This window comes from Anabas testudineus, chromosome 11 (assembly GCF_900324465.2).
Source record: "Anabas testudineus chromosome 11, fAnaTes1.2, whole genome shotgun sequence".
NCBI classification, from domain to species: domain Eukaryota; kingdom Metazoa; phylum Chordata; class Actinopteri; order Anabantiformes; family Anabantidae; genus Anabas; species Anabas testudineus.
In genome coordinates, this window is record NC_046620.1 from 7,340,076 (window position 1) to 7,461,971 (window position 121,896).

General features: G+C 42.6%; 1 protein-coding gene across 1 annotated transcript; it reads left to right on the forward strand.

Moving 5' to 3' along the window:
* The first annotated feature begins 24,717 nt into the window (after positions 1-24,717).
* On the forward strand, positions 24,718-120,368 carry ext1b (exostosin glycosyltransferase 1b). Its single transcript, XM_026347128.1, has 11 exons — positions 24,718-26,575; positions 91,556-91,649; positions 95,198-95,305; positions 96,784-96,903; positions 100,512-100,644; positions 103,125-103,243; positions 106,846-106,941; positions 112,889-112,978; positions 114,446-114,606; positions 115,320-115,491; positions 116,462-120,368. Exons 1-11 carry the CDS (start codon positions 25,632-25,634, stop codon positions 116,645-116,647), a joined length of 2,223 nt encoding a protein of 740 aa, XP_026202913.1. The 5' UTR covers positions 24,718-25,631; the 3' UTR covers positions 116,648-120,368.
* The last annotated feature ends 1,528 nt before the right edge of the window (positions 120,369-121,896 follow it).

Below are 121,896 nucleotides of genomic sequence, written 5' to 3' on the forward strand. Positions count from 1 at the left end.
TGTGTCAAAGTGCCTTTGGGCAAGATGCTCAACCTCAAGCTGCCCCTCATATTCCCAAGCAGCGAAATTCTCACTCATCTTTAAGTAATTATTATTTATATATTATTATTATTAGTTATATGGTTTTCATTGACCTTTCCATAATATGGAACATTTAAAAGTAAGGTTATCATGTCTTGTGCACATTTTATATGGTATTTTTATGTATTCCAGCCTGTTTTTCAATGACTGTGAGGCAAATATAACTTAAACTCAAGTGAAATGATGCAAATAAATTATTCATTATCAGCACTTTATCAGCACATTAATAAGGCATGAACACGAGGCTCAGAACAGTCAGACGTAAATCCTTTAATTAAGAGCTTATGTATGCATTGACAGCTCCAGACTTTCATACAGGGAAGGCACATGTATGCTTAAGGAACATATTCACTAGTGAAAAGTGTTAATAAATGACTTATTGATCATTAATTGAGAGATTTTCTTTGATGCTGTTTTTCCACCGCAGACTAAAGTTTGAAGAGGAGACTCAACAGGAAATAACAGGTCGCATTATATTTAATCCTATGATGAAAATGATCTTTGAATGAATTGAAATGGATGCCCTACAACTGCTGCACATGCTATAGTACTTTTTAAGGAGGGCCGTGCTGCTGTAGTGACTGTGGAGTAAGGAGGGAGGTGGAGGAGGAGGTGGGTGACAGGCATGAAGGATGAAGAGAAAGAGAGATATGACAGAAAATCGCTAGCACTCAGTCCCCTGCCTGCCTCTCCTGAGACCTGCAACACACAACCTCAGCACTCTGGGCCCTTGCCGCCTGCCTGGATGAGATCTCCACAGTTTTTTTTTTTTTTTTTTTTTCGTCCGTGTGTGTGTCTAAAATTTCCTTCCTCTGTCTTCTCACTTTGCCCCGTCCCTCTTTTCTCTTTTTCAGTTTTGCTGCTCTAATTCTATCCATCACTCATTCTATGTGTGTCAGCGTCAAACATGTGCTCTCTCGTCTTTTCATTTCGCTCCTGCTCTCTCTCTCTCTTTCTTTCTCTGGTATCGTTTTATTGCTTCACGGTTTACAGCTGTGTCTATTTCTATATCCTTGTTTTCTTTGTCACTGTGGCAGTGGATACTCATGCATCACTTTCTTTTATTTTCTCCCTCCTTCTTCTTTATGCATTGACATTCTCTCTCTCTATTCCTCTCTATTTATGTAGCCTCCATCTCTTGTGTCTCTGCATCATCGTCAGCCTGGCTGTGTGTGTTGCCATCTTCCCTTGTCACACATTCATGTCGGCCAGAAGCAGGCAGCTGTATGAATTAAACATCTTAGACAGTGCGCACACTGAGCCCCTTTGGAGTGTCAGGATGAGCACTGGTACTCAAATAGGAGGCTCTGGCCACACATTGTGTGTGTGTCTGTCTGTGTGTGTGTGTTCCTTAACGCTTGACACTGTATTATATTGAGCATTGAGGGTTATCACATCTGTTCTCCTTCATGTCTCCTTGTCAGAGGGGAGAGAGAGAGCAACAAGACTTCTTTAGTGCTAAAGCTTTACCACTTTGCCAAAGAAAAGTTTCTGCCTGTGTTCTCTATTCTCCCACTCGTTTTATGCTTTCCTTGTCTCTCCCTGTGTCTTATCTCTCCCCTTCTCTTATCTTGTTTGATTTTTCAGTGAAGGTTGTTTTCAACTGGTGGTTTGTGTCAAAATTGTTTTTCTGCTTTACCCTGCTCCCTTATTCTCCACATTAGATTTTCTCACTTTTATTTTTCCACTTTTATTCTTTTGTTTTTGATCTCTTTGCTTTTTGTCCTTCTTTTGTATTTCATGCATACATCCAACCGTCTCCTCCCACCACATCTACTCTCTCACTCCCATTCTACTCTATTCTCGCTGATGCCGTCACTACGACTGATATGAAAACATCTCACAACGACTGATGTTGCTGATCTTGTGTTGGTGTCTGTGTCTCTATTTGTGTATCATTATCTCTACACATGTCAGCATCTGCAAGTGCAAAACATCAATGTGCGCATTATGTGAATACTATATCTTCACAAATATGTGGCCATTGTGAGAGTCTCTTCACCAGCCAAGGAGGTTAAGCCTTCTTATCAACTTTGCTGTGTGTTGATTCAGTATAGATCAAGCTGACATCCATCCGGTCGTGAACTCCCAGTCTCCGCTCATTCTCGCCTGGCTGTCCCTGCTCTCATCTCCAACCGCCACTTTTCATGGGATTTTATCTTCCCAGCTTTGCCACCACCACTGTCAGCACTGCAGAGGCTAATGCACACTTCAGTTATAATGATTTAGTGCAGCAACCTGTCAAAGTTGCCACAATAAAAGGTCTTTTCAGGTCAAAGCAAAATCTATTCAGCTGGACAGCCACAATATATAGATCGAAATAAGAGGTCATATGAATTGGATGCTCCTGCTAAAACATGTTACTTCACGTTTGCTGAAAAACAACAACTAGCCAATTTGCTGAATCAACATTTTTTCTGTCATATTATAAATGATGTGTTACACTGACACAACATGGCCTCCATAAGATGTTCAAGATCACATCCCATTTAACTGTCTCTCATAGTACTTCTACTGGTGAAGTCCTTCCTTCCTTAGTGGGACTCAAATTCACCACCAGGTGCAGCCCCATCCAGCCACCAAGGCTTGCAGCCAGAGGTGCATCCAGCGTAAAAACACATGCCAAAACATGTGGTGACCCCTGAAGGGACAAGCCGAAACCTGCCGAATATTCATAAGGAGTCTTAAGAAATTATGCATGCACACTGCCTGAGAAGCTCTACAGAAGACAAAAGGTAGGGTATACATATAGTTTCTATTTGTCCAGATGTGCTGTCAACAGATCTTATCATACACATACAGTATGAACAGATAGTTTTCTGTTGCATCTTCACCAGAGCAGCGTAATGGCTACACATGCTCGTCTGTTGTGCTGTTGTTGGAGGCCTGAGCAACATCAGGCTTTGCTGTAAGATCATGAATTACGTAAGATGATAGCACAGGGCATCTGGATTTGAATAGAGACATAATATGGAGTCTATTCCTGTTCATACGCCGTGATATCTGTTCATGATTTGTGCATAGAAAGGCTCCACATTTGATTCATCTTAATAGTTTCTTGAATTTTCCTATTATTCCTTATGGCCTCTGTTGTTGCTGGAACTATCTCACATAACCTCCAAACCATTTGAATCGCTTTCATCTTTCCTTCAACTGATGTAGTCAAATAAGAATCTGCCTGATCTCCGTAGTCGACAGGGAGATGTTTTCTGGTCAGCCTCCCACGGCGGTGGCGCAGTCTCCTAGTTGAATAGGCGATGGTGTGAAGGCTACAACCCTGCAGACGCATGCTGCCCAACGACTGTTCCCAGCACCGCGCACAGCTGTGTGCTCCGCTGCTCAACATCAAGGGGAAGCCGGGGTTATTACCACTATGTTTATGTGTCAGGCAGAGTCAATTATACCTCTGACGGAGAAGAGAAAAAAAGAGAGCGCACATTGTAAACCTTTCCTCCCCGGGGCTGGTGTGTGTGCATATGAGCGAGATCCTGAGTGAATGTTTCTTGGTTATTTTAAAGCCTGCGTCTGCGCTTGTGCAAATGTGCTCCACAGGTAGCGAGAGGAAATAAATCTCCACCCCTCTGCTCCCCCCCTGTGCTCAGTGGTGATGGAACAGGTCAGAGTCCCCACTGTGAAGCCAGAACCTAGGGGCCTCCAGCCGGCAGGCGCCACTGAGGATGGAGGGGTGCTGTGGGGTGCTCGCTCATGAAACAGCCCCTCACCCGACCCTAATGATATCCACCAGCACATTTCCTCTCTGCAGCCGTCCCTCCCCTGCCCTCCACCTCGTCCTCACTCCCACCTCTCCCGTGTTTTTCCACATTGGCTCTCTCCCTCCCGCCTTCCTCTCTGTCCCTCTTTCGCTCCTCTTTCTCTCGCCGCCACCATCTGCCTCTCTCCTTCCCTCTCTCTGCACTCCCCCTCTATTTGGGTGAGGAAGTCGAACCCGTCTGGTGGAGGGGAAAGAGGCTCTGTCACACTTGCCTTCTAATGAGCAGTTGCTCTGCGTGCCACCAGCTCCGACAGAGCCAAAATGGCCGACACATTTCACACTGCTGGGCCTTGATCTGTCGGGGTTGTGAGTGACTGGTTTGATGGCTTCACAGTGGAATGAAGAAAGAAAGAAACGAACAACAAAAGAACAAAAACACAGAACAGAAGAAATGATGTAACACACAGCCTTTGGTGATAAATCGTCTATTCTTGTTTTCACTGTTGCACAAAACTGGGACAGTGAAACGTGTGGTGGTGCTGGTACCCTAAGGGGTTTAAAGTACAGGCCTGTTTGATGGCCTCCTCGCTTTCATCCGCTGTGTGTAAGAGTCAGTATTCATTTAGTGGCTTTTCATTCTCCATTTTACCCACCTTGCTGGGAGATAGGTGATGTCAGGGTATTTCCACTGGTAGATGATTAACATCAGTATCTGAAAATGCTCAATTACTGGAAATGTTATTGAGACAGTAGCAGTGTGTTTGCCATGGGTCATATTTGTTTTACAAGTTGATGATCAATAGAAGGGGGACATTTATGGTCAGTGACCTCAACCGAAACAAACCAGTACGTGAGGAAAATTTTAATCCACTGCCTCATGCACTCATTGTGTTTTAGTCCCCTCCATTTGTATTCTGTTCTCAGAGAAAATTGTTGCTTTTCACATTATATTTATGCCAAATTCCTTGACAGCTTCAGGTAACGATGCACGGTTGAAACAAACACTCCTCCTACCTTATTGTGCAACCTTTGTTTGTGGGTTCTGGTTAACCAAAGCTCTGATAAAACAGGCGCTCATAATTGTTAGGCAAACGATTTCTACAGTAGCATTAAAATCTGATTATCCATGTAGCAGTTTGTTTTCACCAGTCGGGGAATTCTAACGTCGGGATGATTGTGCAATCAAACGTTAATGTTTAACCTCAACCAATCATAGCATTAGGAGCCTCTTTGCTTCTTTCTTAACTCTGTCTCTTTACCACACATCCCGTTTGTTCACATAGCTCCGAGTGTGACCACTTGTAATCATGAATAATTATTGTTTTTCTCAAAAGCAAAGGAAAAAGTGACATTGCCACAGAACGTTTTAGGGAAGACACTGGATTGGATTGCTGGGCGTGCATCATTTCAGAACCAGAGATCACAGCATTCATCTGACTCATACCAACAGTTAACACTAATTTAATTTAATTTAACCATTATGAGTCTTTCAATGTTCTTAAATAAGTTGTCCTCACTTAGTTCACTTTAATCAAGACTTAAATCTGCAGTATGTGACTTTTTTCAAAAACATTTTATTACAGATATTTTCCATAACTCGTCTTAATGTGGTGAGGTACTATGAAAGCCTCACATGACAGAACAGCACTTGTGGTGTGATGATAATCCCTTTTTTTCATTTTTGGACACCCCCTTCTAACCCATCAAAGAAGGTCGAACTCTGTACTTTGCATATCATGTCAATATGACACCTGTAAGGGATGATTTGATTGTCATGCTACGACTAGCTTTATTTCTAAAAATTGCAAACTGTAGCTTTACATGTTGCATGTTTTAGTTTGAAGCACCACTGTTTTTAAAGGCAGCCTCACAGAGTTGCATGGCTGCCCCTTTAGAGGTATAGCTTTTATATATTTGCAAGAGCCTCAAATGTGTTGTTTTGGCATGAACCCACAAATTACCTGTTTTGTTTTTAGGTGCAGGATTTATTGGAGCCAGCAAAAAAAAAACATGATGACATTTCCCACTGACTTTGTTAGCATCCTGTGTGCACAGATGTGTGGGAGAGGTAGGAATATCTGTGTTTCCATCATGTGTGCATACTTGAGATTGTGAACATGCAAGTAAGGAACTAGATGTACATGATTGTGTGTGTGTGTGTGTGTGCATCAGTATAATCCTGTGACCACTTCCAGTCATACACAGGCACAAGCTGGCATTGGTTGCTCGCAGTCAGAGCAACAGAGGAGATGACATCCTGTCCACACCTCCGAGAATGAACTCACACCACACAAATAGCGAGACTCATCCAGTTTTCTCAGCACCATCCAGCACAATAACCCGTGATGACAAGTATTCTTCTATTTCTAAGAGCCAGCAGTGTGGAGCATTTGCAGCTGATTGGCTTGGATGAGATTTGCATAATGCATGGGCTGAAATAACGCTGAACAATAACCGTTTAAATATGAATGGGCAGTTTAAGATCTATGGCAACAAAACAGTGAATAAACAACAATTCGAGGAACAAAAGTCACTTTCAGCTGTTATCCCCCAGCCACAGCTCAATGTCTTGATTCTCTCATTGGCCCACATTCTCTCTCAAACATTAAACTCTCACATTTATCTCCGAATCAGCCTCTTAATCTCGGCCATTATGATCTTGCATTACCATAATAAATAGTCCACCAAAATTAAAGATGACATCACTTTCTGTCCCAGCAGCAATTACTTCTACGCTCCACCCCACTTCTTTTATCTTAAGACGTGTTGAGTGAGGGGACTGATTTATTGATTAAGGCTGTATGTGTGTGCTGGCATGCTCAGAGGGATGAAGAGGATTATGTAGCAGCAGTGCGATGCTGTTGACACTCCTGTCGCCTTTACAGCTCTGACATGCCAAGACTTGGGCAAGTGCCCACCCTGAGTGTGTCTAAATGTGTGTATTTGGGGTGGGGGAGGGGGGGAGGTAAATTTGAGAGGTCAATGGAGGACTTTTTGGGTGTAAGATAGAGGGAGGATTGTACGTGTGTGTCTCTGAATGTGTGTGTGTGTGTGTGTCGTTGAGAAGTGGGTGGAAAGAGTGTTGGGCCAGCTGGCAGCCTCTGGCTCCAGTGTGCCCCGTGGGTATCCGGCTTGGCGCAAATTCTCTGTACTGCGACAGCTGGGACCTGGGTGCCAACCAAGACAGAACTCACACACGCACGGCGACACACAAACACACGCACACAGCGGGAGGAAAAACATGATTTGATAGGATGCATAACATAGGATGTCGTTTTAGAAAGCCCATTGCAGGGGGGGCGGTGATGTGCATTGTTACATCAAAGCTGAAAGTACGTTTTAACAGGTCAAGTCACACAAAATATTAAAAAATGATTCTCTCAGGTTGTTTCCAGATGTATGCTGTATATGGACATATGAAAATTCCACTAACCTGCACCATTTTGGGCTGGAGGCAGATGTAACTATCTCAGTATCCCTCGAAATTAAGCCTGTATTGAACTACACCTCGCAATTTGCGATACCAGCACACAGAGCCAAAGCAGGAAGTAGTGTGTCCTGTATGTAGCAAGGTGAAAAGTCAGCATGTGGAGAGTTTGTGAACATGAAATAGTCTCACTGTCATGCTGGATATAAATAATACAATCTAAGTAATATATTAATATAACTGTAGTCCATGTTGTATTATGTTTCAATATACTATAATATAATATTATTTTGATCCTGGCAGTTTTAAAAACCAACTGTACGCTACCTGTCCAACAACTGACGCAGTTGGAAGTTAAGGTGAACTGAGGTGAAATTAGTTAAAAACTCATTTGTGGCAAAAAAACACAAAATGAAATGAAAGTTTAGTAAAATAGAAAATTTTAAAGACTTTCGAAATTGGCTTAAAAATAAAAAAGCAAACTATTACTGCTGCTTAACCTTTTCCATGATCCTTCCCTAGCCGTGACTCTCACATCGCTCTGCATATTGTATAAAGTGAAATGCTGACCTTCAAAGTCCAACTTGTCTGGGATAAGTAGGAGGTTTTGGTTTTGATAATTAACACTTCTCCTTTATGATTATTACTCATTTTATGATAGCACATTCAAATGTTCATGCCTATTAAAAAATGTATTCAGTTACTTTTCTTTATTTTTCATCACAGACTTTAACCAGCTCTTGAATGTCTCTCCTCATTTATGTGTCAGTTGTGAATAAAAGCACAGATAATAGAAGAAATGAATGGTCCTACTTGCAATAGTTAAAATTACAATGGGGACAGAAAAGGTGTTTCGTACTAAATATGCTTAAATAAGAAAGACACAGATTCATGTTAAATGTCCACAATGCCCTTGCATTTCATGGCAACAAAGTCTTGCATCTTTCATTCACTCACTTTAATACTAATTGACAGGGTTCTCAAAATCAAAAGGTTTATTATAACCATATTATACTCATAAGATAAAGTCTGTGGACATTAAACTAAATGTCATGGACTGACAAAAGCAAGGTAGTGCCTCTAAGGTACAAGTTTCACAGGTTTGTGTCCAAGGCATCAGGGAGCCAGAAATGAGGACATGGTTTTTGGAAAGCAGGCGGCTGAAGTCATGGAGGTCAAAGGCAGCCGCGAGCCACAGAGGGAGGGAGGTTAATGGGAGTAAATCAGGGAACTGCAGAGGTGAATTGAAACCTTGGAGTTCTTTATGCTGACTGTCCGACTCGCCTCATTTGTCAGAGCACTGTACTCTGTTACGGCTGGCTACCAAGCAACGATTCAAAATAGAAAGAACCAACTCAGGCTCTAATATAGTTTTCCATTCTACTACTCAGCTGTCCTTTTTCTATTTTACATTAGTCGTACAGTTTTGAGGCATTTGTTTTTGCAGTGGAGTTTGTTAATGTGTTAATATTTCTTTATTTTAAATGAAACACCAATTTTACACATCATTATCTTGGTCCAGGGGTGTGACTCTCTTTGGGTTGGTACCCTGGCAGAGACACAATATTATTAATATAATATATATTGTCACAATATTGTTCTAAAGCTATCAAAAATGAGAGGAAAACACAGGCTGAAAGCATCAAAAAGACAGCACCTTCCTCACAACACGCCACACGTAAATAGTACACAGTGTGACGTCGTCTTCACATCCTCTACAAAGTCTTTTGTGGCTTCAGAGGCAGCTGTGTGAAACTTGATGAATTGCCCCAAGTGATGTCACTGGCAATGTCAGTTTGGGGTTGAAGACTATTAAAAAGAGAAGAAACAAACATCTCTTCTCATGGCACTTTGCTTCAAATGTCTCTGACTTGGATTTGTCGCTTAGTTTGTACCTCACTTGTGAATCGCTTTCTATAAAAGTATCTGCCAAATGACTAAATGTAAATTTAGCTAAGTTTAAAAAAGAATAAAATCTTTGGGGTGTGGGATACAGAGGCTGTTCACACCTCTATGTGCCAATCTTCAAATCAGCTTGAAGCCACATTAGCTGTTATTAGCATAAGAAACTTAAATCTTGTATTATACATGATTTAGATGTTAGATTTATGTAAGAGACCAATTTAAGTTAAAAATGAATCAAAATTTCTCACAGTTTCTGAAAGTGTAGAAGCTGTTTTTGATTAAAGAGAGGAGGAAACAAATAGTGAGCGTGTGCAGTGAGACAGGAACAGACCTCTGATCCATGCACCCTCGCTTCCACAGTGAGAGATATTACCACCAACATATCTTTCATCACAGAAATATGTGCCTCGCCAGGCAACCGAACACATTGTACCACAATATGCGTTATCACTCTGATATGTTTTGACAGCTCAGAGTCCCTCAATATTAAACTCTACTGAATAGGGAATGAAAACAGCTGGGGCACAAGGTTACGTCAACATTTCAGGCCTTCCCCTCTCGATGATACACGCTCTGTCACAAAAGCATTAATGTATTCAAAGTGGCATTCATTTTTCACATACCCACCCACGCGTTCACTTTGAGTAACCCTCATGCTTTGTGACACTAAAGTGCAAATGCACCATTGCGTTTCAAGCTTCGAGAACGGGCGTAGTGAAAGAAAATAACACAATGAACCGCCCGTAACGGAGCAAATGTGCAGTGACACAAGTGCGGCACGGGTGAAATGAAGTCACATCAGGTGTTCAAATTGTTAAATTCTGGGTAAACTGAGCCGGGCAAGCAGGTGGATCGGCTGGCTGGAAGACTGAGAGCTTAGCCCATAGATACCACATCTAAACAGGCAGGCACACAGTTAGAGAGCTACGTTGCCATTGAGCTGTAATGCACTGGGAGAGGTGAGAGCCCTCCCACCTTTCTCACACTCACAAACACAAAAATCCTCAGTGGGAATATAACCCTGCTATGATGCATACAGTGCCTGTTATAATTGCCTGTGGCTTCCCTTATCTAACCACTAGGACAACAGCACTTTGTTAGGACTCACTTTGATTAATTGCCGATACAAAGAACTGCTCTATTTAATGCATGTAGGTCAGGTTGTACCTGCTTAACCATTAGGTGGCAAAACCTTGATGTACCTGAAACGTGTGCAAGTTTACTTTTAGTTTACTTACTGTGAGACGGAGCAGGGTGATGTTATTGTGCCCAGAAATGCAGAAATGCGTGTAAACATGCAAACCACATAGCGTGTTAGTCTAACGTGTGATTAGTGATGCATCATTGCCCAACACTGTTTAGCACGCCCTTTACTTATATGTCATTAGATGACACCGTGGAAACCTCATTAACATTCATTTGTTACTTGGGTTGAGAACAATAAATGTCACATATAAAGAAGCTCTATGAAAATGCTGCTGTTAAGATGTCCGTTATCTGCTGCTTAAAAGTTATTGGCTTTTTAAAAATCTCTTATTGATTCTCTTTTTGACTTTAAATGCTCCCGCTGGTGAAGTGGAATCTGTCTTTGGTGGAACTAGTGGCTTGATAATCACTGCATAATCCTGCCCCTTTAAACAGCAGAAGCCGTTTTATTTTAATAATAATAATAATAATAGAATTAATAATAGATGGACATTGATTAAGACATTAGATAATTCAAGCTTTAGTTTACATTTCATTTTTCAAGCTTTTGTTTGTTTTGCTGTAGATAATTTAAAGTACAGACTTGTAAAATTGCTACAAACACTCAATAACTGTGCTTTATTAGTCCACCGTCAGTCAGTTAGAATATGATTTAGTCTGTTTATTTCTCATTTATTGCAAGCAAATTCATTTCCCGCAGTGGAATCCCCTCCTCCTGCTTCAGATGAACTCAGACGCTGTGAACTTTCGAACGGTGATACGTCTTTTTCCTCTCTCACGTTCTTCACGGTCTTTCTCTACCTGCTTTTGTTCACACACACAGTCCTGAAAACTAGCATACAGCTCCTTTTTCTTGGGAGCCACTAACCCTGATTTCTCTTCCTTCACCTGCAGATACTTCACTTTACACACATTTTCTTTCCAAATTATTGCATGTAAAGATAAAAAAAAAACACTACTTGCAATTTTCTTACACTGACGCTGCTGCTTCAAGATGTGTTATAACCTTAATAACCTTAATTTGAATCTGCTGCATGAATTGACAGGATTTGGGTGAAAGCCATGTCTGCCTCACATTACTTCAATTTGACAATTCGATGGGGCTTAATCGCTTTGGAAATCCTTGGAATGGGAGTTTTGGGGCTGTTGGTATAAGGAATGTATTACAGCAAAACATGTGCAGCTGTTCAGACAGGCTAGTGCAGAGTAGAGAAAAGCTGGGGGGGTCAGTGAGAGGAGACGGGATAATATTAAAGATACGTGTACGCAAAGTTTTGTGAAACTGCACTAGGTGTTTTTTTTAGGAAAAGTTCTGCTCTCAGAATTTCCCTGTTACCAGCACAGACCAGCTGTCTGTCTAACTCTACGTGCTCTTGTATTTCTGTCACCCCTGCTTGTCGTCTTTGTCCGTCACACAGCCGAACATTGACCCGCTCCCCGCTCTATCTCTGCACAATCTATTCTCTTCCATCACTGAACAGTTGTGTTCAATCTCCAATTCATGTGGCACTCAAACCCCTAAAACCTTGTTTCACACACACACACACACACACATTTCTGTGACATAGCAACAGTTCTCTCCCAACAAACACAGTTTGCATAACTTGTTTGAAAGTTTGCTTTGTATTATGCTTTTGTACGTTGGAGTACAAGCATTACTGCCAGCGACAGGAACAGGAATAACAAGTATACTGGTTGAATCCTAACTCCAACTCCTTATGTATCAGATATTAAAAGTAATAACTTTTATATGTCATGTGTGACCTGTTTTTATTTGTCTCACACATTCAGTTGTCGTTCCCATGTGATGCTAGGTGGTAGCTTTCACATCACACACGTGCGCCTCACTTCCAACTTCTGTCGGATCGCTCTTTCAGGGCATGCAGAGAGCGCTCCTCCACTCCCTTGCTCAGTATTCCTGTTTTCCTGTCACCTCATGCATGATTTCCTGATTTCCACTATGCCATTGTCTGCCCCTGCTACTCTGGTGAACACTTTATTGCCTAAAGTGTCCGGTCGGGCGGCCCAATTTTTTATTGCCTTTGAATCACTCTTTGAGTTTAATTAAGTGCTGAGCAGCCTTTTAGTCGTTCGTCCCCTTTTGCAGATTCATGACTTTTTGTGGCGGTTGTTACCTGAAGACATTTTGCAGTCTGTGGATTACCCAACTGCCTGTTAAGTGCTGAGCTGCATTGTGTTGAATTCCTGTTATTCGTGTATTCATCTCATCATGTTTGTTTGCCACCGTATTACAGATGTGTGCCCCATTTAGATGTGGAGGTGATGGCACCTGGATCCACTGTGTGATTGAGATGCTCGGGGCAATGTTCTGCTGGAAAAACCTCGGACTGAACCATTCATGTGGATGTCAATTTGGCCTGTGCCACCTACCTAAGCAGTGTTGCAGATGATGGTTTCCCCCTGATCGTAGTGGCCTCTTTGAGTAGGGTAATGGGCCCTGCTACGTTGCATGCATTGTTTGGGAACGGTTTGACAAATGCGATGCAAAGTTCAAGGTGATGCTTTGACTTCAAATTCCCCAGATCACAATCTGGTTGAGTGTCTGTGGGATGTGCTGGAACAACAAATCCGCAGAACAAACACATCCCAGACCACAGAGTACAGAGAATGAGCAAGAGATATGGTTTGACATGTTTTAGACACTGTACTGAAAAGATATTCACCCCCTTTTAGTGAAGTCTTGTTTACTGCTCCTTAAAAAAAAGTAAAATCACCATTCATATGACAACTGTGAGGATCTCTCTCTCTCTCTCTGCTACTTCGACTGTGTCATCTGTTCTTGATCTCACGCCAGACTTTTTTTTTTACCTTCACTGCTGCTCTTACTCCCACTCTCTTCATTACTCTGTGTGCTCTCTCTTCTTTCATCTTTCTTTATTATCTGTTGGTTTTTCTCGTTCTTCCTCCTGCTAGTTTCATCTGGCATTTTTGATTAAAGGCAACACCAGAAGGTTTGAATGAGTCTAAATTTCACGTGGGTTTATGGTGGACCAAGGACAGTTGTCTCTGTTTATTAAAACACACTCTGCATTGAGTGCACTCACACGTCTTCAGTTGTGACATTCTTACACGTTTTGCTTATGAATAAGGGAAATACCTTCCTCTTACTGTGGGAAAGGAGTGTTTCTGTAACACCTAATTAATGCTCCTTAATATTTGTGCTAATTTATGCCTCATCACCTTGTACCGTTCAGAGGTGAAGCTGTCCGGTGCCAGGGGAGTCAGCTGTTTTCAGTCTTCTTGTGAACTTGTGAGGCTTTTATTCCACTAAAGCACTAAAGCCCGACAAACCCGCTGCACCTGGTTACGGAGGCGAGGGGTGTTAGTGGTCTGTGTGGTCAGTACTTACTCTAAAAAAGGTTATCAGCTTGAACTAAAACCAACTATTTACTCTCGGCTTCCAACACATTGTGTTATATGTCAAAGTCTAATATTCACTTGATTTGAAGACTTGTTTTTCAGTCACTACTAAACCCAGTCCAAAACAATTTGAAAATCATTGTAAATGCATTTTGAATTGCTGTTTTGATCAAAGAAACAATCTACAGATCTAAGTCTACAAACCCATAATTTATCATTTCAAGTGCAGAGGCTGTCAGCGTGTGAGTGCTTGATGTGTGGCATACATCGCCTTTGAATAGAAGTCGTTGCACGGCACTGCGGCATCAAAAAGGGATTTGTTTTAACTTGGCCTATTTGGCAAACACATCACAGTTATGTAAGTGCTAATGGCTTCAACGTGTGCATTTTGTCTGTAATGTAGGCTATTGTTCAGCACCGCGTTGCATTAAATTCAATTAATTGGATGACTCCTTGTCCATGTACGAGTGTGTAAGACACGGCCTCTCTGCTTTGCTTTGATTTAAATTAGTTCTTATTTAATGTGCTGTATATATGCTGAGAATGTAATGTTGTATTCTGTAAGGTGTTAAAGCTTATTGTAAATTGCCTTGAGATGATTCTATAAATAAACTGAATTGAGCTCGGTTTGTCTTAAAGGCACATTAGTATATTATGCATTAATAATGTATGAATAACCTTACTTGTCATACTTCTTTAAGCTAAATAATAAAAAAAACATGCACTTCTGAATTTGAATCTGAAACTATTTCCCTCACATCACACAGCAGAGAGACTGTATCATTTCCACATGCATCAGTGGTTGCTCCTTTTGAGCTTCCAGACAGGTTTCTCTAAAACATATGGTTTTGTCATATGTGAAAACAAATGATGGCAATACTTTACAGAGTGTGAATATAAAGTATCTCATCAGCTATTCTTCTTCCTCGGAACATTTGCAGTTCAGCATGAATCACTGTACGACCTCAGCAGTGTCTAGTGGATAATGGACTACTCCTAAAGAAGACGATGACCTTGGAAACAGCAGTAAAGAAACAATTTCTACACGAGGTCCATTTGGTGAAGTAGTTATTGAGGAACATTCAACCTGCTTCTGGTTCTTTCAAACAGCCTCATACATATTCTGTGGCTGCTGTTCGAACTCACAAAGTAATCATCAGCTCCATAACTCAGTGAGGATGGATGTTGATGCTACTCCAGATCTACCACGCTACCGCCTGTTAAACATCTGGAAGAGCTGTGCTGTTTGAGAGCACGGTTTGTTTTACTTTTTCTTTTTAGTCAAAAACCTGATTTAGGGGAGGTTTTTGGATGACAACCCGGTTACACAAGCTTTGTTGTTTTTCCTCTGCGCGGACCGCATCACGGAGAAGTTATTTAAATTCTCACAGCACTGTTTTTACGTTTACTAAACCCAGGTTTTGCATATGTGTTTTAGTAAGTGTCCATCAGCTTTTACTTGCAACTAATATTCTGTTTGTAAAGTAAAACTGCCAGATGATGTCACACTGAAAACTGGTGCTCATCAGACCTGCTGTGTTGTAATTTTGACATCAACTGTTTGCCTCTTTAGTACCAGTGTATTTCCTTTATGCTAGGCTTAGGCAGCCGGCTTAACAAAGCCATGAAGGACAGACAACTTTCTTCCAGATCGTTAAGCTAATGATGTGGAAGAAAGAGCCCAGCTAATGGATTTTGTTCAGTTGTTATAGACATGCTGAAGCTCTACAGGATGTCCCATTCTCCTAACTGAGCAAATTAAATTCTTGAGGAAGAGGATGAAATGTGGCCAAAGTGCGGACTTTTATTCTATTGTATCTGGGCAGAAGAATGAACTTTTATTAAAGACATAAAACATTTTTCCGCGTCTCGGTCTCAGTTTGTGATCTGACGCCACTGTTGATGTGTTGACATTTTATGTTTGTGACTTTGATTTGAGGATGGATAATCGTTGTACAATAAGGAATAAGGAGATGTGGTAATGTGGGTTAAAAACTGTTAAAGTTAAGAGACCAGTATTGTGAAACTTTTGTCACATAAACATGTAATTTTGGAGAACTCGCTGTGACTGATACTGATATTGGATTTCCTGGGAAGACAGTTCCAGTAAAAGAAGTATCATTACATTTTCTACAAACCTGTTTAGTAATGTGATACATGACATGTAATGGCATGTTTCCTCACCCTGCTTTATGTCCTGAATCTGTTAATATTGCCAATAGCATACACACAAAGAAAATCTTGTTCTGTCAACATTGTGAGCAGCATATCCCTCAGGATTAAACATCAGGCCATTAAATCAAATAAAGGGTAGCAAACATGTCAGCTGACACAGCGGCGGTCATGGGAACTTTGCTGGAAAGCAGTAATTTCCGAACCCTGTAAATATTTGACGGGTGGCGTGTGGGGGCTTTGTCATCACAGTGAATGGAAAATGTTGTTCTGATCAGTGCGTTGGCTACCCCCAGGCAATGTAGCATGTGGCATTAATGTGGACGTGTCACTGCATTCACTCAGAGCTTAGTGACTAATGAGGAACTCCCTAACTGTTAAACAGCAGTGCAAACAGATTTCATCAAACTTGATTTACAAGTCTCAAGTTCTCTATTTCTCACTCCCTCTTCCCTTCCCACACTTTCTCGTTCCCTTCTTCTTCACTCTCTCCACACCTTATTCACTTTCGTTCTCATCCCTATCTGTCTTCTGCCATCGAAACAAATTAGGGAGCAAATGAGGAGGGAGGAGTGATATGGGTGATGAGGCATGCCAGAATGTCAACATATGACAAGCAGCACAGATGGGGGGGGGGAGAGAGGGAGAGAAAACGGAGAAGGAGAGAAGGAAATGTGATGAAAAGCAAAAAGTATTCCCCAAAAACCTAGACTTGAAAAGAAATGATTAATGAGGCCAGATGTTAAGCTTCTTTTAGCATGAATCATTGCATTCCCCATGACAAAGCAGAAACTACCCCCTACTTCCCAAAACATAGGCACAGCAGGCAAATTACTTCCCAGACTCTAGACTGTAGAGACACATTCACTACTTTTCTGGCTTGAGCAACTTTTCCTATGGCAGGTCAGGACAGTAAATCGACTAAATGTTTCAAGCTTTTTGTTTCATGCTGACATCACTTTATTCTGATCCATAGCCCTCTGAAAAAGACACGGTCCCTTAAGTAGACACTCTCAGGCAGAGCCACTTCACATTGCTTGTTTGCCTGACCAAGCTAATTATGGCATCTGGGCAATCAAATGTGTATGAATCTTCAGTGCTTCGCTGATGACGTGAAAACACAACAGATCCTTCAGAGGCACATTTACCAGCCACAGAAGCCCGACATCCTTCAACAAATCAATGCAGCTCAGCCCGTGTGCCAGCAAAGTCAGCTTGACATCTTTGAATGATTGAACATGTAGCAGCAAAAATGAAATGTTGGGTGGAGTGAGATGGAGCCCAGGGAGACAGCTGCCTTTCCTTTGACCACGTTTCTCCAGTTTTACATGTTTTCACTTAAGGATACAGAATGTATTATTATAAGTATAATATTATTTTCAATAAAATACTGCCAGCACTTCAGATATATTAGCTTTGCTTTATGTTGAGATGTAATAATAATATGTTACATGTTGAAGATCTGCAGAGAACCTTTGCACAGTACAGTAGCATCACCAGTTCAGTACTGTGTGTTGGTCTCTGTGCAAACCTGCTATGTTTAGCCAAGTTTTGTATAAATGGGAAGAAAAGAAAGCACTAGCCTGATTGTCAAAAATACACCTGCTAAACAACTGTGAACCCACACATTATTAACACATTCGATTTTGTTTGTGTAACCTGTACGTAAGTATGTAAAAATGACAGTTAACTGTGTTTGGATGATTTGTGTCCTGGAACGGCTTCTTGGCAAACAACAGCTGGGGGCAGAGAAAGCGTGTAACCTTATGTAGTCTTGTCATCGGAGCATGCTTGCCAGGTTTGTATCATCATACTGTAAAGTAACCAAAACCAAAATCTGTTTTCACCGTCTAAATTTGGCAGCAGTGTGATAGCCAGAGATTTTGCACCCAAGTACCGCAGCAAATGGAAAAACCAGGAAAAAACATATTCTCCCCCTAAAATTAGTTTCTGATTGTGTCTGGATTAAACAAACAAGTGTGTGAATAAATCAGATTTAGCAGATATTCTCCACGCTGCCACTCCTGCAGACTACATGGTATACTTCCTAAAATGATAAACCACTTCTTTAAGGTCACGTCTTTCTCCATCTGGCTTCATAGCGCCTCTTATTTATTGTTGGTTGAGTAGTTGCATCGGCTCTTTGGAGGATATGTTTTGCTAATAACCCGTGTATAAAATGGACCAGTCATAAACCACCAGCTCAAAGTGTTGTTAACTTCTAATGTCAGAAAGCTCGTTTCAAATCCTAAGTGGACCTCCACTGCCCCAGTGCAACCTCCAGCTGTAATAAAACATAAGAGGACCTAATGCACATAGCCAGAAGGCAGTCGAGCCTCAGTCGTCTGTACGACTTAATGTTGAGCCCTCGCCAACAGAGAGGGCCATCCATAATTAACCCTGCACTGTCAAGTAAAGGCAGCAGTCATAACATGTCTTCACACGTCATTCTAACCTTTTTCTCCGCAGCGTTTTCTCCGCCGTCAACTCATCACCCACATCTGTTGTTCCCTCCACAAGGACTGCTGTGAGAGAGGGTGAGAGAAAAGGCTTTGATCTGCTGTGTTTCCTCCACAGCGTCTCTCTCACAGGCTTTGGACAGCAAATGATACAAAGAACAGAGGGAGAAAAATGTGTTTCTCATTTGCTTGAGTTGAGACTTATTTCGGTGTTTTATTCCCTGTTAGAAAGACGTGATTAAGCTATTTGGCAATGGGGCGATCATTACTCAACATCTGCTGTTGTCAAAGCAAAAGACAAAATGTATTGTTTCATTTCTTCTTCCTTCTCTGTAATCCTCTCGCACCTCTCTAATTCTTAACAAATCTTTGTATTAATAAAATTTCATTAATTCCGGAGATGAGGAAATTGGCAATTAAAATGTACGAATCAAAGCAGAGAAAGGGGAGAGGTACGGCGAGTGCTATTGACTGACTCAACAGGTCAGAGAGGGTAAGTCGAAGAGAAAGAGGAAACACGAAAAAAGAGCAAACGACGGTAATTAAAAAGTGAAAAAGGCAGTTAGATTTGCCTCTCTTTGACGAGAAGCCAATCAAATGTGTAAGGGGGAGTCAAGTGAGAAAAATGTAAGAGCCAGAGAGTCAAATCAGAGACAGGAGCCATATAGAAGCAAAGAGATAAAGAAACGGACTGAATGAATGGTTTGGTTTTTACAGAAAACTGCAATATGGAGAAGGGAAGAAAGAAGCAGGTTCAAATTAAAATGAGAATCTACGTTCTTACCCACAGTTTGTCTGTGTGGTCCAGACTGAAATAGCTCAGCAGATACTCAGAGTATTGAAATGACGTTTTAATCAGATAGTCAGAGGCTGAATATCTGAATAAAACATCAACTAATAACTTCAGTGATTTCCTGTCTTTACTCCAACACCACCATGAGGTTAATATTTGTGGTCTTAGGTGAAATGTTTTGACAATTATTGAATGTGTTACCACAAAATTTGGTGAAGGCATGTTTCCACTAGGATTACATGTAATAACCTTTGTGATCCCTATGATTGAACTTATTTGCATAGATTTATAGTTGTAAATACATGTACATGTTTGTTCAAATGTTGGCAGACACTTAAAAAAAATCTAGGACTATGTTTTCAGCTGTAATAATTGTAAAAAACATTCTCTAATGATACATTATAACTGCTAAACATTAGCATATAACATTATCACCATGAGCACATTGATGTCCCACCATCTCACAATAGTCATGCCTACGACGCCTCCCAAGTTCCCGGCAGCCAAAAGCACAGACGTGGTGAGGACAGAGGTTGGTACAGTGAAATCTGGGTTAGAGTTCAAAGGGCTGAGAAGAGCAGGCGCTGCTCTAATCTTTAGCAGAGGAGTTAAAGCATTAACATTCACCCTACACAGCACACTTTACCCCTGAACCTCCTCAAAGAAAAGGAGGGTTCAACCGACATGCAAAGGGGAGATGTATGTGGTTTTTGTAGCATATATAATTATCAAGTTATGTGCACACACACAGTGAAAGCAGAGCAACATGCTGTATGTGTGAAGACAGATGATGGAAGGATAGAAAAGACACAACATATAGTGTATATGGTCTGATTTCCACGCTCACTGGCTCTATCAGTGGGATTACTTGGGACCAGTTATCAATCCATATGAGTGTGGCTTGCATGCGTAATTGTAAATTAAGTGGATTACAGTGCAGTATATTCCCTGACGGATTGTAGAATCTCTGAATGTGAATGCAAAATCCTATCATACTGTAGCCAGCAGGTCCCACAGCAGCATCAGCACTTTCTGAAGCAATGATACCAGCGTGAGCTCCTTTGAATGATACTGATTTAATATCAGCAATGTAGATTTAATGATACTGACACTCATTATGTTTCAGCTCCCTGAAGTGGGGCCGATGTTTCAAGTGATTGGCACATTCAGCCACAAGTGTGCTTAAGGATAGGTGTTTCATGTGACGCCCTGTCATAAGGAAGAATATTTTCATTCTGTTCAGCCACAAAAGTGGTTTTGTCTTTAATCACAAACTTGGAAAGTAAGCAAGGACAAAGTATGTAAAGTTTCTCTTTCATGGCTTTGCGTAAGACAAAACTACAAGATGCATTCTTTTTCCTCCTGGCTTCAGTGGCCTTATACCATCCAAATCCCCCAAATCAAAATCCACCTCGAACGAATTGCGAGGAATACCAATGAGGAAGCAGTGGCACGGATTTCTGTTTTAATGAGGACAAAAACCTATCACCACATCTAACCTGAAACGCTTCATTTGCTGCTGCCTGCCAGCCAGCACTTCCCAGAAGAATTCCGGGGTTAAAATTGTAGAGTTTCAGTGCAGTTCGCTCGGGGCCCTGGCAACAAACGATGGCCTCCCTCCCACACCCCCGAACATTTAAACCCAGCTCAGTTTGCCCAAAGCAATCTCAGCTCGGGAGTCGAAAGGTCACTTTAAATAAATAAAGAATGGGGAGATCACTAGGCATCCCACACACGGAGTGAGCAGCACTTTGAAAGGATAGCCAAGGCTACACCATTTAGCATTCAGTAGCCTGAAGCAATCCATGAGGCTGGCAGTCTGAGAACAGAAAGTCCAAGTCCAGATTGACTGCCACCCACTTGCCACAGCTATATCAGTCACACTGCTCTTTTAGCTACACTTCTGGCCTGTTTGTCACCGCGCTGCATGCTATTGTCAGTTGTCTGAAGAGACAACCATATGGAATTAATTCATCGCCTTGGGTTTAAAGGCCCGGCTGCTGCTTTGACCAACATTTCATTACTTTATGTTTATATTTTTATATGCCTCAACTTCTACCCTCCCTACGTTTGCAGGAGTGAGCACTGGGAAATAGCTATACAGGTGACAAGAAAAAAGATTGGACATGAATACTTGAGAATCTCTGTGCTGTTTTCTGTATCCTCCAAATCAAAGCAGCATTGCTGGAACAGAAGAGCATACTCCCTGTGAGACCACGTAGACAAGATTACACACTACATCAATGAAACTCCATTCTCAGGTTTTAAAAGCCATGTTGCAACACTGTAAGAAAGTAAACTCAATTGGATTTGTGACTCATTATTCATACCACATATACACACACACCACATTGTAGTCTGCGTACACAAGCCAGGTGGATGGACCCAACCAAACACACAGCACACCCCTGAGAGACAGTATATTTGGGCAAGAGTGCCTGCGCACACATTCATACACACACATGCCCTTTGTCATAGCAGGAGCCAACCTTGTTACATCATCAGAGGGGAGTTTATCAGCGACTGATCAGCAGCAGCCTGAAGACTCTCAAAGGCTGTTTTGTCTTCCTCTTGCCTGAAACTCCCTGAACCCAAAGATTAGCTTTCAGCCGTGGGTATTTGTTTACCACAGCCTGAATTTGCAAGTGTTTATCGCGGCTGCCTGTTGTCACCGAGGGGAAGTGCTTCACACACAGTTTACCAGCCTACGAAAAGTTACAGTAATCCCAACAAGTCATTGGATCTGAATGATCTGAATACGCTCTGACACACCTGTAGGGACGTACTGGCAATACGTGTTGGTTAGATTTAGGACAGGGCCATGGTTTGGGTGGTCTTATGTTTTGCTGACCATTGCCCATCATGATTACCACAGCTGAACACAACAAATGAAACTGTGGGTTACGATGACCTGCTTGGACAGACAACCAGTGTGGTTACTTTTTGAGGAGGACAGCCTCTGTCATCCATCTTTTTCATCTTGATAGTTATTTTTACTTCAGCTTTTCAACACATTGGCACTGGCTGATGTTTGTTCAAAAACTGTAGGTGACATACACCGGCATCGACATGAGTGTGCCATATCATGCCATGTGCCAGTGTGTAACAGTCCAGCTGTTAAGGTTTACCCATCTTCTCATATCTCAAACTTGCCGCAGCTCTCTGAAGGAGAGAGACCAGAAGGAGAGTGATTGAAGAGGGGAATTTTTCTGGCGAGGAAATATTAGTAGTGTACACAAGAAAAGATGAAGGAGTGGAGTGAGGCGAAGCTCATTGGAATGACTCCCAGTCCTAACCACTGTCATGCAGAGACCACACAGCTACATAATGTTCCAAATCAGTCGGGATACAGGGGATAAAATCGGGGTAAATGGTGCCTTTGATGGTGCAGCAGTTAACACTGCTGTCTCAGACTCGAGACTCTCCTCCTCTCCTGCAATTAAGAGAAATACTTAATGATGTGGACAACCTGCAAAACACTGAAGAGACCAAAAGACACATGCATTTTTCAAGAGGACCACTATTCAGATTGTGCCATTTTCTCTGATTAACACAATCTGAGTTTCAAGTGTCATTTAGCAAGCAGACATGTTTCCCATTAGAGTTGTAAGTAATTAAGAGAAAAGTCCCCCAGGCATAAACAAAACAAGGTTCTCAAAAGAGAGAGGCGTTGGTGGTGCATTTGTCAGTGGAGTGGCTTTTCCATAGGGGTGCAGAGTTACAATTCCTGTAACAAGACACTCTCTGTGTAAATTCAAGACTCCTTGAATCTGCTTTGGTAGTCCAACGTGCAAACAACCACATAGGTGGAGCAATCAGGATTCCCATGTTCCTTTAGCCACTCAAGAAAGCTCTCCTATATGGCCTACTTAATGTTGGATTAGGCAGGACAACCACGAAGACAGGAGCAGCCCTCTGGAACAGCACCCAGGCTGCCTCATCACCAGCATATTCCAACGATGAGCGCTGGCCAACCACAGGATTCTGGCTGGTTTCCCAGCCAGCCCTGCTAATTAGTCCCCCTCTTCTGAGCTAATTGGCCGATAAAAAATGAGGATGGCCTCTTCACCCAGCCCGAGTGTTGTGCCACCAAATGGCAGTGGGGAGGATTATGTGGGCTTATGAGGCATGGTGACACTCAGCGAGAACCACTCCTCTGCTATTAATTTCCCTGTCAAGCTGGTCGCCTCTGCTGTGTCACTTTGGTTTGTTAGTGAATATGAGAAAACTTTAGCCCGAGGTTGACTTGCAACAACTTTTTCTCATTAAATGTTTTCACATCATTGCTATTTTTCTCTGTCAGTTTTGGTACAAATTAACAATGAGATCATTCATCTGAGCAGATGATGAGTCCTGTGGGCGATATCAGTGTTACAGCATGTTACAGGCAAATTAAACAGAGCTTATCTTACTTTGGTGGCTTTCAACAGGTTCGTGATTCTGGTTAGCTGCGGAAAAACTGTATAAAAATGAGAAAAATGAGATTGAGTGTACTGGCCCAACAGCTGACACACACAACTATGTGTCCACAGTGGTCCAGGTTTGCCTCCAGCTGTGGACCCTGCTGCATGTCACATGGGGATCTCTCTCGCTCTCTCTTTACATCTATCTCTACACTCTCTAATGTATAACATGAAATACCAAAAATATGATATCATTACATGTGGATACCAGCAATGTTAAATGTTAAATGTAGTTCAATCAACATCCAGAACTTTCTCAGACTATAAAAGAAAGAAAGATAAAAAAGAATGGAAGAAGCCACATGTGGTGAAAACAAAACTACTAACATACACTTTATACTTTTAGACCAAGCTAATAATGAATGTAGGTCCTGGTTCCCCAACAGTAAAAAAAAAAAAAAAACATATTCTATTCATATTAATAGTACTTAAGATTATTATGACCATCAAGCGTTTACAAAGTAATCAATTTAATCATAGTTACATGCATAAATTAAAACCAAACCATTCATCACACAAGTATTTTCTTAAGAAGAATAGTTCTGAGATGCTTGGACTTTATTTTCTTAATGTTAAAACAGTTTAAATTTAAATTGTATATGCACATAAAGTAGATGATCTGGTTTTGAAATATGCATAGTTAGAGATTTAGCTACCCATCAGTATGTTTAATGAGTTGATTCAGTATCAAACGTCCATTTTGCTGCTTTTATACTTTTTACCTCAACAATATTCTGTAAACAGGACTTTTAGTTGTAAATAATTGTATCATTGTGATACTGATGCTTTTACTTAAGTAGGAAAATCACTTGTTCCACCCCTGAAAGTGTGACTGTGCAGGGCTGTGTGTGTGTGTGTGTGTGTGAGAGAGAGAGAGAGAGAGACTCAGTAAACCACTGAGCCTGAATAAGACTATCACAATGCAATTTCTCAGTGTCAATCTCTTCTGCTGGGGGTACTTTGCTCCCTGGCACATCTCCAAACTTCTTTGGGTTTACAATTAGATAATTTGCACATGCGGACGACTCCGGTTATGAATGGGTGCATTTCCCCCAAGTCCCGCCTCTTCCGTTCCCACACACGGACCAATCGGCGGCGGCGGTGGGACGTCACGTCAGCTGCCGTCGTGTCGGGATTGGAATGTACCGACTAACAATTGGAACAACCGAGCAGTCGCTAATTGGACGCCACGATCGAGGAATCCCGTATTTCGGGACATTTTCCCAGCCCGAGATTAGCGTGCGTCCTCCCGGCGTCGACACACTAACTTCGTGCGCTGCGCGGCTCCGCGCCGGAGCAGGTTTGGGTTCTGGATCGGCGAGGGTCCGTGCGGGAGCTTGTGAGAAATAAGGAGAGAAATGCAGGGTTTCGTCAGGTTACAGTTGTAGCCTGCTGTTGAACTGCCTCTGCGCTACGACGCGTCTCCTCCGGTGGATTTTCTTTCTTCACACGGGACCATGGAGCGATAAGAGAGGAGGGACGGGACGAATTCACCCTGATGCGTCTGGATCGGTGCGCGGCGGCCACACCGACGCGTTTTTCACTCTCCCCGGTCAATGTGTGATCGAGTTTAACATCCACACCGGGGCATACCTTTCCGTCTGGGGGAGCCTCGGGGACCCCTGCCGCTGTTCCCAGACGGCTCTCGGACAGTTTTGCATTTGAACAGCCCCGCACAGTCAGCCTGAATGAGGGGGACGAGAAGCGCAGGGGAAGAGAGTCGCTGCATATGATTGTGTCCGACAGCGTCCGGGCAGCACTGCTCTTTTTTTGGGTGCGCTCAAGCTCCGCTGTAGGCGCCGTGCGATATGCTGAAACTCTACAGAAGAGGGAGAGAGGGACACGACTTTTAAAATCGCCCACATGCACTGGATCAATTGTTGGACTTGGGAACCATATACGCTGAAGGAGGGTTGGGGATCCTTGGAAGCAGCCGGAGGATGGAGCGGTGTAGCCGGGGTTGGTGAGAGCCTAACTTCGGGCTACTTTACATTTCTTATTCCTACACAACTCGCCCCTGTTCCCAGGACACATGCAGGCCAAAAAACGTTACCTGATCCTGCTCTCCGCCGGTGCATGTCTTGTGCTTCTCTTCTCTCTCGGCGGGATTCAACTTCCAGCGGCGAGCAGGAGCCGGCATGACCGCAGCCGGAACGGGTACCGGCCCGACCAGCCCTGGCCTCACTTCTCGGACCCTTTATACCCTTTTATGCCCTGGGATCAGACAGACACCGAGGAGTACAACCTGCACATATCTCCACGGCAGAAGAGGGACGTTAACATGAGTGTTTACAAAGGCAAACGGTGCCGAATGGATTCATGCTTTGATTTCTCTCTGTGTCAGAAGAACGGATTCAAAGTTTATGTTTACCCGCAGCAGAAGGGGGAGAAGATCTCCGAGAGTTACCAGAATATTTTATCGACCATTGAGGGGTCCAGGTTTTACACCTCAGATCCCGGGCAGGCGTGTTTGTTCGTCCTGAGTCTGGACACGCTGGACCGGGACCAGCTGTCCCCGCAATACGTCCACAACCTGAAGACCAAGGTCCAGAACCTGCCTCTGTGGAACGATGGCAGGAACCACCTCATATTTAACTTGTACTCGGGCACATGGCCGGACTATACGGAAGACTTGGGCTTTGACATCGGCCAGGCCATGTTGGCCAAAGCCAGCATCAGCACCGAGAACTTCAGGCCCAACTTCGACGTGTCCATCCCCCTCTTCTCCAAGGAGCACCCGAGGACCGGTGGAGAGAGGGGATACCTCAAGTACAACTCCATTCCGCCTTTCAGAAAGTACATGCTGGTGTTCAAGGGGAAGCGCTACCTGACAGGTATCGGCTCGGACACCAGGAATGCCTTATATCACGTCCACAACGCAGAGGATGTGGTGCTGCTCACCACCTGCAAGCATGGGAAAGACTGGCAGAAGCACAAGGACGCGCGCTGTGACAAGGACAACGCAGAGTATGACAAGTAAGTTCCAGTGGGTGAGGGGGTTCACTGGGGACGGAAGCAGGCTTTGGCACGTCTCTCTTTGATTTTTACGCGCAAAATCTGTGCACAAGGAGCTGTCAGAGCGCACGGCACGCAGGGTTCACAGTGGTTTGCAGTGTGTGTGCGTGTGTGTGTGTGTGTTGTGGAGCTCTTTAATCTCACTTTACACCATGTTCTTTCCAGCTGAAGCTACGTATTAATCTGTAAAAGTTGGCGCTCTTGCACGTTAAATGTAGTTTAGCACTTGGAGATTTGAAAATAATTCAAAGAGATGATTTACAAAAAGGGAAACCAACTAACTTAGTGTTTGAGCCTGGGCCTCATAATGATCCTCAACTGCAGGTCATAGTTAACCAACCCTTTGATGTGTCACTACATGACTGGCTTTCACCTTCCACTCCACCTCATTGCTCCCTCTCAAGCATGCAGTAAAAGATCTCCATGCAGTCTATTAGCTCCCTGGACACCCCCACCCCCATTTCCTAAAGCGCCCCCTCCCCATGCCCACCAGCCACCACTACCACAGCAGCCACCTTCCAGCTCTAACTCATGGGAGCCCCTTCACCGGGATTTGCACAGACATGTTTGATTTGCACCCTGTACTTAGTGCAAATTAAGTGAAAGTAGGCATGTTTTTACTTAGAAATTAGTATCTGTGTCACCGTGACCTTGTCATGACAAAGCACTGCTTCGTGCACTTAAAGGTGCATGCGGTGTAGTTTAAGTAGGCTGTGGCGTGTAACAAGAAGTTTGGAAGAATTATGAAGCAAATAAATCCATCATAATGGGTTAATTATCACCTTAATTTACAGGAGTTAGTGCATCGTTTCCACTTAGCCCCCAGGGACAGATGATTACCTCTAATTTTGGAGGTCTCCGTTTTGTCAAGGTGGTTATTAATTATTCCCCTTTGGGATCAGCAGCTGTTTGGTTTGTTTGAGTATAAAGGATGGTGTTATCTGATGTTTATATAGCTGGATTGCATAGTGAACTCAGCAGTCAGGTTCACTTGTCTGTGAGTGACATCGGTTTGATCTGCATATATCAACCTGTGGATTCGTTGCCTTTTTGTAAATCCTGGATAAACTCAGGCATGTGGTAACAGCACTTGTCGGTGGGTGTGTGTACCTCACCACATGTACCGCGTCAAGGAAAAGGAGGGATGGGGAACATATGGAAGGTTAACCTACACATATTTCCATTCAATCAATCAGAAAGATGGAGAGAAAGGAGCTGTGGGGGTAGATGAGAAGAACTTTTGAACCAAAAACATGTTGGGTTGAGAGTGGAAGCACCTCTCCTTGAACTTGAGATGAACTCAGAAACCTCCAGCTCCTCACAGACGGACTGGTAATGTAAAAACGAGAGCTCTAACAAAACTTCACAAGCATGCACTTGTCTTTCCATTCGTCATCCTTTTTCCCCTCTCTCTCTCTCTCTCACCAACACACACACACACACACACTCTCATTCTCTCTCTCGCTTGATGCCTTGGGCTCGGTGTCACCTAGTGAGATCTGTCATTCATTGTCTGACATTCCAGGGTCTCCAGACAGCCCACCTCTGCTCCACTCTCCTCACTGCTCTGTTTCCCCGTGGAACAGGCCCTTGTTTTCCCAGAGGTACCTCTGTCTCGGGAACATCTTGGTACCGTAATCACTTGATTGACACTTGATTTCAGGGAAACTGTAGCTTTCACTGGCTTCTGTTTCCACTGTCGTATGTTTCACAGTTGCTTTTTATTGCCTAGCTGCCTAGCAGGGAGTGGCATTGACCACTGCTGCATTTAATTTCTGTCCCCACTAAAACTCAATAAATGTAGTTTCTATCCTTACACAACACATTTACAGTGTCGAGCATGGATGGTTTCAGGTTGTTGCACTTAAGATCTGCGCTTTTCACACTTCTCTGTGACCCAGACTTGACTTTTTCCTGTGACTTAGGAAGGATTTTGCTGGTTAGATTGCTAGCTTACTTTGGCATTTTGCACCACAGTGGAACCAATATGTTTAAAGCCCCCTTTTTTCCTGTTATGATTTAGCAACCCGTTTAAATTTAATCAAAGTGATGCCTTTTATTCCAATCTAATTTAAACCCCTTTGGGTGCAAGCCCATGCTTTGCAAAAACCCTGACATAGCTCTCTCAGGTAAATGGATCTATATGCAGCCTTCTGGCCGGTGTTAGCGCTTCATTTCCAGTGGTTGAGGGCGGACAGGCAGTGCCTTTCGGGGATGCTGTGGTGCAGACTCAGGAATGCTCACACGTGTCAGAGCAGCTGTTAGCGGTTGAAGAGGGAACTCTGCCAAGGCAGGCCGACTGACTGCTCGGTGTACGTACCTGGGTGCTCTTTGAATGTACCTTAAAACACATTGAATGCAGAGAGAAAGGGATGTAAACTTGTTGTTTAAAGTCAATACACATCCACCCCAAACACACACACACACACACACGTATATAACCACAATGCTGAGGCCGGTGCTGCATCTACGCTCATCTTTACCTCCTGAACTTTGACCCCATTGCTTTCCAGTGGAGCGCTGCTACAAAGGCATGCAGCAGCAGGAAAGTCGAGGCCAGTGCATACGTACCTGAACCAGCTCCAACCCTCACACACACACACACACACACATGCATGCACACATGAATGCACCATGCTCTGCACATTTATTCAATTGATTTTCTTAGCTGCAGTAGCTTTCAATTGGAGTCACTCTGGTCCACTTCCATGGCCAAGCACTGATGAAAGGACCCATTCACTGCTACATTATCCACTGAGTTTTCAGGACTGCTGACAATGATCCTGGGAGAGGACAGTGAAAGGCTATTATGGGCTCACCAATTGAAAATTTTCACATGAGGTGGGATGGTACTGTAATTCTTTGCCTTTTGGAGGCTAGACCAGCTTTACTGGCATTAACCCAGACTGGAAATTTGATAGACTGTTTATCCCTATGTGATTTCAGTTGTGGGACACCAACTTGTCATTCTCTCTTTTAGAATGGGAAGTGGCACTTTGTGACCTTTTATACATCCTGTTTTCATAATGAATCACTTCAGGCCTGCAATCTTTTTTTTTTTTTTTTGTGATGTATTATACCACCTGAAGAGGCAATCAGTAATTCTGATCTACCCCACACTTACATGTTTGTGTCTATACAATGGCATCCTGAATTCACAGATGTAGTCCAACATTAAATCCACTATGTAACTACAGTAAGTGCTCCTTTTTCCACTGGCACTCAGATTATCCAGCAGAAATGAAATGTACAGTCTCCTCTAATGGCACAAGTCAATTGCTTAAAGTATATCATTATTCCTGTTGAGTGTTCCATTAAAGTTCAACTGCACATATTCATTTTATTTGCTCTTTGTTAAGCCTTTCTCCAGCTAACAGCTGCGTCATCATCCCCCCATTTAATACTTAACTAGCTTTGTTGCTGCGTATCGACTTTGTACTTTAGCTACTTCACTGGCGGCTGCCGCTCAAGGTCACCCGGGGGACTTGAACACCGCAGGAGAGAGGGAGGGTAATGAAGAGGAATAGTAGAGGTTTAGAGAATTAGAAAGTCGAGAATAGATGCAGAAAATATTTGTGTGAGCGGCCGCTCCTGTGTAGAGGCATGTGAGGAAGGAGAAGAAGAGCAAGTGGGTGTGAGATTGAGCGATAATAGTGTGCGGCGTGTGTCGAGAGTTTGCTTCATGAGTTGGGATGACAGAAATGGAGAGTCCAGAAAATTGGGCGTGTAGTGGGATTTTTCCCATTAGGAGTCAATGACAGTAACATCAACCAAGCACTGCAGCATTTTCATTTTCACAACTGTGTCATCAGCAGAAATTTTACCACTTGAGAAAATCCTTTGGAAAATGTGAGCGGCTGAGAGGAAGAAAAGAGGAAGGAGGACTGAACTCTGGTCATCTGTACATTTCTTCCTCCATTTTCGTACATTCTCCTCCTCTTATTTTGCTTTTTTATGTTTTCGCTTCTTACTACTCTTCTGCTTCCACTTTCCATGAGAACAACATGGAAACACTGATGTGATTTGGCTTGGGATGGCTCTCTGCCACATTTCCCTAATTTTTTTTTATGACTTCGCTGTGGTTGACATTTTGTTGACACGACGCCACAGAATGAAAGGCAGCAGCTGATTTGAGCCAAATGAAGAAAACCCCTCCTCCCGAACTTATCTCCGTAAAACACTGTGGTGAGTGGGAATAGCAGGATTCACCTGGATGTCAGCGTGGCGCCAGTGCCTGATAGTGGACTCCTGTTGGAGATTGGGAGTAGTTTATGGGTAGCAAACACAGTCATGTTTCCTCACTGTTTGGCAGGAGAGGGTGTCACACTCCTCGGGTTGCCATTGTTTGTTTTTCTGTAGTCAGATTAATAAATCATGAATATTTCATGATTGCCTGCTCTCTCTTAGATAAAGTACCAAGCTCGTGATGAAGAATGTTAATGATGTGGAGGATAATTAGTTTGAATACGGTGCAGCTTAATTAGGACTCTTTGATATTTTGGTGTGTTCATGTGTGTAAGAGGCTGATTTAAGTCTATGACTACATAAAACCTCTGTTTGTTATTTTATCTTATCAGACCATCTTTCCATCTCGCGTCCTTTCTGACTTTCTCTGCCTCTGCCTTTCTCATTACTCACTTTAATCAGCTTATTTGTGTATGTGAGTTGTTTCATCCTCATTTGGTTTTATCTGGGCTGAGTCACTGTGTCACTGTTACAGGAGAGAAGTCAAGATGGCTTCAGACTGTTGCGGTTTTTCCCTGGCACTCCGTCTGCTGCTTTTATAACTAGCATTTTCTCTGCACTCATCATTTCTACTGATAAATTTAACTCAACTTGGAAACATAATTTAGTATTTTACCCGTTTATAGTTCATATAATTACAACTAGTACTAGATTTTTTATCTTATTAATTGAATCAATAGAATGTTAAAGGTATTTCAGCATTTTAAATAGACAAAGAACGAGGGGGATTTTTGATTTATCCGTTTATTTTAAATTCAATTATTTCTATCAATTGTTAACTATCTATTCATTTCAGCTCTACTTATCTCAGATCTGCTCTAATGTATTTCAAGTTTGTGTTGCTACTTGTGGGTGGGTTTTGGCTGCTCATCCATCCATGTCGGTGTGTGTCTGTCTGTGTGCATCCCTGTCTACATACGTGTGTGTGGGTGCGTGGGGACCGGGGTCATGACCCCGCTGTCTCTCCCCTTGCTGAGTGACGAAGGCAAAGCCCCGCTCACTGACCCACATTCATTGAGGGATTACCAGCACAGCCAAGCCGCCCCTGGCCTCAGAGGTGGTGGCTGCAGTGGTGGAAGGGTGGGGAGCAGGCGAGGGAAAGAATTGGGTGGTGGGGGTATGGACATGAACTCGACTCTCACAAACACGCATCGGATGAGACCGCCCAAGCAAAGCACCCTGCACCCCCCTCCTAGACTGGTTGCCGGCTAGGTGGTAGAGAGAGATTGATCAGCTGGGAGGGTTCCCCCAAAATGAAAATCGATGAGAGTATTAGCACAGCGGTGGGCCAGCCCTGAAATCACTTCCTCTATTAAAACGCTGCTCATTTCCATTATGGAGAAAAAAATGGTCTAAAAGCTTGTTTTGCTCATGGTAACAGTAATTGAAAGAGTGAGGAATAACGAGGCATCATAACGCCTTTCCTTCCCAGGGCTGTCAGGAAGTGTTTAAGGGGAAGGAATTAATGTGAGACACGGGCACAGTAGTAGAAGTTGTAAGCCTCCATCTCTTTTTCCCTCTGTCACTCTTGAAGCTCTCTCATCCTTAACTAGTGCTGATACAGTATAGTATAGTATAGTACAGACGGGTAAGTGAGTAGCTGCACAGCTTTTGGAAAGCTCTGACAGCGCAGAACAGAATGAGAGCGAGAGAAAGAAGCTGATTGGGTCCTTGTGAACTCAATTAAACCAGACATGTATGTGACTGGCTGTGGCAAAAAGCGATGATCTGGGCCGACACGTGATGGGCTTCTCATTAAAGTCTCTGCTGAGCAGGGTTGAAAGCAAGATATGGCTGTTGTCTGCAGGTTTAGTGAGCACAATGAATTCTGAGTTCTGACACCTGTCCTTTTTTTTTTTTTTATTAGCAGAGAGAGGAAAAAAGTCTCTGCTTTCTCCGAGTGGCACTGGGCATGCTGAGACGGCAGCGCTGCTCTGAGCACACATTCCCATCTCCATCATTCCAACATTCCCGCATTCAGCTGCCACGGTTTTTTGCTATTGGCCTTTTAGTTGTTATATTTCAAAATCCAACAGCACCCGTGTCGTTTTGAAACCCAAAACTCTGAAAGCAAAAATGTGTGGTTGCCGTTTTCATAGTTCATGAAAGTTCAATATTACACTGATATAAGAACCTGTTGTACCCCAAATCGTTTCTAGGCAAATAAAAAGAAAGGATCACAAGTGATATGAAGTCATTCAGCTCTATGCATGGACTTAATTTGTGACTTTACAACGTTTAACAGTTCATCCCTCTCATTTGCTCATGTGACTAGTCAGGTGGACACAGGATTCACTGTTAGTCAATTAGGCTGTGGTGTGTTAGTGCATGCGGGTCAGGGTGTATGTGCTTGGACAATGGGAGCCTGGAGGGTTGCTGCTGTTCCCACTGCTCCCAGGGATTTGTCCCTCTTCCTGAATGACTCTGTGGTCCTGGGGCTGTGGGGCACCTGACCAGAGTTATCTCATCAGTGAGAAGCAGTGGGCAGAAACTCTGGCCTATATCTGCCGCAGCAGCTGTGGACAGTAACTCAGTCACACAGAACTCCTTTTAACACAATGAGCATTTTCTTTCAAATAAGGAAACGGCACAAAGTGATGGGAACACTGTGCATGAGCATTGTTCGCAGATGTTACAGATCTTACCCCCTGTGAGCTCCGTGACTCCCTCAGGGCGTTGCAGCAGCTCTGCTAGGGAAAAGCAGGGGAGGTGGGGTAGTAGCTAGATTTTATAGCCCTGCAGAATGGCAGCTTTTATGGCCCCAAGAGGCTGTTCAGCAAACACCTACTGACGGTACATCAATGGGACGGCAGATCGTTGACGTCAGCGTGCACGCTGACCTCCCTCCTTTACTTCTCACCACCACAAGAGCAAAAACAAACACTTAACCCCTCTGCTGGCATTCATATTCAAATAGTAACTGGCAAAAGGGGGAAATCCGAGTAAGGGCAAATAAGAGGAGGAGGAGTGGAGTGGGGGGAGTTGAAGAGGGCAATAGCTTAAAAAAGCATTATGTCACTAAAGAATGTGTGCATGGCTCAATGTTTAAGGGGCCAAGGCTTCGAGGAGAGAAAGAGGGTTTTGTTGGAGCAGATCTGGCTGCCTGGCAGGCTAATGGAAGGGCTCTTTTCCCTGTCTGGTTCATCATGCTTGGCTCAGTTTGACTTCCACTCTGGGGTGTAAAAGTTGGGGCTGCCCCCAGGCTCTCCAAAGGGGTCCTATTGTGTTAAAGTTTGCTCTCTTTCCAGAGGGAAAGCTTGTGCCTTGTTGACATGGCAGCATCCCCATCCAGTCCCTTTTTCAGTCCATCATGTTTCGCCCCTCTTTATCAACCGTGCCTCTTCTACTGCTGTGGTTTCTCCTCCTTGCGTGTGCCTTTTATTTTCTTTGGTTTTGAAACCTGGGCGACAGCAGGTGACAATGGCTGCTCACACACCCATAACCAGGTCGTAGTTTGGCCGATTCCACGACACTTCACAGATCAGCAGCTAAGCCGAAACGAACAGAGGAGGAGGAGGCGGTAGAGGTTACAGTGGAAGTAGGCATCTGGTCTCACCAAGGAGAGCTTCAGTATGCCCAGAGCGTGGGTGTATGCTTAAGCAGAGAGGAAGGAAAGAATCATTTTAGTTTATCACCGCTTTTCCCAGTTTCCTTTGCAGTTCGATTGGCTGTGCTGTTGCTTGTTGTTTATTCATGAGCTTGACGGGGGCCTCCTTTTCAGATGAAGTAGAAGGAGTTCATGCTTGTTTTTGGGAGGCGATGTGGGACAAAGTGCAGCTGCTGGTGGTAATACTGGATATTTAAAATTAACGCCCACTCTCCCCAGTCTCCAGTTTCTTCCTGGCTTTTCATCTCCTCAATCCTCCCAACTCACTGTTTCCCTTCATCTCTCATGTGTTGCCATTCTTTCTGTATCACACTTGCTCAGCCTGCGAAGCCTAAACGTGCAAATATTTCTTCGTTCATGGGAAAAGTCTGGTTTAAAACAAGTCTGCAGATCCCTATTCGTATAATATTTGTCTTTTTCAGTGGTTTCATTTGTACGGCTGCAGACTGGTGGTGTCTACCCAACTGACATCAAAGCAATTTCTTGACAAAAAAAAAAGGGAGGAATAAGCTGCGTGTAGCAGAAGGAGCAGCATCCTGCTTTGTTTAGCAGCTTAATAGGGTGTAGTTTCTTTGCGGGGTAAATTGAAATGTTTTATTTCCCCAGAAAGTTGTGACACGACAGCACTTTGTTTTGAGAGAGTACACGCTGTTTGCCTTTGCAGCTCACTCGCTGGAGACGGCGTTCTCCTGCTGTCTGAAGTGAGACAGGTGAGAGGAGCGAGGAGAAGGTTCAGATGCTTCAGCTTATGCAATATGACAAAACTGTAGTGAAGGTGCGTTGTCAGAGAAATGAGAGAGAGAGAGATTTTACATTGGGATTATTCGAGGTTTACACAGCTCTCTGTGCAATAATAGGGAACATAATGATAAAATCAGAAGGATACAGATTTTAATTGGCCTCCTACTCACAGGAACACCACTATTAGATAAACTAAAGGTTTGTGTACTTTGGCAGATTCTCTGATTTGGCCTTTTCCTCCATGTGACATCTGTAGCACACGTGATTTTGGTGCTCATGTAATCAGCCGCAGTGATATGTTCAATCTGTTTCCAGTACTGTTGATTCTATATTGAGGTGATAGGTCAGATTCGTCAGAGGTTCCTCAGACACAGATGTGTGTGTGTGTGTGTGTGTGTGTGTGTTTTATTTGCTAGTGGCCCCAGTCTGGAGTTTGTGGAGTATCTGGTGACTTGGGAGTATTTGCTCACAGCTTCATAGCTTCCTATCTATAAACACACACTTATCTTCTACGGGGTCCACTGATGTTTTTCATGAGCTTATGGAAAGTACCAGCTAATAATGTCTGTTTATGTCTGCTCTGCTACTCATTGTGTGGCTGTCAGTCTTTACCTTTCTGTTTTAGTACTGGACTGTGTGTGTGTTTCCTCTTTGGCCTGAACAGTAGAGGCCCACTTTGCTGTGAGAACAGTATTTGCATTGTAGACGATGAGACAACAGACAAAAACCCAGACATGTGTTACATTTGCAGCCCGAGTGTGTTAAATTGTGCATCTGCATATGCATACGTGCACGGCCGTGCATGCTCTGTATGTGCACCCTTTAGCAAAGTAGTGCTGATTCAGTAGTGTGTCCTTCCACTTCCTACTTTTTCCTGCTTTCTTTGGTGAGTGTTCTTCCCTTTAGGCCTTTAGGCAACCTTCCCCGTCCAGCCTCTGTCCACGCACACAAACACACACACACACACACGTATGCACATACACGTACACATACACACCCCTCCCTCCCTCCCACATACTCTGCAGCATCTTGTTTGGCCGAATCCCAGCGCTAACTCTAACTGTGGCCACTCATGTGGAACCCCCAGAAGCTAAAAAACATGAATAATGTAGCAGCAAGAGGAGTTTTTATTCATGTATTTTTTAGCTCTTCATATTAACTATCATGTCCACACATACTCATACAGTCGTACATTGCAGCACAGCTTCCTCATCGTCCTTGTAATCCAAGCTGTCCCTGGATTTTCAACAATATTTTCACCAGGCAGCACAGAGACATCTAACTTCCATTGCTCTCTCTCTTTGACATGGAGAAAATTTCATTTGAACTCTGCCCAGGATCAGACAGTGACCTTAAAGGCCTGTTTTTTTGGTTGAACGCTGAGTGCATTTACTTGAGTTCACACAGTCTGAGAAGCAGAGGAAATTCATTATTCAATAAATTGCATTTAATGTGGAGAATGAAGCGAGACCAAATGAGCCTCAAAGTCGGCGGCATCTCTGGATGCTGATAAGCTTTTTAGAGGACGACACAGGGGAGGTTTTTGGGAACGGGAACAGACGGACTACATCTCCAAAAGATGCGTTGCTTCGCATTTCCCAGCTGCTGTATCTATTGGGACGGCTGAGGCAAGTAGATCTGAGAGCTCTGTCATTAGTAAGTTTGCAGTAGCTGCATCATCACGGCCCGATCTGCTGTGGATTTTCTATTTAAAATCTCTCTAAATAAATCAGTAAATCTCCAGCTACAGAAAATCTCAAATCTTTTTCTGATTATGTCGATCATAAGAACTTGATCTGTAAAATATACATATCTTGAATTTCTCCATGAGATTTAATCAGCACCTTTCCCCATGCTGATATTTGTGAGAGGTGCCTCTTTCTCCATTACCTCCTGTGTCACTGTGGATTTGCTGTGTTTTGTTGCATTGAATTTAACTGTTACTGTGGAGCAGACACTGGCATTAGGATATGAAACATTTATTAGAGTAAGAAACTACATTTTGACACTACTTAATTTGACCTGGTAAAATCACATCTGAATTTATCTAATTCCATGTAACGCTCACATGTAAGATTATGGGTGCTGTGTACAGATAACTTTCAAACAACTTTGAGCAGCAGTGATCAGAGTCCATAATCTCGGCACGCTGCCCTATGAATGTCCACAAAAAGGCTGTAATCATTTTTATTACACGTTGGAAGTTTGAGGCTTACCCTCAGTGTACAAAGCTTCTGCACCTTCTCATTTAGGGAGCAGTGTGACTCCAACTTTTTGTTGTTGTGACTCACAAACAAAAAAATACAGTAGCTCCTTCATAGTATTCAATCTTTAAAAGTAGGTTTAATGTTAACCCAGTAACATTAGCCGACCCCACTGGTACGTACACATCGTCATAGTTGGGTGGGTTTTTTTGCCAGAGGAGGTGTTGAGTTAGTATCTATTGTAGCCTCTATGTTAATACAACATAGTGGCATCACTACAGATACATCATCGTGTTCTGCCAGTGAAGATTTAACACATGTCATTAAAACGTTTTCATCTATTTGTTCCTGCAGCACTAGCCGTGCCTATTCAGAATTAGCTTCAGGTAATCAGGGCACAAAGGTGGGATCAGCAGCTGCTAGTCCTATTTTCTAATTATTATGATGTCCCCCCCATCACCTTTTTCAGCACATTATGCACTTTATCACTTCACATGATGTTAACACAAGGTGCACTCAAGAAATCAGACAATACTTTTACATCGCTATGCATATTTTATATGCACTTCCATACATTGACCTGGTTAAAATGTAGGATATACAGTAAGCACTTCTGCTGTGCTTGTGTAACTTTCCATTTGAGAGCTTCTTCGCTGAGAGTTACCAATGTATATGTTACTTCAAATGGTTTGTATGTATATTCGTATAATGCATTTTTTTGCATTTAACTTAAAATTAACAGTATTTTTAATTCAGGTTGTATGAGCTTCATTCTGATCTTGTATTATGTCCACTTAGCGCTTGGGAAGTAACATTTAACCATAGTTAATGATTGCAGAAGCAAACACAGCCAAGGTCATACGTGTCAAGCTGTCACTCTTTATCAGTGTGTTACTACATGGATGGATGCACATGTGCATACACACAATATAAACACTGATGGAGAGTGAGTATTTGCAAATTAATAAGCTTCTCGCTTCTCTCATTTTACTCATTGCTCCATAGCAAATCATGCTCTTATTTACAGCCGTGATCATGTGCAGATTGCTATTGACAAAATGCAGCGGGCATCTACGGACCTGAGTGCCAAATCACTTGTCTCTTCACAGCGTTTGTTGTGCGTATGTGTTTTCACTCGAGTGTGAGAATGGTCCATTTAACTGAATGTGAGACCTTCTGCCTGCTTAAGAGATCAAATCATATTCAGTCCCCTGTTGTTATGAAGCACCTCCCATGTCATCAAAGACCTCTTTCCCTTGTATGCCAAGATTTTCTTTTTCAAGAAAGTTCATCATGGCAAACAAGCTGCTGCCATCGAGTATAATAGGATCTGAATACATTATAATAATGGGCCATTAAACAGACAATTTAAGGCACAAGCACATCGGCTATTTATGAATCAATATGGCAGAAAGTAAATGCATACAGTATCAGTGGTGGTTAAGAGCATAAAGGGGCAGTGGTCTGTGTTTATGCCAGTCAATGGTAAGAAAGAGACAAAGCTCTTCCTTTGAACACTTGGGTTTCCTTCAGTCAGGTGCGTCCCACTTTAAAATACACAGGTTTTCTTTTTTTTCCTAACGTTGCCACTTGCAAATCACATTAATTGTTGTCAAGCAAATCTAGAATGTGATAGATCAGTCGGTTACCTGCTGAGCTGAACCAGACAGACGCACGTCGAGCACGCAAATACTGTTTAAACAGTCGCCTCATTTATTAAATATGAGGCATTTTCTGTGTGATGTAGCTCCACTGCTTGTTTTCCCCAAAGTTTAATAAACCCAGTGTCATATTTCATAAACATAGATTAATTTCTTATAGGCAAAGTTACTCTATTAATACTACTTCTACAAACCTCTACTTTGCAGTAAAGCCCTTAGTGGCTATAAAGACTTTTTAGCTGTTGAAGAAACCCTTTGTTGGTGCTTTTCAAGCCCTGAAACCAGCATTTTGTTTTGTCCTCCTTTTTGTTATGTTATGTTGAATTGCAGCCACGTTATAATCCACCAAAAATAGTTTCAGAAACCTATAATGTTGGATTTCTTTTCTTCCACTGACACGAGCAGTTCAATGTCTTGTCCAGCAGCCTGTGATGTGGGAGCTGTCCCAGTTCTTCCACACAGCTGAATGGATGGGTTTACAAAAATGTGAATGGGAGGTGTGAATTTGTCAGTTCTTGCAAAACAATAGAGGATGTGGCTGCAGGCAGGAAGGTAAACAAGGTTAAATCATGGAAATGACAAGGCGAAACGCCTGATGCGGTTTTCTCCCAAACAGACTGATTATACGACTTTTATACGTGAAGACCTAGATCTGCTGCTCTCTTTTTGCAAATTTCATTTCGCTTTTAATCTGACATACTACTGCTTACAACGGGTCAGTAAAGTTGTGTTTCTTATCTAGGCTGCATGTTTCGAGTGTGTACTTATATAGAATTATATGAGGTTAAATGTACAAGTCTTGCAGGGAAAATTACCTTGTGACACAGTGTTTATGCTGGTATTTTCAGCATAGTTGGTGTCATTTTGGGCTACCACCGGCCTAAATCGACCACTATCCTATCCTCCTCCTATCAACCTCATTCCACCTTTAACTGGAGCTTGAATTGTTGGAGGCACTTGGTCATGGTGCAATTACGTGACGGAAAAGAAAAGTGCGCAAGGGCTTAGGATAGTTGAACAGCTCTGCAGCGGTCTGTTGGAAGAACATTTGTGGCAGTAATTTAGCACTTGGGTGCCTCCGCTGCAGGGGTTATTGTATCCGTCACAGTCGGCTGCAACCACGCCGACCCCTGCTTGTGTTTTCATGCCGCACCAGTTACCACGTAAACTCACTGGCTTCCAAACGAGACGCACCAGACGCAGAGGGTTGTGAGGGAGATGGAGAAGGGAAAGCTGTGGAAAGATGAAATGAACAAGGTGGGAAAGTCAACGGAGGCAATAGAGAGGAATAAACTGAGGCGCCCACACAAAACTATACACCACACAGCAATGTGTTGGACATTACAGAAAGGATGTGTCTGCAACCCAAACATAAACAGAGCAATGCTTTAGAGTGGATTCTATTGAATCTCAATAGATATCAATATATTAAGTGAGATTTTAAAACAGAGGAACAGCTAATAAAGTGTTTGGGAGTGAAAAAGAGGAAGAAAGTCGGAGACGGGGAGAGAATCAGTGTGCTTGGATTTCAGATTGTGTTGGGCCATCGTGAGGCGGACCACAGGAGGCCTGTGAGCACAACATAAACCGAGAGCATGTGTGTTGCTGAACCCGACCAGACCACAGGGGCTCGGTCTGCTCCTGACCAAAACACACAGAAACAGGCAGGCTCTGTGTGTGTAAATATGGATGTATATGAATGCGCGTGTGTGGGACAGTGTTTGTTTAAAGCCACAACATAACACAGGCAAACAGCTGTTTTGGTAAGTGTGGTCAGCGCTAACCTCCGCTGCGCCCAGACCTCATTTAACATCATATTTTCAGTCTCTAGGGTGTTTTTTGAATTTAACCAGACACCTCTTCTCTGCCCATATTAATTAAGGGGTTCTCAGAAGAGAACTATAAAGGCCGTGGTATATGAGCGGCATTGTGAGGTAATGAATGCGGCACTACCGCCTTCGGCAAGGATATGAGCAAGGACAGGGCTCCGCGAATGGGACGAAGCCTATGTGGAGGCCACAAGGAAAACAAGTACCACAATGAAGCACTGGTGACTGTAGTTGCTGATTTAATAACCCTCCTCTGCTGTCTTATAATGACATATGCATTTTGTCATAATGCATACGCATAATGTCATAAATCTGTAAAGCTAGGTTTGCATATCAGGACACACTTAAATAAATCAATCTCAAAAAAGATATGTGGATGTGCAGAGGTGGAAAGAGAGTTAAAGAGATGAGAGTCCTGTCTGTAGTGTGTGTGCCGGTGTTTTTTTCTTTTGAATGTAACCACACAGAGTCAATTAGCAAATAGCATTATGTTCAGTTGACTACATTACTGTCATTAAAATATCAAAAGCATTAAACATCATTAAAACAGTGCAGCAAAATTTCCATCAGGAGTCCAAGTTATACATATGGACTTTTCCTCAACAAGATGATTGAGGTAAAATGAGTTATCCAGCAACCCAAATAGTATAGGGATAGGAATCACCAAAGAATACAACTCCATTTAACCCAACAAGATATAATCATCTTAAAATTCAGAGATTTTAATAAAAAGGAACTTTCAAAGAATCATCTACCTGAAAATATTTGTGACTGAAGGAAATAGTCCAACTGAAAATGTTCACTATTGTTCGCTGTGGCTGGAAAAACATTTATTTTAGTTTTATTCATATAATCTCTGTGTTTTCAAGTAATTTAAGTCAATCTAGTCTAGTTATTGTTCCATCATGAAAAGCACACACACAGGTTTTTTTAAGTGAAGAATGCAAGTAGATGGAGTCGTTTATGTGTTTACAGAATAAAAACCTATTATTGCAGTCTTTTGCTTTTAATGACAGGAAGGGAAAACAGTTTGTTATTTTAACTGCTCCAATGTGCTGGTTTTTCAGACACTCATCCCTCTAGCAACACTAGCTTCCTGGCAGGGAACAGCGATAGCGTGTGTGAACCAGGCAGCGCGAGGGAAGGTCGAGGTGTGGACTTTGCCCTGATTGTTTAGCATTTCTAAGAATGTTCACTGAGAAAGGAAATGAAGGGTGTGGAGGGATGGCAGGACAAGAGAGCAAGAATGAAACAGGCTGACGGAGACGATCAGGCACATCAAGGGCCCTGAACCCATCGCCCAGTTAGACCCTCCTCATATTGATTAGTTATGCCATGTCACCACCATTGTTCCCTGCTTGTCTGAGAATCGCCTCCTGTCTCTGGTACAGTGCTTCGTGCAAAAGCTCACGAAGCCTAGAGACCAGTCTTAGCCCTTCGCATCCCCCCTGTCATTGAGGGAAAAGCTCTTTTGCTGGCAGTAAGAAAGAAATGACTTAGGGTTGGTCGGGGTGAAAGAAAGGAGAAGAGAAATAAGAAGGTATAGTGCCATTTCCCCCCCTACTTGTTCCTCTTCTCCCTTCCTCAAACACACACACACACACACACACATGCACACAATCCTTTTAGCTGTAGTAACTGGCCGGCTTTTCCCAGTCCCAGCCCTTTTCACCGGCCCGTCACTCACTGTGCCGGAAAATCCGACTTTCTCTTCAGTCCGGGATCAAAGCTCAAAGCTCTGCCCAGCTGACGTGTGAGAAGTCACATTCTCGGGCTTTCGGCTGATCCGCAGGAACCTGCTTCTCCGCCTGGCAGCAAAAAAAACCTCTGCTGTTTGTGAGAAAAAACATCTCCCACTTTGCCTTTTTTCCCTTATTCCTCCATCCCCCTGCAGGTTCCATGTAAATCATGAGTCATGCACACACAGACACACCTTAGTGGTTTTCATTGAATGCACAACCCAGTGTGTGCACGTAAATCGAGGCAGGGATTACTCCCCATAGGCTCACGTGTGGGGAGATAGAGCTAAACCGAACTTACTTTAACTTGGCAAGAGAGGAAGGGAAACTTGATGGCCAGTAAAATGAATAAAAGACTGTAGAGAATATCTCGGTCAGGAGTGATTGGACGGGAGGCATGATGAATGCAGAGTGTTTGTTATGATCCCTGAGGGAGGAGGTGACTCCTCTTTTCTCATTCCACAGTCTCTGCTAAGTCTAAAGCCGATGACATTCATCAAAAGGAGGACATCTGGAGTCGGGTTTCCAAGGTTAAACACAAAAAACTTCTGTGAAAGGGAAAAATAGAAAGCATTGCTTTGAGTTTTTGAAAGTCTGACCACTGAACTGAACTTTTTTTGCTAAAATGTATAAATTTTATTCAGCAATTTGCTTTGAGCCTCTTTTCTTTCCTCAAATGACTCACCAAGTTTCCATCCAACTGTCAAGTGTGGTTCAAGCAAAACTTTTAAATGTCACATAAATTGAAATGAAAATCAGGTGCACTTCCATCAGCTTGCTTGAAAAGAATAAATTGTCTTCCTGAATACAGAACATAGCTCCATCAGGGAAAAAAATCCTCTCTTGCCTCTTTTCAAACGTCATGCTCCTGTTTTCTACCGACAAAAGAGGTGAAAACATTTCAAGTTCATGCATCACAGAGTGATAATAATTGGATGGGCGCCCAAAAAAAGTTGAACAGTATCAGAAGGAGAGGTGAGAACGATTAGAAGAAGAATGAAAGAGCAGAGTATGAGACTCTAAAAAGTAAAAGTTGCAGGGCTTCATTTTCCGACATACATCTGCGTGTCTGCCGCATTTATCCATTTAAAGCTCCATTTCAAAAATCAATTTGTTAAATGGTTATCAGGTTCAGTTATCAATCGAACTGCAAGAGGCTGTGGGCTCGCCGTAATGCAGTCAGTGGCTTCCTGACGCCGAGTGTAGGAGATAAGGAATGGTTATGGTATTTCAGCCCTTTTTACTCTTGGTGTGTGAGAGTTTGTGCAGGCTGAGCGTGTGTTTATGCCGCCTTGGTGACAGACTGGCCGTTTTTGCTGAGGTTTTTTTTTTCTTGAATAAAACAGTTTAAGTTTCCTAGATCCTTAAGCCGCAGGGAAATATCGCTCTTTCTCTCTTCCTCTTTCTCTCTCTGTTTTTAATCTTATTTTTCTCTTCCACAGCATGACATCCAGAAATAGACCTGGACAAAACACTCTGCTTGCTAACTGCATGACTCAGAGACAGAGAGAGAAGGGAGAGGGAGACTTAAGAGAGATAGAGAGGAGGAAGGATGAAGGCAGCAAGCGAACGTGAGAGAAATGAAGGGAGTGCGGAGAAGGGCAGGCAAAACTGAACGACTCTGACCCATCACGATGCACTCAATATCCTCAACAACTGCCTGTTAAGCTCATCACACTCAGACCTTTACTGTGCAAAAAAGAAAAACCACAATATTCTCAACTCTCCATTGAGGTAGAGTTTATTATCCAATTACTGGCATATTGTTCGAGAGAGAGAGAGAGCAGCTAAACATCTTTGCCCTTCAATTCAAAAACAGCCGAGCCAATATTTTCTCATTAAGCTCATCGCCAGCAGCAGGAAGTCTGTCTGTGGCTGGTCTGGTCCTCTGCCAGATCTGAATATGATAGCTTTGATAACAATTTACATTTGGACTGTTTTTGTTTGTTTGTTTTTTTGGTGTGGTGTATGGTTAGTTCATGCTTCATCTGCGTCCTGCAATCAGCAGGTTGTCAACGTGCATTTTATTGATTCCCATATCTACTGGATTTATCCTTTTGCAAAACTCTTAATCTACGCTGTATCAGATTTAGTGCTGGGTTAGTGCATGCTCAGACGCCTGAGTTGGTGGGGCGAGTTGCTCCAGGTACAGACAAGGCATGAAATCTGATCCAGGAAGTCCAGTTTGAGTAATGGATCCAGTGTGAGCGTCAGATGCCAAAACTGGTGTTGTCGTAGCACAAAATCTCGTTGGGTCTCATTCGAAAAAGCAGCATTAAACTCCATAACTTAAGTTTTATGCTACATGTAATTGTAATTTGCATTAGCAAATCAGAAAAATAGGAGCACAAAGTATAAGTATACCAGCAGTGCTTTTCCAACAGCTATTGCTCAAAACATTCAGATGCAGTAAACCAGCACACCTTGAGCACAGCCCCAGGAAATGTTGTGAAAGTGAGTGTTTAGGCACTTAATAAATAACCTAAGCATTATGTTCCCCAGTTCGACTACACATTTTAAATGCCATAAGAGAAAGCCAACATAATTGCAAACGAATCGACAGGGGATTTTTTACCACTGACGGATTGAGCCCATTGTGAATCCCTAATGTATTTGTTCTCGCTCCCAACCTTTATTTAAATGTGTGTGTTTGTGCTTGCATATGTTGTGTGTCCTCATACGTTCATCCCTCTAGAATTAGGTGCATGAGTGCGCATACAAGCTTGGAAAAGCATTACAAGTGCATGATCACTGTGTGTTTGTTGCATGAACGCCGGGGCGGCTAGGCCATATGGTACGAGCGGCAGACAATCCGTTCCAGAAGCTCCTCCGAAACAACACAAAGCGCACAGGTCTATCTTCAGGGAGGGAGCCAGAGAGCATTCCCACGGAGCCTCATTAGGGACTCTGTCAGCGAAGAGGAGGAGGTGCGAGGAAGAGGCGACGAAGGCAGGTGGCAGTGGAGGAGGGCTAGAAGAGGACGTATGGGTATCTGGCAGTGAGAGAACAGAGACAGAGGAATATGGATCTCTGGGGATAATCAAATGAGGAGCATCCACTTCTTCTTTCTGCTGCAAGTGTGGAGAGGGTAACAGGAGGACAATGGCAAAAACACACCTCTGAGCATTTGCCACTTTACATTTCTTACATTTTTAACTAGCTTTGTCAATCCTTTCTCCATTTACTCCCCACTTTTCCTTCTTTTTCCCCTATTTTAATGAAAAATCGACCAGCTTGATCTGTCCTCTATTGTCCTCACATTTTCCCTGCCTCATATTTCTGCTGGCTTTTTCCCCTTTTTTGTTTTAAAGCCATGTGATTTGATGGCTTGCTCAGGACTGTGGGATATTCCCTGATGCCCATGCTTACCGCTAGATCTCCCAGTGCCTCACAAGCGGCAGGCTAGCAGTCCTTAAATAGGCAGGAGAGATCAAACGCAAACCCTCCGAGCATGGCCGCTTTACTGCTGGAGGAAAGACGAGAGAAGCGAGAAAATATGCGGTGGTGAGATGGTAATGATGGGTAGTTAGGAAGTCGGTGGTGCCTTCTGGGGCTGCGCCGTTTGTTGACACATGCGGTTGTTGATTAGCACAGAAACCATGTTAAATGCTGGGGTCATTGTGGTTTGTATAGATATTATGTTTTCGTGTCCTGTGTGGGGAGCTGGGGAGGGCAGGTAATTTACACTGCTGCGGTAAAGCTAATTCAACACCACCAGTTCAAGCTCTTTAAACTCACACTTGGAGGAATGTTGGTGCTCTTTTCAAGGAAATACACGTTTGATTATACCTAGTGTGGATCATTTCAGCGGTTAGAGTGCGACAACTGTCACATGTTCCTCTATTTTTAATATTTGTGCCACTTCTTTGGGCTTTCAGAGATATTGCAGCCACCGGTCTCACCAGTGCTGAAAATATATGCGTCTGGTGCTTTAGGGTCATTTTGATTCAAATTCTTGCAAACAGGAACTAAAACTGGCGTCTTTCTTGAGATTGTTTTATAAAAAAAATAACAGGAAAACATGTATTCCAATTTCCCATCTCAGTGCTAGATGAGGCGAAATTAATTAAGTCAAGGAAATAGCAACACAATCTGCACATTGTAATTTAATAAACTGCCTAGTTTCATAACAAAACAGGAAGACCTTCTCTGTGGGGATCTGTAATGAGCCAATGACATCCTCTTTGGCTTTATTAACTGATATGTGCCTTCATGGCAACATGACTCCCTAATATGCATTTTAAACCCCTTGTCTGGCAGGCAACACTGAACGAGGAGCAGAATGTGAATGAGGAACAGAACCATGAAGGTGTTGCCTAAAATTACGTCCCAGTTCACCCAATCAGCACTTGTAGCACAATACAAACTGAGTAGTTGTGTGAGCAGTACATCGAGATATCAGACACATCATCAGTGTGCATTATTGCACGCAGTTGTATTGTTGCATGACTGAATTTCACATCTGTAAAATGTGGCACTTGTGGGATTATTAGCAGAAATGCAGTTTACGCTACCTTTTTGTTCTAATGTAGAAAGTTCTGATCATAAATTTTCCATCTCCCCCGAAGAAAGTGGGAAACACTGCTGCAACAAAGCCAATTAGAAACCTGGCCATGTTTATACATGGCAGAGTTCTCTGGGAGAAATCTGCTTGGGGAAATCAGGTTTCTCTAATCCCCTACCCTGATTAAGGAAACCAGGTTTCCTGTTTGCACGAGTTAAGAGATCAGCTTGAGAAAACAGTCTGTAAACTGGTTACTTAAATGCATCTAGATGCACTGGTTGAGAGGCAACGACGGTATCCACATCGACCTTAGCAGTGATAAGGTTTTGCCATTACAGCAGATTTTCTCTGAGAACCAGAGTACTCAAAATAATTCCTCTTTTCTTTGGTGCCTAGTTTGACTTTTGGGCGTGTGGGAAGATTTTGTATTACATGAGAGGAGATGTAGGTTTAAGAGAAACCTGAGGAAAAAACGCAGAGAAGCTTTTGCAGTTAATGTTAAGAGACTCACTGCTCTGTGCTGCTGTTAACTATTCCTCACAGACCTGAACAGCGTGAAGCCACATGCCTTATATGTGCGCTGTGTGCTTCTCAGTGGATATCTCTGCTTTAGAGCTGGCTGGACTGGGAGAAATGCGAGTGTGTGTGTGTGTGTGTGTATGTGTATATATGTTTGTGGTTGTGTGTGCTTTAGAAGGCCTGGTGGAGTGAAAAAGGTTGTGTTTGTACTTGTGTGTGCAAGAGAGAAATCAAACACACTCCTGCAAAGCGGGGGGAAGGTCTCTGCCTTGCAACCCATCAACCATGCCAAACCTTAGAGGCACACATACACACCCACACACACACGTATGGACTAATCCTCTAGAGGAAAAGTAGCCAGTGAGGCACAGGAGGGGGCATGGACAGTATCCTGGAAGGACACATCCTGCTTTGGCTTCCTTCATCTCCCCCCTGCATGATACTCCTTCTCTCTCTTAGGAGACTAGAAACAAGGTAAAGGCAGATTCATGCTACCAGTGGAGGTCATTCTGGAGAAGAAAAATGCCACAGTTCACTCAGTTCAGCTGTTCACACACTTTTTTTTTTCTCCTCTGTGTAATGCATTAGTGAGGAGTATGTAAGATAAACGACCTGGGTGATCACTTATTTGCTCAGTCAATGAGAAACGGGCACAGTACAAGAATAGAACCGACCTCCCTCCACACAGTTGAATAGGCTGACTCACATAAATGTGAATGGAAGGTGTGAGATGGACAATCGCGGTGAAACAATAGGCGATGTTTTCGCCAGAAGGAAGACAAAAAAACCTCAGTGCAAAAAAAGGAAGCAGCACAAATGCAAATGAAAACAGGTGATCGCTGCTTTTGTGGCCCCGGCAAACAGCTTTGTTGAATTATTTGGTTCAATCTGAAACAGTTTTCCTATAGGAGAGGCTGAAAATGTCAGGTTTCAGATTGATTATTTGTGTGGGCGAAGGAGAGGATGCAACACATAACAAGAATGCGTTTTCTATTTCCCTGCAAAGACATTCTTTTTGATAGTGATTTCGATGTTTTACTTCACTTGAATAATGAAAGAATGTCTCCATTCCTGAGATATTGACCTCCTTCACAAACTCATACACTGAGTTTACACCGAAAAACTATTTTACACACAGTAGCTGCAGCTCGAAACCCGGGCTCCTGCACAGCATGATTATAAACTATGATTTTGTTTTGCCACCTATATAATTGCCTTTATATCAGTAGTGACGGTGTCAGTGTTTAACCAAGTAATGTCTTTCCTTCACATTACCTGAACTCACCTTCATGGAGCATTTAAGCATCTTTTATCTTCCTGCTTCGTTTCACAATCCACTGTTTGCAGTTTTCTATCTTTCAGGTTCCACATGTATAACTGGGCATGTGCACACAGACACAAATATTTATCCTGCATGTGGACGTGCGTCGATAGCCTGTATCTGCAATCGCTGCCACTGACTTCATGTGTTCATACCTCCTGTCGTCCAGAAAAGAAAATGTGAGATATGAAACACTTCTATTGCAAAATAGGACACCACAGTTGAGCAATAAGGAGGTGACCCAACAAGTTCCTGCTGCATTAAAATCCCGTGTAGCTCGGGAAAAGTGCAAATGCTGCCACAGATGGGATGTGATTCCCACTGGGACCACCCAAGCTAAAAAAGTAAAGCCTACTGTGCTGTCAGGTATTTTGGATAAAAGGCATCTGGGACTTGAGCAGTAAGGTTTGTGTGTGTGGAATAAAAGTGGGAACGATACAGGAGATGGATGGATGTAAATTAGAGAGGAAACAAGGAGAGACTTCCTTGGAAGACGGCGTGTTGATTACATTTATTTTTGTATTTTGTATTTATTGTTGATAATGATGTGTGCAGGAGTTGCCTTGTAAGCTTTGCATGTAAACCAGTCCCTGCATCACATTTGTCAGTGTTTATTCTCGTGCCTGCTGACAGACACCAGCTCTCAAACAGTCCAACAAGGGATTGACTCAGAAATACCCCTTTGATCTCCCCACGTCCCCCCTCTGAACTCTCTCTCTGTCTCCCTCTATTCTTTCTTTCCTTGAATCTACGGAGTCTCACGCTTTCATCATGTTGACGTTTCATTATTTATTACAAACTTGTATGTGAACAACATCATGTTCATGTGTGTCTGTGTGAGAGCTAAGGCACATAGAGTCCAGATGTGTTGCCGTGCTCCCGTGTCTAATGTGGAGGCTGACAGCCCAGCGACAATGGAGGCACCTTTGTTTGTATTTGTGTGTTCCGGTTGATCTCAGAGGATTGTTTTTAATCAACTAACTCAGTCTGACACCTCTTTTTTGTATTTTTCCTCTTGTTTTGTGCCTCCATGACCCTCAGACTGCCTTCACAGACTATTATGAAATATGGTCTTAAAGTGAATTGTTGCCTTTTTTATTTCACCTGCCAACTCTCTGAAGGCCCTTTTTAAAGCCTCACTTTAAACTCTAGAAAAAAAAAAAGTGTGTACACCATCAGAATTCACACCACGCAGACTCGACCATGAACTGTGTGTCGGGGTGATGCTGTGCTGTGCTGTGCTGGATTTCTTTTTAGCATCTAAAGACAGTAAGTTATGATCCAAACTGGTTAAGTTCTGCCTGATTCCATGTTTTTAGTAATTACTGCACAGTAAGCAGAGTCAATTCTAGTGACGGTAAATCCAACATGTCAGCTGCCATTGCATTGCTGTTACACATAAGATAATAGTTGAAGCATCAGCCTCTGTGAGCTGTTCACTGAAACTCCAGCTCCTCAGAAAATAAACAAGTTCTTTTACTCTGCGCTCCTGTCGGGTGGAAAACTCCTGCACAGCATGACATCAGCCTCGGTTACAATTATTTTTTATACATTTATGCTTTATTAAAACCGCACGAATGTGTTTAGTTACACTGTAAACACATACACCAGTTGCTTGTGCTGCTTACGTCCTCCTCGAGGAGTATTTGCTGTAGTGTTAAACTGCACTTGCTGTTACCGTGGTAACCATGGCAGTAGCCAAATCAACCAGGAAATTTTCTACATTACCTGGAGCATCGCTGCCACCATCCACCAGTGTTTTAGTTGCCGCCTCACTCATAAAGGTCATAAAGCTTCCTGCGTCGACGCTGATTGTTGGTGGTTTACGTTAAACACCTCGTCTCAAATGAAACACTGGAACAAACCACATAAACATTAAGGTTTTCATTATGTGAGTAAATTAAATCAAGTGCACCTTGAACAGTTCAGCTCATTTCAAGTGTATCTTCTTCTTTTTTCTATTTTTTTTCCTCCCTGCTCTCGCTTCGCTTGTGCGACTGTGTCTGACCTTGTTTGAAAGCCGGTGACTCACTGAGGGCCATTGTCAGTCTAATCCCAGCCAGCTTTATTTGTGGGAGCATGTGTATGGCCTCCGTCTAGGCTTAACGTGACTTAATGCTGCGGAGAGTCAAGCCACTTCTCTGCCTTTGATCCGCGGTGGGAGTGACTGCGCGGTTAAGACGCTCAAAGACCACACCATCTTCTCCGGGAAGTCTCCCTCCTCCGTTGTTTAGTCTTCTCTCTTTCCGACAGAGCTCGGATGATTTAATTCACTGGTTAGTGAAAACCAGCCTGCCTGGCTCTCCTTTTTGGTTTGTTTGCTTCCGTTTTTTTTTTTTTTTTCTCCATACAGTGATGTAGCTGCACAAAACCTTTCACATGCTGCTGATACCATGTCTCAGTGTCTGAGTGCACTGAACCGCCTCAGCTAATGCTATGTGGTCAGTTGGTTTTCATGACATAAGCAGACAGTGACCGAGAGATCTATAATTTTCTCCTCGCACTTTTTCTTTTTTGAGCCTTCCCCTGTGTTGCCACTCCGTCGACAGTAAAGGGAGCCAGGGGCGATGAGGGAATACCCTGTGTTTATCCCCTGCTTTCACAAAGATGGTGCTGCTGTATTTACCGATGTGTACATTTCTCAAAGTGTGTGCGCTTGTGTGTTTCTCCGAGAGCTGAATCCCTTCTTTTCTTTTTCTTTTCCAATCACCCAGACTACAGGCTTTTCTTTTTCTTTTATTACAGGAGGTGTTTTTTTTATGACATATCTGCACAAGTAAAGGGGCTGCTAGGTTCACTGCAACACCGCACATACACACATTCACTCAGACGGTTGCCTATACTTACTGCGTATAACATTACAGCCGGGATTTTTCACTCTCTGTGTGTCTCTGATGGAAATACCAGAACTAGACTTAGGAAAGGAAGCACTGTCATCATCTCGAATTACCCCTCAACTCCCTCCACACTCGGCGTCCTTACACACTTTCTCTATTTTCATCTGCATTCCTCTTTATTTCCATCTCACTCTGTCTCCCTGTGCTGCTGTCACTGTCGCTTGCATATATATACATACAGTATATTTCTTCCTCCATATATTTGCCCTACCTCATTGCTTTCTCTATTTTATTTTCTCTATCAAACTCCTACTCACAGATACATATTGTATTTCTTGCTGTTTACCATAACTTTTTCTTGCTCTGCTTATTTCTAGACGCTCTGTCACACACTATATTCTTTTCTCCTCTTCCGTTTTCATATGTACCCCTATTCCTCTTTATTTGTTCCTCTGTGCATATACTCTATCTCCGCAGACTTGCTGCACCAGGCATAAAGGCCCTTTTCAGTCTGATTACTTCGACCATGCTCCAGAGTTTGTTTTTTTTTTTCCTCCCCTCGGTCACGCTGCCTGGCTTATCCCTCCACAGCGATTAGTCATTCAGTGTTTTACCACTCCACGTTTATTTTTAAAAATGCGTCCAATTTCCCTTTACGTTGGTGCTCGCGGCCAGTTTTTGCCCATGCCAAGCGGCTGAGGTTAGCGCGGGCCAGATGATGTAATGATGCAGATTTTTCCAGCATTCCTACCTCAGGAGTCGGTCACGTGGAAACATGTTGCACATGAAGGAAATGCACACAGGCGCAGACCACCGACACACTTCTAGGTTTCACATTAACCCTGGTGGGGTAATAATGTTATGTATAGCTACCAGACGTCAGCCATAAACGTCTGCTGCATGAGTAATACGCACGTATATACATACAGCATGAAGCTTGTTTTATGATGCCTTTTAATCCTTGAATACACTGAGGGTCAGTCAGGCACATGTCATACTCACCCTGTGTGTGTGTGTGTTTATGTGTTTATGCCCTCGCTGGAACAAGCAGCTCAGTGTGTGTTGACATGTGCAGTCAGCCCTTAGCTTGTGTGTTTACCCATGACCACAGAGCATGACTCCATCCATAGGCTAGGCACATGTTTGTGGCCGGAGCTGGACGCTGGAGCACAATGGGGAGTAAGCTTGTGAGCTTAGGTGTTTGGCTCTGTGTGTGTATGACTGTCGGCGTGCTGGGAGACGAGGTCATTAGATCAGAGGGAGAGCAGGTGGTCACCGCCTAGTTTAGCTTCATTCACCCCCCACTTTGAAAACAGCTAAGACCTCCCCTTTCTCAGTGGCAGGGGTCAAAGGTCCCGCCAGGAGAAGGCTGCTGGCTCGGAGCCAGAGACATTCCAGCATTCCTGTGCAGTCTAAATCGGAGCCAACGTGGCCTCTCCTTGGAGATCAATGGACCGCGATGTTATTTAAATACAAAGTGACCGCAGGGGAGAAGGAGCCAGCGGGGTCACAGCAGCCGCACTACTGACAGAAGACACCTCCCCGCTACAAAAACCCTCTTTTTTATCTTGCCCCACATGACATTGCTCATCACGAAGTCTTTCTCAGCTCACAAGTCTGACTTGACAAGTATTAAATGATTTACATCCTCACAAAATACGGATATTTGATCCACACACACACACACACACACACACACACACACACACACACACACTATTTTAAATTCCCTTCAGTCCAACTGAGTTTTAAAAGGCGTTGATGAATTATTCACTATGATCTGCTATCCTGGCTCCCTATACGCTCCCAATCAGGCAAAAATCTTTCTCTTGTATCTTTTGTCAAGAATAACAGCAGAGGTGACCTTTGAACCCTCCAGTATCACTGGGTTGAGTTTTCAGGCAGGTAGTGTAAAATGGCAGGAGCTCCTTATGGTATCAAAATCGAAGATGATGGGCTTTTATGAAAAATGTTTATAAAAAATAGATTCTGGCACCTTCAGGTCAGAGTAAGCACAAACTGTACATAACTATTTTCAGAAGCAGCGCTGAAGAGATGGGAGAGAAGTAAAAGAGCAAAAGCAAACAGTAGATAACAGGATTTCAGAAAGATCAGGAAATGGTAAGTCACACTATAAGCGATATATTGAGCCCTGCTTTAAGACACAGCGTATAAAGTTCCTCATTTGTGGTCGTTTTTGCATGACACCTGTGATTTAATTTTAACATGAGGAAGTTTGAGTCCTAGTTGCCTCTGATCTGTTTTCAGTTCTCCATCATTTGTTGAGCTGCAGCAGCCATCGCTGCCCACAGTAACCATACTGTTATCCTTTCAAACTGCAGCAGCTGCTGAAAGTCTAATAACTTTAATGCACATCACGTCATGTGCACCAGAGGATTTTTATTACAGGGAAGATTTAATGGGCTCACAGAGCATTGACAATTGAGAATGTCAAAACTTGCAAGAACTAAGAATTATTGTGACTCATCAATAGACCAATGTGCACAAAGTATTATATTATTATAATATGTTAAATTCATATATAATCTCCTGACTCAGTCTCGGTCATGTTGGCTATTTCAGGTCCCCTATCTAAGAAAGAGTATTTCAAAGTTTTAGTTCCTATTTTAGCCTAATCTGGTTCTCGTGCACACAGTTACATAAACTATAGTGATCCTGAAGCACTGCAGGAGGAAGAGAGGAGCAAGTCGGAGGCCAAGGTGCGTGTTCTGCCCTCATGGTGTTTGTGTGTGGATGGCAGAGCAGGAGGACTGAATGATTTAGAAAGATTGATGGCTCGCTGCGCCCGGCTGCAGCAGCATTGCATTGGAGAATGTCACTTGGTCCTAGCCGAACGTGCAGAGCATGACTGTTTTTCTCATACATCTTATTTCTGCTGATGCAGGATCAGCAAACAAATATGTATCACAATGAAATGTGTATATGAGGAGGATATCCTTTTCCCAAAAGTCAGCTGTTTTATAAGATTTATAAGAAGAAAGCGATCAGAGTGTCTGTATCGACTATCACTTTTCTTCCTGAACACCAATGATCCCTGTTTATGTGTCAGATATTTCCTGCTGATAGTTTTGATAGTCTATTTATATTTTGGATTTGATCATACTTTAACCAATCTCGAACTGCTGGTTAGAAATTCGGTCATACGGGAGATTTTTTTAAAGCTCAAATGCTCTAGTACTGCTCAAGCTACACGACAAACCTTTGCTATTTTCAGTGTTACGTCTGTTTTGTTTCTCAGACGAATAACATTATTATTACTATATTATAATATTTTATTAACAAAACAGTTTTGTTTATTAGTTGAAAAAATAATTTAGCAAAACTTGTTAAATATCGTTTAGACACCGGTACTGAAGTGTTTCAAACTAACCTCACACAAACAGTAAATTGAGATCAAACTGAGGTCTACACAGAAACATTTGGTATAAATACAGATGGTGAAGTCAGCCCAACCAAATAAGACAGACCATATGTTCCTCCTGCACTCATTTGGTTTATTAACTTTCCTTTTGGATGAGTTGCACTCTGATTTAAGCCAGAATGACACAGCGGTCGCTGACAGTTAACCCCCACCCCCCTGTTGAACTTCTGTCTGTTCCCAACAGAGAAATGGTAAAACAAATAATCAACAATAGCTCCTGTTATTTCATGTGACTGTGACCCCTAGTCCATTGTGTTTCATTTTGGAGTTGTGTAATTATTAATATTAACAATCAGAATAATTCATCTTAATTCAAAAGTACAACTCTGCATCAGATATGAGGATGATTACTTTGACCTACAGCGGGAAACTTGATTTTTCACTCTTACTGATACATTAATATTCTACAATTAGTAATTGTGGAAACTTGTCATGATTAGACACAATTAATTTTACAGCTTTAGGCAAACACTGAGACGGATGCAGTTTGACGAGAGGGTAAAAAACTGGCTGAGAAGGGGAGGGTTTCAAATCAGACAGCAGAAACTGGGTGATAGAGAGTGGAAAGGGAAACTAGTGATGTGTGCCTTGGTTCCTGTCCATTTGATTTTATGCTGGCAGGCATTCACTTGCGTTTTTTTTTGTGTTTTTTGTTTTTACTTATATGTGAATCTGTGTATTTGTCGGCAGAGCAGAGTTTTACCTAGTGCAGAGTCTGATCGCACTCTTCATGGTGTGTGAGGTTGATATGTTGCAGGATGAGCGCTGACGGCTTAGTGAGGCGTTACACGTCGGCGGGACATAATGTACAGGCATATGGGGAGGATAGAATTAAGTGCAACAGACAGCATCTTGTAAACCAGGCATGTAGAACATTTAATTTCATCGCAGGAGTGAAGAGAGGAAAGAAGGAGATGAAGAAGACGGAAGCAGCGAGAAAGAGGGAAGGTCATCCCGTCAGGGGAGACCACACAGGTTGTAATAGATCTCTTTAATAGTCCGACGTGGACGGTCACAAACAATTGCACCTTTTCTGAAAATCACATCTCCCCCCCCCCCCCCCCCCCCTCGTCTCTTGCTTCGTTTCTCTCTTAACGTGCACGCGAGCGCACACACACAAGTGCTGGCTGGCACCTTGGGAAATGAAGATGGATGATGAGCACCTTGCTAAGCAGGGCTGCAAGAAGCTTAGGAGATAATGTTGGTGCACACATACACCAGCGATGCTGTTTACAGCCACCTACCTAGTTTCTACACATACTGTGAGGCACAAACACAATTTACAAACCTCACGCTGCCTTATCTCACTTGTCATGTAAAATAGATGTGTTTAGCTTTGTATCATTGTTTTGTGGTTGCATTAAACCATTTGGCTCATTACAGCCGGAAGCTTTAAGCATTGTGGAGTCTTGTAGAGAAAGACAACATGGATATAAAGCTTATTACACAGGCAGCAGCAGTAGAGTGGCAGGCAGAGTGTGCAGCCATAAACAGGAAGAGCTAATGTACTCCCCTCATTAACGTTGACTTGCACTTTTCAATTTGCCCCTTTGAGCCCACACACATGCAAACACACAGGTCAACAGCCCAACGTAACGTTACAGTTAATTTTAACAGTTAACACTGGATTTTGCATTGGTATCAATTACGTTTATACAGTCAAGATGAAGGCAAATAGAAAAGAAATGTTAAAACGGAGATAAGTAAAAAGCTTTGACCTCCTTATATTTGAATGAAATGAGCAACAGTATGGGATCTGTCACCTGTGTTAGCAAATAACACAGATGGATAACAGAAAATAAATTACATGAATTAAATACACAGTAATTAGATGGAGTAAAACGAGTAAAATCAACATAATCAGTGTATCCGGGCTCTAAAAAGCTCTCAAAACACACGCTTTCATCATGTGTTGCACATGTATTCAGAAATGCACTGAGCTGGTCATATGAACACAGACACACACACATACACACAAGGGAGGCAAGGCAGTTATTAATCACGTCAGGGGCTTGTTGTACTGACGGAGCTCCACAGAGAGAAATGCTTCATTAATATCAGCCCTCGAGCCCCTTAGGTTACAGGACTACACACACAAGTGCACACACACATGCACACCCGCCAACATGAACTACACAGACATACAGCACATATGTACTGTGTGTGTATGCATGGGCACAGGAATGCATTAAAAAGGAACACACACACACACACACACACACACGTACTGCTGCATCCTCACCTCATAAGCACATCCATCTTGACCCCTCAAGCATACTCCCACTCATTCATGCACAAGATATGTCTGCATCGATAATTGTCTAGCACGCACACATGCACACATGCAGAGGTGTGAGCGCTCTGGACGCTTCGTTGACTTATTTATATATTTAGCCACCACCTCTAACCAGGTCAGGTCATCTCCAGCAGCTTATCTCAAAGAAGAGCACACGTTGCTCTTCTTTGAAAACATCAGCCGACCTGTCTCCCTCTCTGTGTGTCGGAGGACTGACAGCTCACCAGTGAAGACGCACACAGCGCTGGGTGCTCTGGGTGGGCCGGCATGTTGCTGCAGCTGAAGCAGGGAAACTTGGCGAGGCTTTGATTCGCTCTGATTCTTGCCTCTTAAGGGTGGAGGGCTTCTCTCCCATGACGCTGAATGTTTGTCTGCTCTTGGTGTTTGATGTTTTCATAGCAGCCGTCCCTATGGATTTCACCAAACTGACCTCCACAGGATGTTAGAAACACACAAACACAAGCACAGACGTGCACACACATGCATTAAATTAATTAAAAAAGGAAGTGTCTGATTGGATAAAACCAGAGGAAGGACCCAACTCAACGTCCTGTTTGTATCTACTATTGTATTCTAAAGTAGCCAGAGGCCTAGTGAGGATGTGTAAGTATGCAAACACTTGCAGAGCTGGGATGGCAGCATTAAGATCAGCCTCTTCTCACTCTCAAATAGACGTAAGGTACACAATAACTGTCAGACGTGATGCTGCATTCAAAAGGCCTAGGCCCAATTTGCAATTTTAAGCAGACTTAGACACTGGCTCTGTCTTTTCTAATGGTAATAGGTCATCTGAGCATTTCTGTGTTGCATGGACAGATTTTTTCACAGAGATCTTTCTGTTCAGTTTGTCTGGGTTCTGGATCTGCACATTAGATTTGTCATTGTTAAGATCATTTCACTAAATTGTAGACGTTCAGGTTTGGTTAAATGTATACAACTACATCTTGGAGTTGGAGAAGATGGTCATATCAGCCATTTAGGAAAATATCTTATTAATCTTAGCTGTTTCCCAGTATCTCATCTATTTCAGCTGTTTATTCACTCCCATTAACAGAGAGTATGTGTGAGCGGTGTTTTTTTAACAATTGAAACCGTTATCTAACTCATTACTTCTATATAAATTTAGCTAACTTAACTTCTTCGTTACTTTTACCCAACTTCTTTGCTCGATCCCCATCTAGTTTTCACACTCTGGACTATCACAACATGTGGAGTCAGGTGTGTGGAGCCTTTTTTCAGAATCACTTGAGGTTCTCCACGGTCTGTCTGTGTGCAGGCTGGCAGCTGCAGAAGTTCCCCTGGTTGGGAGTCATTGTAGTAGACCTATCCAACCTGTCCATCAATCAGAGCTGGTGTAATATTGATCCCTGTGCCTGACCACACACACTCTTTGAGTGATGTGACAACTAGCTCCTTCAGGACTGACACCTTGGAGATACACGTCAAATAATGATTTTTGGCTTAGCCGTGTTTGGCTAATCATTTTTAACCATGAATTATTAAAACAGTCGAGGGGTACATCTGCAGAACAGGAACTTGCAGACTTGTGGTGAGTTACGACTTCCCCACAAGTGTTACAGTATCTCACAGTGGAGGAAGCTGCGGTTTTTATACATCATGTGACACCTGGCTCGAGCTCGAGCTCACTAACTGCCTCCTGTAGAATAAATGCAATAAAAGGCCACGGGTCAAGATTGACTAGAACCTGGATGTGTTGTACATTTCTGTAACCAATTAAGAGTTCCCGTGCCCCGGCCTGCTTTACAAGATAAGGGTCCAAAGAGAAAGCAGCTGAACCTCTGATCCTGTAATTTCACTCTAACCAAACTGTTCAGATGTAATGGGAGGTACATCTGCCCCCAGAAGCTGCAGTGCTAACAGGGAGGGCTAGTGCAAGACTAGTTAATTGGCAGCCTTGTTAGCCTGGTGCAGATCTGTGTTGATAACAGTGTGTGAGTCTTTTTTTTACAAGCAAACAACAGAACAGAGAAAGCTCAAAACACAAGACGGCGTTTCATTAGGATCACACATAAAACTTGTGAAGCTTCAACGGAAATGATAGCTCATAGTTTTGGAACAAGCACTCGAGAGAATAACCTCAGCTCCCCCCTCAGCTCTAAATGTTGAAATGTATCCTGCAGCACACGGTTATCATTTGCTGAGCAGAAGGCTGCTCTGGTGCTTCATTGTCTCTTGGAAACTTTAAGGCCAAAATGCAATGGAAGCAATAATGGACTTGCATTATGTGACATTTCTTTGATGTGCTCGAAGCAGGAAAGTTACGTGTCAGCAGCACTGACTCTCACTGCGACATGGAACTGTGAATGGCCTCAAATATGTTCCATGGTCAACTGCATATGCTGCATGAATTATTAAGGCCAGTTTATAGGCTAACTGGGTTATGTCCTAAAATATGTCCTTGCATAAATACACAGAATTATTATGTTTTTCTGTCACTGCTGAAATGGCCTACTTAGATGAAAAGATTTCAGTTGTTTTCGCTCACTTACTAAAAACAGATATCTGATGCTCTGTTGTACGGCTAGGCATCAAACCTTCATACTTTGTTGATGCAGATACTGCTGCTTGTCTTGTGTCTTGGACGGCACCATAAGAAATATTCAAGCAAATAATGCATGTGTAGGAAAGCCTGTATCAGACAGTAAATTACCTCTCTTGTCTTTGTATGTTTAGCAGAAAAGCAAATATGTCACACATTGTTTTAGGTTCTAGACGACACTTCTTTTAGTTAGTAGTTGGTCTGGTTAGTGCACTTTCAACTACAGTGACATCTGCCACAGATACATTGTGATATGCTCGGTGAGAGACCGACACAGATGCCGACGTTCTGCTGTTATCATCATTTCATGCTGCTGCAACTACAGTCGCAAACCGCGCAGTTAGTCTGAATCTAATTATGTAAATAAATCAGTGACAAAAGCAAAATATTAGCAGAGTATGATCTGATCGTGCTGTTTTAGTGCTGCATTTAATTGAAAACACAAAAATGGTTTCGAACAGGCCTCAGAGATGTTCATAATTGACATCTGCCCTACAGCAGGTCCAGCACCTGGTCTGTGTGTTTGCACTGCTCTGGCCTGAGTCTCAATGGAAACCTTAGCTGCTGTGTTGAGGATGCTTTCTTATCTCTCTCTCTCTCTCTCTTTCTCAGTAACACACCGACTTTCCTCTGCGGTTTGACACCTGAGTGTGTGCAGGTTTCATGTGCTACATTATCTAAAGAAAGTGGTGGGTGGAAGGAAGCAGTGCAGCACATCAGCTCTTGAGCTGGCACATATGAGGATAGACACAAAGACACACACGCAGGCACACACTTCATGCCGGGAAGAAGACAAAATGTCAGGGCTGGTTCTGGGAGACAACTGCTGGTGCTGCTGTCGGCATGGAGACTGCTGTGGTGTAGGGTTGCAGCAGAAGACTGCCGCGCTTAAATTCACTTAAAATGTCAAAACACCTGAGGGGGGTAAGGGCTGTGCCTGGACCTGACAACTATCAACCTTTCTCTGCCTCACACTCCCTGACAAAAACTGGTTGGAAACCTCAGTGATAACTGTGTAACCTTTTCAGTAAGCACTTTGCCCTTTATTTGTTTTCAAATCATATTCTTTTCTGCTTTGCTTTACACCTACATGAATTTAGGTGTGCATTCCCCCTCGGGACACTTTAGGTGGTTTCCCTGTGAATAGTGTGACCGGTGTGCCTCTTTACCTCCATCCAGCACTGTACTTACCAGCAAAGAGCCTAATAAACACGACATGTGCATATTTTAAAAGAGCAAGACTATTAGCAGTCCCATTAAGGCTCCTTTAGGCTTTGTTCTGTCTAATATATTCCCTGCATGTTAATTGATAGAACCTAACTTGATATTTAGTGGCCATGAATTTTCTACGACGTGCGCTGCACTCGGTGGCGTGGCATTTAACAAAGCCTGAAAGGAGAAGGAGAGGGTGCTGCTCATCATTCAGTGCTCGGTGCAGCTGTTCCCAATGTTGCAAAGATCTACGAGAGGCCTAAAGCAAGAGGCTGCTTCTGTGCTGTGTAATTTTGTCACAGTGGAATTAATGCATGATTTGTTTTAAGGTTTGGTGCATCGCCGATATCGGGGAAAATGTCTAGACTTGTTTGATTGCCAGACAGGACGTGGTCTGACAATAACCAGATTAGAAATATTCACCTGAGCAGAAAATGTGTTAAATTAATTGTGTAATTTAATGTTCAATAAGCATTTCAGACATTTTTCAGGCAAAGATGCCCAAACATTCTCTAATTTTACATCAACTAAACGTTAGACCACAGGAATCTGTTTTTAGTTAGTGTTCTGTAGCCATTTAATCAATTACCTGGAAAAAAAATCTCTCTAACAAATATAACTTACGTCTAGTTGTTATGATCGTCAACGTTATGTTTGTCAATCAGTTTCTGCATCTTCTGCACTTTGCTCCAGTTTCTCTTCAGCCTTTTAGGCAAATCCCTACTTCTATTTAAAAAAAAATAAAAATGCAACACCAGCATTTGATGTGCTGTTTGCCAGCTTGCCGCAAAACAGAAACACACACACATCTTAAACACCCACTTCCGCCGTGTAGCAGAAACCAGAAAATGCTGCATCTTGTCACCGCACTGGCTCCCTGTCATCTGATGGGTTTACTGTAAGCCACATGAGGCCACGTTAGCCTCCTCAGCAGTCTGACTCTTTCTTTCTTCCTGTTTTCACCGCAGGAAATTTTCCCGTCGCCGCAGGCTCTCTGAACGACTGACTGAATGTCTGACTGAACGCCTGCCTGGCTGACTTAAAAGGGACTTTCAGACCTTTAGCTGCTGCTAAGTGTCCTCAACTTAAACTAATTGGTAGGCTTAGGGCTCTTCAGAAAAAGGTTGTCGTTGCCAACGCCGTCTCCCAAAAAGACAGCAACTGGTCCCTGGGAAGGCTGTAGGAGTTTGGGAGTGTGTCGGAGTCTAGGAGCCCTAATGTGGCCCTGAAGAGACTTCAGTATTCAAGATGCTCTGTGTAACATTTTAAAATCTATAAAATATTACCATAATTATCATAATTGCTGTAAACAAAGACAAGTTTCCACATCAGCAGAGGAAAGCATGCGCACGTTTCTGCTCTGCATATCACAGGAAATCTGCTTCACGATAAAAAGGAGGCACGAGTTTCACTGTGTTCGATGTATGTAACACTCAGGAATTATTACACCGCACACTTATTGTTGCTGGGCCCATTTGTTGACATTGTTGCAATGCATGTTGGCTGTTATAATCTCGTATCTTGTAATCAGCCTGTGCTTATTTAGCGTGATTGCTCTAACACCACAGTTTACATTAGGTTGTTCATAATCAGATGGTTCCCTCCATCTTGTATGCAGTTGTTTTCCAGCCATTCATTATCTGATTCTGTGCATTTAAATTGAATTTTATCATAAATAATATCAGTTATTTGACCCTGCCAGTAACTCCGCACTGAAAGAATAAGCAGAGACGGGCTTGGAAATGAGATTATTTTGTCCAATACTTTATGATCGTATATCTGTAAAGCCAACAATCCTGCTTTTTTTTTTTTCCTGTGCTGAATAGCGATAGCCACAATATCTGCTACTGCACTATACTTTCTCAGTCCTGCTTATTTTTCCAGCCACAAGCTTAAAAACTTTTAAAGAGTATGCCGTATATGCTCAAGTAATCAGACTCCTCCAGCAAACATCTATCTGTGTTGACAAGGTTTTTCTTAATCCCTTAACCTGTAAAAGGAAACCAGGCTTCAAGCTTCCTTACTGCTGAAAGCTGGGGGAAAATGAGAATTGCTATAGTGCATATAACCACACACAGTGATGCTTAGGGCGAGTAGCAACGTCCTCTTTGCAACAGGAAGGTTTTATGAGAAAATATGAATTTAAATAAAAATATATAAATAAACTTTGCACATTTTATTTCCCATGGTAACCATCTCAGGAGTTTTAGCTTATCTGTTGAGTCTGAGCTCTGCTTTCCACCCAGCTCACTCCCAATCCACACTCCTATTTGACCCGCGCCTCTGGGTTTTTGATGTACATCCCCAAAGGGGTGGTAAGAGGAGGAGAAAATGTGCACCTCTAGAAGGCTGCAGTCAGGGAAAAGGCAGAAATAAAAAGATGCAAGGTGTATTGAAGGGTCACCTCTGTCATGTGGACCACTTGTAAGAAAGCCCACCCGCTGGTTTCACTGTTTGTAATTGGGGTTTTCACCACTTCCTGGCTTCCCACAGGGGGTGTTTCTGTCTGTTTGGTACAAGTGTTGGGGGAGCAGAAAATAAGAGGCTGGAGAGCATGAAGAGAAAGAGAGGTTAGAGGTGGAGACGTCCAGTAGGAGATTAGAGGAGAAATGAGAGGATGAAATGGCTGCAGGGGGGAACAGGAGGTAAGAATAAAGAGGAAAAAAGGCGGTGGGGGATGGGGGGTTTAAAAATGAAATGAAAAAACCAAAAGAGCTGAGTATAGCTTCCTCTCTGTCAAGAATAGGGAATCTGTGAGAGGAAAATGAAGAAGAAAACGCAGAGGAGAGGGTGTTTGTACCCAGAGGAGTGCGGGGTGGATTTGTTACGGCGTACTCCCGGTATCAACCTGTGTGAGCCGAACAAGAGAGAGCAGCTTAACTCGCTGTAAGAGAGGTTACAAGTACTGAACTCACACTAATCAAGCTTTCTCCTTGTGTTTTCTCCCTTCTCTCTGCCTCCCCGCGCCACCCGTCATCCACACCAATCAACACCATCCAGGTAAGAAAACTTTTTCCTCTTCTGCTTGTGTGTGCGTGTGATATGTTTGTTTGTTTGTTTGGTTGTTTTTACGCGTGTTGTTGTATAGGAGGTTGGAAGGGGCATGAGAACTGGACGGGTGATGGAGCAAACATGCCCTGCATACCAATGATGCCAAATCGCACATGCAAACGGCTTTTAAACATAAAACACACATGTAAACAAGAGGCAGGGTTCGTGTCAAAGGTCCAGCATTCAGTCTCTCATGGACTGAATAAAGAGACACTCTCATCCTTCGTTGTCTGCCAGAAAGGAAGATTATCTTCTCACATGTAAAGAAAGAAAGAGCAGGGAGGGGAGGAGGACTCTTGGAGCCAAGAGGAAACTGAATCACAGGGAAAAATCGTGTCCGTTTTAAAGCTGTAAGGAAATTTCCACATTCTCCACAGTTTCTTGTGCAAAGACTCAAATCCCCAAACGTCACTGAACAGCAGCTAATGTGCATATTCTTCTTTCTTCATTTCTTTTGATTTTGATGCATCGTTTTGCTAACTTTTCATATCCCTAAAATATAAAACAAAGTTTTCTGCCAATGCAGCTAAAGCTAAGCTAACTAACTTATTAACTAATAACTACTATTAGCCCAGTTTGCTAATGTAGCTGCTCTTATTTTAACACCTGCTGAGTCGCTGGCATCTCTCACACACTTGGTGTTTTTTGTTGAATTGGAGCACGAAGCGGGATGCAGCTGGCTTTAACTGTCTGTCACGGGCCCGGTTGCAGTGATTGTACATCACCAGACTGTCAAAAGCTCAGTGCTCCGTTCTCTAGTTCATGAGTCAATTCACGACACAGAGTAATGTACGAGGGACTCAAATCACAGGTGGGACTAACCGCGGAAAGCCTGCTGTCGGCACTCAGTTCAATCAAAAGAATGTACGGGATATATATCATATAACTGTTGCATCTTCGGTGTTACCTGCTGAAGACTGTCTCCACCGTTTCTCTCTCTCCTGCGAGTCACACTCCATCTGTCATTCATCGAACTATATGGCAGCTGTCTGTGTCGACTGCTGGTTCACTGGGTTATTTTTTTTAGTGCTGCAGGGAATTAATGATTCAAGGTGATATTAAAGTTTTTCTTTGTTTGGGGGCCTTTGTTGTGGTCCTCAAATTGATTGCTTCTGAAAGCCTTTCAGACTGCAGCGATGCTCCTGATATTCGGTGGGAAATCCCAAACCACAGTGCAAGTGTGTATTTGTATTTGTTCAAGGCAACAGAAGGGAGGCAGTGTGTGAATTTATGTGTGTATGACCGAGGACATAGTTGCTTTGACCACACGCTTGCATGTGCATCATGGCTTGTGTACCTACAGCTCCCCGTACCCGGCCACCTGCCATTTATGTCTCCACTGCCATAATCTCAACATTAAACTGTCCATAATCATTAGGCCTGAGAACATTTTAGATCCACCAGACATACACAAAATGCCCAAGGAAGCATGTGAACGATGGTGAATGAGGACGCTGCAGCTGTCTGTGTGTATGTGTTGATAAATTACTATACATCCTGCTTGTGTGCTTGCATGCATGTGCTGTGTGTGGGTTGGAAATTAAAAACCCTTATAGCTCAGGATGTGGCATGGTCCTCAATTAACATACATATTTGCTCACATGCCCACACAATCGAAATAACACACACACTGTGTAACTGTGCTTTTTACTCATGCATGGTTTCACTTACTCCCACTTGTTTTTGTTGCAGCATCTCAGCTGCATATAAAATGCAGTTTTCAGAGGTGTCGCCATAAACGGCCCAAAGATGAAAACAGCCTTTTCTTTTCTTCATCTAAAACGCTACCTGCACCCATTTCCTCCCCTCGTCCTCCTCTCTCCCCCCTGTGTGTGTGTGTGTGTGTGTGTGTGTGTGGGGGGGGGGGGGGGGGGGGGGGTCTGTTGTTGGTTGTTGAAAGCAGCCAGTGGGAGGGTGTTTGGTCTGCTCTCTGTGGACTGTTTGCAAACAAACAAGGCTTTGAGGGCCGCCTCACTGTTTCCCACACTGGTTGCTGGAAATGATGCGGTCATGGCACCCGCTATTTGGACTGGAGGAGGTCTTGACCTCAAGCAGGATGTGTGTGTGTGTGTGTTTCTGTGTTTCACTGTTAGCAAAAGTGCATTTCCAATATCGTTACCATTTTGATAGGTCTGCCATCTTCCACAGATTCTTGTACTGCAGGAGAATATTACACAACAGTCCTTGAAAAGCTTGTTAAGGAACCTCTTCTTTATTCTGTTTCTGTGTGGTTTTGATCTAATCTGATATGAGCAATGCAAAGATTTTCACATGTAAAAATGCTCACTAACTAACAATTTGGGGGAAAGTTAACTAATTATCTGTTAATTACTATTAATTTATCAGACGTAACACTAGTTCAGCTACGTGGTTCTCACCCTGCACATCGTAGTGGTATTTCGAGTCTACCTTCCTTCCCTTCTTATTCTGTCATCAAAGTAAATACTGAACTTTTCCTTCATTATTTATCTCCCTCCCGCACTATTTCTCCCCCTCCTCTCCCCCAGTCCCTCTCTCCCTGTTCAATAATATCCGACTTCATTTGCCACAGTGTTGCAGCAGCCTGTTTGGCAGACCTGACGGCCCTGTCGCACAGCGCTGATGGTTGAATGCAGTGCACCCAGCACACTGGCTGCATTGTGCTTTTGATGAGGCTCTACATCTTAGTCACTCGAGAACCTGCGTGTGCGGCTGTGTGTATGCGTAGCTCATGGCGAGGGCATGTCTGTGCGCCCACATTGTGGACTTTATCACACACACAGAGAATGCAAACACACCGTATTGTGCTCACCCCAGCATCCTACTCACATTTGGCTCCCGGTGTCTGACCCAGGGTGGGGATATTTATTAATGCCCGTGGTGATAAGGTGGTGAATGATAAGCAGCAAAGGTCAGGGTTGCGTCAGTACTAAGGCACTATGCTGACGTGCATATGTTGTCGGCCCAGGAAGATCTCTCCATCTCCATCTTTCCCACTGTTAAAGACTTACATTTATTGGCCACTCTCCACCCAGTCTGCCTGCCAAGCATCTCTACAGAATCAGTCTTCTTGCCCTGTTTAATGGTTTAACTACTTTAAAGAAAAGGCCAATTCTTTGTCTCTCACTCTGTAATCATATTAAGTACTGGGAGGAAAGTTACTTTCATTTTTACAAATGCACAACAACAAGCTTCATGTCTTGTGTCCTCTGGTCGTAGATGCTCCTCACGGCCTCGTTTTGCCTGTAATTGCGCGCACATGCACACGCGCTCCCGTCACAGCCACCACTTTGTTCTGCATACTTTCTTGTTGTCTTGTCTGACTTGTTATCTCTCTGTTTTTCTCTCCTCTGCACACACACCTACACACACCTGGAAAAACCCTCTTCCCACCTGATTGCTTTCCCATTTTTCTTGCAGAGAGATTTATGTTTAGGGGAATGTTGGAGACAGGCTATTACCATGTTCTGTTTGAACTCATCAGTCAGACAAAGTGGTCGAGCTGGTAGCGGCGACATTTGAGGACCTTCACCGTGACACTCCCTCCTACGCACCTCGCCTGTTCTCCCCCTGTGTTAACCCTGCTCCAGTGGCTGCTCGGTCTCCCACACTGCCTTGTTTTTCATCAGCATTAGACACCAGTGTCATTCTCGGCACTTCCTTTGTTTTTTTTTCCTCCATTTAACTGGAGGTTGGATGCGAAGCACCATTTGTCCTGTAGAGAATTGGATGTTTACTCCACAAATCAGGGACTGTAGTTATACTGCTAGTATACAGCGTAGGTAATGTACAGGAATGTGTTGTGGTGTCCTCGATACCAAGGCATGTTCTTCTGCCCTAAAACAGTTTTATTTACATATTAGAATTGAACTGATGACTTGATTTTTTAACACTTAATACACCGATGTTTAATAAATTAAATGAGAAAACAATCTGAATAATCAAAAGTGAAGGACTTAGTGGAAATTAGTCTTTTTAGTGCTGCACTCTACTGAATAAGCTCACAAATGGGGAACTGCAGCAGACAGGTAGATACAATAGCAGGAAACCTGTAGAAAATACTAATAATAATTTGTGAGGCTGGCATTGCCACCTTTTTATGAATTCAATAGAAATAAAGAGACATGAAGAGAATATGACAGGGCTTGTGTTTCCTCGATTGCCATTTTGCTTTTGCACTCGTGTTCTTACCTTCAAACCTTACCTTATCTTCCTATCACCTTTTTTCTTTTCTCTTTTCTCACGGAGCTTAAAATAAAACGGCTTCGGTGTTTGTATTGTTTTTGTTTTGTTTGTTTGTTTTTTTTTTATTTGCTTTGCTTTCACAGCTCTGCCCTTCATCCTTCTGTTGTGTGGCTCCGTTTAAATAAGCAAATGATGCTTTTCTTTGTTGCTGTGTCTGGAATAATACTCACCGATCTGTAATGTAAGCCGTCATTGCTGCTTCCTGCAGCAGCGACTGTTATAGAAATGAGGAAGAGTTTATTGTGCTGCTTTGTATGGTTTGCTATTGTATAGGAAGGAAAGTGGTTCCTCTTTTCCCTCTTCAGTGTGCCTAAACCGCCTCAGTAGACTGAGGGAAAAAGCTTGTCAAGTACTTTCAGTTGTTCCACCAACACCCTCTGACAACGTACTGTCACGCCACCTTGTCCTGTTTCTATAAATGTAATTAGAGGTGACTGTGCTTTGGTTTGAGACGTATAGATAGGGGACAGCAGTCAGCAGATGTGGCTGCATTGCATTCAGCTGCTGGGGAATATTTCACTAGTGTAGGCTCGGCCAACAAAAGTAATGGAGCCCACACAGCTCACTGGATCATCCTGACATTGTTTGAGCCCATATATTTCTTTTTGGCCCATGTAGTTCACAATAGGTGTCTGCTTTTCTGCCCGTCTTGTCCTAAGAATGTTATCATTGTTTTATAAGCTTCCATGGTTGAACCCATGCTGGCAGGCCTCAGTCTGTGCCAGCAGTCACAGTTATCATTGTGTGTCCTCCTGAGCTGAAGCCTCTACATCCGTTTCACCTCGTTACGTCTGCCACCAAGCCGGAATTCCACACTTATCTACAGGCAGCAGAATGGGTCTCGAGAGAGAGTGAGGAACTTACTCCCCGATGCTCGTAAGCCGACCCCCCCTCCTGTCCGGCACACACACGTGTTTAAGGAGTGCAGCATTAGCCGGTGGAGTAGCCATGTATGTTCTTGAGTACATATCAAAGCCTTCCAGAGAGTCTCCTCGTTTGCCTCATCCTCTTTTCCTGCCTTCATCTTTTCTCTTCCTCTGACACCCCTCAGCCTGCGATGCATTGGAGCAAGGCTGTTGATAGGGGTGTGTACCCGCTGATAAGTAAACACTCTCAAGGGGCTTATGGAGAAAGCGCTGCTGAATATTCCTTTCATTGTGTTGCAAAGCTAACTCTGGCATAACTGGCTGTCAGCTGGTCGATGTAAATGGATAACTGAACCAGTCCCGGAGCCACGCTGACTGTTAAATAGGCGAGTGTAGTGAGTGGTTATTAGGGTGTCCTGTTTAGCAACCATGGCACAGCCGAAGGCTTGTTTTGCTTCAGTCAACACAAGTGCCGTTGTCATCCCTTAGGAGGGCTCATCTAAGAATCAGGGCTGCCTGACAAGTCACATTGAGTGAGATAGTGCAAGATGGGTGGTGAGTGATGCCAGATTGGCTTTTCCACTGCCACTTCAAAAAGCATGATAAGTAAAGCAGAGGGATAGAGCGGCTGTTAACAGCACTGTTACAGGTGTCATTCATGCAAAGGATAGTTTTCACTGAGAATCATAGCTTTTATCTGGTCATGCTTTGTGTGTCAGACCACCATGCTTCTGATAGGGAGGTTTTATATATTGCACAGCATATCTGTACTTTCTACCAGTGCTCAACCCATTGATCAGTCGGCCGATTAATAAAGCTGATCTGTGACGTTTCTAATTATTTGGAATTGGCCAATGAATGAGCTCCAACAAAGTATCAACACTACAAATTACAGAAAATTAAACCAATGCAAGCAACTCATCCAGATGCATTTTATTAGCAGAAACCAGTGCATAAGATTATCGGATCTGAAATACATTTACAGTGCTTGTGCTGCAGCTGCTGCTTTCCTCTCTGTGACCAGGTGAGCTGAGACTTTATTAACTTATCACTGTACATTCTTACACTTGACGTGTGAACTGTAGGCATGAAGATGGTTTATTAAATCACCTGTTAAATAAGCACACACGCTCAGAATAGCAAATGTTGTGCCTCTCCATGACTCCTGCAAATAATATAAAACCTCCCAGGTATCAGATATTTTCTATCTTCTTGTCAAAAGTGGGTTACCACACACGGGAGTATACCGTGCAGCACTTCTCACAGCGACCAACGACTATAAAAACATGGAAGTCGACACTGAAGCATCCTGTTGCTAAGCAAAGAGGTCACGTGATGTGTTGTACACTGTATTAGTCTCATTTATTTATTTATTCTTTTTAAAATAAATTTGAATGTCTATCGTTTGCATGGATCAAATGCCTTAATGACTAAAGCAGTGTCTCTGTTCTGGATGTAGCTAAAGCTTGTTAGAGACCAGGTTTACAGGAAAAAATGCAGTTTACACTTACTAAAAGTGGAGACATATACAGACGTATACAGTGACGTGATGACTCTGCTCTATGGTAGCTCTCCACCCAAAGGAAAAGCAGACTGGTTGTTAAAGGATTGCATGTTGAACCACCTCTGAACGGGCAGTAGCACCAGCCTAGAACCAGCACCTAATTGGCATCAATCAGAAAGGGGTTAACAGCCTGTCAGCGCTGATCCAGTGGGTTCGATTGGGTCATCCTCAGCTAATAGCCCCCTACCCGCCTCGCATCTACAGATTGTTAGGGGTGCCGGATGGCATTCACCAAAACTGTCCTATAAATGAGTCACCTCTCATTGTACATAACTTAAATGAACCAGAATTAAATGTAAGCAATGGTTCAAATCAACTCACACTTTTTCTTTATTTATAATCAGGTCTCAAATCCTGAGGTATATCCTTTTTTTTTTTTTTTTTTTTTTTAACCAAATACCAAGTGCCTAGCTGCAGCTCTAATAACATTATGGCTCTCAGCGTGAGTCCCGTTGCCCTGGAATGCATTGACATATGTGGTACAAATATCTATAGGACTCATTGAACAAATGTCAAATAGGTCCCCACAGGACCCCCTATCGAGCTTGTGTCTCGCTGCCTGGGACTGTGTGTGTGTGTGTGTGTGTGTGTGTGTGTGTGTGTGTTAATGCAGCTTTCCCCTCTATTTTCCCCACTTCCTTGTTTATTTCCTTTCTCTCTGTCTGTCCCCTTGACCACCGTGCCCTGCTCTTCCTTTCCACAAAAGTGTTCATTCGTCCGTCTCAGCCGTTTCCCAGCGGAGGTCTGTGGGCTGAGGAATCCCCTTCAGAGTGGGCCTTTATCTGGAGCTGTGCCAGCGGTAAGAGAGGCCTGATTTAAAAAGGACCCTCTGTAGACCGGCTGTCAAGCACAGAGAGAGGCAGACCTGATGGATATCTGAGCGTCTCAGAGAGGCTGGCACAGGGAGGCCCAGGCCAGCCAACAAAAACTCCTGGCCTCCATCGCACTCTCCCACTCTTGTTCATTCATTTCCGCTCTCAGTCTGCCTGATTTCATCTCCCTCACTCATCTGTTTCCTGTTTAGCCTTCATCCTAGTGTCTTGTTCCCTGACAGGATGCTAAATTAACTTGCACACTTATTCCAATGCACAGACACCGGTCCTAAAATCACAAACCACTCAAATGCATCCTGGTGCTGCGGGAGGGTTGTTGTAAGTTTACGAGGCTGAGTTGGATGAGGAGGATGAATTAAACAGTGTTTTTAATAACGAGTTTAATTTTTCATCTCAAGTGTCTTCAGTTTTCCTTTTACACAGCTGAGAGGCATATTTTCCATCAGGGAAGCGTTATATGTCGTAGTTGTGGTTAAAACATGAGAAATGTAACAGTCTCCTTGATGACTACAATATCTTTATTCTGTTTTGGTTTTGTTTTGACCCAGATTTATTGTTGCTTTGTTTAATATCATGAGCAGTGCCTCTAGAAAACAACATTTCTTTCTGTTTTGTTTCACTCATTTTTCTCTCTTTTTAAATTTTTTTTTATCCATTTCAAGCACTGGAGAAATGACAGGAGTCCCTTCCATTTTAATGTGCATCGAGTGAGTGTCGGCTGAGTGATGAGCCAATTAAGGCTAGCTGCCGAGGTAGTCTGATTACTGGAGCTTACCGCGACGATACGGCCTAATTCAGCTGTAATGAGCGTGGCTGAGGAGTCTGGCATTACTCACTTTAAAACCCTCCTTCAAAGATGAGCTCATTCTGTGTACTGTTTTAGGAGAACCTGGGGTATTACAGATATCTGCCAAGTCCATACAAAGTCATTGTTCCTCCCCACAAGTCAGTGTTATTGTAATAACATGGTGAATCATGAACACTGGGACACGTTGGAAATATATATGGAAAAGCTGACGGGAGGCTTTGTTAGAAGCAGTGAGAACAGAGAGCAGCGGGAATCAGGCTGTCTGTGAACATACAAACCTTTTTTAGTGAAGTGACCCTCTGATCAGTGAGCTCTGTGATCATATACTTAAGATTCAGCTATAGGGAGGAGGCTGTGCTGAACTTTAGGGTCTTCTTAATACAGAGTTTATGTTCACCTAATGGACTTAGTGTGGTTTTCTAAGCCCTCAAGTGCTGCTTAGTGTCTTCTCATTACATTTAAGCTGTATTTAAGTTGATTACAGAATTAATTAATTTCCAAATAGAATTACCATGTAATGCAGTGACTAGGGCTGTAATCAAGTATTCAGATATTTGTTCATTGGATACATTTTAATGTTGATATTTGGATATTGTCCTTTTTACATTTACTAAATGTGAGATATCTATAAAAATTCAATTTTAATATATACACTATATATAATATAATACACATGCTGTATCTCAGCTTGGATGCCTGACATCCCTCTCACTTATTTCAGTGTTGGTCACCGTTCTAGTCTGCCGTAGTAATGAGTGTATTTGGAAGAGCAACCACAGTCATTATGAATGAACATGTTGCTCTGCTGCCTAGGATTTGGGGCAGCTGTTGCAATTACCATGTAGTCTAGTGTAGTCTTCCTGTCTATTTCATAGTCTGGAATATTCAATAATCAAATTATCCCTTGTTTCTTTATTGCCTCACATACATTAACTGCTCCAGTTCTATATTAAAGAAGAGCAAATGCACTTTATTAAAAAATAATATTAAGACTACACTTTGTTATTTTCATTTTTCAACCTGAGCTTGGTTTTCATTATATTCAGCGAAGACTCCAAGCTGTCTGTAAAAGATCATCTCATTTCCTGTTTTTTTTTTTTTATGAACTTGAGGCTCTACAGCTCCTCAGGTATCCATATACAACAGCACACACAGCAGCGTACAAACATTGCAACGGAGATTAATTTCGTCTGCCATTCCTGTATACTCACGCTGCACCCCATGGTGCCAGCAAGACGATACCTCCCTGCCTGTCAGCAGAGAACCCTCCATCCTATAAAAGCCGGCCGACAGATGGTGCTTTTGACAAGGTTAGTGCTCTACCAGCATCCCATGACTGATACCAACTGATGCGCTGTCTTGTCCAAGGAGCTCGGGAGGTGGAATATCTTCTTTGACTTATTAGAGGTGAATCAGCGCCGCTCAATCACAGGTTCAAAGTTTGCCTCTTTGGATATTAAGCAGTGAAGAGGCCCACCAGCAAGACTTAAGCATTAATCACAGTCTGTCTACGAGGCCTCTGCTGGAGAGATAGCGGAGACCTCTCAGGCTCTCAGAGCAGCGAAAGAAAGTGAGGCCTTGTGGGCACCCTCAGGTGTCTTTGTGCACCCTAATTAGTCCTGCATTTGCCTGCGATGTTCTCCCGCTTTCTCTCTCGCCTAGTCCCCGCGGTGCTAGTCTCATTCTCCTTCTGTGTATTTACTATATATTTTCCTTCTCTCTCAAGTATCTCAGTGTCCCCGAGGGAGTTGGATTTCCAACACAAATAGTCATAAAGAAGACTGATGAGATCTCAGCTTCCGTAGCAGGAGGAAAGACATTAACGCCAGGCAGTGCCATCAGCAAATGGCTAATGTTAGCGTACCTACAGCTAAACAAGGCTTTAATGTCAGCTATCAGCGTCTAAGCTAACATTACCCCGAGCGCACGGCGAAGATGGACGATTGTGAAAATGAAGCACTCCGTAGTAAAAAAGAAAAACAAGCTGGCCAAGCTTTAATCTGAGAACCAGGCTTTTTAGTCTGCTTTAGTGAATAAACCATGTGTTTAATTTAGGAATACTGCAGCAGAGGAATCTAATTCACAGTCTTTTCATTTAAGGATAAATCCGCCTATAAAGACGCAGAATAGCTCAACATTTTGGGCTCTTACTTGCTTTTAGGCTAAGAGGTAGACGGGACAATTTATCATGCTCGATCAGACCTGTATGCTGAATGCGTTATCGTAGGATAGCATGAAGGAAACGTGCAGCATGGAGAACAAAAATCAGCTTACAAGCACCTTCTCATTGATGGTTGGCCACAATCTTCTCTGCACGCTTCAGGGTCCTCGAGTCGCGCAGGCCCTGACCCTCGCTCTCAGATCCAAGCACTGCAGTTCGCAACCATCCCAACAGATAATGGAGCTGAAGAAGTGCACATCTCTGATAACTAAAAGTTATTTAGCCATTTTCTGGGTTATTTCCAAATTGGCGCAGGGAGCTTTTATCTGGTATCAAATCTAACAAAGCCGAGAGCTCACCCTTTGCTTCTTTCAGACGGCTTACAGAAACAAAACTAGCAGCCATTACCCGTACAGTGAGCTGCCATTAATGCTACATTAATTTGCCTCTTCATAGCGGCCCATTGTTAGCTGGCGGGTGAAGAGCAGACTGGAGAAGCATATTTCTCCCTCCGGCATCTAAATATAAATCTGTGTGACCTTTTTATTTCCCCAGATGTTCCGCTGCAAAGTAGATTGCATCAGCTTTCAAACAGAGCACCACAGCTTTATTTCTCTCTCATCTTGTCTAGTAAATTGCTCTTTTCTCATTTCGAAACCAAGTGAGGGCGATTTGTTTCACTGCTCTGGTTTTCTAAGGCAAAAAGCTGCGTTTTCTTTTTATTTTATTTATTTTTGGTTCGGTCTTTTAAGTTGTATTCTGATTTGAAGACATAAAATGCTGCTTCTGTAATTTCTGAATAACATTGGTTTTTGTTCAAGTCAATTTCCTGTTTTTGATTATCCCCTAAATCTGAAGTTCAACTCGGGGTCTGTAATGTGTTGTTTAATCGTGGAGTTCCTGTTGCCACAGGGTCTGTTTTTCTTTCAGTTTTGTCCCTAAGCTTGTTCCATGTAATGCTTTTTTTATGGTTTGTAATATCCTAATAATTTCCTATAACCTTTCCTATAAAAACCATATGATTTAAAACATTTTGCTCCTTTCTAACACCAGTGAAGATGAATTCATCATTTATCTACCGTATTTCAGAAACTTTACTCTCTATATGTGTAGGCACGGACAAACTTCACCTCACTCCAGACTTCAGGCTTGTGAATTAGTAGTGTTAGTATCAGTATCATGAAAGACCACTCTGATTGCACAAATGTTTTTTTATTTTCTTTCTTCTGTGGAATTCAGTTTCTTGCTTTATCCCAAACACACACACACACACACACACACACACACCTGTTTGGATTCTGCCCACACCCTGCTCATTATCATTAAAGGCTGTAACCTGCTGTATGGTACTCTTCTTTCCCACAAAGGCCTCTTTAGTCTGTCGCATCGTACTGCATGCTGTTCATTAGCAGGCAGCAAGGCACCCTGCTACTGCATGTCTTTGAAAATCCTCTGTTAGCATATTCCATGTGCCACTCCAGATAACTGCTCACTCACACTGTCAAAGGCATGAAAGACCACCGTGTGCCTGTGTGTACGGTATATTGACGCTGCTCCTGACCCACACTGTGTAAAATATGTGCAGCAGAAACGTCACAGAAGCAGAGGAAGCAAGTTTAAAGCAAGGCAAGGCTCCATTCATGTGCCTTAGTGTAATATTAGGAGGGGTGGGAGGAGGACCTTAAGGTTGGAGAGTGCATCTGTTTGTCTCATACAAGCTCTAATCTGTGTGTGCATGCTTGTTTTCATAGCTACAAGACGTTAGCCCAGGCCAGCGTAATAATCAAGGCTGAAGAAAGAGTGTGCCTATGTGAAATCTCACATCATCCACCACTGTACCATGTCCGCTTCAAGACCAACTCACACATGCAGCGTGAGTTTGTTGGTCCACGAGGCACGACTCTAAGCTGCCAGCGCGAGGGGGCGCGTAGATCCTGTAAGCGCAAATTAAATGTGTTTAACCCAAGGTCATTCACAGAGCGAAGAGAGAGAAATGAGAGAGACGCAGAGTGAAGTCCAAGCTTGTAACAGCGAAGGGAATCATGGGAGAGAGGCTGAGTGATAGCAAGCAAGCCAAAGAAGCAGATTGAGAGCGAGGAGGGGGCGAGACTTAACCACGTTGTAAATGTTTTAATGGGCTCTTTTGAACTACTCCAGCCGAAGGCGTGTGTCTGTGTGTCTATGTGTGTGTGTGTCTGTGTGTGTGTGTGTGTGTCTGCACGTCTCAGGAGAGCACCACAGCTCTCCCACAGATGACCCAACTAACATTGAGGATGGGAGGTGAGCCAGAGATACATGCGCTGGATGGATGACCAAACAGATTCATCCTTGGATTACACTGCTGTTTTTGTGTTTTTTTTTTTCTTGTTCAAGGATCCACATAAATAGACAAAACTATTTTTACAACAGTCTCAACTTACAAAGATACTACTATGACTTCAGCATTATCAAGTTATCTGCCAGTTTTTTATTTCTATTGATAGATTATTAGAATGTGTCACAAATAGCAGGGCTGGAACAAGTGAATGTGTGATGTGTTTGGTGTTTTCAGTAGGAATATATTATTATTATTATTATTAGTTATTAGACTTGTTATTAGTTGTTTGCTTGTTTAACGCTTTTCAAATAACCCAAATAAGAATTCTGTTAAAATAAAAAGACTTTAAATTCAAAGTTTGTATAGAGATGGAAAAAGAAAAGAGGCAGGAGTAGTTGTGATGACAAATCAAATCAGCTGGAGCTGCAGGGTTTATGTGTTTAGGTGTAATTGTACGTCGCTGGTGCCGGGGTAAACCGAGCACCACGTCCCAGCCAGAGGTTTGAAACCATGACGCTATTGTTATGATTAGCACTACCATTAGCATTTATAGCTCTTGTAATTGGACTCTCAGTTGGAGGTAAATCTATTACTGTGGGATTAAATGGCATCCCAGCTCCTAAAATTGTTTTTTCTGTGTGTGTATGTGACAGGGAACTGTGTGTGTGTGTGTGTGTGTGTGTGTAATAGAGAGCCTCTGTATCCATGAAATGATTTACTAAATGAATATACATCTTAAACTAAGACAATATGTGCTGTGTGTGTGCACATTAGCAAAATAGATTTTTGAACATAGAGCAGCATTTATTAAACCGCAGCTCTATGACTGTGCATGCGTGTGTGTGTGTGTGTGTGTGTGTTTGAACATGTGTGCATTTCTGACTTGTTTGCCAGACGGTGGTCCATTTGTTGCGGATGGTTAATGCAGCAGCAGTGGAGGGATTGTTATGACTTTCAAGAAGTAGAAATGAATGCCATTGCCGGAGCGGGCGACTAAACACAAAGCCGCCGCATCCCGTTGGAGAGAATTACACGCAGGGATTGGAGATGACATTCTCTCACTGAGACAGATCAAAGCGAGCAGATTATTCTCGTACACTCTTGTTGTCCTGAGGAGAAGATGACGATAGTTGGATTTAAGAGAAGACATGTCTGTGTGTGTGTGAGAGTGCGTTTGCCATGCTGCTCTCTGATTATCTGCATGAAAGTGGAGAAACTTGAGAAAGTCACTGCAATCGGTGATAATATTCCCCTTTCTGTACCTTGTTATTTTGTTCCTACTCGTCCTCTACGTCTCCCACTTCAGCTCGCCTTTTTAACCTTACTGTCTTTTGAAATGAGGAGACAAGAATGCTGGGTAACTGAAGTCGTGGCTCTGTGGCAACAATATCCCTCTGTTGCAGGTACAAGAAGAGAAGGCTGGCTCTCTGCTCTGCTGCACTGCAGAAATGCCTGAGTGTCACTTCTCAGTGGGAAAGAGCATGACGGGAAAGAGAGAAAGAGGCCCTTTATTTGTTTTTTTTACACCTCACAGTAACATTTCTCTGGTATCCAGATCGTATCCAGATACGATTAATCCCGCATTTCATTTATTCCTGGCATTAAATATGTATCTGCGCTATCCACACAGAGAGAGGGATGCTCTTTCCCTTGTGAGACACTTGTGTACGCCATGTGTAAACCGAGATAGGAGGCAGGAATGGGATTTTTCTTTCTTCTCTTTAAGATCTTTTAAGGGGGTTTTTGGACACAGCGTTCCTTTTCATTGTTGTCAAAAAGTTTTTTTTTTTTTTCCTTCCTCCCTTTGGTTACTGTTCACCTTTGTTGTCCTCGTCACGTCCCAGCAGACAGACGGACATAACGGGAGCCACAGAGGAAAAATACTCAAGCTGAAATAGACAGATACACAGAGACATGTAGAAAATGCAGATGAAAAGACAGCATTGGGAGAGTATGACAAAAAAATGGACACGAAGGAAGAATGTCAATGAATGGCCTCAGCGGTATGAGTCGTCGAGCTAGTGGTTCTGCCTCTCGACATTCATTCTTCTTCCATTGTTATTATCTTACAGAAGGCAGCTTTGGACTCAAATCAAGTCCAAAGTCCAAGACTCAAATCAAGGCCGTGAACTTTTCTCTACAACGTGAAAAGAGCTGCATCAGAAGATGGCGGCTATCAAATATCTTGCAGTTGTTTTTGTTTTCAATTCAAATAAGAAAATAATGCATGATTGATCATAAAACATGGAGACCTGGCAAAATCTATAATAGAATTGACAAAACATTGAGACCTAGCTCTATAAAAAGCACTGTAGTCACGGCCTGAAAGGAAACTCACTCTGTTGGTTTAATAGACCTAGATGACTTAAGAGTTAACTGACTGAAAGTGGAAGTGATCACTACGTCACCAAGCTTCCACATCTCACTGTTTCATGAGAATATAGATATAAATAGATAATATACTCTTCTTTTTTTTTTCTTAGACTAATGCAGATACAGGGTTTGTGGGACGCAGTAAATGCCGGGAGATCCCCGTTGGGTGTTGGTGCTACAGTTTTGACGGTGCATACAGACATGAGATGAGCATGATCCACGTCATCGCTCTCTGCAGTGCGCTCTGTTTAGAGAAGTGAACTTTGGCTTAAAAATAAAATGCACACATCTTCTTTTTTGCACCCTCAGCAAGATTTTGCACACTGAGCATGTGCAGCTAGTAGTTTATCAGCCACAGGATATCTACCATCTGATATCTCACGCTGCTAGTACACGGTTTATTCAATCTAACCACCTTCCCAGCTACTTTCGGGCCATTTCATGATCTGTTAAATCTACAGAGTTCACCAAGTCCCTTCACTTAATACCGAAGATCAGCGTTAAACCACTTGCCACAAAGGTCACCTGTAACATTCATTCTGAGAATACACCTCATTTCTTCTTCTTAGTAATTTTATTTTTCCACCTGCGCCTTCTTTTAATCTTTGCAGGCTGCTGAGGATTTGAGTTTTAGATGCCTCACAGATGGCAAATGACAGTGTTTAATTGAGGCTTGCGAGTGAGTGGATGGGAAGAGTCTTTCGAGAGGATTTTAAGTAGCACCTTGAACAAGCCGGCTTCTTCTTCTTCTTCTTCTTTTTTTTTCTCTTAAAGGTTTTATTTCACAAAAGCCATAAATTCACTTTTGGCCTAGTTCCATCTCTGGCTCTATTCCCTCATATGTTTTTATAATGTATGCTGCAAATATTATTCTTGCTGCAGATATTATTCTTTAGCAGAATCTGTCAGACAGAAGGGATTTACTGTAGAGTTTCAGCATAGATGAGGCTTTTTTTTTTTTTTTTGTTCTTGGAAATAGTGTACAACAGCTCCAATACTTTTTCTTGGTGCCTCGGAGAGATGAGCCCATTTCTCTCCCGTTGCACAAGGCTTATTAGTTTTCACTGTCGGCCCCTTTTTCTCTGCTGCTAGTCTCTTTCTGTTGGAGCGGGGCCTCTGCTCCCAACCGCAGCTCATGATTGTCTGTGCAAAACTATAAAGTGATTTCTCAGACTTATCACATTATGTGCTGTCCTGAAATAAGCATTATCTCCAACAGTGGGTCTTTATTTGAGTTACTCTGCATTCCTGGCCAACGGGTCTTTTCTCAACCAGCGAAGTCAAGTTGTTTATGAGCTTATAACCGTGATTAATTTTCTTAAACATAAGGGCTTTAGAATGCTAAGTGGCTGTGGGCGATGGGTCTGGATCAGCTCGCTGGATTAAAGCCCTCAGCGTGCATGCTTCTCATCCCATGTCTCTGTGCAGTGACCTCGTGGCCAAAACACGCTGCTGTCCACGTCGCCTGCTGGTCTCGGCGGCTTTTTTTGGAGGCTCTGTGGAGGGAGATTCTCACTCATTCACGTCCATCGTGTCTCTTTTATTTCGTTCCACCTTTCGACTGTCTCATCTGTTCCCGTTTCGTGAGTTTAGCTTTTCATGTATAATCCCTTCTCACACTCTTCTCTCCCCTCCCACATTGTTGAAGCCACAGTTCCCACAAGCCCCGGGGCCACAGCTGTAGCTTGTCCGTGTCTGCCTCTGACCTCCCCTTGTAGCACTGGAGAACAGCTGTTCCCTGTACTCATACGCGCACACAGACGCAGACACACACCAGCCAGCCAAGTGCAGTGCTCTCCGGGGGAGGCCCTCAGTAAGGGCAGTAGGTTTGCACTTAGTTCACCATCACAGTTGATGATGAACTCTACTCTACTCAATGCACTCACTCACACACACACACACACACACACACACACACACACACACACACACACACACACACACACACACACACAGAAAATAGTGGTCTGACATGAAAATGAAACTCACCACTTTGCTGTCAGGCTGAGAGACATAAGCTAAAGTCAAAGTATATGCACCTACTGTACCTCTGACTGCATTGACAGAGCCACACACACACACATTTGTAGACACACACATGCAGCGTGAAAAAGCGACAGCTGCACGCCCTCACATTGACGTTCCATCACCTGTCGATGGAGACGAAGAAGCTATCTTAGCCCATATTTCCACACCAGCTGTCTGCCTGGACGGGGCGTCTTGATTTGTGCGCGTGTGTGTTACAGCCCACAAACTAGACCAGCATCTGATGGCAGTGAATATCAATGTGTGGATTTAACATGCAACAGCCCTGTAACATGTTTATGTAACCACTGTGCTCCATGTGTGTGAGATCTTCTGTCTCTTGTATCCGTGTTGAAGGGAACTTCATTCACTGACATCTCATGAGCAGATCTCCGGTTGACAGGATGCAAATTCTGACTGAGGTGTAACTGCTGTCTCCTGAAAAAGGTGCCAGTTATGACTTTCCTCTGCGATTCACATACAGTGCACCTTAACCTGATTATGACTGGGATCATGCCCCTGTAGAGATAATGTTCTTTTTACACGGAAGTATTAGTGGGTTCGAGGTTTAAATGGGGTGAGGAGGTCGCAGCAAGAGGCCTCAATGAAGCTGTCCCCCGCTGTGTAAACCTAGCTTTACCTCCCTACTCCTCTTTCTTCCCACGAACCTCGTGCTGGTTTGGACGCAGGGTTCAGAGGCCACAGCTTGCTTTTGCTGTCTTGTGCTTCTCTTCTACCTCTTCTACTCCAACAACAAGCTCTCACTCCGTTTTGTCCGCATGACCTTGAGCTGGTCGGGGCGAGCGCCATCGCAGAGCTGCATGCCTGCAGGCTGTATTTTTGTGCACATTAAGATATTTTTTTAGACACTTGAACTCGTGTGTGACTCTTCTTTGTATGCGTGTGTGTTTGTGAGAGACAGCACAACGAAAGCAGGGTGAGAAAAATAGAGCGAGTGTGTGAAAAAGGTGAAGTAGTGGCCTTCACAGGACACACGGAACAGGAGTAAACAAAAAGTCGGCGTGCGGAAAATATAAAGTCGAAAAACAAGACTTTGTATGGTAAAGCACAGACGACCTCCGCATGAGAAACCTTGATGTTTTCTAAGCATAAGCAGAGTATGAGAGCGTGTTTGAGTGCACGTCAGCATGTCCAACAACTGAGACGCAGTTAAGAAACACAGCCCTGATGCTGATGTCCCACATTGTTGCCGTGGCAACTTGTCATTAAGTGTCTTCATTTGCCACAACTTAATTGCATGGGATTGACGCTTCATCGACACTAACGGGATAAGAGGGCGGAGGGGGAGAGAGAAGGAAACGCAAAGAGCATGTTTATTTGTTAATAAAACCATCTATTTTTTTTTTTTTTTTTTTTTTAAGTTGAAAGTTTTCACTTCAGTAGCCTACTTGAGTATTTTTCTACAGCAGGCCAGATTCTCGAACGTGTGCACTTGGCCGGCTGCCTCCTGGTTTTTCCGGTGCCATGCGAGCACCCAGCAGATGCCTAGTGACCGTCCGTTCCCTGAACATGGAGCTCCAGCGTGATGAGAACACAAAACCACAAAACCAGCCTGGGTGTCTTCCAGGGAGCAGAGAGAAAGAGATCCAATTTACTGCTTATTGAGACTGTTGTACATTACCCTCCCAGACCTCTCTCCTGCTTCCCTCTGCCACTCTCTAGCTAATTTCTTTGTCTTCTAAAATGGGTTTGTGCATGTGTGTGTCTGTGAGAGTGTGAAAAAATGGGTGTCTGGAGGTCTGGTTGATGGCTGGAACAAAATACAGGGAGAGTGTTTTTCCTTTTATTCCTCTACTGTGTTGTATTGAGGTTTGTCTGTGCTAATAAGGTTTTGACAGAAAAAAAATAACTCTAGAAAAGCCTTTGACTCTTCAAACTATTAATTTATGATAGAAGAGGATCTAATTTCCTCTCACTGTGCCCTTTTTCATATCAAAGTGAACGTCAAGATGTAGCACATGAAAGAATAAAAAAGTTATTTATCACCGTGGATGTCATGCAACAGATGTGCTCATTTGTCTAGTTAATAACTCCCAAACAGACGAAGGATGAACTCCAGCAATAATTAAACAGGAGCCTCGAATCCCCATAAACACAAGTGTGTCTAAGTTGAAGCATATTGTTGTGTGTGTTCCCACGAGAGTTTGACAGATGTGCGGGCTCCGTGAGCTTGTGGGTAAAAAGGGGGCATCGTTGGCTCCTGACAAACTGAGATAGAGCATTTGGTGATGGTGTGTGTGTGTGTGTGTGTGTGTGTGTGCGCGTGCGTGTGTGTGTTGGGGGGGGCTGCTTTCACATATGTTGCAGTGTGTATGTTTGAGAACGATAACGTGTGCACACATGCGTATAGAGACAAACACGAGCCGGAGAGAAATCAGTAGCGTGCGACTGTGCGTGTCCCTTAACTTTCACCCTCGCCACTTATTTCCCCTGCAGCTAAGTGGAGAACGAAGTGCCAGCATCTGTATGTGTGCATCCAGATGTGCGCCTGTCCATTTTGTCCCATCTTTCTCCCGCTCCTCTGCCATAACGCCCGCTGTACTCTCTGAAACTAATTTATTAGTCCAATTAGTGCTCATTAGCCAGCTTATGCTAGCTCCAATTAGCATTCTGGCTTGGACTGACCCAGAGGTCCGCCTGGCCAAACAAACAGGCTTTCTGTGGTCAAAACCGTGGCGACCCTGAAGTCTATCCACACAGGGGCCAATCTGATTACACCCACATCCGGGATCATAAAGACTTTTTTTTTTTTTGTGTGTAGTGCGACATATAAAACACAGCTGACTGCATATGAAGACAATGATGTCACGGTGGCTGGTGCCTGGTGCTGCGAGCCACATTTAAGACTTGTAACTAAGAATATGTGACACCACACCACAGCACATACAAGTCGGCTGAGAGCAGGTCTGTGAAGGATGCCAGCACTCCTGGTGCACTGTGCCCACGTGTGACACAACTGTACAGCTGAACCACCTTTACACACAACAGAGCCTCTGTTGATTGTGTTGGTCGAAGCACTACATATAAAAAATGTCCCTTTCTCTCACAATATGTCAGCCCCGCTGACACCGACCAGAACCAAGCACACTGAGCAGACACTGTGCAGTGTTTATTAATTATGTACAATGTGTTGAGTCACTACATGTTGTTATCAGCCCTCCGTTCACCGACTTCTCTGCTCACACTGTACCAGTCGTTCTGCTGCCAAAAGAAAACTCCCGCTGACCGTCAGCTCAGAGTCGTGGGTTGGGTTTAGACAATTCCAGTAAATTTTATTTACTCAAGATGGTTGTGTTCTCAGGGTTTATGGCACAGCAGCCTCTATTATACAATACAGCTTGAGTCGTATTGTTATTAGTTAAAATAAGCCCTCTCTTGTTTACTACTTATATTTTGACAGCAGCCATGAAGAAAACCTTTTAATGTAAAGACAACCTGAGAGCAGTCTAAAACCAAACAATCAAGCAATAATTATAATAATTAATATACAGCGTGTGGAACAATTAGCTACACAACAAGTGAGCGCGGCTTTCCGTGCCAAACACAGGACAGTATTGATCCCTGTGAACCGGCCGTGATTAACTGATGACCCGTTTTAACTCTGGCCACAACAGAAGTGATGCACAAGGTTAATTCCATAATGAGTCCGGAGGTGAAAGACAAGTGTCCCAGCGTTCGCTGGAGACACATCTGAGAGGAATTCTGACACCAGGTATGAATGTGGATGACTGGATTTCAACTGAACATGGATATATCTGGCTAGAAGATCTGAACAAGGACTTAATATGACAGGTCTTTCTGCCCCGTCAAGAACAATTTCTTGAGGGGAATCACTGACTGATGGCTCCATGGTAATATCGCTGTTATTCTTTTCTCCCTCTGTCTCTCCAGCTCTATTTCACTCTCACCCTGTGTGAATGCAGCTGTTTATGTTTTATAGTTATGGGACACAACAAGCAAATGACCATCGCAATGTGTTTTTTGTTGTTGTTTTGTTTTTGGTAACATTCAATTCAGAACTAAAAATAACAGCTTAGTTACACACAAAATGATGCACAGGTTCATATAGGCCCTCTCTATGGTGCTGAGCTGTACCCTTCACAGCTCATGTATAATAAGTCTCTTCACGCTGCCAATAAATGAACCATACTTGTCGGATTTTGCCCGGAAAGTCCCAGGAACTCAGTGTTGCAGCATGAATTCAAAAGTAACAGGGTGTCAGGAATTTCTAAGTTTGCCTAGCCGCACTGGATCCACGTTGCTATTCAAATGAGAGCCGAGGAGAAGCTGCAAGTGGTGGGCGTGAGCCGCACAAGCCTAAATAAAAAAACATGTCCACACATCCTCATAAAGATAGGGCTCATATACATGCAGACTCACACACAATATTCTCGCACAAACTTCTGAATCAGTTCGAGTCAGCAGCCCGTTCTTTCCCCGCAGCTATAGTTCCTGCCACACAACCCCCCCTCACACATGTAAGCCTGAATATTTTACAAATACCCTGATAACAAGAAGTCTTCCTGCCGCGATACTAATTCACTATGACGGCTTTATCCTTGCAATCTTTTCAATTTGTCCTCTTTGATTTTTTTCCTCTGCCAACAGATGGAGGCAATTTTTCAGTTACATTTAGTGTCTTTGCAGTAGTCACAGTGCCCAACTGCACACACTCACACACACACTCGACTCTCCAGAGGATAGAAGTGAGGTTGATTTCAAACTAGGTGACACCTATTCCACACGCGTTTCCAGGAACATTTGGGGAATTTGTTTTCGCGGACAGCTAGATGACTGCAACAATCACGCTTCACACTTGCACACACACTCTTCAAGTCAGTGATTGGCCCCTCACTGTGTGATCTTGCAGATGAGGAGTCCAGACTCTGTGGATGTTCACTGGAGACCAGCTGTGCCTCACTATGCACTTCCAGATGGCCCTCAGGACGCCTCACTGTGCATGTTAGTTTGTCTGTTTGTCGGGTGTGTGTGTGTGTGTGTGTGGATCCATACGTGTGAGACTGTCTCAGATTTAGACATGTCAGCACATGCTCTGCGGCAACCTCTTTTCAAACAGTGACACATTTTGTCATCAGAGCCACTGAAACGAGAAGCGCAAAGGGGGCCAGAGTTACCTCTCACTGAGATGTCCTTTCATCTGACACACACACACACACAGACATCCACAGAGAGAGAAAGGGAGGGAGTGAGGGGTGCTTCAATTCATTCCATCCACATTATGGCCGCTGCAGGCATTTTCAGGACAAATCATACTCTAAAATCTTGAAGAGTCTAAATATCGCACTCTCTCAAACACAGAAACTCACACTGACACAAACAAGCACGCCAACATTCAGACAATCACTCCTGCATGCATATTAATGTGCATATTCTGGACACACACCAGCCTCCTCATTTTCAGAGCACGTCCCACCATTATCAGGGTCCCATCTGCCAGCAAAGACCAGCCCCACTCTCCTCCAATAGGTGAGCAGAAACGGAATCGCGTCTAATTTCTTGTCTGCAAACACATTCTAATGTATTCCCTCTGAAGACTCCTCTAAATCAAAATATAAGCCGGGTCCTGGAGCCACCTGGGTCCCTCAACACAACGCCACCAATCAGAAAATGTTAAGAACCCACTCAGAAATGTGCAGTAACTACCTCAGTAAATGGGCGGCCGGGCACATGGAGCGGGACGGAGACGCACGCTGTCATCAGTCAAAATTGCCCCTTTTGCTTGCTGAAGCACTGGCGAACAGGAATTTGGAAAAGTAGCCGTCTCTTCAAACACAGGGTGAAAGTTTTTGGGTTTTGACGAAGATACCTGTAAAAAAAAAAAGTCTTAAGTGTCACTGGAGACTTGAGATGGTCCAGATGAGACAATGGAAACAGAAACTCTAAGATATATTAACGTTTTAACGTTGGATTACCTTTTTATGTGAACTGTACAGTATCGTTCTGTATTTCAGTTCTTCATTCCTGTTCATCCCCCCCCCCCCAAAAAAAACAAACAACAAAAAAAAAAAATACCACACAGACACACACACACTCACTAGAGAGGGAGTTTAACATCAGCATCAAACACAGAGAATGTCAGCACTGCATGACACTGGAGAGCAGCATGATGTCTGAGACAGTCAGCGCTCCCAGGGCGTCGTGCGCGCAAGTGTGTATGTGAGAGGGGGGGAGAGCGAGGGAGGACGAGAGGAAGTACACCTGTCAATCAAGCAGAGAGGCAAGCAAAGCGATACGCTACCCAGTGGGTTCATCAGTACCATGTGTCAGTCACACCCCGAGATCACATTGATTGTCTGTCGGTACCCATCTGAGTGCGTGTGCAATGCACGAGTGTGAGAAAATGATAGTGAAGGCGGCATATTTGGTCCTGAGAGAATATCACGCGGGGCAGGATACAAAGGACAAGGAAAATAATGAGAGAGCTGCAGAGAGAGAACGAGGATGAAATGTCTACGATGATGCAATTATGATTCAATTTAGATTCTTGCATCAATTATGCAAACATATTCAAGAGACATGTCAAATATTGATAGGCTCGTCAACTTCTGAAACTGTATTCATTAAGGAGCCAAAACTTAACCTGGACTCGCTCATTAATCATGGATAAATGTCAGCTGGAGGTCTACATTCAAATTCAGCCAACACTCCCAAGTCTCCATGCCGGCAAAGGGTCTGAGAAATGTGTGTGTGTGTGTGTGTGTGTCCTTCCTTATTTGCTTGCTTGTCTGTGTGTATGTTGCCATGGAGATGTTGTCAGTGTTGACCTCTGACCTGTCACGTTTCAGTGTGGATACTATGGCTGTAGATACAGCTACTGTGTGGTGCAGTTTAATATCGTGCTGTCGCTTTATTGACAGTGGCCGGATGCTGTGATTGGTTGTGTCTATATATAACAGTCTTCAGTCCTCAGGCTGGATGTGATATAATACTTCACTAAAATACCGTCTGTAATATGTTTTTCTACAAAATCCTTTTTCCTATTTAATAGAAAAGACAAACTTCTCAAAGCAGCAATAAAATACAGTCTAAAAGGAGCTGAATTATAATTTCTATACTCTTTTCACTCATCTTTACTTGTCATATAAAAGCTAAATAAATAAAATATTAATAGAAACAAGAAATAGTGAAAATGTAAAATAAACATTAGTTTACTGTTCGTCAGTTTTCTATTTTGTCTGTCTACATTCCTTCGTACCTTCCCTTCGGCTACAACCGCTGCATCTTACTCATGTGACAAGCCTCTAAAGGGCTTACCTGGTCTCATGTGACTGAACTTAGGCTCCAAAGCAGGGTGGGGTCATGGCGTGTGGGTCAAAGGTCACGCCGTTCTCCACCCGAGGAACAAAAGGGAGGATTAAGCCTGTCAGCGATGGTGGCTTAGACATAGGCTGTCTGGAGGAGTTGTGGTGTGTGTGTGTGTGTGTGTGTGTGTGTGTGTGATAACTGTGTTATGTGCTGTGCCGAACGTTATTCGTGTAGGTGTGAACGAGGGTGGGATTTTATCACAGGCTGTCTTGTTCCCGTACTTCATTAGAGTTTGGCTAAAGAAGCGACACGGCAGCAGCTCACCAGCAACATCAGCAATTACCTTTCTGCTTGGTCCATATTCACAGGCACACACAGACGGCTGCATCAGCAATCACTGTCACACTTCTGTACAAGCTACAGTACATCCATGGCATCATCAATACAGTGTGTGTGTGTGTGTGTGTGTGCTGTAACCTTCACCTTGTATAGATTATGGCTAAACGAGAAATGATTTCCTGCCTTGCCAGTCTCTTAACCCCCAACCTGGACAACCTCAGGGCTCATATTTACATGGTTTCCTACTAACTAGCAGTGCTGCACTAACATATCTTAAGAGATTATTCAAAACAACACTGGCCATCGAAGTATAAATGTGTGCTTCTCTTGCTTCTTGTACATTGTTTTAAAGGGAACCTTGTGCATAATTAACATCCCATTAATGTTTTATTCTAATTTCACTTGTCTTGCATGCTAAAACACACACTCAGTGCTACCATTGTTCATGAAGACATAGTTTACTCTGTAAAGCTTCGATTAGTATTTTTGGCGCATGGCAATAAGAACGTATCTTGTTTAAATGAGGAGAAAACAGTGGGACCTGATTCCAAAGGATCATTTATTTGACAGTTTTAGTTACTAGTTACTTGGTAGATAACCACATTGCTACCAGCTGCAGCATTAATGCTGTTTACACGCTGCAGCATCACTAGGTAAATTCCAGTAATATACAGAACAGATCAGTTTGCACTGGACCGTTCTACATAATGAGTGTGATAATACTCTAGTACTTTTTCTTGTGTAAGGTTTCAAATTGTGGTATTTATACACTATTATAATGATACTTTGCACAGTGGAAGTAGTACTGAGACACGGGCATATTAAATTAAACATTTCCCGTCATGTCACTTGACAGCTGCTGGTTTTGCTCCACACCAAGTTGCTAGGTAACAGAGATCACCTTACTTTTTTATTAATTACTAGAAATTGTTCATATACATGTTTCATCTTTGAATGTTTGCTTGCAGTTTACAACATAAAAAAAAAAAAACATTTTCTCCTTTTAAAAAGTGTAGTCGCTGGTATGTAGATCCCAGACTTTGTTTGTTTATAGCGACTTACTGAAGGGCAAATTAAAATACTGTTTGATGATTTTTTTAAAAATGAAATTCTCACAAATAAAGTGTTTGAAGTTGTTCTCTGGAGTCTGTACATGAATTACTCTGAAGCGCTGAATATTAAAGATTTCAGTAGAAATGTAAATTATGAGGCACATGGAACAGACCAGACTTGTAGGTTCATGTTATAGTACGACAGAAAGCTTTTCCGGACCGTGAGCCGCTTCGAGTCATTACTCAGTCTGTTTTGACAGCCACATAAAAAATTATCAGTGGAGTACTTTTGTAATTTTAGACCATGTACTTAGTACTTTGACCTGAGTAAAGAATTTGAAGTGGTATTTGTATTTGTGTCTTACTCTTCAGGCAAGTACTTGCCCTTTTCCTTAAGTATCATGTGTTGTTGGCCACCTTTTAGCTCTGTGTACATACAAGAAACATCTGGAGAGAGAAACAAAAATGAAATGAAAACAAAGGAAATAAACTTGTGGACAGAGTTGGACTGAATAAACAATCTGTAATTTAATTGTATAATTTCGTTAACATCTTAATATCAAAGGGAGCATACATGCAAATAAAAAAAAGCAACATGCAGGCTAATGTGAAGACTGATTCATACAGTCTTTCAATTTCTTTCTCTGTTTCTCTCGTTCTCACACACATGCGGACGTGCACGCAGCCAGCTGTGTGGTGGAAGCAGGTGTCACTCTCAGCTCATTACCCCTGGCAGGGTTGATCACCCTGTTTGGAGAGCAATAAGACACACCTCGCTGGAGAGATAGAGGGATGAGGGGGCAGGAGGAGGAGGAGGAGGAGAAAGAGGAGCTGGAAGGAAGCGTCAGCCTCCTGCTTTAAGAGACAGATGGATTTAGAAAGGTGGTGAGAGGAGAGAGGCTGAACATGGGAAAGCATATAGAAGAGGTGTGGAGGTGGAGGTGGAGTGTTGGAGGGAAGAACGAAGAAGTGAAATGAAGAGTGGAAGCCAAAAAGCAGAAGAGAGACTGTAAAGCAAAAAGAAATGGAAAGAAAGTGGAAGTGTTGTTTCCCCATCTGACGTCGTTCTAAGACCAAAGCTGTTCATGTGATAAACTGTTTACTATTTGAGTTGATTAGAAGTGTGTGAACACCAGCTGGGTGTGAGCAACCAAACTCATATTATTATTATTATTATTATTACTATTAATAAACGGGTTATTAAGAGAGTTGCTCATTACAACAAGTTCCTCTTATTTCACACATTGTTCTAAGCACATAACTGTAAATTCCAATGTTTTGTTTATGTAAGTGAACTCATCATGGGTGTGTTGTTTTTTTTCAGGTACGACTACAAGGAGATGCTCCATAACTCTACCTTCTGTTTGGTGCCCCGTGGCAGACGACTGGGTTCATTTCGTTTCCTTGAGGCGCTGCAGGTAAACAAGCAACACACACACACACACACACACCCTCGCTCCATTATGAGAAAACACTGCATATGGTGTAAATACCGGTGACATTACTGGAAAGAAAATGAGGCACTTCCCACACTTAACCTCCCACTTAGCATTTGTTTTAATGGTGCCTCTAGCAGTAAAAGATCACTAAATCATTACCACCTTAACAGTGTTATTAATATAAACAAACAAGACCTTCACTGAGAAGATTAGCTGCTTCTTTCTGTTTAAAACTGTGTTGTTCGTTGTTTATTCATTGTTACTCTAATATGAATTTTGCAGATATAATATTGTTGCCTGACTTTGTAAAAAAATTGCAGCTGGAATAATAGAAATCTATTAGAAAATGCTTCAGTTGACTGTAGCAGCCATCTTTCGTTTTCTTTCCATCTTCCTTTTTTCAGTTTTTGTATGTTGCAGCCTGATACTTTAATATACACTCAGCACCCTGTAACGACAAACTGAAAACAGAAATTTAGAAATGTTTGCGAGTGTTGGTAAGAAAACGGATGCTTTACAACACACTTGCTGAGATGTTTCTACACCTTGACTGGAGTCCACCTGTGCTAAATGATTTGAAAAGGCCCACGTCTCTACTGTATCTGCTGTACTGAAGGTTCCCAAGATTACAGTGACCCCTATAATTCTCAGATGGAAGGAGAATGACCTTAGTAAGAGAGAGGTGACCAAGAACCCAATGGTCGCTCTGACTGAGCTCTAGAGATCCTGTGTGGAGATGGTTACAGGAGAAGGACTATCCCTGCAGCCTTTCACCAAACTGGGCAAAGTGGTCATACAGAATCATCTCCTCAGTGCAAGATACATGAAAACCCGACTGAGGTTTGCAAAAAAAAAAAAAAGCACCTGAAGTACTTTCAGACTGAGGGGAATACGATTCTCAGGTCTGCCGACTTCCTTCTAGCCACTCTGCCCAGATGAACCCACTGGTGAAGGGGGTCTGAATATTGTCTGACTGCACTGTATAATAAATGCATCACTATCAAGTTTAAATGAGGATTTAACGCATTAGGGCTTAAACGTTCTGCAGAGACGTGGCCATAATAACCTGTGAGGTAAATTCCACCTGTCTGGAGTAATTTGACTGGATCTGCATTTAGCTCCACTTTACTTTTTTTTTTTTTTTACCTTTTGAAATCGACACACTTCACGTGTCCATTTTCTCCTGTTCATCTATTTCTATAACTCTACTGCACTCTTCTGTACTATTGCTACACTGTCCTTTACCTCTCCTTACCATACACTGCCATCCACAGAGTGCACCCACATAAGTGCGCTTATCTCACTATCACACAATCACACACACACACACACACACACACACACACACACATATATATATATATATATAACAGCACACTTCACTCTGCAGGGAATGATGTCCTCTCCTTTCTCCATTTGTCTGACTCACTCCCTCCACAGCACCGTCTACAGTAAGACAGAGGGAGAGTATTTGTCTTTACATGAGAAAGCAGTTCCTAATAGAGGTTGACTTTGTGTGTGTGTGCGCGTGTGTGTTTATGCCTGGGGGTTGTGTCTTTATACAGTATATCTGTATGCAAGCGTTTGTGCGTGTGTTGATGAGACAGCAGCAGAGCCCAAGGGCCAGTTCTGGTTTAGCTGACACCTTTATGACCTGGGAGTGACAGGGCCGTCATTACATCAAACTCCCACCACGATCACACACACACACACACACACACACACACACCAGCTGTTCCCTCTTACCTCTCTTCTCATCCCTCCATCCCTCTGCCACTCCTTTGCTAAAGGTCACATTCAGATTCACCACCTCCCCATCTTTTCATCTTTTTATATCTATTCATCCACTTTCTTCTGCTTGTTGATCTGTTTTAATTCCTCTTTCTTCACATGTCGTCGTTCCTCCTGCTCATCTCCTCTGAGTAATTAGCTCTCCTGCACCTGAAGTTACCATTTTAATACTTGCGTGTTAACAGGTGCCACTGTACCAAAAAAAGATTTCCCATCTTCTGAGTGTGTTTAGATGATGTAAAACAACCCGAGTAGACTGAATACGACTGTTTCCTTTGATTTTTCAGCCTGGCGAATAAATCCACAGTGTGAAACAGAGATGTTCACCTTGTAATTTAGAAATTCGTGTTGAGTTTTTGTTGTTTGTTAGTGTTAACAACAACTTTTACCTGTAATCTTTACTGCAGCATGTTTCAATCTGTGGCTGCTATTTCTGTCATATTTTTCATGTTTCATGTTTCAACTATCATTAGAATGAATTCCTCATTATCTGTGCCTTTATGTTTTCTGCCTGCTTATCCAGATCGCATGTTATTTTTGTTTATTTCTTTGCTTAGCTGCTGCTGTAGTCTTTTCATTTCTAACTGTGATCTATGGAAAAAGCAAGTAGGTCAGATTTCAATTCAGTTTGAGTCATCTCAAGGCACTTCACATATTAAGGTCAAGACCTTACAGTTACAGAATGAAATAATAATCCCGTTCAGCAAGCACTAGGTCGCAGTGGGAGGAAAAACTCCCTTTAACCAAAGAAACCTCCAGCAGGACCGGGCTCAGCGTTGGTGGGCATCTGCCTCGACCAGTTGGAGTGAGTGGAAAGTGGAGAAAGGAAAGAACAGCAGACAGACAAGAATATAATCAGGGAGAACGGCCAGCAACTTCCTGCTGCCGCCAGCTGATAGGACCTGGGCCATGCAACCTCCTCCCATGATGAAGACCTGGGAATGCACAGGAGAGAGAGGGAGAGAGGCACACGGCCTGTATGTTCATGTGCATGAGAGAAAAAAAACAGGGTCAGAGGAATACAGTTATTTTCAGAGAAAATACCATAATCTGATTTGCAGGACTTGGACTACACTATAGAATACTGGGTTTATTCATCTCATTGAGACTGAAACTAAACCACTAACAAACACTACCAAACTGAACGTTAGTGCCTGTAAATGGGTGTTAAGTTATGATTTAGACCTCTCTGCACCGGAGTAGAGAGCGTAAGGCTTAAGGAGATCACATATATACGAAGGAGCATGGTCATTTATTATTTATGTTGTACTTATAATATGTTAACAGAGAAGCTAAGATTGGTGTAATGTAATCAACTTTTCTGGTATTGGTTAAACCTGGATCTGAAAAATCTTTTAGTTCTGTGATTGTTTGTATAATTTAATTCAGGATGCAATCAGATACTACATCTACTCGTGTTTCTCGTATAATCAGAACTAATCAGGACTCAGTTGTTGAAGTTTAGTGAGATTTCTCCTCTGAAACAACAACTAGCCTGTAGGTGATAAAGTTACCATCTACAAAGACAAGTGTTACAGAAATCAGCACTAATGTGCTTTGTGCTCCTTACTTGGCTGCTACAAGCCTCACTAATGATTTTACGTGCACTATGTCACAGACAGACTCATCAGTTGTTATTATATTACAGCTTTAATATATGGCAAAGCAGTCATGATATAGTCGTTTTGTTTATGACATATCCAGGCTTTCATCTGTGTGCCTGTGTGTCTTTTCAGGCTGCATGTGTGCCGGTAATGCTGAGTAATGGCTGGGAGCTGCCTTTCTCCGAGATCATCGACTGGAACACAGCTGCAGTCATCGGCGACGAGAGGCTCCTGCTGCAGGTAACGGCCTGAAGACACGCTCCCACAAAACCGCATGCTCTGTGCATCACCTGAAAACTCGACATGAACATATTTCATTCCATTTCTTCTCTGATATCATCCAAAATCCTGTTTTATGTTGTTTTCTAGTGGAGTGATTGCCAACTAAACAACAATCAGGCAGCGTAGTGAGCCTGACGCTGCTTGAAAATGTCACTCAAAGCCTCACATCATTATATGAGAGGGCGAATAAATAGAATGAGCAAATGGATTTGGCTGAAATTACTTGAACTTCATGGGGGAGAAAGTAGTTACTGTATATGCCCATTAAATCTTAATTTGAATGAAGTGCGTAATAATATTGTTTGACATTGAGCTTTATGACATAGGAGCTCACTCTGTGCAAGTGTGCCTGAACCACAGCAGATCACAGTACATATGGTTTACATCAATGGATGTTTATCACCAAACATCAAGTATTCACTCTCTGTTTACATCAGAAAACTATTTGTGAAATTCTACACGTACAATATTTTTACCTCTTCAGTCGTAATGTTCTCAGTTAGAATTGTGAATTGTTCTTTTGCCATTATTGTCTCTTTATTTTGACAAACTCACTCCAGCACTGAACTATGCAGTCAGTGGAAAAGCATCCGAACCAAAGAACTTCAGCATTCTTGTTGTTTTCAGTGGTTTTCTGACTGATACTTACTGTTGTGCTTCAGTGATTTGAAAACAAAAATCAAATTTAGTCTTCTGTAAATGCTACATTTGTCCAGTGGGATCCTACCTTTTCAAAATATCATCATTTGCCCTCTATACTAAGAAATGTGGTAGAATTCACTGCTGGAGTTGTGGAGTTGTAGACTTGAGACTTGACTCTTGACTGGAGTGAGACTACGAGGAGAAGTTTGACATTTAGGTAAACGCACTTAGTTGTTTTGTTGTTGAGAGTTAGATGAGAAGATCAATACCGCTCTCGTGTGTGTGTGTACACTAATATGAAGCTGCAGCCAACTCAAGACAAAGACATGAATTAAAAGGAAATATGTGCCTACCAGCACCTCTAAAACTCACTAGTTCATACACAGTGTGATTTATTTAAGCCGTACATCTCATGACCTTCCCCAGCCGATGGAGACGTGGTGTCAGCCATGTAAAGTACAGTACTTCAGTAACGCCAGTAGCACTGCTGTAAGCAAAATGTTCAAATGCCATGTCGATCTCTTTCAAAGACCTGAAAGTCCATAAAAATGTATTACTTGACTTGGACTTGCCCTCGCGGGACTTGTCCTGACGAGTGCTTTGAGAAAACTCAGCTTACAGTTCACAAGGTCTCCACGCCTTCGTGTGCTTTATCAGTTGATGGGAGTTTACTGAGTGGATCCTTGGGACCAATTTTAATCTTCCTGTCACCACAATGAAGTTCCCAGACAAACCATTAACAGCCAGCTTCCGTGTTTCCTGCTGACCGGCTGCTTTGCTGTTTCTCGTTGCAGATTCCAACCACAGTGCGCTCCATCCACCAGGATAAGATCCTGTCCCTCAGACAGCAGACTCAGTTCCTCTGGGAAGCCTACTTTTCCTCTGTGGAAAAGATAGTGCTGACCACACTGGAGGTAAGGATTGAAGACACACAAACACACACATGTACACACACATAGAACCAGCAGGCCTGCTGGCTTCTATACCTTCGTCTCTCTTACTCCTCCATCATCAATCTTTCTCTGACTCCCAGCAATCTTTGCTTTATTTGCCGTCTTATCTTTGACACAAGATTAAAGGCAAAATAGTGACACTGCACACTGTGTGAGCAAAAAGGAAATTTGAGCTCACGTATCCACAGACGACTGTTTGTTTCATCCATAGTAGGTGAAATGCATTTTAGAGTTTTCTGTAAAAGTGATGTTTACAGATGCAAAATCATTAATGATAGTAGCAGTTGGTGCAATAATTAAGCTTGAAGGGAAATGAGGAAGTGGTGTATTTAGTGATACTTTGCTGAGATGTTTCTAAATGTAGAGTGATGCATTTCAGTCCAGCAGCTGCTCTTGGTGAAGGACACAACTACAGAATCTGTTTCATGCTCGAGGCAGATTCAGGTGGAGTATCAGAAGCCTCCCTCCATCCTCCTGACCTTTTACTGTCATGCACATCCACTTGGTTAACAATAACTCAGTTTAGGGAATTTGTGAGTGGAAAAACAATTTATCCATCTAATCCCCATCTCTCATTATTCAGTTTAAACAAGTTGTTTATAGATGCAGGAATAACACCTGGGCTTAGCGCTGGCGTCATGCTGTGGTTACAAATTTCATCTCATCGCTGTCTCTTCTCTCCTACTAGTATCCCATCACGCATTTAATTTCCTCTCTTACTGCCTCGCTAAAGCCTCGGAGCACGATTCCTCTCAATGCTACAATCGTACTTACAGTATACCCTCCCAAATCTTACATCTGAGTTTGACTTTGATACACACACACACACACACACACACAAAAGGCCTTTCACACAGTGCACTTAATCTGTTGTGGCTTCAGTATCTGGAGTCTGTCTGATTTTTTTGCTAGCTCTAAATCTCTGCTCTGTTTTATCTAACCCTGTCTCACCATGAGCTATCACACACATACACACAGAGACACAAAGTCAGAAACACATCTCCATATGTCAAGGTGTGTCAGCCCAGATGCACGAGGCACCACCCAGGCATAACCCTGCTGACATGTTGTCACTCTGCACTGAAGAGCAAGGTGACACGGCAAAACCCTGACTCAGTGTGTGTGTGTGTGTGTGTGTGTGTGTGTGTGTGTGTGTGGATTTACACAGTGAGCATAGCAAGGGCTAAATGCTTAATCCTGATGGTCTGTCCTGCAAAAGTACAAAGCGAGGGGGAAGTGTGAAGAGGAAGAAGGGGTGGCATATGTAAATGGCTTTGTCGTAGCAGCCCCGGAGATAACGAGCGACATGGTTTATTCATCCTGTCGAGCCTGCGCCCCATTCACACTGCAGATCTGTAATGATACACACACACACACACACAAACACACTCTCTCTCTCTCTCAGATATTCTGACAGATTGAAATTCCTCGCACACACACACACACACACACACTTGTTTTTTATTGACTTCCCACATCCACTGCAAACTCTGCGTGTGTGATCCCGCTTGCAGGAAACATGAGCCCAACCAATCATGCAGCGTTTCCTGTCAGGAAGCGGACACGTTTCGACCAATCACAAGGTCAATATAGCTGGATCTGCGGCGCTGGTGCACCTATTAAACTTACCTATTAAAGCCCGACTCACAGTGTGCTCCCAGTGAAGCAGGATTTATCTATCATGCTCTAATTGGTTGATTGTGGCTGTTCTGAGGTGAGATTGAGTCGTCCATCATGTCTCGACTGAGGGCTGCCGACGGGGGAGGAGCTGCAGCCAAGCGAGCAAAATTGCCCCTCATAAGGTGTAAAGGACTCGGGGTTTTTAAGGTGGCAGGCAGTGTTTTTATAAAGAAGTTAACGAATTCCGAGTTAATGTGTTCAGCTGAGGTGGTTATCTACTGGCCTGAGGGAGAAAGTGCGGCAAAGTAAAGCAAACTCACACGGCGCTGGTTTTTCTTCTTTCTTCACATGGTTGCCTTCAAACTATGCATTTTTTTGTGTTGCTCTGTCAGTATTACAACAGGAAGCCCCTTCCAGCTGTATTATTAACTGTATACAGTTTAAAAAGCGATCGGCTGCTCGCCCACCTCTCTCTCTTATCCGTCCACCGAGTTACCAAGCCAACACCAGTCGTCACCTCCTGATTCAATAGCAGCCATAAAACACGACCACAAACCTGTGTCTGTTTTACTGAAGCAATTTAGCATGGCTCAAGGGCACGGCAGCAATATCTCTTTCCTCTGCCTGCCTGTTCAGCAGAGCTGCAGCCGGGGGAAAATAGTGGCTGTTGTCACGTCTGACTGTTTGACTGACTGCTCTATTTGGGCACAGAAAGGATCGGGGGCCAGTCCTGACTGACTGATGCTTAGATACAGCTGATGGCTTTGTCTGTGTTTAGCTCTCCCCGACCAGACTTCCTTGATCTGTTTAACATACCAAGACCTCAGCTTGGTTTGTCTGCAGAGGAAATATTGCGCAATAGCATGGATTTCTTTCAGCTCTGCTTTGTGCCACAACGATTCACTCAGGACACGATCAATAGCTGCTGTAGGTGATACAAAGCAAACATTTGGAAAGCTTGGCTTCCTTCTAACTTCCCTCCAACGCCCGAAGACCCATTTTTATGGCATTTTTTTCACCTGCTCTCATTCACTGACTGGGTTTTGAATAATAATCCTAATATCATTCTGAACTGAAATGAGGTTATTAGAAGCCGGAGCATCAGCAGTGTTGATATTCATTCACGTTTATGACTATCTGCTTCTTGGCGTTTCTTTTATTTTTTGTGTGAAAACTCATTTCGCAGTGTGAAATGTTTTATAGGTGCGATTACAAGGCTCATTGATCAAATTCAAAATATTTCATCCACCTTAATATGAAAGGCAAACATTTGTTTCTGTATTAAGAGGAGTAAGTATTGCTCTTTTTATAAGTCCTCATTAATCTGAGAAAATGTTATTTAAAGCTAGTCTCGTGTTTGTGTGTTGTGTTTGGCACACTGGGTTAGAGATTAGACAGACTGTGTGTTGTTATTTATTGGGTCCTAGTAGAATTATAACTTCATCTTATATAGACGACTCAGTATAAAAGCAGTGATGAATGAATTTCATTAAATAGTCGGTGCTGAACACGAGTTTGTATTGATAGATGGTGTTAAAGATCTAAATTGAATTGAATTGAATTGAAGAGCGAAGACTGTATAATGTAATTATTTGATTTATTGCTTTACTCGGTTTAAACTCTGTATTGTTTTACATCGACCTTTACTTGTGTCCTGCCTTTGCTTGTGCATTGCTTCTCACTTTAGATTACAGTAAATATCTGATCCACCTTTATTCCTGTGCACAAAGTATAATATATAATACTTATATATATATATAATTTAAAAATAAACACTGCTGGACTTACTCCTTAGTCGTACCAGAATTCTGTTTTAAATTTAAAAACAGGTTGAAAGGTTAAAACACATTATTGTGACGTGTCCTTGAAATCCAGGGTAAATTAAAGCGAAGCACTTGTTCCAGTTAGTTTGGGATCTAACCTGTGACTGTTTTGTTTCCTGCGTGCAGATCATCCAGGACCGTGTGCTCGAGCACGGCTCCCGGAGCAGCCTGATGTGGAACACTCACCCCGGGGGACTGTTCGCCGTGCCACAGTACTCTGGATACCTGGGAGATTTTCCCTTCTACTACGCCACGCTGGGTCAGTAACACAAACACACACACACACAGAAATTGCGACACTTCATAAACTGTACAAAGTGTTGTTGCACAACAGCAACGCCTCTACTGACATGTTTAACAATGAACTGATGCAGAAAGATTTCCTCGCCGTGCATCACTCTCCTCTTCTGTATACGTGGATTTCTGTAGATTTCTGTCCAGCTGTAACGGTGGATATACGGCCCTCAGCCTTGATCTACTGCCCTCCCCGAATAGTTGTGTCTAGCAGCAAGTGGAGTGGAGGAATGGTCCTTTGACGGATGTTTGTATTAGTCCTGCTGACACACCAGCCCGTCCATCATTGGTTTTTGAGTCAGCATTGCTGCTACCGCTGCTGCGGCGAGGCCAATTCCTCCCGCTATGGTTCAGCAGCGTTCAGTTCTCCCCCCGCCACTTATCTGTGACCTGGGAGCCTCTCCATCCCTCACCTCTTTATTCCATCATCATCCAGCACCTCCAGGCTGCCGCAAACATCCACACACACACACTCAAACACACACACATTCAGCTGATGGAGTACCCGGGGTGGGGATCTGATATTAAAATGGATGGGCACGGTGACAGGCATGGATTACAATGGAGGCAAGTTTATCTGTTTGTCAGAGAGGAAGCAATTAAACATGGATGGGTTTTTAGGAGACAAGGCAGCTTGTCACTGACGGTAGAGTGAGTAAAATTAAAGTTTGTTTCCAAGTGACGCTTGTTCTCTAAGTAACAAGGAACACGCAGACAAACACATCATGCATATTAACACTCTAACAGTCTTAGTAGAATAAAAATTTGGATCTAAAAAACAAGAGATTCTGGATTTTTGGGGCTGATAACAATACGTGTACCTCCAATGATGACTTTATTAGGTACACGTAGAAACTTGATGCAGTCCCATAAAGCAGCTTGACATTAATCTTTATATATCTGTATCTGTGTCTTCTTAAAAAATACTTGCTGAAACCAGTAATCTTTAACACCCTTTTGGAATTAGACGTCCACTGTCCATTAATATGCTACTGTAACACTCTCCTGAAGAGCTTTTTCACAAGATTCGAAAGCGTTGCTGCCGGGATTAGTAAGGTCAGGCACTGATGTTGGGTGATAAGGCCCGTTTCAGTCACACAATGTAAATCGGTGATTCCCAACATGCGGGTTGGTGCCCTCCAGTGGGTCACAAGACAACTCTAAGAGGTTACAAGATGATTAATGGGACAGAAGAGAAGAAAGGACAAAGTTCAGCCAGCAATACATTATTATGTAAATGCAGAAAATGTGCAGCATGAATGTTCGGCATCAAGACTCATTTAGAGCACAATGACCCCCGCGTGGAAACATCGAGCACAACTGTGTAATCTGGAAATGACACAACTGAAGTAGGATGAAGTAGCTCGCAGGCTTCACTTCATCTGCAGCACAAAGAATGTTTAGGTTGGATTTAAATATTAGCTGCTTTCTTGCAAAATATTAGTTTTGCCTCATTTGTTCTATAATAAATGTAAATTAAGGACATAGACATTTCTTTATTGTGAGGCCATGTCATAATATGTATGTGTCCATGTAGCGTAGCTGTGTCATGGGTGTTAAATGATCCTGAACAACATGTTGTGTGTCAACAAACATTTAGCTGTGAGATGTGTAACGTGCAGATACAGGATGTGCTAAAAGCAGGAAACAGCATGCACATCTAAAATTTAAAATATGCTGCTTGATAGTAATTCTGCTCCAGGTTTTGTTCAATGTTTGATGAAAGTCTGTGTTTGGGCTTGTTACAAATTTACATCCCTGGTGTTTAAAAACTCTGCAGACTCTTTACTTTTTCATTACAAATCACAACGATAGTTTACCAAGTTTTAGGAGTGCATATATTCCTCATCATAAAAGTTTCTCGGTGGTGGATAGGAGTCTCCTCTAATGCTATCTCCTCTGCGCCATGCTTTGTTGGTTTGGGTTAGATTAGATTTAAATTAGGAAAAGCTGAACGTCCTCTATGCTCCGTCTTGCTCAATATCTTATTTCCTGCTCATTTTCAGCCTCGATTACTCTATTCCAACATCAAGTCAGACTGAATTTAAAGTCACATCAGTAGTTAGTCGTGTGTTCATTGGGTTGCAGATACAGTTGAAGGGTTTCCAAAATGAAATATTCAGTGATCAAGAGATTTGGCATTTTCAAAACACATTAACGTTGTTGAATATTTCAAGACTGCCTTGAAAAACGTGCATCCCTGACTATTAAATCATCCATATTTTTGAACTTCTGACAGACTCATTGCAGCTAACGCCTTTCGTTCAAAATAGACATGAAGTGTTTGGAAATGAGGGGCTTCAGTTCTCGGCCGGCTTTATTCTCTTCAGAGAGCCTGAAATTGCATCAACAGCTGACAGGGAGCTCGCTATGTTCCAGCCAAAGCTGTTTACGGGATTCGTTCAAATGCATTTAAACATTTGTTGTGTGTCTGTCGTGTTTCAGGTATGAAACCGTACCCGAAGTTCACAGCGGTCATCCACGCCGTCTCTCCTCTGGTGTCTCAGTCGCAGCCCATACTCAAGCTCCTGGTAGCTGTGGCCAAGTCCCAGTACTGTGCACAGGTAAATAATGTGTGTGTGTGTGTATTCCTCCACTGATTCCCACCTTATTACTCCTCAAATTGTGCCACATTATGTGGCTCGAACGACTGTTTTGCAATTGCATTTTCCAACCAGAGCAACAATGGGGCTCATCCTCTGCCCTGTGCGTGTGTGTGTGTGTGTGTGTGTGTTTGTTAACTGTGCTGGATTGAGTTAGAGCGGCTGTTGTGATGTTGCATCTGTCTCCATGGCAGCGCAACCCCCTTCAGCACAGCTGGAGACGGCAAGTATTGATTCCCCTGCCTGCTCCTTACGAGTGCGGGAAATGAAATGGAATTTGCTCTCCGATGGCTGGTTTGCTGGTGTGTATGTGTGAGAGTGTGTGGGCGTGTGTGTGTGTGTGTGTGTGTGTGTGTATGTATGTGTGTGTGCGTTTTTGTTTGTTTGTTTATTTGTATGGCCAGCGCAGTGTATGACTAAGTAAGTTTGTGTTTCGTGTGGGAGGGATGCATTTCCGTGTGAGTGCCGTGCATGAATGTGTAACACTGATTGTGTGTTGAAACAGAAGCGATGTGATGAGTTACTGAGTATGAAGGTAATTGTTTGGGTCGTGGAATATACACTATGAATGTGTGCGCTTTACATAGGTGTGGTTCTTGGAGATAATAAAATATATATATACATATACATGCTGTCCGTGTGAGTGGTACTGATGGGGGATATTTCACCTTGTTAAATACTAATATATTAAATAATACTTTGTGTTTTGAAGAATACAAGCTTGTTATTTAACAACAGAAGCCTGATTTCTCTCCGTCTCATTATCGAGATACTGGAGCCTACACTTCCTACAGAGAAGTTTAATAGCATCTTTTTGTAAAACCCAGTCTGCCTGGAAAATAGGAAGCATTTAACTTTTCTATTTTGTAAATATGCAGTCTCGTGATATTTCCCCTGAAAGACGACCTATCAACGGCCTTTGTGCTGTAGACGTTAGCGCTCTATCAGCTGCTATTCTGATTCTGATCCTGACGCTTTTAGGGACAGTACAGAGTGTGGGACATCCCGGTTTTGTCAATGAGGGACAGCTGAGATTGATGATTTATCGTAGATTGTTTTGTCAACTTATTGCCTTTAACTGTAACTGACCTGAGATGATTTCATTATTTTAATTCATAGTATGTAAAGAAGGGTTCAGGTTTGAGAAAACAATCAGTTCCATCTGTCCTACAAACACATTTGTGTACAAAAAAAAGTTCTGTGGCTCTCTCTGTTATAAAATCCCAGCCACACATCCTGTCAGCTGCACACTTTTACAGAAACATTTCCCCATAATAGCAGGTTAAATGAGTAAACTCTGTGACCCTCTTATTCTTTATGGAGGTGCCTGTGTCTTTGCCTTCTTCCGGCTGTGCATGCAGAGCAGAGAGCCAGGTACCAAACCGTGGTGTTTTCTTCCACTTTCAGCGTACAGAAAAGAGGAGAGCGAAAGGAGGAGGGGTGGGGGGGCTGCTGCTTGGCTTTCCTCGGATGAGGAAAGGGATATAAATAAATGAATGGAAGGGAGAAAATGAAAGAACACAGAGGGTAGGAGGAGGCTAAATTGGACTCAAGAAAGCTTTTAAGGCGCATTCTGACACAGTGGACCTCCTGCTGTGGCTGTGCGTGCTCGTGTGTGAATACATGCATGCGCATTTTGAGAGAAGCATGTTTTTTTTTTTTCTCCCCGCAGCAGATACACCAACAGTTTCTTCACCACTCTCCTCCACCCATGCAGGCATTCATACACAACAACCACCATCAGCACTCTGAGCGGGTTGGTGAGCTGACAGAGACGCCATCTGTCTTCCTAATCAAACAGGACTAGAGGCCTGTACGAGTGGATTAATGTGTTTCTCAGCTGCGAGTGTGTGTGGAGGGATCCAGGCTTGTATACCTGTTGTTATCGTGCAGCAGCACTGTCTCACCCGTGTTCAGCAGAATAACTGATCCCTGTTTTGTGTTTTATCTGTATTCATATTATTACAGTAGGTGATTTTTCAGTCTGCAAACAGCTGTGCATCATCTTTTTCTTACACTAGTGCCACATTTCCATTTACTAACAGGCAGCTGCTGTAGTCACATGCGAACACCTTTACACAGTCTTCCAAATGGTTCTACGCTCATAATGTGGCAGATCCAGTCAGGGTGCAGCGTCCCCGAGGGGAACCGCTGTGTGTGACGTAGTTAATGTCAGAATAATGTGAAACTTCATTGATCCCTGCAGGGAAATTCTTGTGGTTTGCCTCCATCTGGGATGTTTGATGGATGTCAGCTACAGCTATGCACAGTGACACTGGGATGGATTCATTTAGTGGCTTGTTCAAGGACATTTCAGCGGGGCAGATGTTAGCCGAGACACATTAACCCACAGAACAGCACAGGACGAGATGCTGATGATGTGTTCCTATTACTTTATCACCTTAATACTTCATACTTTTGTATTAATTGAATTTTTTTATTTTATTTTAAATAACAGTGTCAAATATGCCAAGGGTTTTTATGTACTTTCCATATTTGTGTGTTTATCAGCCTTCATATTGTGAGAAAGTGATATTCTAATATAAGAAATTTACTGTACACTCTTATACGTGATGTTTATCCTTAAAAGCTAACAACAAGAAATAGACTGAAAACCTGCAGCTTGAATTCTAAAATCACTACATTTTTAAATGTGCTTTTGATGGACACAACTGTCCTATAATGCAGTGCACAATGAAAATGAAGCTAGAAGCAAAAACATGGCAGATGGTGCTGCTACAGCTCCAGGCAAAGCTCCTAAAACAAGTAAATCATGAAAAATATTTTTTTCCAGCTACAAGTAATGTAAAGTATTTGCATTTTCAGTTGGATTTACCTACCTAACCTTTTCTCATCAGTACACGCTACAAGTCCAATAACTCCTCAAATCATAAAGTCTATATTAGCACATAACCTTTACTGCTGAAGTGCAAACTTCAAAGTCCAATAAAAACCAGGACAGAGCTGTTTTTAACCACTTGTAACAGTACGAATGTACATGTAAGTTGTGGTTACATGGTTTAAGTAATGTAACCGTGCTTGAGTCATGTTGTGTGTGTTTCTCATCAAGCATTAATAAGGTCTACTGTCGCACTGCAGTGAATGGGAAAGGTTATCTCCATTCATATTATCAAGTCAGCTGACCTGCAGGTCGATGTACCAGTCATAGAAACCATGATAGGATGGTAGCTGGAGACTCAATTTGAAAAACAATGTGATTGGACGGGGAGCGTACAGATCACGTGGGCTGGAAAATGTGTTTAGCTCCATATCAGGGTTAGAAATGAAACCTGACAATGGGATGCGATTTGCTTTTGGATACAATACAAACCATTCTGGAAGCATAATTGGACGTGTTTTATCACTTCACTTGCCCTTCTGGCTCTGGCTTTAACTCAATCAATTTGTAATAAGGTGACATTTGCTGGCCACGGGCCACGCAAATGTCACATGTTCAGTGGGTTGATTCAGCAACAAGCTGTGTGCTGCCAGTTGTTTTGGATTCAGATACGATGCAGATATTTGACTCGGCTAATGAGACCTTCGTCTATTCTTCCTCTCAGATCATCGTCCTGTGGAACTGTGACAAGCCTCTCCCTGCAAAGCACCGCTGGCCTGCCACCTCAGTGCCCGTCATCGTCATCGAGGGGGAAAATAAGGCAAGTCTCAACACACATACACACACACTCAGTTGTCCTCTCTGTTACCTGAGAGGTGTGACCACTATCATTTCTAATTACACTGCTCATCTAATGCACATTCTCAAAGAAAAAAAAAAAACTACTGTATCTTTTGATTCAGTCGGAGAGTTTCTTGGAGTTAATGAGTTTCGATTTGTGCCACACTGATTCCATTAAAGGACAGTTTGTGTGGTTTTAATTAAAGTTCAGTAATGGGAATAATATACACTGGGAAAAAAAGTGTGGCTTAGAGGCTAATGCACATTGTTAGAAAAGATAAGAAGGCATAAATGTGTAAGTCGTCTACTTGTTTTAAATGTATTTAATGATTTTTACCCTTTACGTTAATCATAACTAAATATCTAATTAAGAAAATTACAAAAAATCTCTCAGGAGAAATGAGTTACAGAGTTTTTGTATATGGTCTAAATATGCACAGTATACATGCCCAGAAGACAACTCACAGCTTTGGTTTTCTAATGACTGAGGTGCTTTTTTTTTTTTTTAATATCTTAAATGTATTGAATAACTCTCTAACATGTTTCATCCACAAAATCTGTGCAGCGTATTCATCCATTTGTAAACTCGGCTTTTTGAGTTTTAAGTTCATCATTTGGTTTACAAAAAAAAAAAAAGTAGAGAAAGCAGAAAATATCCGTCACAGTTTTCATGGTGATGTCTGTAAACATCTTAAATACCTGTAGCTTAGAAGTCGTGGAGCCAGGTGATGTTTTTTTGCTTAAAAAATTATTAAGTTACATATAAAATATTTACTTTGGGCTTTGACATTTTTTCGTTTCTTCGCGAGTCGACCCTCGAGCAAGACACACGCATACCTCAGTGGCATTTATTATGACAGCCTTATTAGGCTTTTTACGTTGAAGACTCTGCCCTGTGGAGGGGTTTCTGTGCTTATCTTAGCCTCCCTGTGACCTCTGCTTGTACAAGTCAAAGGTCGCACATGGACACACATGGAGACGTGTCGGTAAATACTGACTCGAGCTAAGTTCCACTGTTTTAGAAAAGCTTGTTTAAGGCTTTTTGAGATGAAGGAACCAGCATCTGGTGGCTCATCTGTATTCGGAGACATCAGACTCATCCGCCGATTTCCTCTCCCTCCCTGCTCACAAGGACTTAACTTCACCTGCCAATCAGAGAAAGTGGTTTTCACATCAGTGTCAGTCACCCGGCGGCAGGCTGGCTTTATGGTTTACCTCTCCACGTGGCTCTGAGTGGTTTCTCCCAAGCTGTCAATCACAGCGGGAGGTCAGTGTGCCACTGTGTGTCCATAAAAAGTGAGCAGAACAGGCTTAGTGTACAGGCTGTGTGTGTGTCTGTGTGCACGCCAGACAGCCTGTGGTTTGTTGTGGTTGTAACGGGTTCTGTGTTTACCGTGGCGAGCCAAGCTGTGTTCCTCCACCCCACAGAGGGAGAGAGGGAGAATATTTTCATCCCTCTCGCCTTCTTTCCTGCCACTTTATTCCATATCCCTTCTCTTTCCTCTCTTTCTCCCATCTTTAAGCTTTTTTTTTTTTTTTAAACATATTACTTTATTACTGCTTCATCCTCTCTTATCTCCTATGTTTTGTTTTTGCTCCTCTCAGGACTCAAACGTTACTGTGTTGAATGATACGTCTGGTCATATTCTGTATTGTTGTAATTATATATGTAGCTAAAACCTGACATGCAATATCATATTAGTTTGTGCCATAGAGCTGTTATTTTCCCAGAAATATAAAATCAGCGACCCACGCTAATGCACTTGATGATATGTAGTTTATTTCCACTGCAGCCCTCATTCGTAGTCCTGCTGCTGTAAAGTGAAATCAGTCCACAACATTTGCACGGCCTTTTATTGAAACACGAGTACAATTTGTGTCCTGTTTTTTAAAGTTTTGTGTCTTCAGGAGGAGCTGACGAGCTGTGAAACAGACGTGGTAACGTTGTTAGCTTTTCATGGGATTTGTTTTGAATGAGAAAAACACAAACACCAACCGTATCCTTTTACCCATGTTTCCCTTTTTTCCTCCCTCTGTCCTTCCTGCTGTCATCCTCTCTGTCTCTCTGGCATGCCGGCCAAGAAGCTGGTTTATGAGTGTCGGTTTAAGCCGTGTGAGAATCCCAGCAGCTCTTAATATGGTCGACACACACTGGTGGTCCTCCTCTCGCCTCTCTCTCTCTCTCTCTCTCTGCTGCTGTCCTTTAGAGAGGAGGTGAAGTGCTGGAGGCAGATTCCTGCTGTAAGAGCTCACATTCCTGGAGAGAACCAGGATGCCCCAGGCTAATATGTCGCACTCCTAACATTACAAACCATCTGGGGTTTGGAAACACCAGCCTCTCATCCTCTCTTTGTCTCTTTTCACTTTTTCCCGTTTGTCTCGCTGTCACTTCTTCCCCCTCCTGTCTCCTTACTTCATCGCTGGTATTTTCTGTGTCGCATTGTAGAAGAAAACAAGTGGAAAACATGTAGGACAGAGATGGGAATGCTTTGTTTTTTGTCTTCCTGCCTGCAGGAGATTAAAGCAGTAATGATGACACTTGAAATGAGAGGGAGGTTACAGCCTCTCCACTCTCATTTTCTCTCTGCTTTTCCTTCATCTGTGAACACAACTGTCACTCGCGCACATCGGCTCGTTCACCCCGATGCAATAAGAGCAACAGTAAAAAGGTTCGGCACTGCCTCTGCAGTGTTTAGCACCAACAGAGTTGTGAAGAGGGAGCAAGAAAGGCAGATAGGGAGATGTAAATCAAAGCTGTGGATGTGACCTCAATCCCAATTTACCAGTTTAACTTTATTTTTCCTAATTCCTCATCACAGAATAAAAACATGTTTCTACCGAAGTTTGAATCCATGGTGTATCAAAATAAGATTAAAAAAAAAAAGAAATTCATCTTGGTGCATCAACACATCAAAAACATGATATCAAACGAATTTAAGCTCTTTAAACTGCAGATATCTTAAATACAATTGTATTTGATATGCTGCTAGCTAATGGCTTTAGACATTAAAACTACTTTGATGCATGTGAGCTTAGTCTACTCTCCTTTATTTACATGTTTAAATAAATTTGAAATACATATACATGTATAGATTTGTTTATTATTTATAAAATCACTCAAATTAAAATTATTAGAACAAAAAACTCAATTTGATCAATTTAAATGTGTTCGATCAACCTGTTAATAAACCAGTCAGCCGTTTATTGGTTATTTTTCTAGTTCATCTCTCTGTAATCTTCATCAAATTTAGCGTTGAAGAATTAAATTCTGCCAAAAATTGATATTTTATATATAACTTAGTTTCTAACAAATGCACAATTCATCATAGACAACCGTTAAGACATCAGGTGAATTAATATAGGAACACATGATAAACATCATACCGCTCTTAGGGGTTTGTGTTGTTTTCCACTGTATTGTTAATTTAAAGCTTTATGATGGTCATGAGTTCAACACCTCTTTTTATCATAGTAAACTAGTTTGGCTTGGGGCTGTAGATCAAATCAAACAAACAATTTGAAGTCATCACCTTAGGAATGACGGACATTTTTCACTATGAGATTTTAAAAGCTGAAGGGCGAGTAGATGATTAAAGGAATGATTGATAACAAGCCTGAAACAGTAATTCGTAACTCGGCATGTTCTTGCATTTTTCTTGGCGTTTGTTGCTGCCCACAGCTGTAGGAGCGACGAAGACCTGTTGCGTGAGCTCACTGCTGGAGCGCAGCAGGCCGACAATGTCGGGTGTTTACAGGGAAAAAAGGGGTCAAGCCTGACTATTCTTAAATGTAAATGCAACAGCTTTTCAGTGCAGGTGGTGTTTTAAAGAGCATGTATTCTTACAAAGGCCTGACCTTCACAGCAGTGCTGAATAACACGCTTTCCAGGGCCTGTGTGTGTGTGTGTGTGTGTGTGTATAGACCATGTATCTGCTTGTGTTTGTGTGTCTACATCCATTAGAGCTGTGCCTTCATGAGCCCATTCTTGTTTGTGTGGGAGGTACTTTGAGTTCGAGCACACATCCAGCTTACAATACACACAAATACTCTTTGTCAATGAGAAGCTGCTGTTTTCTCATCCGAGCGCCTTTCATCACAGCAACAGACCAAAGACTCCCTGTCTAAGTATCCTCAGTATCCTCAAGATGTTGATTTTCCCATCCACCCACCAGACCCCAACCACCATCACTCTCTGCTTTCAGTAAATATCTGAACTGTCTCTTTGCAGTTTGGTTTCATCTGATGTTTAATACCATATACATAGTGTGTCTTCAGCAGTGGAGGAGAAGTAAATAGGTGCCATATGCAGGGCACATGACTCACACTGTATGTTTCTCCTTGTGGTTATATGCTTTTATTGATTTCAAAGAGAAGGGGATCTCTGTAGCAGTAATGGAAGCTCCAAGACTTGAAAACGACAGGGAGCAGCATGCAGGAAAGCACTGATCATTGGCTTGTCTCTTCTGCTGCTCTTTCTTTGTGCTCAGGCTTTCTGGTGCTGTCCTGAATCCCATGAATTTATGAGCAGCAATTAAAAATACATACGGTAGATATTGGAAGCAAAAGGAGTTTTTATTCTAAAATTCATGTCAAGGTGAGGCTCTCTTTACCAGTGGCCCTACTCTCTAGCCCTTACCAATGGTTGTGAGCTGTGGATAGGAGCTCAACAAATAAGAACTTTATGCGGCAGGGTTCATCTTTGGAGCATATACAAAGTGGCAAGAGAAAGTATGTGAACCTTTTGGAATTTCATGGTTTTCTGCATTGGCTTGTCAAAACGTCTCTGTACGACACGACTGAGGACTTTGAAAGAGAGGACTCCAACCTCCCCCTTGTGCCATTTAGCACATCTGGACGAGGGAGAGTATGTTAGGATCCGGTTTAAAAGTTGTTGGGAGACTCTTAAAAAAATCAAACTGGAGATGATCTGAATTCTTAAGTTTTACTCTTGCAGCAAGGGAGCACACAGCAACACGTTGCATGCGTCTGCTCACAGACCGACTAGTTACAGCGTCTTTTATACAGACTTTAAATCACACATTTCTCAAACAGGCCACAGTCCCAAAGTGTCTCCATTTGTAGATTGTTTGCCAAACTTTAGCTGGTGAATTTCTAAAGTCTTCAAATCACTTTTCAGCTTTATGTAAATCAACAATTCTTCATTGTTGATCCTCTGAAGGCTCCTTTTGGCGAGGCATGGCTCACATAAGATCATTCTGTTTGTGCGTAGCAGGCTCAAAAAGTTTTTGTTAAAGGAGGTACATTATATTTGTTAATACTCTCGACTTAGATGAAGATCAGATCACATGTTATCACAAATTAATGCAGATAACCATGAAAATCCAAAAGGCTCACCTACCTTTTCTTGCCACTGGGCGTTTTTAGTGTCTTTCAGCTTGTTTAGGTTTTTCCGTTTCTCTAAAAACTGAAGACTGAAAACAGAATGACTAAAGCTAGTCTCTAGGATGCATTTTAAAATGGTGTCTACTTAGCTTAAAATTTGGTAGCTGAGAAATAAGTTGCATGAGTCAACATAAAAAAAAAGTTCTTATTAAAAATAAATCCATCCCTGGATATTACATATAATATCAAATAATTAGAAAGAAGCACTCCTGATATGTTTCCATGGAAACACTATCATGTTCAATCAAGTTCAATGGAAGCTGTCGTCTGTGTGATTCAACACCTCCACACCGTCAGTCTATAATATATGCAGTGTGATGAGAGAAGGGACAACATGTACAAGACTTCAGTCCTCCTCCTTTTTCTTTTCAGATGTTTCCCACTGATTTCAGTTCTGCATTTGTGCCTTCAACATGCTCGATCCAATCAAATCATCATGAATTAATGCTGTTTAAGAGGAGAATCCTGACGTCCTCATTTTAACGATGTGGTTTTAATCCTCTGTGCTGTTTCTTCCCCTGCAGGTGATGAGCAGCCGCTTTTTGCCCTACGAGACCATCGTGACCGACGCTGTCCTCAGCCTGGATGAGGACACAGTGTTGTCCACCACAGAGGTATCTTGTAATATAATAAATAAAATAGAGTCGAACTGCACATTTCTTCCATCTCTCTCTCTGTTCCCTTCTTCCCACCCTCAATAGGCCGGTCCTCTTGAGACGAAACTAAGTTGCAAACTCTCTCAATCGCATTTTCTCTCAATCTTTTATCTCTTCCTGTTTGTCCCGGGTGTTTTCAAGTTATCACACTGCAACTAGATTTTTAAATCGCCTAAACTGCTCAAACTTTAATTCCCAGGGCCTTATCTTCTCCCTCTTCTCATGTGCCTTTCTTTCCTCCTCCTCTCTCTCTCTCTCCCTCTTCTTCTTTCACCTCGTCTTTTTTGATGCTTTTACTCATTCTCTAGCTCTCAAATCCCCTTTTCAAGAGTAGGCGCTGTTCTGGGCATTTTTGTTGCACATGCTGTTGGGACTGTTCCTGTTTTTCCCGTGGACATGTTCTGGCGCGGCACCATGGGAAGCCAGATGCTGCTTTGAACAGTGTAGAATGAGATCTCATAAAGGCTGTTTGTGTGGAGAATCAAGATGGCAAGGCAGACCTGGCATCCGATACAAAATCCATCCCCAAAAAAGCAAATCGACCCATGATTCTCCCATAAAGACAATTGGATCATGAACACAAACAATCCCAAAAGTTTAAGACCTGAAGTAACATCACTGCAAGTGGAAGTTAAAAAAGTAAATAAGGCCAAAATACCATCACAGTTTGCTAAAAAGGCCTTCCTACCCAATCACCCATCACATAATACCGTGGGAGAGGCATCTTTGGCTTCTTTGTAGCTTTCCATTTACCTTTAACTGAATCATTTGGAGGATAAGAGTTGTCCTTCAAAATAAAGTTCTTCAGAATGAATTTCCAAATTATAGTCAGACATGCTATCAGTCTGTATTTTCTCGTGTTAGATAGAAATGCTGCGTATTATGGTGGTTTTTAACTTGAGTATTCATCAATTTAAACACTCTTTCGGTGTAGTATGGTGTGTTAATATGTGGTGCAATGGAGAGCTGGCTGTTTGCAAAGTCACTGAGTCCTTTTTGATGTTTTCGTCTTAATTATTTGATAGAATACTTTGATCGTCACCACCAGAAGTTGGCTGCAGGCAGCTGCATAGGAAAGACAGCTCTGTGTTTGATGAGGTTTTTCCTCTGTTGTATTTTTGCTGAAGTGTGTTTGAGTGAGCAGTTCCTTTATTATTTCTCCCTGTGGTCTATTTCTCACTAATACATACTGTAAATAGATACAGAGAGGTCAAAATTACATAATTCAACAACATTAATCTCTAATTCTTTTTTTTTTTCTATGTGGGAACATGTTTTAGTTCAGATAGCTTTATTAATGCTTAATTCATTACTAATACTGTACTAATAACAATTAAACTAACAAGTCACCATTTACACATATAATAAATGTTCCAAATATCAAGTTCTGCATCCCAACATAAAAGCGTATCTCTCTCTGTCCAGGTGGACTTTGCCTTCACAGTCTGGCAGAGCTTTCCAGAGCGAATCGTAGGTTACCCCGCCCGTAGCCACTTCTGGGACAGCAACAAGGAGCGCTGGGGCTACACCTCCAAATGGACCAACGATTATTCAATGGTGCTGACTGGGGCCGCCATCTACCACAGGTATAGCAACCACTTCACATTATCTCTCCTCTGATTTCTCAAACTTTGTTCCACTATGGTACAGCTGTTTACCACCATGTGAAGCGGCTCCGACTGTTTTGCTCTGCTCTGCAGTTTTCTTTCATGCTCCTTACTTCTGTTCAGTTCCCCTTTTGTTATACAAGGATCACAGCTCTGCTCTGCTCTGCTCTCCAGTGTTCAGTTGTCTTCTTTTTGATTCAACACTTTGATGCAGTGATCTGTAGATTATGAAAGTAGGCGTGATGTTCAGCGTAGCACAGCCTCAGGAAACAGTGTTTTGACACCGGGTGTGTTTTATCCAAAAAATGTCAATTTGTCTGCTACACACTGTTCCACAGTTCCTGCATTTTGTTAAACTACAGACTTGTCAGCTTTAATATGGCTTCACCCAGCTGTGATGGGAGCAGACCATTAAACTGAAGTCAGCCAATCCCTGCAGCCGAACGCTTAATCACTTTCAATAAGTCAGTCATTCAATCCATCCAGGGACGTAAGAATTAGTCAGTAGCGCAAAGAAATAGGACTAAATGCAGTTCAACCCAAAGGCTTCAACTTGGAACACAAAGGGGTTTAAAAGATGTGATGCATTTATACACATTATGTGTTGCTTTTTGTAAGGTCTGAAATTGTGTGATCATTGTGACGTTTTTGATCATGGTCTCATTTGATCTGCTTTGTGTTTTCTCTTTCAGGTATTACCATTACCTGTACACCAACTATTTGCCCACTAGTCTAAAGAGCATGGTGGACCAGCTGGCCAACTGTGAGGACATCCTGATGAACTTCCTGGTATCTGCTGTGACCAAGCTGCCACCCATCAAGGTCACACAGAAGAAACAGTATAAGGAGACCATGATGGGCCAGGTAAGAGTGTATGGAAACCCCGCTCATTAGTAGATCCATGTCGTTTTTATGAATATTTTATGTAGATGACTCATTAAAAGAGCTTGTAACCAAAACAGGGCTGCTGCCAGTTGAGAAAATTGGTCTGCATTAAAGAAAACCTCATTCCACAATATTATGGAACTAGTAACAATTTTACAACCTTGGATGTGAAACTACCACATTACATAATCCTCTTTAATTTTGTCCTTTTCATAAATTGTTATTCATCCTGAACTCACAATTTATGGTCTTTCCGCTGGAGCGAACTCTTGCTGCTTTATAAATTATTCTTTTAAAACTCTTTGGTGCAGTCCGTGGGTAAACAAGATCAGTCACTAACAGCAGAAAGAAGTAATGTCATTCTAAAATTAGAACATGATCCAGCTGATGATTTATTGAGAAAAACCTACGCCGTCATCATTCAGTAATGGTTTTCTCTTGTCACTGTTGCTGACGCTGGACTATGACTAAATGAAAGAATGCAGGTGATCGTCTCCAATCGTCTTTTTCATGCAGGCAGAACGTCCCCTTCCTGCCTGGGATGTAAAGCTGTGTTATTTTTCTGGTGTACCACCCATTATGTTCCAAATGTGTCACAGTTGATTTTAAGGTGGATCATAAGTAAAGTTAAAAGTAAAAATGCAGTATTTTTTGTTTTTTTCATACAACTAAATTGTCAGTATTTAGGTCAGTTTTGTGAAGCGTACATTTCTACTACTATGACTTACACTGGCACAAATCCGCACCTTTTACACATGTAACCATCACTATTAGCAAATTCTTTCAATTGTTTCTCCATTATTTACACTACCTATTGCAGCAGTTATCTCTTTAACTATTTAGACTCCGCTTGCTTGCTAATGACTTTATTATTTATTATTAAAACACTGATATGATTCTAAAACTGTTCTTTTGTCTCCTTTCCCCCCCTCTTCTTCTTTTCCAACAGTCTTCAAGGGCTTCTCGGTGGGCCGATCCAGACCACTTTGCCCAGCGACAGACCTGCATGAATAAGTTTGCCAGCTGGTTTGGCGCTATGCCGTTGGTCCACTCACAGATGAGACTGGACCCAGTCCTGTTCAAGGACCAGGTCTCCATCCTCCGCAAGAAATACAGGGACATAGAGAGGCTCTGACAGGACCGGCGCCCCCTCTGGGGAGACCCCACGCAGGGGGAGGCGCGAGAGAGAGACTCTGGAGGGTAGAAGCAGTAGTAGGACTACACCAGGATGAACAGGGAGCGACAACGCTCTGTCTTCCACCCAGCACATTGCCAATGACCACAGCGCTGCTGCTGCCAGGACTTGATGCGGGAAGGGATGAATAGGAAACAAGCAGATGGCGCTTGGATTTGAAAAAACGCAAACAAAAAAACGCAAACATACAGACAAAGAGGAATACACAAAGTGATGGACACGCCAAACAGTGCTGTATGTTTCACAAATGTGCAAACACACAGCACACACTACTGACAAAGAACTCTTGGATAGAATATTTTTTTGTACAACATGAACAAGGACGACATCGACTTTCCTGCTCTCTCGGCACATTTGCAGGATGGTAGAAGAGGAAGAGGGAAGGTGTCTGTGATCACATACCTGGCAACCTCACCACAAATCCTACTTTTCAACCCTTGCAACCCTCCCTTGTCTGCATCAGGACATAATACTGGACTCACTACCAAACTCCTGCTTTTATAGCCTGGGAAACTCTGTTCTTTAGTTGATTTGATTTCTGTACAAATCAGCTCTCTGGTATCACTGTTGACCCTCTTTCCCCCTGCGAGACGTTTTGAATCACAGCGTCAGTTTATTATTTTCGTTTTCAAGACAGAAAAAGTAAATAGCAGTGTCCAAGCTGTTATTACAAGGTTTTCATAGCAAAGCGGCCATTATTTCCTGATATTTTCAGCTATCGTCACATCTTCTTGAGCCTGAAGTCTGAAAACATCCTGTCTGTCATATCCCTGGCTCATTCCATTGATGTGCCAATATGGCTTTTATAATGGTCTATCTGCTTCCCTGTTATCACCGAAATAAGTTAGAAAAACATCTCGTTTCATATCCCATTTTCCTCTCGTACTCACCACAGCAGTTATACTTTTCTCATCTTTTTTTTTTCACTTACTTTCATCATCTTTTATTTTCGCCTTCAAACTCTGTACTTTCACTCTTCCATGTGTGTGTGTGTGTGTGTGTGTGTGTGTGTGCGTGCGCGTGTGTGTGTACAGAGCCTTGAAAAGTTGGCTCATCCAACCATAAGCTCAGACGGAGTACATTTTCCCTTCGCAGGAATGAGCGAAATGAACATTTCTGGATGAAATGGAGCAGAACGTTGCATTCTAACCAGACTTGTTTCGCCCATTTATTTCTTCCTGCATGGCCTCAGAGCACTACCCTTACAGGGAGAAAAATCTAAGACCATTGCAGGTCTTTAGTGGCCAACGTCATTTCACAGGATTTTTAACGCTGAGCGCATCAGGGCCGTTTTACCTTCTGGGTCTGCCTTTAAAGTTGTTTATTGTACATTAGGTTGCCCACATCAGTTTGAGATGCTTAGATTCTACTCATGAGTCTGATGTAGTCTCCTGCCGCCATGACGTTTGTTTTTGTTTGTTTTATTTTTGACGTATCAGACAAGTTCTGTTTAATACCTTTGACCTGGTGGCTGATGCTAGAATTGGGAGGACAGCTTTGCGCCAACACCCTCTCTCCAATTTCACCCCGACTGTGGTCATGCTTGTCTGTTACTTTTACCAGTTGCTCCCATCGCTACCATATACACATTAAACCGCCTGACATTTTGCACCTTACATTACCTTACTGGTATTGGACAACCAATCAAATTGCTAAAATAACTAGTTATCTCCACCTTTAATTGATCATTTTAAAAAGAGTGGCTGTCTGATAAAATGGCTGGCTCGTAGCTGATTTTGCTAAACGTTGTTATTAGGTCTTCATGCAGCCAATGGCACAAACGGTCCACTCACACATTTAGTTGAGACATTTGAATGAAAGCGGCATGCTTTTAGTGGCCTTTCTGTCAGGCAGGCATTCAGCAAAATGTCTCAGCCAAAGCTCTTTAGTGTGTGTGCTAATCAGTAGCTGTCATCAACATCGTCAGTATCGGTGTCACATTCAATTACTTTGAGGATTTTTCCATTTGTTTATATTTTGTGCTACAAAGTTTATGTAAAATGTATTTCAAAGCCTTTACAGTATCAGCAAAGGTGACAAGAAAAGTCATATCCAAATACTGCTACAGCAGAGCCACTCTGTTTCAGCACATAGCTATCATATCTAGCAGGACTGTCTTTTTTACTCGTGTGTATTTACATTCTGAGACTTTAGGTTTGTAATTTGTTTACTAGAAGGGATTTATGATCTCATGTTTGATCATCAACTGTATGTGATTCTGGGAAAAACATACTCTTCACTTGGTCTGTATCTGGATCTTATTTCATCTTCACAGAACCATACTGTCTATATCAAGCCTTTTATGTCTTATTGTTTGAATCACTGTTGTTGATCATCTCAAGAGAACCATGTCCCCCAGCTTTGCAAAAAAAAAAAAAAGAGAGACACCACCCATTTCAAATCCCTGCAAAACACTGTACATAGATATATTTATTTTTGGGGAAAAAAATACTGTGTACGATTTGAGATGACATGGTGAGAACATAAGACTGATCCTGCATCGCTGAGGGAAGTTAATGGTATTTATTCAGTTTATTTTTTACACGCTGTGCACATTAATCCATACCCATATACAGCTCATATTATGTTTCACTTTGCATTGGTTTTCCAGGAAAATGTCTATCACACTCTCTCATACAGAACTCCCCAAGAGGGAGATAACTTTTCCGAGTCATAGTAGAGTTTTAACTCATGAGAAAAAAAAAACTGCATACGCCAGTGATCTAGAATTGGTTTGGGCCACACCATCTTTGCTCTCCACAGGAGTCAAATTGCAAAGTCCCAATAAAAACCACGCCAACTGAAACATGGAAAATAATAAGCAGCTGGGTCCCCTGTACCAGATGGAAACATTTTCAGATTCCGCTCTAACATCTCCCCCAATGCATTACAATAATGGGTCTGAGGCTGTGACAGTTGTGTTTAAATTACCTCGTTCACAGCTTGGTTTCAGGTCAGATAACTTGGCAACAGAAAGTGCCCCATCTTTCAGTTGGCGTGAGCTCAGTCAGAGTGTGACGGATGTGAGCTAGGCCATAAGGAAAACCTCTGCATCCACAAAAATGCCTCTGTTATGTCTGTCATTTGATCAGGGGGAACATTATGCAAGTTATCATTGTGTGCTTCAACACAGATGGGAGAAGGTTTACCCAAAACGTGCCAGGCAGTTGGTGTTTGTAGTGGCGATGGCGTGGGTTCTGGAAACTAGTCTGTTCTTAATTTGTGCCTTTTATCAACATTTGAGTTCTTGACATGCCGAGCACTGTCTGTCCTAGACTTGTTATTTCCAGTAGACGGGCAGCAATAGCACCATGTACAGGGACTGATATCCCTGCCTTCATACACTGGATGAGTCACAGCTTCCATTCCCTTATTATAACACCCTGTTTTCATCTTTGTGTTTGGACACTGTTGCCAAGGCAGCAACGCATGACCACTTCCTGTTTGTGATTATTTATCAGTGACTGGCTGTCTCACATTACCAATCAGCAGTAATATCTGTTGATCTGTGAGGATTCGGTCAAGCCCAGCTGTCCTAATGCCTTCTCCTCCCTCCTACCTTGTAATTAACAGAAGACTTTTATAGAGGTCACAAATGAAATAGATAAATGCCAATTTTGTAAGAATGATTTATAAAAAATAAACTCATATTTGATTATAACTGATTCTCTGTGTGTTTTCAACAAATAATTTCCAATCTTATTCTCATAGAATATTGTTTTACATGTTGTCTGGTGTAAATTCGTGCTTAGCTAGTCTCGTGTGTGCTCAAACTACTGGAATATCCTGGATTTTATTTGCAGTAAAGACTGTCAGTAACTGAAAACTGGAATTAAATAATCAGATTCAAACTCTTAACCAATAGGAGTTTAAGTAACCTACCCCTACCTACCTACTGACACGGATATTCAGGAGGGAATCATTCCACCCTTGAAAATCTACTTTTCTAGCACCAAATTGTAGAAAGGAAAAGGAAATTAACGTATTTTGGTATTCGATCAGCATCAATATCAAAAGGTTTCAAACAATACTTAGTCCCACTAATTAGCGACATTGTAAATCATGTTTGAACAGAAGTAACACATTGTATTACTACTGTTACTATAATTTGGAAAATAATCTTACTTATTGACACGTTATTGACACAACCTTGTTAGATGACTCACTATCAGCACAAGCTCATTTGTCTGGGACAAGCAGAGTGGTACAAAAAACTCTACTTCACACTAAGCGTAAAAGAAACATCAAGCTTTAGCCTCAACTCCTTCAGACTCAAGAACCAAGTGTGCACAATTTGCACAGCAAATCATCAGACAAGCGTCTTTTAAATTGCTGCCAAACTACAGTGTGACTGTCAGTCTCATCGCCTACGCACTGTCTAAGGCCAAGTTAAAGAACAGGACAAATTGTGAACACCCAAAAGTAGATAAAAAACCATTAACAAAGGCAATAGGGAGAAAATTATAGGATATTATATGTAGCGTATTCATTATTTCCTGAACACCGACACTGTAGCAACATGATAAGAGGGTATGCTGACACAAGGACTGATGGTTTACATTTGTGCTTGCTTTTGTGCTCACACTGTCAACATCAGAGAGTATCCCTGCACACTTTTATCCGCTTCATCATTTGCGACAGAGTGTGCATGGACAAGTACTCAGCCCCTGACCCCTGCCTCCTCTGAATGAGCACACACTCCATTTGTAAAGTAATAATAGTCCCTCAATGCTGCATTGCCCTCGGAGATATAATAACCACCCCTGTATTAGACCACTGAGGAGGGGTTTATTAGTCACTACTCAGAGCATTGATTTTTTTCTACTCTGCTGAAAGCCTCCAGTGCTGCATCTGTCCTTCTGCATCTCCCTGAGGACAATAGCCTCATAACACATCTTAGATATGACCCCAGCTTGGATCTGAATTATTAAACACACCCATATCAAACACTGATATTGTCATGCATATCTTTGACCTGACAGTGGTGCCATATGAGCAAGTGTACGTGTGTGTAACTGTATGTGTGCACATGTGCTCAGATATGAGCTTGTGTTTCATGTTTGCAGCCCAGTGTGAATTCTTGCTCTCTCTCTTACTACCTCTTTCTGTTCTCACTTGTAAACAACACTTACTTTAATTTGTGGGTGAAAATACAAATGGAGACCAAAAGCTACTTTAGCTGGACTGGC

Excerpts from the sequence above, each read along its gene's own strand:
- ext1b (XM_026347128.1), top strand. The coding sequence starts at position 25,632 with ATGCAGGCCAAAAAACGTTACCTGATCCTGCTCTCCGCCGGTGCATGT. Across the intron at positions 100,645-103,124 it reads CTTCTACTACGCCACGCTGG|GTATGAAACCGTACCCGAAG; the intron begins GTCAGTAACACA and ends GTCGTGTTTCAG. Across the intron at positions 114,607-115,319 it reads GGGGCCGCCATCTACCACAG|GTATTACCATTACCTGTACA; the intron begins GTATAGCAACCA and ends TTTCTCTTTCAG.